At 41.1% G+C, this 139,198-nt stretch overlaps 7 protein-coding genes across 18 annotated transcripts; 5 read left to right on the plus strand and 2 right to left on the minus strand.

Annotated features, from left to right (window-relative positions):
* The first annotated feature begins 8,367 nt into the window (after positions 1-8,367).
* Positions 8,368-10,785, plus strand: LOC113134653 (C2 calcium-dependent domain-containing protein 4C-like). 2 transcript variants are annotated; one of them, XM_026314117.1, is made up of 3 exons: positions 8,368-8,904; positions 9,366-10,103; positions 10,234-10,785. In XM_026314117.1, exons 2-3 carry the CDS (start codon positions 9,393-9,395, stop codon positions 10,783-10,785), a joined length of 1,263 nt encoding a protein of 420 aa, XP_026169902.1. In that variant the 5' UTR covers positions 8,368-8,904; positions 9,366-9,392. The 2 variants fall into 2 exon arrangements, with proteins under 2 accessions (XP_026169902.1, XP_026169903.1); XM_026314118.1 differs by lacking the exon at positions 8,368-8,904 and having other exon boundaries at positions 8,978-10,103.
* A 2,434-nt stretch (positions 10,786-13,219) lies between these two features.
* fem1a (fem-1 homolog a) lies at positions 13,220-16,892 on the plus strand. The gene has a single exon (XM_026313579.1). It carries the CDS (start codon positions 13,415-13,417, stop codon positions 15,266-15,268), a length of 1,854 nt encoding a protein of 617 aa, XP_026169364.1. The 5' UTR covers positions 13,220-13,414; the 3' UTR covers positions 15,269-16,892.
* A 258-nt stretch (positions 16,893-17,150) lies between these two features.
* Positions 17,151-82,719, plus strand: ptprsb (protein tyrosine phosphatase receptor type Sb). 11 transcript variants are annotated; one of them, XM_033325667.1, is made up of 36 exons: positions 17,151-17,557; positions 32,982-33,195; positions 36,813-36,958; positions 38,068-38,209; positions 46,407-46,595; positions 54,380-54,490; positions 58,254-58,268; positions 59,661-59,930; positions 60,078-60,457; positions 61,828-62,029; positions 63,661-63,797; positions 64,033-64,177; positions 66,306-66,623; positions 66,724-66,917; positions 67,070-67,096; positions 67,370-67,487; positions 67,691-68,353; positions 69,115-69,209; positions 69,845-70,098; positions 70,328-70,415; positions 70,661-70,879; positions 71,474-71,631; positions 72,318-72,332; positions 72,539-72,651; positions 74,270-74,367; positions 74,632-74,755; positions 75,239-75,414; positions 75,602-75,721; positions 76,454-76,608; positions 76,749-77,034; positions 77,174-77,352; positions 77,750-77,876; positions 77,969-78,094; positions 78,926-79,080; positions 79,219-79,354; positions 80,003-82,719. In XM_033325667.1, the coding sequence occupies exons 2-36, from the start codon at positions 33,051-33,053 to the stop codon at positions 80,069-80,071; spliced, it is 5,895 nt and encodes a 1,964-aa protein (XP_033181558.1). In that variant the 5' UTR covers positions 17,151-17,557; positions 32,982-33,050; the 3' UTR covers positions 80,072-82,719. The 11 variants fall into 11 exon arrangements, with proteins under 11 accessions (XP_033181558.1, XP_026169353.1, XP_026169356.1 ...); XM_026313568.2 differs by lacking the exons at positions 66,306-66,623; positions 66,724-66,917; positions 67,070-67,096; positions 67,370-67,487; positions 67,691-68,353 and having other exon boundaries at positions 17,155-17,557; positions 36,813-36,961; XM_026313571.2 differs by lacking the exons at positions 66,306-66,623; positions 66,724-66,917; positions 67,070-67,096; positions 67,370-67,487; positions 67,691-68,353 and having other exon boundaries at positions 17,155-17,557.
* Positions 82,720-85,684: 2,965 nt separating this feature from the next.
* Positions 85,685-89,361, plus strand: LOC113134146 (GRAM domain-containing protein 2A-like). Its single transcript, XM_026313385.1, has 11 exons — positions 85,685-85,804; positions 86,343-86,480; positions 86,620-86,677; positions 86,889-86,961; positions 87,231-87,334; positions 87,739-87,828; positions 88,449-88,520; positions 88,604-88,657; positions 88,768-88,867; positions 89,092-89,148; positions 89,258-89,361. Exons 1-11 carry the CDS (start codon positions 85,731-85,733, stop codon positions 89,359-89,361), a joined length of 924 nt encoding a protein of 307 aa, XP_026169170.1. The 5' UTR covers positions 85,685-85,730.
* Positions 89,362-91,926: 2,565 nt separating this feature from the next.
* LOC113134702 (alpha/beta hydrolase domain-containing protein 17A-like) lies at positions 91,927-99,110 on the minus strand. The gene is made up of 6 exons (XM_026314187.1): positions 98,928-99,110; positions 98,103-98,188; positions 97,160-97,629; positions 96,759-96,953; positions 96,235-96,414; positions 91,927-95,095 (listed from the first exon to the last, which is right to left on the minus strand). Exons 3-6 carry the CDS (start codon positions 97,624-97,626, stop codon positions 94,870-94,872), a joined length of 1,068 nt encoding a protein of 355 aa, XP_026169972.1. The 5' UTR covers positions 97,627-97,629; positions 98,103-98,188; positions 98,928-99,110; the 3' UTR covers positions 91,927-94,869.
* A 966-nt stretch (positions 99,111-100,076) lies between these two features.
* On the plus strand, positions 100,077-125,666 carry LOC113134276 (semaphorin-6B-like). The gene is made up of 18 exons (XM_026313556.1): positions 100,077-100,215; positions 100,302-100,379; positions 112,741-112,864; positions 113,773-113,884; positions 114,635-114,695; positions 114,774-114,836; positions 117,438-117,536; positions 117,620-117,710; positions 117,961-118,080; positions 118,684-118,772; positions 118,874-119,091; positions 119,181-119,312; positions 119,582-119,731; positions 119,878-120,054; positions 120,558-120,698; positions 121,474-121,551; positions 123,041-123,102; positions 124,681-125,666. The coding sequence occupies exons 3-18, from the start codon at positions 112,744-112,746 to the stop codon at positions 125,664-125,666; spliced, it is 2,700 nt and encodes an 899-aa protein (XP_026169341.1). The 5' UTR covers positions 100,077-100,215; positions 100,302-100,379; positions 112,741-112,743.
* A 3,655-nt stretch (positions 125,667-129,321) lies between these two features.
* LOC113134496 (G-protein coupled receptor 55) lies at positions 129,322-131,232 on the minus strand. The gene is given in 4 exon segments (XM_074933698.1): positions 129,322-129,665; positions 129,668-130,051; positions 130,054-130,447; positions 130,954-131,232. Coding segments are annotated over 3 exon segments (843 nt in total). The 5' UTR covers positions 130,442-130,447; positions 130,954-131,232; the 3' UTR covers positions 129,322-129,594.
* Between the last annotated feature and the right edge of the window lie 7,966 nt (positions 131,233-139,198).

Genomic DNA, 139,198 nt, shown 5'->3' on the forward strand with positions numbered 1-139,198 from the left:
TATTGAGGTACTAGTGTATCAACTGCATAATTACCTTATTTTTGTCTTAAAATGGTACATTTTTTCAGTTTAAACATTTAATATGTTTTCTATGTTCTACTGTGAATAAACTACTGTTTTATGAGATTTGCAAATCATTGCATTGTGTTTTTATGTAGCTTTTACACAGCAACCCATCCTTTTTTAGAACTGGGGTTGTAGATTTTAAATACAAAACATTTGATAAGATTATGAAACAGACTGTTTCCAACTGTTAGTGGTTGCCAACTTGTTTGGCTTGTGATACCTTACAAAGTGGGTTTAAACGAATAGTCAGAAATAAAACAAATGTAACTATGGTACAGATGGATGTAGTAATGATATACTTATTATCTAAATAAGGAGAAATTCTAAAGCAGCTATTAGCCTTAAAGTCATAACACAAAAGCAGCACGGTGCAAATTATCTGGTATTCAGTAAAATTCCTTAACCCACTTGATCCTGAAAAGAATGGGCCAAACCAGAAAGGTTACTGTGCTTCAGCCATTTTGATTACAGTTACCCTGGCCTCCTCTGAAACACAACAAGTTAAAGTTTACAGCAAAAAGTCAGAAAAGTATAAGAGATATTCATCCAAGGTTACATAGGCAGAAATGTGGCAGAAATGTCATTTTTTGCCTCACCTATTTTTTATGGTGTATCTAGATTAAAAAAGTTCTATCATTGTTCTCTCCCTTTTTATTCTCAGGCCATTATCCACTGACTCTGTTATAAATTATAAGTTTGGGAATTGCCCATATCTGTTTAAATGGAAAGGTATCAGACAACAATAGGATTGGCTGGAAATTAAAACTGAGAACATGAATAGCACGCCACGCCATCTAATTACAATGTCATATTAACCAAACAGCAGCCATGGCCATGACTCTATTCTGTAACCACTGATAATAATTTTCTGGAGAGCAGCACTGTACTGTCACCTTTTACCTTGCACTGCTTCTGCACCGTACAGTAAATGCCACCATTCACATTTACATGCTGAAGCCGGGTAATGAGTCATCCACATATTGTCTTTCATGAAAGGCTGAGGAAAGTGATGTTCAGGACACACTGAGTCCAGAGAGACTATACAGGAGAGCCCAAAGGGTCCTCGTTTCATTTAATCCTTCCTATTAGCAGAATACTTCACTCCCGCCATTTCCTTTTTCTGCCCTTTGGCTCTGTGTTAAAACTGAACAACCAATTTAGAGACAGCATGATGTTTTTTTGGTGCAAAGAGAGAATTAAAAATAGACTACACACACAGAAAAAATATTTTCTTATGAAAAACAACAGCAAAGAAGTGCAGAGCCACAGACCACCACAGACTGTTGCAGTGTGTTAGCAGTGGTATTAAAATCATCCCAGCCTAACTAAATGGCAAAGGTGTTTCTTACTTTGACACAGTCTTTTCCTTCTTACTGAAAGTGGATGACTCCAGGAAGAGCAAATGTTCATTAGTTTCAAGAAGTATTGACATCTGTCGATTGTGGAGCCAACACTTTTCTTATCTCTGGGCCAATCAGCTTCTGTCATGATTCATTCATCGATTTATTTGTATCGGTCATGAACCCAGGCTGTTGTGTTTATCTTCTTGTCAAAAATATACAGTGTACCATTTGTTCGTCCCTTCTTTTCTCTCTGTCTGTTTGAGAGACACTGTTCATTGCCAGCATATTGTGTAAGGATTCATCATGCTGCCGTTGTTGACAGATTTGACTGTCACACACTTGTCAAAATGCCAAGCTGTCACAAGGGATGGAAAGAACACACTCACAAAATGCATACACACACACACACTCACACACACACACACACACACGCTGCAGGGGGGAAGGAGGAGGTCCAAAGTATCCAAGTAACTGAAGGATTTCATCTTGTCTGTGAAATATAAAAGTCCTTGATACAATTAAAACAAATAAAAAATCATTCTGACATTTAAAAAGTACATTATAGGATAAATGAGTGACAGAAGAGCCCAGTCAGTAAAACTATAGTACCTAATTTAAGAGATGCTATAATTTTTATGTTAAATAGTGCAGGTGGCTGTAGAAATTAGATCAATGCTGTGATAAACTGTTTACAACAAGGCTTCTGTTGTTGTTGGCATTACTGGTAATAAACTAATAGATGTTTATTTTACGCCCTAAAAAGAATATTTCACAGGCTCAAACTTCATCTCTGGATCCTCTCAGGGACATTTGAGTCATTGAACTGAAACAGACAACAATGTTTCTTCATGGAAGTTAATATATGATTGTATGTTGACAAGGAATGTATTTTAATGATGATACATAAGAGCCTGAACCCAAAACCAGATGTGTAGATGTGTGCTTTTTGACTCAATAAATGATGAGTTATATGTTTTAAAAAAGTACTCCGTATGACAAAGTAATGGCACATGACTATCATACATTATAACAAAAATGAACGACTGTTAACATTATTGTGGTTGTTTCAGGAAATACAGACATAAATTAAAAAAACAAAATCACCATAAGTTTAGCATTTCCAGGAGTCACTTGGCAAACAAAGAAAAACATACCCACGTTATTTGAAACTATACAGTAACACAGTAACATGTAATTTTATTTTACAAAATAAAAAAAATAAACATTAGTTTATTGTCTGAACACTGTTGTGAGCAGCTGACGACTAAATTATTGTATATAATATTCATTGTTACTTTACTTTATTACATTTAAATTTGTAACGTAGATTATACGCAATCTTCAGCTGTTTTAACATTGATATGGTTTTCTTATGTGCCACAGAAAATCACATCTATAACATCTGGAATATCGTTTAGTCTGTGATACAGATGTCCCTTAGGATCTAATACAGGCTGGAGGCATACAGCACTCAGAACAACAGACGTGCAATATTTTCTAGTGTTTTTGATTATTGCATAGTGGTAGAGTTTAGGTTTAGGGTTGCTGCGACTCAGTGAGTGTGATGAGATTTAGCGAAAGAATATCTGACACAACTTCATTGTGCATACCTTGTGTTCATTATGACTGTTTACTGGGCACAGTCAGGGCTGTGGATGAGTGGGTGAGTGTAGTGGTGAGGGGAACCAGTGTGTAAGTCCCCCACACACAGGATGTACACGCTGAAGTCCTGCTCCAACCAGTGAAGATACATTAATTTCACACTCTAATACCACTGCTGTACAGCGCCGTATATTGTTAATTTCTAGTTATGAGATTTTTTTCCCCAGATCCAAGAAATATATGTCACATGTGTCTTCACTCTGCATTTTTCATTTGGCATCTAGCCACAGAAGATTAAAGATCTTCTCCAGTTGGCTCAGACATGAAAGATTAAGCTGTTTAATAATTAATTTTAAGGATTAATTAAGAAGCAAGTCTCCCTATCTGGATAGTTAATTTTTTTGACTATTTTAACTTTTTATTGTGATGTTTGTCGGCTAGATGCAGCTTTGGCATTTAATTCTTTGAAGGCCTTTAGCCACAAAAAGCAAATCTAGTGAAAGTTTTTTAAGCTTTGTTTCTATTTCTTTTTGTGTTAAATTATTAAAGCATCAGATAATTTGTGCTTTTGGCAATTTTTGCTTCTAGATTTTATGAGCACTGAAGTTAGAGGAATAAACTGTTGCTGGGAGCTGTGCCTTCAGAGGATTTTAATGATTTTGAACAGAGGTGGTTTTGCCTTCACTGCTGCATCGAGAACTGAGAACATCTGCTTTATGTGGTTGACTGTGCTTAAGTGACACATAAAATTAAATCACCTACTCCTTTTTGTGATTTCTTTTCCCGTTCTTATATGCTGTTTCTCCCAACTGTTTTACAGATGGTACATGTCCACTCTTTACTTTATACATACTCCATCTTAGACTGTCTTCACCCCCTCTCCATCTGTCTCTTTTTTTTTCCTGTTTGTCGTGTTTACTTGTTCTATGTACACTCATGACTTTGGGTCTGCTGGTCTGTGTATGTGATAACGCTCAAACAAATTTATCACCATAACTCTAAAGATCGTTGCTGACAAACAGAATATGCTCTCCCTTTAGCTGTTTGTGCTTTGGGCTTGTTTACCTTGGTACTCAGCAGCCCTTAGCCAGATGGGTTGGTTGTCTCCAAGCCATAAAGGGGATATCTGTGTGGCGGCAGAATGAGCCTTGTGCCAGCTGACGCACTTATCCAACAGCGTGTATTCTCTGCTTGCTGAGACAGTAACTTACAAATAGGTTACAAGAAACATCCTCTACATGTCACATCCCCTTAACTGTCTGTTACCCCTTGCGCTCTAACACGGCTGCAGTAAAACAAATGTCATATTTATTTGTAGCCAATTGCTGTGTTTTGAGTCATGGTGTAAAACATTTAAAATCAATTGTAGATTAACCTTACTTGATTTCTCATGTGCAGAGTGCAGTCTGGGCATATTTAGTGTAAAGTAATATCCTTCAGGATAATCTTTGGTTCTACAAATGTGTCAAAAGTTGTATTACAACAAGCTGAACTGCTTGGATTCTTTCCAGAGTCAGTCTGATCCTCTTGTATCACCATGACTCAACTCACTACCATCCTCTCATCTCAGCCTTAGTGGAGGCGATGAAAGCTTTTGATTTTATTATGGGCTATTATCTTAGCTTCTCTTATTATACATAGTATATTCTATATTGTATACCATGATTACTGCTGTCTAAAAATGTAGTATTCATAGCTTACATATAATATAGAAAACCCAAGAGGGAAAACGTGGTAGGTTTTATTTTGTAAAGCTTCTACTCTGTAGATTCACTCAGCTCATTATTCTTCACGGCACTACCTCAGGAGCCATAAAGGACTTTACACACTCTTTTTTTTCACATACACAGTAGCACTTCTCTGGGACAAATAACATGGTGTGTTTAAATGGCTCATAAAAATCTGAATGTAAATGTTCTAGCATACCTGTCAGAAGTATAGCAAGGAAATGGCAATAATCCCTATGACATTTTATTTGACATTTACTTTAAATTTTCAGTGCTGGTTCTCAGGCACAACTTTACCACAAACACTGGCTATGCAAATGATCAGAACCAAAATCAATATGTTCTTTTGTTCCCCCTGAGCTTCTAGCACATACTGTACAAAAAAGACCTAAATGAACAGATGACCCTGCTATTTTTTGACAATCTCAGATCAGTTTTTGCAAATAAGGCAAAGAACATCCACTGGGGAATACATTGTAATGAAAGTAATGTTGCTGAGATGTGTAGGTGGACCTTTCTGTGCCCTGTGCCCTGTTTTTAGATTATTATTGTTCTAATATGACATAACTGAGAACATAACTGTTGTTTGACTGTACAGATCACATAGTGAGTTTCTGGAAAATTATTTTTTCTTGGTTTTCATATTTCCGCTAGTAACATTAGACGATGACATTCTAGATGAGTGTACTGAAATGTAAAAATATCTAATGACAGTGTAACTTTATGGTAACAGACACCGTTCTGTTCACTGAGACTATGAGTATTTTTAGATGTGGAACAGGTCGAAGGATCGTAGCAACAATGTTCAGCCACTCACAGTGTGCCTGAAAATCAGATGTAAGTGAAGGAAATGTCATGAGACACGAAGACACAATAACATTAAACATAATTTAGCTATTAATGACTTCACCTCATAATAGTTGTTAATGTTTATTATGTCAGTAATGAGGGGATGATTACTGACACCTTTCACCTCCAGGGCAACTGTTATTTGGCATAGTGTTGCCATAAAAGTGCTGCATGATAATTATAATTAGATTATTTCATTAGAGACACGGTTCTTTGAGGTACGTATTAAGGGGAAGAAAAATTTGAGCTTAAATCAAGGCTAATGGTTTGATATTTCTGGATCTACTTACTCATTTAGGAACCTTTCAAGTCAAAAGCATTAGGGGCAACATCAGCAGCTGCAGCAGGACAACTATGAACACAACGTTATAGAAACATCCATCTGTAGCATTAAACAAGAGTGTGTGTTTATAACCATGTTCGTAGCTCTTATGAGACTGTTCTGTCAGCAAAGTGATGCTTGAGCTAAAAATCCACTAAAATGTGGGCAATAGTTCTGCATGTCAGTGTTATGACATTCACTAATTTGCTAACTAAATACAAAGCAGAGTTGAGGCAATGAGAATGTCATTAGTTTTGCAGTTACCGGTACATATTTTCCCTGCACAGGGGACTAGATATGAAATTTGAGGATTCTCGGAACCAGGCAAGATACAACGTTGCTGAATGGATTAACAACTATCATTGTTTGCCATTCCTGTTTCAACACCTGTAGTGGAGTCACTCCACCTTAATTAGGTTGACTGTGAATTGTTATTTTCAGACGTCTTTAGACATATTTTTGTCACTATTTTGTGCAGTGAGTAATACACTAAAGGTTCTGCTTAGATTAGTGATAATAGAGGAGATGTTTTTGCTGCAGTAAAGACAGACTTATTTTTTGTGACAGCATCTGCATCCGATCTCTGGGTAACTGGTAGTTTGCTTTTTAGATAAGAATTAAGTGACTGGTTAGTGCTGTACCTAGATACTTTATTCCCCATTTAACCCACATCTGCCATAGAGCAGATCTGTAACCAGTGGATCAGACAGGGCAGGTTTCCTGTGTGTGATGAAAAACAGGGCAGCAAAATTATGCTCATTAAATAAGTTTAAAGAAAAATGCGTTGTTAGATGCCTCATTACTGAAAATAGGAGAAAACATTTCAGCCAAAAGGAACGTAAATAAAAGGGAAGAGGGATTTCAGCACTACGATGCTGTATGCAGTCTCTGCTAAGCAGGCAGATGTGCTGTACACATTCATTGTGCAGCCAGCCAAGCAGATCAGACTCTAACCACAAGGAGAAAAAAGTATGAAAATGCCACAGTTTAGAATCAAACAAAAAGTAGCCAACATGTCACAACTGTGTGTGAGCATAAACAAGTGTTTTAACAATCCTGTCATATAATACACAAATCTTTGTCTTTCTGAGTTTTGTGAACATACATAAATGAAAGCAACTAAAAAATATTAGTAATAATTAGAGAGTTGTGGGGGATGGTAAATTTGGAATATTTATATCATCAGGGGTGCTTTCTGTTTCCAGCAGGGTGCAACTGGTCCAGTGAAATTGCCTCACATTTGTTGGCTGTTTTTAAAACCCTGCAGAACATTGACTGGTCCAAACGACTCCTACGAGATGGCTGCTCATACCATGACAGATCCACCTCCATGTTTAACACCTGGCAAAAGACACTGTGGGTTGAATGCATTCTTTGACTTCTACTAACAGAAACTGGTCCAGATAGAGAACAAAGACATTTCATCAGTCCATATGACTTTTACCTTGTTCAAGTCCGATGTCCTTACACAAACATCTCTTCAAGCAGACCATGCACAGATAAGAATGAAAGTCTTCATGTAATTTTTTTAGTTCTGGGGATCCCCTCCAGGCATGACATAATTGGGCTGACTTTTGTTGTTTTGAAAACTTGAATAAACAACAACTGTAGATTCTTATTTTCACATGAGATGCAAGTCATAGTGATAAATATTAAGACATATGACTTAGAATCATCTGTGCTGTATTACATTAAGTCCTAGATTTAAAATGTATAACAGTTTACAATCATTTAATGAGTGGGTTATAGCTATACATTAGTTGTACACAGCTAAGATAAGATTCATCTTATTTGATCTATTAAATATTAGAAAATGTTCAAACATTCTTAAATATTAAAAACAACTGACTAGCCGTTGGTCGTTGATGAACTATAGTCACTTCATCTGATACAGTACCCAACACAATACAGATAAAGGGACTGTTTAAAAAGTGAGTTTGAGCAGTGGCTTAAACCTCATTTGGTCTTTCTCTCCTCAGAAGAACAGAAGGTTCCCGAGTTTGGGTCCAAAACTAGAGTCGGCATCTTCGCTGCAGGTCTTTGTTTATAGTGCAGAAGGAGGCAAGTGTCTGTGGATCTGAGGACTCAACAAGCAACATATCCTGGAAGTGTATCAGTCAGTGACATGTCCATGGGAAGCTTCACAGAAAAACACTGGGGTTTTAAGAAACTGTCTGTCAAAACAACAACAACAAAAGTAGAGGCTTCAGAACAGGCATAATATGAGCTTTTTTGTTAGTTCCAGTCAAATCCAGCAGTAATGATCTATAATGCACTGTAGCATAGAAAAGTTAAAAAAAACAAACAAACAAACAAATTGTATACAAACTTAAATCAAGCTCACTGCAGCTTAATTTAAGTTTGTTATTAAAATTATTCTGCAGTTTCTTTGACAGTTTTATTTGATTTTGTCCACGTTCTGTAAAATCATCTAAATATAAAGACAAAACTCTTTCTCTCCTTTTCCCTCTTTATTGCATTGTTGTTAATGAGTACAGATGGTTGGTGTGTAGACACATCATCAATTGCACCAAGAAGACCAATTAGGGTGTTTGTGTGCACCGTGGATTACTGTATTAGGAGAGATGCATTGACAGCAATAGGAATAAAAAAAAAAACAGATCTCACGTGAACGCCAAAGCACAGGAACGTTCTCTTTAAAAATCAATGAGGCGTGAAATATGAAACCCACACAATTTGCAACACTTGGTGGGTGATGAAACAACAGCCTTTAAATGAGCTTGTTTGCCCCCTCGGAACTGCTCAGGGAATAGTTTTTATGGTGAATATCATGGGAACCTTCTCATTGGCTCAGAAGTCAGAGACCCCCTCATATAAAGCGAGGGTGCGTGATCTGGCAGCCTTTTCCCGCTGGCAGGCGTTGTAGACTCCAACTAACTGGATAATACCCTTTTACGCACAGAGTGCTTGGAGAGACTAGATCAGCGCACGCCGGGGCTCGGTTTTCAGAGGAAGAGAGTCACACAGCCAACAGGTGGGCAGCCTGTGTTTGATGTTAGATGTGCATCGCCACGGATGTTAATGTGGCTTTGTTTCAGGAGGGAAAGTTGTTCGGATGCGTATTTGCGCTTTTATTTGATAGATTCTGTTTATTAGTTAAAACGAAAACGATTTAAAGCCGTTTAAAGTTGAAAAAGATAAAAAGCAGTTCAGTTTTAAAAATGGTTGAGATAATAGTTCATTTAGAGAAGAACTGTGTTTTCATCGTTATTTTTGTTTAATTAAAATGCTCCTCTTAGAAAGAAAGAAATGAAAGGCATGAATTCTTCTTGGCTGTAATTTAAATGTTTACTCTTCAGTCTAATGTTTATGTCTAATGGGGAATAATATCTAAATAAACTTTAATAAATGAAAAGAGGCAGTTTCTGATGACTTTGTGCTTGTTAACATTGGATGTGATGTCTCCTTTTGCATGCATCACTTTTCTGATCACAGAAAGAAAAACTGAGCTGGAGCGGGGACATGTGGCTACTGGAGAAGCTGCGCAGTGGGACACAATCTCAGCCCCCACAGACAACAGAGGCCATTCCGGTGTCTGTTTATGCCAATGTCCTCACTCCACAAAAGATCCCTGATTTTTTCATCCCCCCCAAACTTATCTGCTGTCCACCAGAAGAGTCCCTTACCCCAGAACCCCAGCACTCCTTGCGACCTTCGTCCTCTGATCATGCCATCTGCAGCCAGAGCCCCAGAGCTCGGACCAGCAAGAACCCTTGCAGCCCTCGCCTCTTTTCCCGCAATCTCCAGAAGTCAGCCAACCGTCACATCATCCAAATAGAGAGTGCTGATGAGCCAGGTGCTGGGTCTGTGAACAGAGTCAGTATTGAAGTCAATACCAATGCAGACCCACAGTCACAGACTGCAATGTCTCTCCCATATGTCCCCAAGGCTCAGACCTCCTATGGCTTCTCTACTTTGGTGGAATCTCCTCACACCCGGCGTAAGGAGAGCCTTTTTCACAGTGACCCAAGCAGTCCTCTCACCTCCCCGAGTTCACAGAGGCGGTCACAAGGGGGGGCTCTTCTGGCCCCAGCTGACCCCAACCCCTACCGTTATTTCAGCGGTGGTGAGAGTGACACCTGCTCCTCAGCCGAGTCGTCCCCCTTTAACTCCCCTCTGCTGTCCCGCTCTGCCTCTCTGCTGCGCTCCATTACCCAGGAGACACAAGCCAAAGTGAGGATCTCTGCTTCTGTGTATATGGATTCAGTGAATGTGTTACAAAAGTGTTTGTCTTGTTTTATTTACTACAAGGCTCCTTTTTATGTGTTTACCACTTGATTTTTCTCTCTGTCTCTCTCTCTAGGTATCGCGTGCCAAACGTTCCCTGGCACGCCACAGTTCTCTCTCCACTGATGAATGCAGCTCAGCAGACAACAGCCCCAACATGCAGCGCCGTCGCATGCGCTGCCCCCCATCCCCTGCCTTCCGTGGCAATAAAAGCAGCGGCTTAAGGGGTGCAGCATCAGACCTCCTGCAGCGTGAGCACACTGTCAATCTCCACAAGGGGGGAACACTGAGGCTGAGCACTCACTACGACCCAGAGGCAGCTCGTCTGAGGGTGCGTGTGCTCACAGCTGAGGCCCTTTATGACAGGCAGACGGACCTTAAAAACATCAACTGCTGTGTAGCACTGTACCTCAACCCTGGCAAACAGCAGAAACAGAGGAGCACCATCATCAAGAATAGTCGGAATCCGGTGTTCAATGAGGACTTTTTTTTTGACGCATTGCCTCAGGCACGGGTGAAGAGTCTGGCCATGAAGATAAAGGTAGTGAACAAAGGGACCAGTCTGAAGAGAGACGTGCTTCTAGGAGAAAGGGAGGTGCTGCTCAGTGAGCTTCTGGCAAGTCTCTAGGGAACCCCTGTCAAGACTTCAGTGAAAACAAGCAGCTCCACATCTCGAGGGCTCTTTCTTCTCTGGCCATTTTATCTCACTTTAAAGATCTGATTAACACTGGGCAGGTGAAAGCATGTTGATGCTGATGGGGATATATTTGCACACTGTGTTGCATACATCAAGATACAGAAAAACAAGGCCTCCATAGAATCAAAAATAAAACTTACCATCACTATTTTTTTGAGAGGTTTAAATAATTTCAAACCACCAGCCATTAACTTGTTCACCAGTAAATTAGCAATGTTAACCATGGAGCTGTGGTCCTTGTTTGTGTATTTCATTACAAAAGGTGTTATCTTCTCTGATGGACATTGTGATGTGGTGCACTATCATATCAGCTGTGTTGCGATGATGATATTTCTTAGGTTCGATCTGTATTTTTGTAATAATAATAATAATAATGTAATATTATGTGTGAGTTTTTGCATGTACCTGTTAAGTTAATAATGTCTGTGTACTTGAAAGAGTTTATATTTGGGAATAAAATTGAAAATGTTAGTGGATATAATGCTACTATAACTGCTGATATGTAATATGTTTTTGAACTTAAATAAAAAGACTAAACTCACACTAATTACTTTTGTACAAGTACGAGTGATTCTTCCTTCCAATAATTCCTTGGGATCAAGCCTAAATCCATGAAAATTATTATAAACCCTCGTCTGTCCGCTCAAGATTTCCATTTTTGCAAACAGGTCTGAGGCCAGGTCCTCTGAGACAGGCACGGGCTGGGTGTCATTTGTGAGGATTAATCCTGGTTCTCTGCACACAATATTGTCTCTTTGTGCATTCAAACTCCCTGCTTAATTTTAAAAACACATTTCCAATTCAGGCTGTCCTCCAGTGGGTTTCAAATAATTATTTAGGATTGCAAGAGGTACAATCATGGCTCATTTGCTGTACTGAAACAAATGTTGGCACGCACTCCCCTACTCTACATAAAATGGATTTGTACAGTGATTTGTTCGGTATCTGGGTTGATAAATGAAAATGGCATTTGTGCTGTGGCAGATGTAGGGAGATGCACAGGATACAAAACATACCCCACAGGCAACATAAATACAATAGTCAGGCATGAAGACATTGACTCTGTGTAATACAGAGCTATTTCCACGTGTGGATCTTCTGCCTCCCCTACTGGTGAAACACCAGAATGACGCTTCACTAAAGCCTAGATAGAAATGATATTCCCTCTAAAGACACTGGCTCATAGGCTCATAACTTTTATTCGTTAATTTTAATTAACCCCTTACTGCCCAAATTTATTATTAATTATATTAAAAAATATATTTGTGTTTTTGCTGTCAAGCAGAAGCTAAATTAAGTTGAGATTATTAATTTGAATGTAGCACATAGAATAGATATAAATTTAGTTATGATGCAAATTAGTGACAGTAGCCATAATTGGCATAATAGTAATTAAACAGATTTTCCAGTCTCAGGTATGTAGTTTATTTTATTGATGCTGCTATTGATCAGTTCCTCCAGTCAGCTATCCAAACAAAACAAAAATGATCCAAAAATCAGTAGAAGGCATTAAAATTAAGAAAACCATCACTGAAACAAGGCTTTCAAATGGAATAACAACATATGTCTCTGTTCAATCATTGCTGTTGCATCATCACAGTACTTCAAATATGGCTTAAATACGTCCACTCTGTTTTTTTTTTTTTTTTGCATTATATGGAGTGACACAAAGGGTGAAGTCACTATCCACATTCCAGTAAATGTAAGGTCGTGATATTTATGTACAGCATCATCCATGTAGATATTCAAGTCATTATTCTTGCAACACGTTTTTTTTGTTTTCTTCAGCCTGTAGAATTTAGACTGACTGAAATCTGACTTTAATGTATTACAAACAGACATTTCTTGTAATTTGGAAATAGCCTGGTGAATATACTGTAAAATGCGCACAGGTAGGCCTCAACATCTCTACCTACTACTGTCATCAATATCATCAATCGTTAGAAAAGCATTTGATTTGCTGATTTACAGGACAGCACCTCCCCGTCTGCAAACACACTCTCCCAGTCTGTTCAGCCAAGTTATAATGAATGTGTGCAAAATAACACAGATGTAACAAAAACACTGAGTTCAAAAGTCGTATTTAGGATAAAATAACTAAATAAATAATAGTAACCACACCTGTCTCTTATATATAGGGTAACTACATTATTGAGTGTCCGCTGAATTTACGGTTTAAATTGAATAAAAGTTCTTTATCTGCGTTGTTGCCCCCTGTTGGTTGGTCTGAACAGCCGTGACAGACGAATCCATCGGCTGTGAGGTCACATGCATCACGGGAAATAGAGTTTCATGTAGAGGAAAAGGCAAGTTCCTTTTGTCAAGGTATTCGCTCAAAACTACGTTACCCACAATGCCTCGCCAAAATCGTAAACATAGACCTGTCAAACAACACACACGCCATCTTGACAGCACCCTCAAAATGGCAGAAAGATGTGAGGTACAAACAGAGCCCAGACTGAGACTCCTGCTCTCTGCTCTTTGAAACCACACGCGACAGGTTTTGAGGAACCAGTGGTTATGGGGCTGGTGCTGAGCGCGGCAGCACAGGGCCTGTAAAATGGATATTACGACGGCGGTTTTCAACGCGGCCAGAGATGGTAAGCTGAAACTTATCCAGAAGTTGCTGAGCAACAAAACTCCTGAGGAGCTGGAGGCTTTAGCCGAGGAGAAAACCCAGGGAGGCACACCTCTGTTGATAGCCTCTCGGTACGGACACCTGGAGGTCGTCGATTACCTCCTTGAACATTGTAAGGCCAATGTTGAACTCGGGGGATCGGTTAACTTTGACGGCGAGACCATCGAGGGGGCTCCGCCGCTGTGGGCGGCTTCGGCAGCCGGTCACCTCCCTGTGGTGAAGACGCTGCTGAAACACGGTGCCTCGGTGAACAACGCAACACTCACCAACTCCACGCCGCTCCGAGCTGCCTGCTTTGACGGTCACCTGGAGATCGTCCGCTACCTAGTGGAGCACAGAGCCGACATGGAGGTCGCCAATCGCCACGGCCACACCTGCCTCATGATCTCCTGCTACAAGGGTCACAGGGAGATAGCCAAGTTCCTCCTGGACCGCGGTGCCGATGTCAACCGCAAGAGTGTGAAGGGAAACACGGCGCTGCACGACTGCGCCGAGTCCGGAAGCCTGGACATCATGAAGATGCTGCTGAAGTGCAATGCTCGCATGGAGAGAGATGGGTATGGGATGACCCCGCTCCTGGCCGCCAGTGTAACAGGTCACACCAACATTGTGGAGTACCTCGCCCACCAGCCCCGCACCTCCAGAGAAGAACGCATTGATGCGCTTGAACTCCTTGGGGCTACTTTTGTGGACAAAAAGCGGGATCTTTTAGGGGCCATGAGGTACTGGAGAAGGGCCATGGAGCTAAGGCAGCCAGGTGACAAAACCGGATCCTTGGCCAAGCCTCCACCTGGTCCCCCTATCCCTGCCTATGGTTGTGCACAGGAGGTGACTACTGCAGAGGAACTTGAAGCTCTGATCACAGACCCTGATGAAATGAGGATGCAGGCGTTGTTGGTTCGAGAACGCATCCTGGGGCCATCTCACCCAGACACTTCTTATTACATCCGCTATAGGGGAGCTGTGTATGCTGACTCGGGCAACTTTGAGCGTTGCATCAGCCTGTGGAAATATGCTTTAGACATGCAGCAGAGTAACCTGGACCCTCTCAGTCCTATGACAGCCTCCAGTTTCCTGTCCTTTGCAGAGCTCTTTTCTTTTGTTCTTCAAGACCGGGCCAAAGGCACTCTATCAACTCGCATAACTTTCCATGATTTGATGACCGTGCTAGGGAAAAGTGTCAGGGAGGTAGAGAGAGCTGTGGCACACAAGGACAACCCTCCAGAAGCTCCTCAGTTCACCAAGGCCCTCTCCATCATCCTACACCTCATCTTTCTGCTGGAGAAGCTGGAGTGCAGCCCAGAGCAGGAGCATCAAAAGAAGCACACAGTGTACCGTCTGCTAAAGTTGAACCCTCGAGGTCGGAGTGGGTTTACTCCCCTCCACATGGCCGTGGACAAGGAAACCACTTCTGTGGGGCGCTACCCCGTCGGCCGCTTCCCCTCTCAGGCTGTGGCAGCGCTCCTTCTGGAGTGTGGCGCAGACGTCGATTCACGTGACTGTGAGAACAACACACCACTGCACATCGCCGCTAACAACGGCTGTCCAGAGATCATGGCACTACTTTTAAAAGCCGGGGCCCACTTTGACGCTACAAACGCACAGAGGAAGACAGCCTACGAGCTGTTGGATGAGCAGAGCAGTGGGCACCCGGCCCTCTACCCGCTAAACTACGTCACCCTTCAGTGCCTGGCAGCTCGTGCCATTGAAAAGCACAGACTGCCCTACAGGGGACTCATCTCTGAGGAAATGGAGGCTTTCATTGAGCTGCACTGACTTTGACTACCTTCCCCTGACAAGGAACCCCTGCACTACTCATCCTATTGGCCCCCCCATCCTTCATTATGACCTGCCACAAACTTCTTCTCCTCCATGCCATCTCCTTCACTTTTGTCTCCTTTTCACTTTTGCTTTGCCCCTGGCTGTACCATCCTTGTGTCAGACCAAACCATAGCAATAAACATCCAGCCTGTGGACATAAATCTCTGGCTGAAATCTGGTCAGTTTTCACTTTATTCTAATGTTTAGTCACATAGACTTTTAAAGTGTTTGTTGGTTTCTGCTGCTTTTTAACGGTGGATGAAACATCAAGTTGATACGCGCTTTAATAAATTGTTTCTCCCACTGAGAAAAGAGCTCCAGTATGATGGTGCTAGTGTGTGTTTGGTGTCGGGATGGCATGAGAGATGGGTTTTATTGTTTTTGTTAGGAAGCATTTGATCAAACTAGCTGGTCAGCATGCATGAAATTGAAGATTGAATATGATAGCTCTGTTGTTATTTTGCAGATCCATTCAAAAAACACTTGTCTGAACAAACTCATAACCCAAAACCTGCTTGCTGGCAGCTTCTGCCTGGTTCTACACCTGCAATGTTTCTTTTGTATGGGAAGGTGTTAGATTTACTGTGCCAAATGTCAGCTATGGAGCTGTGTTCTGTTATGTATTGTGGACCGCTGGCAAAGTGAAACACAACTAACTTGTCATTCTAAATGCAAGCAGAAGTGATTTTTCCGACTGTGACGTGATCTCACAGCACGCAGAGCCATCCTTTGCAAGACTTTTATGAGATCCAGAATGAGTGGTCTCCCTTTTTATGAAGTTAAAAGGCCTGGTACCATTGTTTTGAGTAACACTCCCCAGTCGCCACAGATGTAACCTATGCAGTTTGTATTATTCCTATCAGGGGCAATGCTTTTTCAAGCAAAGTTCACTGCATAAACAAACTTTACATGGTGTTGTTCTTCAGTTTTACTTGCTTATCTCAACATGATGATTCAAGTAACTCGAGCTGCTTCACTGACAATGAATTGGTATCTTATGATTTCATTAACCAAGAATGTTTTCTTAAAATTTCTGCCTATGTCAAATTTCACCGCTAGAGCCTAAGCTGAGCCTACGGCCCTTTGTGTCTGGGTAATGCCTCCATGGACAAAGATACTCGATTAAGTGTCAAAGAAGCAGATCTGGAGCTCCTACATTGTGGTAATAACAACAGAGCTTACACCCTTTTGTTTCTATCCATGGAGGAAGTCAAGTTAACTGTCTAAGATCATGTTTTAATTCAGTTTTGGAGTGAATTTTTGTTTCAACCTCAGATGCAGTGTGCACAAATGGAACAGACAGCTCTAAGACCCTTCCTGCATCGTGGTCTTATTTTGGGTGGTCTCTCTGTTGTTTATCTTGTGTTATCATGAATGTTTTTATTTGTACTTCTGTGCTAAGCACCACCAAGTTAAAGGAACGTTCACAGGCTTTATAAATCCTAACTAGACAACCTACATTCAGGCTATGAACTGTCGCTGCCTTTCTCTTTCTCGGCTGATTCGTTTAACTGCTGATAACTCCAGAACAAAAGTGTGTTGGAGATACTTGAATAAAATTCAGTATCACAACAGGATTTGTCTGCTAACGTGGGTCAGCTCAGTTTGTTTGTCTTTCCTACTTGTGCAAATCCGTACTTGAGATTCATTTTAATTTTGAAAATAAGCTTTTAAGTATCTGGAAATTGATTGAAGTGAATCTTTCTGTGGTCTTATTTGTTTTTAGAAGTTCTTTAGCTTGAGTTGAGTTTACAATTGCTGCATTTGCATTAAGAGCGTCATTACACATATTTAGATGGATTGAAATGGTAAGACATAAAAACGCTACCACCCCATCAGGGCAGCGAGGTCCATAAAATGATCTTATTTAGTGTAGTGGAAGGCACATTATTTTTGAGTGCATAGTAAATGTTACATTAGCAGAATATAAAAAAAAAAAAAATCTGTGCCCACGCTTTTCAGGTCCTCCTGCCAAACATGGGCTTCCACTGCTCTGCTCATAGAAACTTGAGAACACCAAACGAAGTCTAACAGAAACTTGATCTTTCTGAGCCCTGCACTCTTAAAGTATAAATAGAGCGCAATTAACGTCACTGCTGCGGGGCAGCGATAGAGACAGGGCACTTACCCTGCTAATTTTAGGGATCTTTTACCCTAGCTTCAACGCTGAAAATGGGAATACTGTAATGCTATACATGGGGCAGGTCACAGGGTGACTGCCAAAGACAGTACCACAGGAAACAGGTACAGCATGATCTCCTTTATTTTAAATGCGGTTTGCTGGAACATAACCCGTACTATGAATTATCTGCTGTTGTTTTGGTGTTTCCATAAATGTGACAAGTGTCATGTTGGCAGAGTCAGTAAGTAAATACAGTGTTCATGACAACACATGCTAAAAACCAATCATGAAACAAAGCAGTGACTATTCAGAAAGACAGCTGGCTTGACCTCTGACTTTTCTGGATGAGGAGCCTAGACTTTATAGTTATTCGTGGTTGTAGTAATAAAATATCACCTATGAAAGCAGGCCTTACTCATAACCTCAAGAAAATGCAACATCACATAACAGTAACTTCCCACTAGATGTCACTAGCAACAAGGAAAATCAGACTGGTTAGCCTTTGTCCCTTCAGGACCATGTGATTGACTCAAAAACTGTAGGTCCCAATTACCATCAGAAGTGGTAGCAGTTGGTTAATTTTCCTGTCTTGCTCTCACACTTTGTCAAGCCGTCTTTGTGTCAGAAAGCTGGAGAGAATGAGCTGCTGAGGAGCACTTTTACCAAGCTATTAGAGAGAGCTCAATATGAATTTGAAATGTATCTGGATGAACAGAAATCTTGGTAGGCAGAGCTGCTGATGCAGAGTCTACTTGCAGGGACCTGCAGGAGGGTCAGCCAAGAGGTCAGAGTAAACCCTCCTTCAATCAGCCCCGGAGTGTTGTGCCAACCTCAAACACCACACTCACAACACCTCACACTCTGCCCTTGTGGCGGTTGTTTTTGTCACGTTGTGTGACCCAAATAAGACAAAATCTTAAAAAAAAAAAAAAACAGGCTGTTTTGTTCTTTGTAGCATCTTTTACACTTACAAGCATAGAGTTTTATTTTCTGTTTTTTTTATGTCAGTTTCAATTTAATGGATAATTTTATCATTATTTAAGTAAAAGTAGTAAATTGACACAATAACAGAGAACAGAATCTTTAAGTGAAAAAAAAATATACAGGGAGTTAATTATGTCTTTGAAAGGTCTATTTTTGATAGTATTTTGCATTTATATTGTAAAGCAATAATCAGATAAATACCTATGATTTATTTAGATGATAATTGCAGTCTAGTTATTTTTTATTGCCTGCAGCCTTGTCCATGTGATGACTTTTTGTGTGCCAAATATAACCCACAGAAATACTCAGTGTTTTATAAGTTCATTAGAGATTTCAAGGCATAATATGACAGAAGAGTAAACATATACATTAATTGCCTCCGTGATCTTTTGCCAGTGTATATTCCCAGCCAGACCAGCATTATACTGTTGTTTCACATTGTGTGGGAATAGAAGTCCAAAGATATCAGTCAAAAGTTCACTTCACAATTTAAATGATTGATTTATTAGTATATATAAACGGGGTGGCCACAATATTAGAAAAACCTATTACATAGGCTACCACATTTCAATTTAATAGTGCTAAATACAGCCAAAAATGATTATAAAATTGAGGTAACACCTCTTTAAAAATAGTTTCAACAAAAACAAACATACCACTTTCTTTTTTGGAGGGGTGTTTTATTAGACTGTATTTGTTTTAATGGCTGAACACAAAAAAAACTGGGTGTGGGACTCCCATAGAAAAAAACCCCAAAACAGTAAGGTAGCATTCTCTGCTGTGGACGAGAAGTACATAACTTATTCTGTTATTGTATTATTTGGCTCCTATGGTGTTATTATATTCCCAGCTTGTCCCACGGAGAGTTCTGCTTACCCTATCATATTTTAGTCTGTCCAGCTATAATTTTGTGAGGGAGTTCTGCTCTGTAGGAGATAATATGGGATTCTGACTGTGTATTCCTGCCAACAGCTATAATTAGACAGTATATTATGGGAATCTGCGGGGTTTCAAGGTGCTTATCTTCATTTTAGCTCTTGGGGAGCGCAGTGGAAATATTAGTCACCAATACACAAACCCACCCTGCCTCAGCAGCCACCTCTTTTGCAGCAGTCAGCGACCCACTCAAAGCTGGAGGAGATGGTGGGGGATGTGGGGTGGTAATGGGGGTAAATAGGGGTGATGGGGGATACGGTTGCTATTGGAGATCTTGCCTGCATCACGTCATGTGTGTGTGGGGGGGAGGGGTAGAGCTCCGGTGTGCGTTTGAGAGAGAGAGAGAGAGAGTGATAGAGCTGGGAGGGGGAGGAGAGGACAGGACAGGAGAGGAGAGGAGAAGAGAGGGAGGGAAGAAGGAGGGCACTGAGGAAGAAGGCAGGGAGTATCAATGACATCAACCAGCAGTATCTGAAGCTGCTCGACCAGCAATGCTCTCCCGACAAAAGGGCTGAGGAGCAGCCGTGACCCGCTGCGCTCCGGAGAGGTCGGTTGGACAGCCAGGACGGTGAGGAAACACCGGCAATGTGTACATGCGTCTCGCACAAAAGCAGACCTTTCTCTGAGTGGAGCTCTGCTGCCACTGGATTACATTCATCCTTGCTGTTTCCGAGGACGCTTCCAGCTGCAAATCCACCCACATGAACCTACCAGACAGAAAAGAAGACGGAGCACTTCCTGCCAAGGTAGCCCACAGCTTACATCCTTACACAATTAAGGTTTGCAGCCGTGCACCCCACCCACAAGGGTTATTCTCACTTGCCGAATGTGCATTTGGAAACTAAAGAGGTAAGAGTATATCCCAGCCGGGGTGGAATTTCACCGTTTCGCCTTTGTCGAGGGCCGAGAGTCTTCTGTGTGGCTTTTCCCTTTCATCACAACATCACTTGAGACTTTGTTTCAAACGTTTGGGTGAAAAGCAGATCAAGCTCGTTGGCAACAGCGCTGTGCGAGCGGGTCCCCTTCCAACCCCCCCACCCCCCATCCTCAGTGATGGCTGGGCAGCATGAGGGACCAGGGCAGACTGGCAAAGCCTTTGTTCCCCATCCACTCTCATTTAAAGTGCCTTTTTCCCCCCCTGATGGCTCTGTGGAGCACTCTCAAGGTAAAATGAGCCTCCTCTTAAGTCAGAGAAAAAAAGAAAATAAGATGGACAATAACATTGTTGAGCAAAAAGCCAAACCCCATGAAAGAGTAAATAGAGTACATGTAGATTGGTCAAGGATATTTGAAAAGACTCAGCGGGAGCTGTAAGTCCTCTTACCTCTCTACTGATATTTCAATGATGCTAGAGCGAAACACAAATCCCATTGTGTTAATGTCATTCTGAGCACTTTTGAGGAGGATCTCACAGACAGAGAAAATCCGTACGAGCTGTTATACAAATTTTAGGATTATTATTATTATTATTATTTTTTTGCTATGGAAGGCACCAGGTGGTCAAGTGGATGGACTTATTTAGCAGTAATGGTTTCTAGACAATAGAGTGGCTTCTGCATCTGCTGCTCCCAAGCGTTACTTAAAACAAGCCTATTATAGGCAGCATTTTGTAGTCCATAGAGCTCTCATATGTCTATAATTATACGCAGTAGGCAAGGATTTGCTGTTAACACAGTCACTCACGCATGCAGGCAGAGTGAAATTTAATGTTACATCACTTCATCCTGAAATGGTTTCCAAGGGCTGCTCTTCTTTGGGGTTTAATCATGTACACTCCAAAAGCCTGTTTAGGTTTTCTGTATTTCCGCTGTGTAGTCTGTGTAAACTGGAAAATCACGCTGTCGTGGTGAATCCAAGGGAGGTCTTCCTGCTCACACACAGATGGAAAATTTTTCCCTGGGGCACTGTGCATTTGCTGGTTATTGTTCCAGACCATTTCCACATCCCTAATTATTTTAATCAGTCATTTTTACACATGGATTCCTCTTTTCAGTAGACCCCCCCCCCCCACCGTCTTTTCAGCTCCACTCCCTGCCCAAGAGAAGAAATCACAAGGCACTCCACCTTCATGAAAGGGCATTCAGAGCCCTAGATATTTGCATTGTTATGACAGAGGAAAATCATTATATGGAAGCAGAATAATTCAGCTGGCAAATTTCCTCTGTCTGTCTCTGTCTGGGAAACAGATCAAATATTCTCCTCTAAGACTGAAGATGCTCGGCCTCACAGGTATTCATCTAGGCAGTGTTTGGAGCGGTAGCTCATGAAATCAGTGATGGCATGTACTCTCTTAAATAGCATTTCACAGGGTTCAACCATAGGCCTTAGTGGTTTCCTGCTCCCTCCAAGCAAATATTACTGTAAGATCCATCCAGACCTGAATATGTCGGATGATGTGCGGTCCCAGTGGAACAGCTTTGGTTTTCACGTCAAAGGCCTCATTGAAGTCTTACTCCCAGATTCTCGGAGCAGCATTACCCTATCTGCTCTGCTCCCTAATTTCTTCCACTGGTTACACTTTATGCCCATACAATGATTTTGTGGGAATCTCTGTGTCTGCTGCATTGACTTTGCTGCAACAGCTGCAAGGGAGAACATCAAGGCATGCAACTTCGATCCTGGGAGCATAGCCACCTGTATGAGAAGCAGACAGAAACTTTGTTGTTGTGTCTGCATTGATATTAATTGACCTTTTCAAAGCCCTGCAAACAGTGGGCTTTTGTCTGCTCCGCTTCGTTTCTTGTTTATTCAGAGACTGCTGAAAATATACATCATGCAGAATAAAGCCATTAAGGCTGGGCAATGTGGTTGTAATTATTCTAATAGTATTAAGAAAATTACTTCTATGACGTTGATATATGTTTAAACCCTTTAATAGGAAGAAACCTCAGGAAGAGCCACAGAGCAGGAATCTGTCTTCTAGGACTGCCAGGACACATAATAAAATTATATATATAAATATATTGTTAATTAACTTAACCGTAGTTTAACATTATCTTTAGTAAAGGTGAGCATTAAAATGGCATCACTATTAATGGAATTTTGGTGGAATCATATTATGGTATATTATGATCATACTGTTTCATTGATTTATTAAATTCTACTGGCCAAATAAAAAATGCTATTGATAAAGGTTTAAAATGTGGTGTTTAAGTCCCTGTTTTACATGTAAAGGTTTAGTTTGATGTGAAATGTATCAGTGGAACAAAATTCATTAACCTGAACAATCAATTTGATTATTATATATGGGAAGTTACATAGAATTAATTTAATTAATTACATTAAATTACAATGATTATTAATCTATATTGATTTCTATTGCTATAATTGATATGAGAGCATGTATATATTACTCACATGAGAACCCACACAGTTAGTTCACAACGATCACACTATTGTCTCGTAGAAAATCTCTGTGCACTGCATGGAATTTATATTGTTCCACCATTAATCAACGCATCTAATGATAAAACCTCAAAACTGATTAGAGCAAATAATGAATGAGTGCATCATCAAATATCCATCATATTAGACAGATTCCAGACTCCAAATCCTGTTTTGTTTTTCATGATTGCAATTAGTTTGAAATTGATGATGCAGACAACAGAATTTTGTATAAAATTAACATGATATGATCATATCTGATAATCAGTAAATGATCATCCCATTCAGTTTAGTCTATTGGTATCGTACATGAAAGACAAGAAATAGTTTTTCTTAGCTTATTCCATTTGTTATGTTTGGGGCTGTATTAATTACATATACAATGCACATGCATATATAATATGTAGATAGATAATTTATATTGATGAAGTAATGGAGATTACTTGTCCATAAAAGAGACTTGATTGTAGTCTGCTGGTGCTAACCCATGAGCTCAATTACAATTGTACAATGGTGTGTTTGTATGCATGTGTGTGTGTGTTCATTGTGTGTCTGTATTTCTGTGTGTGTGTGTATGAGTGAAGGCTAAGAGATAGGTTGTGACTTGACTGATGCCCTTCTCCAGATGAATCAGAGATTCTGATGTGTCAGCAGGGATGAATAATGCACACTCCTCCACTACCTCTCTTCCTTTCCTCTCTTCCTCCACCTCTTGTCTTTAGTCGTTCGCCTTTCTTTTCATCACAGCTGCCACATCTGAAGACATCTTTGCCTTCCTTTTCACCCCTACCCCTCTCCTTATCCTCACTTATGCAAAAGAGAGCATCATTTCCCTGTTGCTGCCTGGCTGTCCTCTGGTCAACCCTTTTCTCTGCTCTAACACTTAACTCATTCTTGTCCCCTCAGTGAGATCTCATCTTTGTCTTTTTCAGCTGAAGCTTTACAAAGTCTCCTCTGCTGAAGTTTCTATAAACTGTGTGATGAGTAATGTGTTTTGTTTTTTTTCTGCTGACATTTGTACTGAAAATGGCTAAATGTGTTGATGTACACTTGCTCATTATCCAGTCATGGGAGGGGGATTTGTTGCCATTGACTCAGTTTGACAGTTACATCCGTGACTGACAGGAGTCGTTAGGAGGGTAGGGCTGACTGACAAGATGGTTGACAAAGCAGAAGATAAACTGCCTAATCAGAACTTTAAGGAAGAGTGGGCACTAATAAATGTTCAAACACCAGGATATTCTCTGCACCTTGCTTCAGGCTCTTGACAAGTCCTCAAGAGTGTTTTCAGCATGCATAGAAGGTTAGATAAATTCATTTGGGCTGACTGGGTGCAAAATGAAAAAAAGAGGATATTTACTTGATTTTGTTTTACTTTGTTGAGATGAAACCATGTGAATGCAAATGCAGAGAGCAAAATTGTGTCCATTTTTACTGTGAAATGCCTACCTTTTTACTTTGTGTCATTGTGTATTAAAAAACACCTTAGGTTTAGTTTAACTTAGGTTTCTGTGTGTGGATATGTCTTAGTATGTATCCACACTAGCTGGCATTGCTTTAAGGATGGCAGTGTCAGTCATTTGTCCACCTATAGTCCAGACTGAACTCAGCAAGTATTGAATGGCTTGGTACAAATACTGAAGATCCACCTGCTTCATTGTGAGCATTTTAATATGCTGATGTTAGCAAATCACTGTGCACCACACAGCAGCCTCACGCAGCTGCTAGTGTGGCTGTAGCCTGGACTAAAAATATCTTTATTTGAAGTATCTACAATACAAAACCATTAACGTTTTTCCATTTCCTAACAAATGGACCTGGTTGCCATCTTGAAACAACTACACACATCCAAGAAAAGGAAAGGTTTTGGCATGCCTCCCTATGGCAGTTAGGGAAAGAATATCTTTATTGCATCTGTTAAACAGCTCTGCTCTACTAAAAGACCTTTACCATGCAGAATGGAAAAAGGACGACATCCAGGAAACTTACAGCTCTATCATCACAACTCATAGATAGAAAACCTAAAAGCTTGAAGATTAGACTCCCTCCAGGGTCAGCAGGATCATTCTGCAGTCTGAGATGTTTGTGTGCGTGCATGCGTGCGTGCGTGCATGCGTGCGTGCGTGTGAGAGTGCCTGTGAGTGTGTGCAGGTGGTAGAGTGTTGGGTACTGGTTGACATGGCTCATGAATAGAGCCCCAGATTTGTTTGTGGCATTTCATGATTACTCTGTCTCCACAGTGCTGAAGGATGCCAGGTTGGATGAAGTATTTGTTTGATGGAGGTGAGAGTAATGGCTAGTCATTGGTGGAAAGCAAGTCTGCTACTCCTGACAAGCATTTCATCTCTTCACTTACCGGGACACACTCTCCGTCTGATTTTAGCAATGAGACGGCGGACAAATGCAGTTTTTCCACCCCATTACTCCAGTTTTCAATTCTATTCACAACTTTATCGTCCCTCAAGGAGAAATTCATTTGGCGTCACAAATCTCATCTCCATCAGGAAGTCGTGCAATGGCTGGTTAGTGACAGAACTGCAAAGGCTGTTCGCCTGTGTGGCATGTAAATAGAATTTGTTCACCAGCATTAGGAGGCTCAGAAATCAGCTCTGCTTTTAAATGTTGAAATCTTTATGTTAATGGCAATGTAAGCTGTCAGTAATCCGCCTTCTGACTATATTTTTTATTTAATTGAATTAAATATCCTACAGCAAGGAGTCTAAAATGGGTGTTTTCCATAGATGATCTCACTGTTGTTGCAGAATAGTGTTGCAGTTGTGAGATAATGAGCTCTCAGTGGACGGCATATCATGTGATTAAACTAGACAGGTGATACCATGGCAGCACAAATACACAGGAGAGAGTTGGGCAAACACAACAGTGTGTCTCCAGAAAATTTATAAGCACCTCCTAAAGGGACTGGAGATATTTTACATAAGCGCAAGGTTGCTCCAAGATTGCAACACACAAGTGGGTAACAATGAATGGGCTTGTAAAGAGGTGTACAGCTGTGTCAGGTGTGTGTTGGTATTTGAAATGTCCGTTGTGTGTCCGCAAAGGATGGTATTCATTCTATAAATCAATAAAAGGATGAATTTGTTTGAAGACCGTCTATGGAGCTTACATTAATGACATCCCCACTGGATAATTGTACATGAATGATCAATCAATATGAAGTTATTAAAACAGAGCACCGTGTTTCTCCAGGCTACTGTTATCACTCTCAAGATAAGCTTCAACAAGCGCTCATATCTGCTTTACACAACCTGACTTTGTCTTCTGACTGACTGATGTGTAGGTTTTACTAAACAGCTGAACCGGGTGGGGGGGGGTTATGACTGACACGTCTCATTAATGAAGCCCAGTTTAAATATGATGATGGCTGGGATGATGACAATGACATCCAGGAAGATGAAGGTGTTCCCTGTTGTCAGGGAGCCATAGTCTTGCTCCAAGAGAAGCTCACTAATTGGCTACAGGATGTCTTGGCTGACAGTGTGTTTCCTGCACATATGTGTGTTTGTGTGTGCGTGCAAGCACCCTGCTCAGTGGACTTTTAATCATTCTTCTTTTTTATTTTTTTTTTTGAGAAATGACTGAGGGATGACGCCTACACCAGAATATTACTGGATAGGCAAATAGATACACAGATGTTTTAATGAGAAAAATACACCAGTACAAACTGGTGTTCTCATTCAAAGATTCATGGCAAATCATTTTAATAATCTTTCCCACCTCTCATGCTCTTAGTATCTCCACATACAGGGGCATAATCAACGCAAGCATTAACAAAACTAAACCAGTGATCATTTATTTAAAATCTGTTTTATTTATTCTAGCAGCTCTTTGGATTTATGTAAAGAAGCAACCACGTGGCTTAGATTTGAATTAAGGATTGGTTCTGTAATCAGATAATTTACACACTGCTTCTTCTCTCATATGTCAGAGCTGTTTAGCAATTAGGGATGTACATGCAAGTGCATAAATATGTGGGCATCAGTATGGATATACAGTTCTCCCTCCCGCCAGGATAAGAGTCTGTGCCAGCCTTAGATATGCTAATTGGACAGTGAGTTGACAAGGAGTCAACCATCAGCCTGCGCAATGAGCTGCTGCACAGAAGATCGGCTGCCTCTGAAGAGAAGGCACCAGAGAGAGAGGTCGCTGGAAGAAATTACAAAATATGTTTGGGTGTTTGCGAGCTCTGTGTTGTCGTTTCAGTTGAGTGAACTTTGCGTAGCTGCGTATAAGTGGACATGCACATACCTTGTTCTTCCATTGTTGTCAGGTGAAAACCTTCATCTCACGGGTGAAGCTGTATCTGCAAGATGCCGTTTTTTTTTTTTTTTTTTTTTTTTTTTTGGCAAGAAAATAAAACAGCCATGTTTTAACTGAATGACATTGCATTTTTTGGAATTACCCTGAGGGCTTTGAAAGAGGTTTATGAGCCTAAGGGGTTGAAAAATTGACTCAGCTCACAGAGGAGAACATAATCCTTCAACTTATTTGAAAGCATGAAAATTGTCAAAATTAAAGCTGCAAGGTTTTCACCCGACAGTGTGACGCATAGATCCTTTTTTAAACCAAATTTAGGACATGTTAAAGCACATTGACTGTGGGCACATTCACAGAGCTGCTATATGCCTCAACTTTCTTACCAATGTTAAATAAATCTAATCAACATTCAGCTGTTATTGTAGCTATGAAGCAGGCCCTGTTGGCCCAGGACTGTAATACCTTTCTTATCCTGTCGTAATATATTCTTTATATTGCATTTACATTTGGAGCCTTTGTGAGTGCAAGCAGTTGGTGGGTGAAACAGCACCTGAGAAAACAGGTGGCCTTGCATTAGAGATTGATTAAAGGACTGTTAGCGTCTTTAATAAAGATTAGAGTATAATGTTTTGTTATTTAATGTACAGTAAACTATCAAATAGCATGGTTGTATTTGACAGATATGTACTATGATTAACTCTTTATCTCATTTAGGGGAAATATTAGTTTTACTAACACAGACTCTTTATTGCAGCAGCACTAACTCTTAACCATCTGTGAGCAGATCAGCTTGCTTATAAAAACTTCCACTGTGTTTTTCCTATTCTGACCCCCAATAATCTACCCTATATGTACTTTCATACCACTTGGAATACATTTTCTGCTTAGCGTGAGCCAGCCCATCTGTTGCTGGGTTCACCCGAGCCTGATGCATCCATTACTGGATGGCTGTTTCTAGCTGTGTTGCTTCATCTGACCTTGGAGCCCCTTTAAGATGCGTGGGTGTACGTTTGCCACACCATTGTTGGGCTGCTGCAGCTTTGCTGTGTCCTAGACATGCAGAGATTGAGGTCAAAAGGAAACTTAGTTTGGTTATTTTTGCACATTAGGATTGGGGAAGGAGATGGTTTCAGTCACGCTTCTCTCCCCACCCCTCCCTTTGTTTCACATCACGAATCCATGTGTTGTCTTGGCTATGAAATGGAGTTGTGAAGGAAAAAAACTGAAACACATCCAGATTTTTTTATAGGGAACATCTGAAATGGTTGGAAGTAATGGACATGCTGGTACTGTATGCAGTTTTGTTGCTGTTGTGCAGCGTTAAAGGTTGATCAATTCTGCCTGCTACGATAAGACAAATGGGTCAAAGAGCAAAGATGATGCTGTTAATGTGACTTAAATGAAGGAAAAGTGTAGTGCAGAGAAAATTATACACTTAAATAAGCAGAGGTTTGTCATTCAAGTATCTTTAACGCTTAGTGTTTTTTACACCGCTGTAGGTGATCAGTTAATTAAATTGTGACCTCAAGCAAAACAGACGCTTCCCCAGAGAAAGCCAGAAAGAGGATGTGGGTGGAAACAATGTTTGAATTCAGTTTTCTCACAGTCCCATGGAAGCTATTTTCCTAATTCAGATATCATTATTTCACGTGAATAAAAAACCATGCTGGTTTTATAAAGAGAACACGATAAGTGAGTATAAAGGTTATAATTTAACACTGGAGAAGGCAGATTGAAAGCATAGTTACAGACTGAAGATAAGAGTAGGCTGAAAGCAGACATTATGTTGACATTATGTCAACTTCATTGAATTATTTTCATTATCAATTAGGCTGTTATTTTGAGGTTAATTAATCATTTAGTGTGTAATTAGAAATGGCATCCATAATTTAGGGTAGTAATTATTAATTTAATTTAAAAAATGCAATTCACAATGTGCCAGAGCTAAGAATGTTCTTTAACTTGACCTTTTTTGTTAAAACAGCCAACACCCTGATTTTAACACATTTTTTTTAGTGAAGAGTAAATTATTTAAAGGATGAAATAATATATTTCTCAGATCAGTGTATCAGTGGCTTAGAGTACTCGTTTCTGCAGAATGCTGCTTGAAAAACAACACATAACATGACATATATAGGTTTTCCTTCTCTGCCTATAGGTTTGCAGTCATTTTGCTGTTTCCATGAGTCATATTTGCTCTCAGCAGTGTGATTTGAAACTCCACTGGAAATCTTGTTTACAGCTTCATACAAGCAATGAAAATAGCTGCTTCTGGTTGGAAACATTATTACTATTTATCAATATTTCCCATGATAACACCGTGTAGTACAGGGCATCCACAGTCCTAATTTCAGCATCCTGCAGCATTAAGTGAGACTGATAGAGTCTTAGTTGAGGCATCCAAGTCTCCAGATTCATTTATATTCAGGGCAAAGATTCGCAGTATTTGAGTGACAGGTGTGTTTTCTTGTTAGAGAGGAGCCTCAGATATTTTATTTCCACTGCTAAAAATGTAACCAGGGCGGTGCAGCTCATGCCTGCAGTAAGCTGTGCTTCATCCTGTGCCTCTGATCCTCCACATTTGTGTGTGTGTGCGTGTTCAAGCATGTGTCTGTATATTTGTGTGTCTGTGTGTTGTGTTTAAGAGAGAGAGAAGGGGAAGTGTGAGAGTGAGTGAGTGCCAATCTCCCCCATGATGGTTTGCCATCTGCCATGTGTACGTGTGTTTGTATGTGTCTCTGTGCTTTTGTGTGTGTGTGGCGCCGTGGGTGTTCATGCATTTGTGAGTGTCGTCTGCCTACATGGTCCAGGGTCACAGGAAATATGAGGTAATATCAGCCTCAGCCCCTCCTTGTATCTGACTGATACACGATTTCTTCTCCAAACTTTCCACACAAAGCCATGCATAATTTTAGATAAGGTTATATTTGTACTGAAGAAAACATAAATATGCATTATAAGTTCACAGTCAGGGTGGAAATGTTGAAGAGGACAACTGATAGCAGATTTATTTTTATTATGCAACCTTAAAAAGTTTTGTGGTGCATTGCATAGCCATGGATTTTCTCTTCTCCTCATGTTTCTCTAAAAAATAAACAAAGTTTTCTGCTGAACCAGGTCCTCAAAGCATCATAACACACAGCCAGTGCTTGCTCACAGCACTGGGTCTGAAATAAAGCTGAAAGAAATAAAAAGAACACGAGCGCCCTATCAGGTATACTGTCTCACAGCTAGCATGGTGCCGCAGGAAACAGAGCTGGTCTTTCTATGAGTGCCCGTAGCTGGTTGTCATGGAGACAGGCCTTGTGAGACCATCTCAACCCACTTGTGGTGCAAGGCATCATGGGTAAAAGTGTGTGTGTGTGTGTTTTGGGGGGGGTGAGAAAAACAAAACATGTCATCTTCCAGGGGTCCCAGTGGAGCAGGGGCAGGTTGGATGCCACCTAAACAACGTTATTTCATCAGCCCAATGGAGCACAATAACCGGTGTACATTTCACCACCTGAGCTATGGTGTCATTATCTGCTTCCCTGCAATAAATAGCACATGTATCTCCATCAATCTATCTGTCTGGCTGACCATCTGTGTTGTCATGCTGGAAAGGTAATAAGACCAACTCCCGCTGTCTTCTCACAGAATGCTGAGCCAGATGATGAGGGAGAGCAGGTTGTGATTTCTGTGAGGGGGCTGGAGAGACCGTCGAGTCATGAGAATATTCTTGCTCACAATGCTCGCACCTTTTAATTCAAGCTAAGGCTCTCCTCAATCTACATGTGCAGGAAGGAAGCGGGCATTTCAATGTGATAAATACCATTATAGCACAAGTACAGACATGCCCATGCTGGCCTGGAGTACTGCTGCATCTGTGTATCTGCTTTGGCTCGCTCTCTCAACATTCACAGCTGTAGGGATGCTCTGAGCTCTTTTGTTTGAACTGTGTCAATGGACCAGCAACAGCTGGAGCAGCCGGTGCAGGGCAGCTGAGGAGAGGAAGAGGTTTGGATAGAAAGCAGGGGTTAGAGTGTGCAGAGAAAAAGACGGAGATGGATGATAGGGTGCCATGAAGGAGATGCTATCAAGAGAGAAGAGGTTAACAAGGGAGGCATGGAGGGAAGTGGAGAGGAGAGGGAAGGATGGGGATGAAAGGAGATGAGAGAAGAGGAGATTTCAGGAATACGGAGGCTAATACAGGAGGGAGACAAGGGTAAGATTAAGGATTAGGTAGAAGGTGGGGGAGTATAGACGAGGCAGATCAGGGAAGGCTTTGTCAGCAGGTGAAAGACAACGGGGAGGGCTGGATGAATGATAGATAGGGTTAGTCTGAGGTCACAGAGAGACACAGAAACCCCAGCAAATCTTCCACACAGGACAGAGGAAGGAGACACTGCAACATTCAAGGGGCACCTAACGTTTCAGTGACCGTGTGGCTCCACGCACAGCAGTAGCCCTAGTTAAATTAACGGTGGCAAATTGAGTTTCCATAAGAGGAGAATTTACTTAACATGCTGCCAATGGTGCTTGAATGAGCTCTGATCTGATTTTTCTTATCACATTGTTCAATTGAAAAGGGGATGTTGAAAGCTTTTCTAGTCGTCTATTACGCAGCGTTAAGATAAGAAGGGGGCAGAGCGGCGAGAAAAAAAGCCTGGATCAGATAGACAGCCATGTTTTCAGATGAGCTATTTTTAGTGTAGCAACTGGCAGACAGTAATGTGTTTGAGCAGGTCATTAGCTCAATAAGTGGTTGGAGGAGTCTTTGAATATGTAACTCACCAGAAATGCCTCTTTCATTTAGTAAAGGCGAATAAGGGCCGGCCTAATCTCTGCAACTCCATTTCTTTCTCATGCATCGGGGAAGTCAGGCTGAAGGTGTGCCTTTAGGTGTTTGTGCATATTTATGTGTCGATCACAGTGTGGCCTGTCACCGGTGAATTTACTGCGCGTCTCCCCGAGAGCATATATGTTATCCTGTACTGATACTTAAAGTGAGATGTGTATGTGTGTGATATATGACAGGTTAACAAAGGCTCCTTTCTCATTTGGCTTCCCCACCTGCATTCTGACACATGGACCAGAGGGGCGGGGGTCAGGACAGCTCAATCGGACTGAGGAGTTATTGACTAGGAGACAGGGAGCTTCTGCAACAGCGTGTCTAAATCTCTGTAAGCAGACATAGCTGAATTATGTTCGGACATCCAGATGTGCGTAACTATGTGTGCGCGTGCTTATATGAAGAAAGAGAGAAAAATACTGAACGGAGATTCCCCCCCAAGGCTAGGGATTAACAAGCGGGGGAACATCTATTAGAGCAGCAGTTTCTGATACATTTGCTGTTATTGAATTTTGCCGCATTCCTGCTGACCCCTCAATCCTCTTTGTTTAAGTGTTTTCCATTACTATGGCACACTCTGGATGTATTATTGCATTAACACTTTTATGTGCCACCAGAAACAGTAAAATACAGAAAACTAAGAAGGAATTAGACCAGAGCTAAAATGAAATTATTAGGACGACAGAGGGGGAAAAAAAAGAAACTCTTAAAAATGTATCATTGCAGCTCATTTCACGGCTCACTAGAAAAGAAGTCTTATTAATACGTAGAGGCAGTACATTGAAAACTATTTTGGTCTGTTGCTTGTCTTAGTTGTTGAGCAGTGGCTCTATTGTTCTGGTATTAGTTCAGTCAGAGCTGGCCTGCTTGAGCTGTTAATCCCAAGTCAAAAGTGCTCTGGCTAAATCAAAAGACCTAATCCTGCATTAGCATGAATTTTCTTCATGAGGATGTTTTTCTTTACATAAGTGTGAATTGTTGTCTTTCCCTCGCCCCTCATGGTGCAGTGACATTTCAGTTGACACGCTGAAAGTGGAACGATGAATCAGAAGTGAAAGGGAAACATGCGTTTCATTTGTCTCAGCTGACCTTAATGTTATGTTGTTTTTTTTTTCTGTCCATGCATTTGTCTGCAGAGTGCCTACCCTTGTTGAGAGAAGCCCTACCTGTATCTCCGTCATCTCCAACCAGTCCACGGTGGTGCCATGCCTCTACCCAGGACAGGTGGAGTTCTAGCCCAGTCCAGGAGGCCTATCCTGGGGCTCTGCCTTTGCCCCTCTCCCCTGTGTATTCGGCTGTCTTTGATTATCCTGCTAACCAGCTCTTTGAACAGTGTGTGTGGAGCACTAGGTATGATTACCTATTTATTTATCTATTGATCTGTCTCTTTCCTAGCCTTCTATCTGTCTAGCCAGTTAAACATTTCATTTTCTTTCAGTCTGTCCTTCTTTGTCGACAGCTGGTTTATTGTCAGCAGTAAACATGACATACAGAGGTGTGAATATATGTGAATGCATGTAAATTCTTGTGTGTGTGTCTGTGTGTCAGAAGAGTGAAACCAGGCCTGTCAGTACATCAGCTCTGGACAGTGGTGTTGTTAATGTGTTCTGATAAGCCAGGAGGTCCCATCAGCATGTTCCTCATCATCTCCTTGATTACAACATTTCCAGATTTTCCTGCCTCATTGGTCCACACACACATATGCACAGAGACACCTACACACACACACACACACACACGCATGCTCAGACACACTTACTGCTCACTGCTCTGAAAGTATAAATAAGGTGATTTCTTTTTTGAAAGCAGATACATGATAAAAGATGAAGATGGAAATGTGAATTGTCTAAAGTACTTTTCATTTTTCATTTTTCATTTCTGTAACCAATTTGAAGCCACAGTCCTTAGAGAAGACTGACGTCATACCTAAAACATTTTCTTACTTTACACAGAGAGGAAAAATTACACAGGTTTGAGTTGAAATGTTGTGGGATTGAAGAGCTCTGCCTGTGGACCACCTACGGTGTATCTTTGCAGGAACAGATAGTGCTGTGAAAAAGCTTCCTTTCCTATGTCTCTGTAGGTTATTCAGTAAAAAAGAAAAAAGAAAAACATCAAACTTACCCTGTTCTTCAATAGTGATATGTTGCAAAACTTGTAAATTAGATTTCTGATGTTCATAGAATTGTGGAAGAAATGTTTTGAATCTAAAAAGTTGGCCAAGCAAAATTTGAACAACCGGTAACTCTATGCTTTGGTTAAGACCCACTGAAATGTTACACTTGGAAGTAACATGAATCTTTGACTCGAGATAAGCACAATGTTGTAATTGTTGCCCTGTTAGTTTTTGAAAACCTTCACATTTTTCACATTTTCTCCTGCAAAGTGTATAAAGTTTTAATGATTTTTGCACACGGCAAATATAATCTAGATTTTGCAACATTTTGCAACTGAATTCACAAGAATTGTATAGTTTCTTCACATGACTTGTGGTCAGTTTGGTCTGAATGCAGTTCACAGTGAAGAGCCGTTCAAAAGAACACCAGATGTTATTTCTTCAGTAAATGTTCGATCTTTACATCAAACTCACATTAAATTGATTTGAATCACTTTATTCATGAGGCTAAAAAGATGAATTATTCGGGTAAACTGTGATGTGATAGCAGAGAAAAAGTCATCCTAAAAGGTGAGATTTGTTTTAGATGTCCGAGTGTCTGTGGATTCACCATCTCAGCTCCTCCTTTTGAGAGTGAATAAATTAATTTCAGACATGCTACTTTTTCATTCCTATTTTGAATTTTATGTAAGACACTGACCAACATTTAAACAATATCAAAACCATGCAATTGAAGCTAGCAGTAACTAAGCAATTTTTATTGTTAATGCCTCTTTATAAGTCCATTTTACTACTCCCCAGATTTGTTGCACACATTTGGCTGTGAGATGCAAACAGACTTGACAGGAAAGACACACAAACAGGAAGAGATGCATTATTAAAAGTGGCTTAAAGGCTTGTCAGACCACAGCTGGTTGCACATAATACCTTTGCCATAAGTAATGTCTTTTAAAGCAGTATGTAATGCAACATTTTGCCTACAGTTACATTCATTTCCCCAAAAGATCTTCTCCAAAATAACAAATTAAACTTGTATTTGTTTAGTTTGACATTAAGGAAACATGTGTCTTGTCACATTGCCTGCAAACTACACTTTTACCTGCTGATCTAGGTCATATCTGAGCATATTAGTAGTCAGTCAGATGACTACAGGCTACAAGTGTTAAAACAGATCTGTGGTAGGGCTTCCTGGTCCAGTGTGACAGATTGAAACCCACTATCAAAGAAACAAGAACTCCTCGTTAGTCCCTCATTTTCAAGGCAGCTTTCCTAGAACCTTCCGATCATAACAGGTTTCTGTTCAGTGCAAATCTATCTAGAGCCAGTGCCTTGAAGTGCTTTTCCCTGGCTTTCAGAAGAGGCTTAAGTGGTAACATTGCCAGTGGGGCCGGTTTTGCACAAGGATTGGTCTTGAAGCGCATTAACAGAACACAGAAACATTTCAAAATCATCATTAAAACCACTGAAACCAAAGCTGAGGCCTGAAGAAGCACATGAAATGTATTTGTTATCCCACTGCCAGTTTTTAGCCATGACAATTTTTGGACTTTTGCTAGTTCGCATTCTCATATTGTTGGCAGGAGAAAGGGACAATTTGTTCAATACTCTATGCGCCTTTCTAAGAGTCTACTAGGCAGGAAATAGTCTCTTGTTGAGCTCTAAAATGGTAGGCATAAAATTGTTCTGATTGACTATACTGTACCAGCTTTTTACTTCTTCCTGTTGAGGATTACGGCAAGCATAAAATGAAACCACTTTATTCCTGACATTCAGAGGGGGCCTTTTAGAGGCACAACAGAGTGCAGCAGGCACAGGAGCAGTCTTTTGACATGTTGTTATTCCAGTTAGTGTCTAGGCATTGTAGTGAAACTGGAAAGTGGTGCATGTGACTGTTCAGCACTGGACTGACCAAGACTGGGAAGATTTTAAGATCTGCTAGCAATTATTTTATTTTATAGGCAGTTTTGGTTCCATTTCTGTCTTTAGAGCAGAAGTGAATCAACACAGCAGGACCTCACCCACCCAGACATAGGGGAAGTGGGAGGAGGAATCCAGGTTGCTATGGTAAGGGTCATCCTGACTTCACCATGATGGATAGCCGTGATTCTGTAGCTGAGGAGGAGTTAAGCTGGGCTCCATGGCAACAGGCCACAGACAGATAGATAGCAAGGGGTAGGTGCACGAAGTTGTTTGATTGATCTGGCTCAGCCACTGTGAAAAATATAGGTTCAGTACTGTTGGCTCAATATCGAACTTGGAAATTGCTATTTTGTTACAGAGGGCAACTGCTACACCCCAGCAGTCGAAATTGCAACGCTCAAATTCTCCCCTCAGACAAAGATGGTACATTAATCGTTGGTTAAGGTAATCGGAATCTGAAAGTGCAAAATCTCTATAGGTGTTAGAGTGTGCAGGCACAAACGACACCTTCGGTATTAATACATTTAAACCAATTATATGCTGTGAATTGCAGCCAACACTTGTCCTACCTGTGAAACACTCATGTGTCATGACAGTCTGTGCTGCATGCAGTATGAGACTAGGCAACAGAGAGAGAGAGAGAGAGACAGACACAGAGAGATGTTCTTCTGAAGCCCAACCCCATCTTTTATTTATGACCCGCAGGAAGTCCTTCAGCATGTCCTCTAGATGATACCCAGGAAGTAAGCACAACACGCAGGCATCAGAACACAAGTCAGCCTGACCAGTCACTGACAGTGAAATGGGGCGTGGTCAGAAGGGGGGGTTGTTGCTGGATGTGGAGTGGGTTTGATGTCCTCTGGGTGTAAGGGTGTCAGTTTTCATGCTTGTGTTGATTTCCTCCCCCCCCCCCCCTCTTTCCGGCTCACAGCTCCCCCAAAGTTCACCAAGATTCCCACGGACCAGATCGGAGTATCAGGGGGTGTTGCATCATTTGTGTGCCAGGCCACTGGGAGTCCCAAGCCTGTCGTCTACTGGAACAAGAAGGGCAAGAAGGTCAACTCCCAGCGTATCGAGGTGGTTGTCACAGTGCACAATGGTCACCTCCTATTGTAGCAGCATGACAAATACCAATTTCTATAGTCATTTTTATACCAATTTTCCTGTCATAAATATATAATAGATATATTAACATATCAACATTTAATTTAGTAATTAGTCTGCTATTGATAGGTAAATATATCTCATAATATTTAATCCTTTTTAATATATATCGCTAACATTTTGCTTTGTTTTCTAGATAAGCTACAACCTTGTTTCTTAAAGGAATAGTTTAAGATTTTGTATAATAATATGAATGTCTGTATGCTAAACATAAAGCTTGGGGCAGGAGTCAGTTATCTTAACTTAGCATAAAGAGTAGTGGGTAAAAAAAAAAAGTCTTCACCCTGATCTCTAAAGATCACACTTTAGCATGCAATAACTAAACAATATATAACATGTTAAGAAATCATTTTGAAAATACTTTTTTTTTTTTTTTTTACATTTGGACAGAGCCAAGTCAGCTAGTTCAGTCTTTATGCAAAGCTACCCTTTTCCACTGCCTGACTCGAGCTCCATTGGTAAAGCTCAGCAAGTAAAGGAAGTAGATCAAAATGTCACACTATTTCTTTAAAACATCATTTGACAACATTACAATTTTTTGCACATTTTAGGCATAGGTCACAGGGTTTCACAGCAATTGGAAAGGATGAATATGTAGTGCAAACACCTATCCAAAAACTAAATGCTGTCAAGCAGGGTATTTCACTGAGTTGTTAATTCCTCAGTCAGCTCAGTAGAGACCTGACTGTATTGATGCAGTAATGTGAGCTAATGCTTAGAGGTACTGCATTTCAACCAGAGGACTCAGATCCAGCCCCACATGTCGGTAAGTATTTTAGCCTGTGTGCAAGACAGTCACCCCCCTCCACCTGCTCCAGGATCGTGTGTACAGGTACATATTCTGTATCTGTGCCTGGCTTCTGGTTCTCAAAAAGGTCAATAAAATATTTCACTATTACTTCTGTGAAAGCAAAGTACGTCAAGGTACTGACATGCAACATTATAGTTCGTTGTTCTAATGGTGAGCCATCTGTTTATGCTGTGAATAATGTTTCTTTTCCTCTGGTTCTGTGGCTGCCCAGACGATAGAGTTTGATGAGGGTGCAGGTGCTGTGCTGAGGATCCAACCACTCAGAGCACCACGAGATGAGAACATCTACGAGTGCGTAGCACGCAACAGTGAGGGAGAGGTGTCTGTCACTGCAAAACTAGCCATTATTAGAGGTGAGACAAAAAAATACACACACACACACACACCTACACACACAGCCTTTCTCCACCCTTTTCCGCTTGAGTGGTGCTTTCTTTTCACATGTACACACACCTGGCTTCAGACGTCGTCCCCGGTTCCCTGGGCTGTCAGATGTGGATGTGACAATAGAGCCATGCCACACCCTGACTCCACAGCAGGCTGCAGTGAACTGTTCTTTTTATAGTCCCTCCGAGTGCGACCGAGCGTGATCTGGTCACAGAGTGGACTAGCTAGTGTGCTAGCTATAGGGTATTTCAGCATCCCAGTTTGCTGTAATCACTGCATTTCCTTGCCCGACTGAGGGTATTAATCTAATGTACTGTTTCCTAGGAGGAAAACGTATCTAATGTGGTGCTTCGACATACTATAAACTAAAGCTGCAGCTTGTGGCTGTGAGCCTGGGATCTGAACACTGGCCATTTGCCCTGCACTGCAAGAAGGGACAAAGAAATAGAAGGATGGCTGTTCAGGCTGTTACCACATGAAGAAGAATCAGGGGATTAAGCCTTGGTTTGGCAGGCAACCCATTTCTACCAAGGGACATTGAGGAAGAGAAAGAGAGAGGGAGGAAAAGGTCAAAGAGAGGTGACAAGGAGTGTGATTGAGGGTGAGGAGGTGTGGGTAAGTTGAGTAACACAACACAAGGGAGTGAAACAATAGATATGAAATGGGATGTCAGAGGATTGGTGGAGGGGATGTAGTAGTGCACGAGATGGATGAGGATTGTGGAGTTGGCAGGGCTGTGTGGTAAGCAGAAGGCTGGTAGCCCAGGGAATAGACTCCTGTCCATCTGTTACCCAGCCCCTCATCTCTGCACACACAGCCCCAATCTAAAGCACATTACCACATAAACTACACCTCGAGGGTGAGCCTCTCAGTGTGTGTGTGTGTCTGTGCCTGTTTGTGTAAACTTTTCTTCTACTGAGATCTGTGTACCATGATGTCCCCTGTCCCCTCTATGACAATAGAATCAGCTGTCTTTGATTCTTCCTAATCAGCTGATGTATTCTGTGTAGTAAACAGACCACTGAACTGTGATGATGTGTTTGTAAACAATTAGATTTTGCCATATGGGGTTAAGGTGTCCCTTTAATATCGCTGGGTGTATTGGCTCATTTGGGGTAATTTTGTAAATCAATAGGCAGGGTGTTTAATGACAATATGGATTTTTTAAAATTTGGTTTGAGATCAATCAATATGATGACATACCTTTGCTGGTTAGCTTTGTTTCTGATAAATTATGTTTTTGCAGATAACATTATCTAAATAATTAAAAACCAATAAGTAGAGCTATAATGATTAGGGAGTTAATTGATTAGTCAACTGAGAGAAAATTAATTAGTAACTACTGTATTTTTAAAACGGAATAGTCAAAGTCCTTTTTAGGACAAAATACCAACATTTTCTGAGTTTTACCTCAGAATATCATCAGATTAATTGATAATTGATATGTTGCAAAACAATGTGCATTCCATTGTCCTCAAATTTCTTTTAGAGTGATCCAGAAAATTAAACAGATTTATATTGCTGAGTGCATAATTACATTTCTACAAAGCATTAACTTTTTTCGTCAGGGAACCTGATATTTCCTAACACAGCTGCGCGTCTTTCGTATTGATGTTTTCATTTCTATGCAAACATAGCCAGAACTTTCCTGCTGTGGGGCGGCAGTGCTAAGCGCTGCACTTCACACTCCTAATCATGATAAAATACAGCCTAAGCCTTCTGAGTGTTTGACACTATGCTCCCAAAGCCATACATCCGAGCAGGCTACTATCACCTGAGGAATTTACTTTGTTATAAATCATGTCACCCAAGAATACTGTTAAACCGTAACAGTCTGCAAAAATTTTGTTTTAGTCATTTTCTCTTCAAAACACTGTTCACTGGAGAAAAGTTCCACAAACCGTTGAAGTAGAAAGGATGATTTCTGTTACAAACCAAACCCTTCCACTAAAAATCTTTTCATCCCCTGATGTGTTTCAGCTCATCATTTTGTGTAATGGTTGTACAGTGTGAGGGGCTTGTGGGTGGCCACAGGATATGGGCTGCTGCTGCCTAATGGATGGAGATGTGGTAGGTTACGGCTAGGGAGAGCTTTCTTTTTTTGCGCCATCAACATTATCATCATACATCACCCTCACCATCCAATTACCTACTCTTCTCCCTCCCTTATCCTCACTACGCTCTCTGTCTTTGACTCGAGCAGTCTCTTTGGCCCACAGCGATGTCCATTTCTAATTTCTTTGCTCTTGTTTTATTCATTCTTTCATTTTCTCAGCCATCTATTCTGGCTGACCCTCACTGTCTATCCGGATTCTCTCTCTTCTCCTCCGTTTGCATTTTGCAGGCTCTCTGCTGCTCCACCCCCCCCCCCCCCCCCCCCCAAACCCACCCCATCTCCTTTCTGCCCAAACTGCTCTTTTCTATGGACACTGCAGTTGTGTTGTTCCGCCTTCAAGAGACGTGAATATCTGCAGTTCTGCATGTTTGAAAACCTCTGGTGGGCGAGAGATTTTCATCACTGCAGCACAGTATATGTGTGTGTGTTTGTACGTGCACAGCTGTCATGAAACTCTGTATGCGTGTGTATGTGTGCATGCATGTGGATCTCTTCATTTATAAGTGTGTGAGCTTGTGCAGATCTGTGTGTGTGTGTATGGCTGGTTCATACAAAGTAATCCTGATTATACTTACCTCCTAGTGTCCCATTTTAGGAGAAAGAGAGGCGTGGGACGGGGGAGGAAGAGGGTGAGAGAAAGGGGGAGGAGAGATGTTCTGCCACCATGGCAAACACCCTTCATATGAACAACAGAGTCAGATCAGTGATTCCCCCCCAGGCGTCCGCTGCATTGGCAGGCCGGCGGCTCAAGCAGCATTTTGGTCTGGAAACAACTGCGAGTATCAGCTCAGCCAGAGAGAGGATTACACTCCTTGAGTGGAGAACCAGCTCTTTCATCACACATACATTCTCACCTTCATAAGGCTGTATGTGTTTTTAAAATTTTTTTTTTTTTCAGTCTGTTCTTCATGCATGTTTGTACGTAATAGGGAGCAATATGTGGGATCACCATCCTTTGTGTGTTTAGTCCCCATGCAGCTGCTGAATCTGTGGAGAGGCATAGTATGGCTCAGGATGTGTGAGGATTGATCTACAATACTAAGACTGATTCTGCATTATTTTGTGACCGATTATCATAAAGGTCCATTAGCATTTAAAGTGTTCCCCTTCAGCCATCCTGCAGTCTATAGGAGTCAAAGCATTACAGCTACTGAAGACTGCTGAGCACTGGTAGATTAATCCTGAATCAGGTTTTTTGAGATCCGCTTTTATTCAGGCTTCTTTCATGCACATGGCCATTCCCCTACTGAAATGAACTGAAAAATAAATAGGCAACTATATAGGCAAATGATGATTTTCTGAGTGGAAAGGCATGTTGGAGTGTGTGTGTTAGAGTAGCTGTGTGTGAGAGGAAAATACAAAGAGGGCCAGGAAATGAAGACCTGGATTCATGTTTGTTTGTTTGCATGATATGCATTATGTGTTTGACTCTGTCTGTGTGAGAGTCTGTCTGTGTGTGTGTGTGTGTGTGAGAGCGAGAGAGAGAGAGAGAGTCTGTGTGTGTGTGTGCGTGTGTGTGTGTGTGTGTGTGTGAGAGTTGCATATTTGCCCAGATCTGGTTGGCTCCACCGACTGGTTTTGGGCACCAGGCCTGATTGCCCTTCTGTAAACATAACCAGGCCAAAATGCATGCTCTCAACTGCTTGATACACACAAATTCACACAAACATAAAGCTCCGGGGAACAATACTGGTAGGTTCTTGCCAATGTTCCCTGAAACGCTGTTGACACACACAGTGTTTATGTCCACAGGGCACATTTTTCCATAGGCTGTCTTATCAATTTAACCAAGAGATGAAAAATAAGCAGTACTTTGGTGCAGCAGTGTTTGTGTTTGATAAATGATTCATTTGGTGAAAAGTGTGATCAAGGCCATGCCCGCAGTATCTATTTCAAGCAGCCACTGACTCATCTAGGAGCCAGGCTGAATACCTGTAGCTTCCTATTCTCCTTTACAATGAACTAACGTTAGTGTCCTATCTATCTCTCTGTCTGTCTGTCTGTCTGTCTGTCTGTCTGTCTGTCTGTCTGTCTGTCTGTCTGTCTGTCTGTCTGTCTGTCTGTCTGTCTGTCTGTCTGTCTGTCTGTCTGTCCTTAAGTAAAATTAGCAGTAGGCCTATAACACTGATAATACTCCTCTACAAGTCCTGCATTCAAATTCTACTTAAGTAAAAGTGTCTACGTATTCTTAGCAAAATGTACTTAAAGTGTTAAAAGTAAAAGTACTCATCATTATGGAGAAAAATGGCCCCTGTTATTTTTCTGTTGATGATTTTTGATTATTATTGTTACTGCATTAACGTATAACCTTTACCGTGCTTGATGGCCACAGTGACTGAATACAGTAAAAAAAAAAAAAAACAAAAAAAAAAAAACTCCAATTTACATTTGTTTGGTGCTAGACAGTGTGAAAGCGGATGGTTGAGTTTCCAGTGCAGTGATGTTTACAGCTGGTTGCTGTTATCTAACATCAACATTGATGTTTATTGCATTTTTTTGCTGTTAAGACATTTAATAATTTTCCGTTGACAGTTATGTTCATTGTGTATGTAGCTTAAGTACTGTACAAATAGATAAGCTAGCAAAGCCACAGAAAAGTAGCCTACAGCCACCATCCACTGCCTCCATGGTGATATATCCAACACTATTTGTTGGTTTGTTACACACATTTTATTTACTTGCATTCATCTTGAACAAACTATTATAAGATTAATTACATCATGTTCTATATTTTAATATATTATCACTGTTTTTGTTTTAATTTTTACATAGCTTATCAATAAATTAGCACTGGATGTGGACTTTGTAAGATGATGAAAAAGGCGTAAGGTTTCCCATCATTTCAAGTAAATTGTGCTATATAATTAATTCACCAAAAGACAATTCCAATTTATTTCACCATGTTTTCTGTAAATGTAACTACTTTGATTGTATGGGTTGTGCTACATTTGAACTCATTCCTGCTATAAGTGCTGATGAGATGAGATGAGATGAGTAATAATAAGGACAGGTTCCTTGTTTCCACAAGCCTTAACAAATGAGATTATCCTTTAAGCAATCAAGAGAACAGATTTTTTTATTTAAATAATATTTTAAGTAAAGATGCCAAACATTTGCTGATTCCATCTTCACAAATGTGAATAATTACTGATTAACACATTATAAATAGAAATATCTTTGTTTTGAATAGTTTGGTCTAACCAAGCACTTACTGTTGGCTGTAGGGAAGGGTAATTATCACAAGTCATGTTTATTAGTATTATTATTTTATCTTTTGTCCGTCCATCCAACCTACTGTATGTTTCCTCATTTCTTCAAGCACTCTCTAATCATTCAGTCCAAGGTACACCTACACTCGCTATTTGCAGGATTGATATAGACCTGACTGAAATATAGAGCCAGACCCCCCCCCCCCCCCCCCCCCCCCCCAAACAAACACACACACACACACACACACACAAGCACGCACACACATGCATACACATGCCCTGATCCTGCTGCAGTGGTGTGCTCTAATTAACAGCCAGGGAGTCCATGTAGTGGTAGCCGGCGGGGTGATAAAAAGACCATCTGAACCCTCTCAGGAGAGGGGTGGAGTTGAGGGAGGGCAGTGGGGAGCAGATGTAGGCCTGGCATATTCTTCACCCCAAGGGAGTTCACCTTCTGACCTGCCTATCGATCTCCCCCCTCTCTTTTCTTTCTACTCCTCCTGTTTCATCAATGGCTGTACCACTAGCCTCCATTCAGGTAGATCATTAGCATTGATCAGTCTGAGATGCTCAAGTGGGGAAGGCCGCTGGAGTCAAGGTGATTCCTTCTCTCCACTCGGGCCTCCATAGATGACCCAAGGCCTGGTCCACTCCTGAAATCAAATTGCACCATTGAGACGTAATATTGTCACCAGACTCTCCTCTGAGCTTTGACTGTTTTGCTTTGTGGCGTTTCTCATCTGCTTCCCCCTCTTAGCCACGCCATCAGCAGCAGCTTGACATTCCTGTCTGACAGGATCTCCCTAAAGCTGATGACTGTGGAAAAGAGAAAGAGAGTGATAGATCCTATCTCCATTCAGCCTCTCATCCACATCGCAGAGTGTGTGGAAACAGATGGCACACGTCTGTCATGTGGTTAGGTAGCAGGGGGCCCGGAGGACAAGAGGAGCAGAGAAAAACACACAGACAGTTGATGTAGCCACGGTCTGCGTCTCGGACTGTGTTTGGCTCAGTCAGTGATGACGGTCTCAAGCTAGCAAACTTCTAGAGTGTTGCGTTGTGCTCAACAATCAGGGGTGCTGTGGGTTTGATTTATTAGCCTAGCAAATTGGTGTCTTGGTAATTGCTTTGCTGCTGTAGGAAAGTGAGATATATAATTCTAGTTGCAGGTATGGGGGAGGTGTGTGTGTGTATGTGTGAGAGAGATAGTGGTTAAAAGGGTAAGGAGAGGAGGAAGCAGGAGAGCTGATGGATGCTTGATTACGTGTCTGGCCATCTGGACTGTTGTCACCAAGATGCTTAATCCCATTCACCAGAGAAAGTGTATGTGAATGTGTTTGTGTGTGTGTGTGCGTGTGTGTGTGTGTGCGCGAAATAGAAAGCAACTGCTTTTGAGAATGCACGTACCTTCATTTTGCTGGATATGTGCAGATGCGTCGCCATACATTATTCTACACGTCGCACAAAATCTGTGAAGACAGTAATAAGAACATAGCTAAAGAAACAAATATGTACATGCACAGGCAACACACACACACTGTCCCCCAATGTAATCAGACATATCCAGACGCATGCAGACACATCCCAGATCGGCCTCTCTAATCGTTGGTACATTTTAACAATTACTGCTAACAAGTCCTTATTACCCCCAGTGCCCTGCCCCTCCTCTTGATCCCAGTTTCTAATTGCTGCTGCTGTTTCTGAGCAGCTCTCTGCATAGTTATTAGACAGGAATCATTACCAGCACATAACACACAGCCACACCATGGAAAAAAACTCAGAGTTCACTGTCACTGCCACCAAACACCTGTGCTTCTAGGTTAGGAAGGTACTGTGTGTGTGTGTGTGTGTGTGTGTGTGTGTGTGTGTGTGTGTGTGTGTGTGTGTGTGTGTGTGTGTGTGTGTGTGTGTGTGCATATGTGTGCGTGCATATGTGTGCGTGCGTGTGTGTGTGTGTGTGTGTGTGTGTGTGTGTGTGTGTGTGTGTGTGTGTGTGTGTGTGTGTGTGTGTGTTTATGTATGTGTGTTGCTGTGTTTATACATGTGTATGTGCATGTGTCAGCACTTAAGTTAACTCCTGCTGACTGGGCGGTATGTTTATACTCCAGCAAAATCAGCCTGTCACGCACACATTAAAACCTGGCTGTGTTTCTGCCCGCCTACTAGATCACCTAATGACTAGCTAGCTGTTAGAAGGAACTGCTTTGATGACAAAGGCTATAGTGGCTCCACTGTCCTTGCCAGTCTCTCCTCTGCAGATGTTAAAGGAGTGAGGGAACAGTGACTCTCAAATCCCTGAATGTGCCAGCAAATCTTACGTTTCAACACAGAAAACAGGAAGTAAGGATTTGGTGCTTGGCACGGTTTTCGCTGACTCTGTGCACGAAGATAACCCAGGCATTAAACTGCAGATTACTTGTCCCAAAAAATAAGGAGTAAACACATTTGTTATGTATTGTCCCAGTGGACTTGCTCCAAAATAAGTTAATATATGCACTGTCCATGTATCCTAATGACTTTGTTGATCCCCTGATTTTTCCTCTGGCCTTATCATGAGGTTGAGGTCGGAGGTTTTGAGTGAAATTCTCTTAACAGCTATTAAACGGTTTGGCATTAAACATGGTACTGACATTAATGCTCCCTCAGGATGCACTGTATAACTTTGGCAGTAATTATACATGTGCCTGTTACCGCTGTCACTGTGAACATTTCAACATGCTGACATTAACTTTTAGCTGTGAGTAAGTCCAGCATTTATTTTGAACAAGGGACACTTTTTGACTATTGCTATGAGTTTTAAATGCTGACTTATCTTTTTTTTTTATTTTTCCCCCCCAGAGGACCTGTTGCCGTTAGGCTTTCCCAGTATAGACATGGGTCCCCAGCTGAAGGTGGTGGAGCGGACGAGGACAGCCACCATGCTTTGCGCTGCGAGCGGCATTCCCGACCCAGAGATCTCCTGGTTCAAAGACTTTCTGCCTGTCGATCCCAGCTCCAGCCAGGGCCGCATCAAACAGCTGCGATCAGGTGAGATCAGTGAGGAGTTTCAGTCAGATTATTTCATTTGGCAAAAAGTAATTGGTGTACCTCACCATCACTATCAGGTTAATCCCTTTTTCTCTAATTTTCATGATTGTCATGTTTTAATCATAATTGAATGCTCCTCTTTGAGTTTGTCTGGATCTTGTAAAATCTTTTTCTAAACCTATTTCATAAATGAACATCTGTTCCATCCTCAAGCCAAGAACAAATGCAGTTTTCATTAACATTCTGGAGAAAAGATAAGGAAAAGTAGACACTATGTCAGAAAACATGGCATCAACCAAAAAAACATGTCAGTTCTTATATATAAGTTAAAGGTTTCCCACAGTTCTACAGTAAATCTTTGAAATAAATACTTTTACCAGCAATAAGTCAAAAAGACATTATTCACTTTCCTCAGATCTCAACATTAATAGATGCAGTGGTAGTGGTTTGTTAACGTGAGGAGTTTAACCGATGCTCATCTTATCCTTTGACCCGCCCAGCCTCAAACTGTGTGAAATGAGTTCAGTGTCTTAAAAAGTGAGCGTAGGTGAACAGGGAAGGAAGTGTTGCTGGCGTTGCTAGCGAGAGGGGAAAGAGTGAGCCTGAGCGTAGAGACAGATCGAGGGATGAATACAGAGGAATCACATCTTGTGCTTAAGACAGTTTGTTCATCTTTGTTTATACTCTTCTGTATAGATGACACACTGTCTCCTGAAGTAGGCAGACACGTATTTTCCCAGCCATTCTCACTCGGCTGTCCTCAGGGGGAATGAAAGTGATGGTGAGGCGAAACCATTTTGTTGTTGCTTCATCCATATTCTCCGTGCTCCTCCATCCCGCCTGCTCTGATATCTCCCGGCTGTCAGCCAGTATCCTTCACTGATCGCTAGTGCCCTCTGTCAACCTTGTGTCTGTGTCTCCATTTGCAGAGATTACTATTATGCTGTTTAAACAAATTTACAATTTGCACACTTTCAAATTTGAAGATCTTTATGAACTGACAGTTCGCTAAGCCTCGGCCTTTGGTTACAGTTGATACACCTGTCAAGCTTTTCAGTCATGGAGCACATGCAGTTTACAGCAGCAGGTTTATCACATGAAATCTTTTCCAGTAACTTCATCATATATGTTAGGCAAAGCTATGCATCCCAGGAAAGTAAAATAGTATCACAGTGTTTTATAAAAAGGAATATGTAAAATCTAAGTGTTTTGTGACCGTAACAAAATTTCTGTTTATTTTTTGAGATTTGCATATAAAAACATGAAAAGGGACATTATTGGCTGCAATTCCAATTTATTATTCCTGGCCTGATTTTATGCAGAGACCTGTTTTAGATCCTAAAGCCAATGACCTACAGATATGGAAAAATGGACATTTAACCATAGTCATATATAAAAAAGTGAATTTGCCTTTGTCTAAAATATTCTGCAGTGGGTGTGGGTGGGATGTGGTGTGTGACCAGCTTTGCTGCTGCAACAGAAATGATCATAAAAAGAACAAAAACCTGAAGACCTGTGTGTTCTAAAGAAAACTGTGTGCTTTAGTGTGAGCAGTGTAGTGATTGTTTTATGGGTCCAGAATAAATACTATGCAAATGTTCCCCATTCTCTAAATGTAATTGAGGAAAAAGTGTTGGCTACCTTGTAGCTACAGAGAAACAAAGAACCTCTTTCAAGCCTCTCAATGCTCCTTGAAACAATATTTTTTTCGTTTACTGTTCTCCTGCTTAGTAAGTAAATTTCTCTTGATATACAGCATAATGAACACGCATTGTGTTATTAAAATTGTAAAATATATAGTAATCTGTCATAAGTTTCATTTGTCTGCTCTGAGATTCATTCTGTCCTGCGTAGGGTGTCACGCAGGCATGACACTGATTCACCACCACAGTACGTTTGGCCACATATCACATCAATGAAACAGTAGCAAGACAAATGGCTCAGTGAGATTCACCGCAGAGTCTAATAGGATTTCAAATCAAAAGCATCACAAAGCTGAACAACAAAATGCGCTATATAATGAACCAAACGCTGCAGTGAAATGACTTGGAGGAAATCAATTACACCTGAGTGAGGCACAAAATAGCACAGAGATGTGTTATGGATGAAACACTCCTTTAAGATCGGTTTAATGGGGGCACCTTCCAAGCTTCTGATTTAGTGAACGTCTGCCAGCTCTTGTTGGAGCACAGCCAGGGATCTGTTTTTGGGCCACAAACATTGTTTTCTCTCTGTCTCTTCCTTTCTTTCTCTGTTGGGTCTTGGAAACATTTTTATGGCTCAAACGGGTCAAGATGAAAAATGAAATTGAGAATGATTGCACTCAAAGCCCACAAAAGATGACTCTAAGCTCTTTCACAGCCTATAAGTATCCATCATCTGTGTCTTCCCACCGCAGGTAACTGGCCAGATGATGACCATTGACAGTTGTGAACTCCATGAGTACACACCTTCAGAAAACCTGCACACACGCGTGCTGTCAATTTTTTGAGGATAGAAACATATTGTTGGCACAGTGTAGAGTTAAACATTTCCTGTCTGTACACTTCAACCAAGACATCCATCTATTTCTATTTAGTCAGTTTCCATACCATCTGCTGCACCATTTTAGATGTGTATGAGGAAAACCACGATAAGCTATCTGTCTATCTCTGACATTTGGGACTGAGATCTGGAGAGTATACCTAAGTACTTAACAGCCTTCATAGACCTACACTCTAACAGATAAGAGTGACTGCTCCATAATGGATGGACCTGTCTCGACTTAGAACCGTGTTCTTATCAGAGGTGGTGGTTTCAGTCACTTTCATCTGAAGCAAAACAGAGATATGATTAAAATTTAAAGGCACAGCTTAGTTTCTTTAAATCATCGCAGAATATTTTGTCCATCAACACCAACATAGAACAGGTTTATCAAAATTTAAAACAAACCTCTTTTGGACTGACTCAAATGATTGGCCTTGTATTATAATATCTACCAGAAGATATTTCTGGTTTGTCTGAAGGTTAGTCAGCAGATTATTTTTTATAAACACAATTAAGTGAAATTAGGACACTGGCCAAAAAAGAAAAAGGAAAAGAAGTGATTAGTTTATAGTGAAGATCCCCTTTATTATTATGCTTCATATATATTTCATAGAATTAAAGTGGAAAGACAGACAAATGCTTTTACAATTCACATTTTTAGAACAACAGAAAATGTGGAACCTGCCTATGGCAAAGATAAATCTACAAAGAATCAATACAAACTGGCAAATAATGATTATATTCATTATTGATAACCTGATTAATGGTTTGCTTTATAAAATGTCAAAATACTGTGACAAATATTCCCCTCATAACTTCCAAGAGCCCAATGTGGCGTCTTTGTGATTTCATTACTGTGCCCAGCCAGAAGGACCTGCATTGTCTTTGTAGATTTGGAAAAAGCATATGACAGGGTGCGGAGACAGGAGCTGTGGTTTTGTATGAGGAAGTCTGGAGTGGCAGAGAAGTATGTTCGAGTGGTGCAGGACATGTATGAGAGCTGTAAGACAGTGGTGAGGTGTGCTGTAGGGGTGACAGAGGAGTTCAAGGTGGAGGTGGGACTGAACCAAGGATCGGCTTTGAGCCCCTTCTTGTTTGCTGTGGTGATGGACAGACTGACAGATGAGGTTAGACAGGAATCTCCGTGGACCATGATGTTTGCAGATGACATTGTCATCTGTAGTGAGAGCAGGGAGCAGGGAAAATCTAGAGAGGTGGAGGTTTGCTCTGGAAAGGAGAGGAATGAAGGTCAGTCGCAGTAAAACAGAGTACATGTGTGTAAATGAGAGGGACTCAAGTAGAACGGTGAGGTTACAGGGAGTAGAGGTGAAGAAGGTGGAGGATTTTAAGGGCCTAGGGTCAACAGTCCAGAACAACAGAGAGTGTGGAAAAGAAGTGAAGAGACGTGTGCAAGCAGGTTGGAACGGGTGGAGGAAAGTGTCAGGTGTGATGTGTGACAAAAGAGTGTCAGCAAGAATGAAAGGAAAGGTGGACAAGACAGTGGTGAGACCAGCAACGTTGTCTGGTTTAGAGACAGTGGCACTGAGAAAAAGACAGGAGGCAGAGCTGGAGGTAGCAGAGCTGAAGATGTTGAGGTTCTCTCTGGGAGTGACGAGGATGGATAGGATCAGGAATGAGGACATCAGAGGGACAGCTCATGTTAGATGTTTTGGAGAAAAAGCCAGGGAAGCCAGATTGAGATGGTTTGGACATGTTCAGAGGAGGGACAGTGAATACATTGGTAAAAGGATGCTGAGGTTAGAGCTGCCAGGAAGGAGGCCTAGAGGAAGACCAAAGAGGAGGTTCTTGGATGTAGTGAAGGAGGACATGAGGATAGTTGGTGTGGGTGAGGAGGATACAGAGGATAGGGTTAAATGGAGGCAGATGATTCGCTGTGGCGACCCCTGAAGGGAGTAGCCTAAAGGAGAAGAAGAAGAAGAAACCCAACCAGTAGGCTATTATTAAGCTATTATTAGGTTAGTTATTAAGCTTGTTCTTTGATTTAAAATCCAGCAAAATATAAACATTTAAAAGCAAGGAGCACTGAGGTTTTAACATTTTTGCATAAAAGATTGATAAATGATAATTAGTGATAATTGATATGTATGATACATAACACAGCTCTGCAAGGAACTATCTAGAAAACAAGAGAGTGCATTTTTGCACTGAATGAGGGCTGTGTATTTTTCCTTCATTTCTCACTGTGTAATTGATTCACATTTTAGCAAAATTCAGAAATGGATGGTTGAATTGTAAACAGCATGCAAATGAAAGTCTCATCTTTAGCTTGTTTGATCTCAACAGTGTGTATGTATTTTAGTTAATGTGTTGTGATAAAAAGAAAAATAGCAACCCGTCTGTTTCAGCTGTGGTTCATGTTCAGTCCCAGTTAAAAGTTAATTTCTCACCGCATGAGGGAATGGAGTCCAGGTGATCTGTGTGACCTAGATGTTCTCACAGTGCTATCATGTTAGCGGTATCTGCTGTCATCTGATCGTCTGAGTCTCGGTCCAGCAGACATAATACTCCATCCACAATTTCAGTAGTCTGTCTTTGTGTTGCTTAGGTATGTGTGTAGTGACCTTTGCATATGCATATATACTGAACACCTGTCTTTCTTCATGTATGGTAATGGCATGTTTTGCACAGAAGAAAATTTCAGCTGCCGGTTTCAAATCTCTGCTGATGGTTAGCCATATGAGCTGTTTCCAGCTGTCAGATGAGTTCTTGTTTGCAGAGCTCCACCTGTCCAGCTCCATCCCTCCTCCACTCTGTCTTTCTCTCGCGTCTCCTCCTGCCTCTGCCTCTTTCTGGAGAAGAGGCTCAGCTTGTAAAGCAAATAATTTATTCCTGTTTATTTCCCAATTCTGCCCTGTACCGTGGGGAAATGAGAGATGGAAAAATATAGAGAAAGAGAAGGGCACGAGCTGTTTTTTCTTTCATGTAACTGCAGAACACAGAAGAAAATGGATGACAGCTTCAGCTTGCTGAGCCTCAACTCGCTAAACACACTCGAACACACAAGATACACACTTGTGCCCTTGCTGACTATAACAAGTCAAACTTTTCTTCCTCTGAGCCCCCAAAAAACACGATGTTAAAACTTCTGCATTTACTGATCAGCCATTGTGCAATTTGGAGAATCACACACACACACACACACACACACACACACACACAGACAGCCAAACTGTCTGTCTCTGCGGAGCCTTTTAGTGTTTAACTGGCTGCGTTTTTAAGATTTAATAAGCAAAAGCTTTCTCCACCATTAAGATAACACACCATGTGTATGAGAATGAAGTGTTGGAAAAGAAATTCTTCTCTTTTCTTCTTGTTTTCTTTTTGAAAAGGCTGCATGTAATAAGACCCAGTGTAGTTCACCCAAAGTACCTAACCATATTTTCTCCTTTAACTCTAATGCAGTCTTCTAGCAATTGCAGATTAGGTAGTTGTTACAGCAGTGTTAAGGTTTAGAGATAGGTTTCTCTAAGATTTCTGCTCCCTTCTTCATACAATATAAACAACACACACCTAGCTCAAATTAAAGTACTCTAATATAAGTACTGCAATAAATCCTACCCTCATAAGGTTCAGTTTAGCTGTATGATCATTTTGGAGGATGTAGCTTGTGCTGCTGTTGGATTAAACAATGGGATGGAAAAAGCAATAGAAACACCTGTGAGTATAACATAATATATTGCACCACAAACTACATTCTCCAAATGAACCGTATAGTTGAATAGACACCTCTCTGAAACAGTTTACACAGAGGCTGAGCACACACAATATCCATGAAGGGAGGTTTTATTATTGTATGTATTAGGTTGCATTCTTTTTATCCAGATGTATCCACTGAGCAGTTTATATTCATGAAGTTTTGTTCCCAGTAGTGATAAACTGTAACAAAATATGATTTTATCCAAAATAGTACTTTAACTTACTACCTACTTCAGAAAGCAGCATTACAATGCTACTAGCATGTTACTGCACTATGTGTACTAAGCTATAGATAAAATATGTATAATAATTTTTACGTGTTTATCTTGATATATTGTATGTCATTTTGAATGTAGCACTTTTATTATGTTACACATTAACTTGTGTTATGATTGTGAACATTTTTCCATGAGTGTGAAAAGTCTCTGTATGTGCAAAGCAAATGTTACTGTGAGGGTTAGGGTTAGGATAAACAGTGGTTATGGTTAAGGTTAGGGGAAAACTCCAGGAAATGAATGAAAGTCAATGTAAAGCCTCCAGTTTGTGTGTTCGCGCACAAGGTTGTGCCTGTTTATCTACATGCGTGTGTGTGTGTGTGTGTGTGTGTGTCGTGTGCATTTTGAGTTGTGTCTTTTGCTCTCTGTGCAGTGCAGCACAGCGTAATTCATGATTTTGTGCTTCCTCCTCAGGCTCCATGTTAAAGTCAGTTTCAGATGAGATGAATGTGACAGAACACGAGCCAGCCAAAGAGCCAGAAAAAAATATCATTGCTAGTAATTCAAAAACCCATTAGCCAGAAAAAAAAAAAAAAAGGGTTACAGAGTAAGAATAGCATCCTGTGCCACAAACAGAACAAAATGAATATCTGATGAGCACTGTATGTAATTATAGTATGTTTAGGGAGACACTCTTTATCACAGTGGGATCAGGGTAGGACTATAAAGATCGAGGAGGTAAAAGAGACAGGTTGAAGAGTTAAAGAGCTTCGTCGGGGTCGTTGCCGTGAGGTAAAGCTGTGTAGCTGCTGCCAGTTAACTGCAAAGGCAGAAACAGGCTTTCTTCATGGGAGCAAAGAGCCTGCTGTAGGAGAAGAATCACTAGCTTGTAGAGTTGTATACAACAAAGGGACTTTTAAGTGTCATCTGAGTTTATGAAAAGTCATTTTCCAACTTGTTTTTGACTTCGAAACTTTTCGCAAGGAATCTCTGAATTTTAAATGTGTGTTGCTGTTTCTGTTCACTTTTTAGAAGAAGGAGAGGAGAGGGGGAGGTGAAGAAAACCTGGTTGGGTTTGAAAAAAATACAACTGGTATATGAGCGCATGATCCATTCAAAAGACACTTCACAGAAATAACAACTAAGCTGACTTTATTGGAATTTGAAGCCGTAGAGAAGTGGATAGCCTAAGGTCAGAGTGTAAGAGAAACAAAAAAGGACCAGCAGATAAACACTTCCTGGTGGAACGGAGAGGATGCAAAGGCAGCCACAGACAGCAGCAGAAACCTGACTACACATCTTCCTCTGTGTGTTGTTCTCTTGCAGGAGCGTTGCAAATTGAGAACAGTGAGGAAACAGACCAAGGGAAGTACGAGTGCGTGGCCACCAACTCTCAAGGCGTGCGCTACTCCTCCCCCGCAAACCTATATGTGCGAGGTAGGACCTGGACACAGAACAAATGTGCACATGCACACAGACACAGACACACACACACACAGACACACACACACACACACACACACACACACACAAACACACACGTACAGACACCAGAAATCACTGCTATTAAGGTGCTCTTGGTATTAATGTAAAATTATTTCTTTCCCATAACCGTGCCTTTAAACAAGATTTACTAACCCATCCATTGTCTGCAATATATGTTGATCCTGTTGTTTGATAATTCTCACAACCACCTTTAACAAGTCCACCTTAAACCTTGGTGCAGGCTCCCATAGTAGAATCAAATTCAATAAAAATTTGGGAGCACACTCTGGTTTAATTGCATGGAAACATTACTGATCTGTCTACTAAAATGGTTTCTGTACTAGAGGCAGATTAGGAGGAAAATGTTGCACAAAAGATGAACAAATTTGACTGAATAGGAGAAAATAATTGGAACTATGAGGTCAATACTCAGGATATAATTCATACTTAAATATGTTTTCATTAATCTGTGCACCCACATGATCTCTGTTTAACTGATTCTAGTCTCTGCGCTGTGGGTGCCGGTTTGTCACTAGCTTATGGATCAAAGACCATGACCAATATTCAAAATTACAAATTCTAGTTTCTGTGTTAAGTGGGATATCGGAGAAGTGTGTATGTGAAGTGTGAAGGTTTGTGTGTGTGTGTGTGTGTGTGTGTGTGCGCGCGCGTGCGTGCGGGTGCGTGGTGCAGTGGAGCGAGTGGCTTTGCGCTGGCCGTTTTTATTCTCTCTGTGTTTCCCCGTTCTCTCTCTCCCCCCTCACGTCATTGTGTTCTGCATCAACCCCCTTCCATCCCTCAGAGCTTCGAGAAGGTTGGTGTGCTCTTTCTTTTCTTTTGTTACTCCTTTGTTTCAGAAAGCTTCACTTATTGAAACAGAGAGAAACAAAACTGAAAAAAAAAAACATTTAAAGGACACCAGAGTAGATATGAAGTGAAATGATTTTGTATCCAAAGTGAAGAGAGTTGATTTCTCTAAAGCTGCTACGATGATGAAGTGGCCTGCCTACGCAGCAGAGTGCACTGACTGCATTGTGAGGCCTTGTGTGCAGAACCCTTGGTATTGCCTTCATTCCCCGATCAATGTTCTCTGCATGGTATGATCTTGTTGTCATGGAGACCCAAGAATTGGAAGATTAAAAAGAGGCGATGTTTGCATGGAAGGAGTGAGAGAGAAAGAGAAAGGAGCACCGCTTGCATGTCTGTTGACTGACGGACTGACACAAGAGCATGGCACAGTGTGTGTTCACGCCTATTGATATGCTCGGATTGTGATATTATTGAACTTGCTGTCTTGTCATATCTTGCTACTGTCTCTTTTTTTCCTTTTGTGTCATCGTGTGTAATGCTGTGGCCCAGCTCCCATGTCATCACATCTGCTTCGATTTTGCACTTTGAGTGGACTTTGAGTGGAAATCTTGCAGTTGCAGTCTCACTTGTACATGCCCTTCATTTCTGATGTGATACGTATTGTGCAGGTTTGTAGGGGAACTGTCACCTACTGGGCTGAATTCATGACGTGAACTCAAAGATGGCAGCGTAATAATCCCATCACCTGTACTTTATTTACTGCTGTACTGCTCAAGAACTGTACTTATGTAAAATATTGGAGTGGTATTTGTACTTTACTTGGGGATTTTCCAGTTCAAGAGTTTTACTGCTAATTCTTGTAACTTTAAAATCTCACTTTAAGTACATTTTTGTAAATCTGACAGTAATATGTATTTTTAGTCACTTTAACACTGCAACTTTTGTTTGTACTTTTTTACATTATAGCATTATTAATTAATAGTAGAGTAAAGATCTAAATATTTTTCAACCACTGCACATCACAAAGATTCGTGTTAAGATTACATATGAATATATTAGCAAAATACTAACTTTAATCTAATGTAGCCTCTGCTTTGTCATACTTTTCCTTGGTGTAACTATCGCCACCAAACACTCCGCTGCACCACTGTTGACTGGCATTTCAAATTAATCATGTCCATTCACATTTTTAGATATTGAGGGAATATTAGATGATTCTCATATTACAGTGGTTAATGAAAGCCGTTTCCTTTAGACAGATGGGGTGGTGCTACGTAAATGTCAGCTCGGCGATGGTCCTGAATGGGTATATAGCAGTGCTGAGATACAGTGGTAATCCTTATGGCGGTGCCAAGGTCTCTCCAGCCTGTAGCCTCCAGACTCCCTGCAGAGAACAGGACTAATGATAGCTCCGCTAATAAAGATTGAAGCTCCTGGCTCTTGCAAACTGTATAGAAAACGGGGAGGAATCATGTGGCCTGGCTCGATTAACTTTAAGCTAGAGGCTCTGTGAGCATGTGAAGGATTATCCCTTGTTATGAGCTCACTTTATTGTAAAGTACTCCTCAGTGGTGGATTCTTTCATTTTTTTATCTCATGTCCTGGACTGATGTTTTTTTTTTGTTTTTTTTTTTTTTTTTTAGAAATTCTCATACTGCTGAGTTCACACTTAATGATCATTATTAGTCCTCACCTGTGTGTTCATGCTGTTGCCCATATTACCAGACTAATCCATATACCTAATTAAATGTCTTTTTGGTTTGGTTTTGGCTTTATTCGTCTAAAATAACTAATGAATGAATGAAACTGATACTTTTGATACTTTCTGCATTGCACTTGCTGTGTTTGTCGTATGCATGCAGCTGTCATGGATGCGATCTGCCTCCAGCATGCTCAGACGAGGAGATGCCTGCCTAATCATGTCTGTTTCTAACAGATCTACTTGTCTTTGTCTCTTTGTCTCTTTCTTGTCTTCAACTTCTGTATCCAATTCTGGGTATCTTTTGCCTTTTTTTTTCTATAAAGTCTTCCAAATGCTTTGCACTTTATCTGTTATTCATGAAATGATAGTGACACCACAGCGACAATTTTTTTTTAAATTTGTTGAAGTCATGCACAAATGTTAACTTCTATCCAATTGTCTCTAGATGCTTTGAGTAGGGGGATGTGGCCCATGAAGAATCCAAGTAATGATGTTACACATTAAGGAATGGAGGTTATGCAGCAAATATACCATAATTATTTATTTACTTGTTTATTTTAATTTTAATTTTTTTCATATTATACATATTCATTTCTATATATTGGAATTTCTGCTGCGTTTGCAGTTTCCATTCTAACTAAAACTTAGACTGATTGTTTTGCTACTGTGGGGTTTTACAGTAACATTTTATTTGGATTTATTTTCACCTTTTTATAAACTTTAGGACATTTGATACTTTACATAGCCATGTTGTTTTTAACACATATAAGCTTTCTAGTAGTTGAGTGTTTCAACGATGTTTCTGCTCTCTGTCTGCCTTCCCTTTCATTCTTTCCTTTCATCCAGAGATGTTTGTCCATTTTTCTCTGTCTTTTTCTGTTTCCTGTGTTGTGATCCTGGGGTTTCCTCTTCTTCTCTGTTCCTTCAACATCTAATCTCTACTACTTTATTATTTATTATTTTTTTTCTCACTTTTGAAGCACCTAGTTTCTGAATGGGCCTGACTCTGGTATATAGCAGTGTTTTTAAATAGATCCATGTTTTTTCTTCTTCCTCGCTCCTCTTTTCTTCCCCCTTTTCCCTCCTTTCCCGAAACCCTTTTCTAATCTTCTCTTTATCTCCACCTCCCTGTCTTTTCCCCTCCTCTCCCTCCCCCTTTTTTTCTCTTCTTCTTCTGCATTCTGTCTGCACCCTGATGTGTAGGAGCGACAGACACATGTACATAAGTTTATTAACTTATAAACATGCACATACTACCTCACATATCTCTCTTTTTGCTCGCACTTGTTCTTTCCCGTTCTGCCTCTCTCATGCTGTCTTGGTGTTCTTTACTTAATGTGTCCAATGATCACTCTGTAATTGCCACAACACCTTATTAGAACCCTCAATCCACTCCTGTCCACATCTCCAATTCATTTGACTACACACTGTATCAGTTATGAATCCTATGTATTGTACAGTATCTTGTTGTACAATGTGGCTGTCCTTTGCTACATTGCTTGTCATTGTCTGGAAGAGAAGCAGAGCTGCCTCTCTCTCTCTCTCTCTGTCTTTCTTTCTTTCTTTCTTTTTCTTTCTTTAACACTTGCTCTGTCCCTCTGTCTGTCTCTCTAATGCCTTCTCTCTTGTCTCGCTTCTCTCTGTCTCCCTCTCAGGCTTCAGTTCTTCGTTCTCTTCTTTGTGTTTTCTTCACCATTTTATCCCTCTTGAGTCGCCCAGGCATGCAAGTGACCTATGAGATCAGTCTCTCGATGCATCTCTCCTTAATATATAGTCAACCAGGCTCCGACAGATGCAGTATTGGATATAACTTGCAACTTTACTTGTTCATCTCATGGGGACATGAAAAGCAGGCAGGGCCTATTGATCGGCCCCCATGATGCATACAGTCTGTCTAAAAAAAAAAAAAAAAAAAAAAAAAAAAAAAGAGCCCATCTACTGGAGAAGCACCTCAAGGCACAGACATCTCAATGAAGTAAAGTTTCTGGTAAAGTTTAGCATGTTTAGTCATCGCTTACAGGGGGGGAATATAATGAGGATACATTTAAAATCCATAACTTGATTTGCAAAGTCTCATAATTGTGCTTAAATGGATGAACTAATCAGAAAACTGTTTTTGAAGAAGAGAAACTGACTATAGGTGTCATGTCCTGGTTGAATTGATACTCAAGAGTTTGTCACTATATTATTTTGAGTAGGCGGCTCACTCAAAGTGGTTGAGCTCAACACAAGATTTGTGTCTTTTTGTTGGAATCATCAGTACCATAAAATAATTGGGACTAAACTTGAAATATCCCTTTGTAATTTTCTGTAAAAACCCTGAAGTTCATTCTCCCCCTTCCTGTTACCTCTCCTCTCTTCCTCTCTTTTTCTTTCTTTTTATCTCTCTGGCCTTCACTCTCTCTCACTCTCTGTCTTGCTTTCTGCCTTACTCTTTCTCTCTCTCTTTCTCTTGATCTCAATCTCTCCCCCTTACTCCCTCCTCTCCTCCTCTCTCTCCTCCGCCTTTCTTCTCCTCATTCCCTTGCCCACTTTTCTCCTCCCCTACCTTACCCCTCAACCCCCCATCCCCGTCCCTCCTTTTCTGCCCCGGCTCTCCTCCTTTCCCAGTGCGCCGTGTGCCCCCTCGTTTCTCCATCCTCCCCTCCAACCACGAGATCATGCCAGGAGGCAGCGTCAACATCACCTGTGTTGCCGTGGGTTCGCCCATGCCTTACGTCAAGTGGATGCTGGGCAGCGAGGACTTGACCCCCGAGGATGAAATGCCGATTGGCCGGAACGTGCTGGAGCTCAACGGTGTCCGGGAGTCTGCAAACTACACCTGCGTGGCCATGAGCAGCCTGGGTATCATCGAGGCCACTGCGCAGGTCTTAGTCAAGAGTAAGGGATGCTCTAATAACAAGAATAATTGTTTTGGCTCTTAGAGAGAGAAAGGTTGTGGAACAGTACATTTGTTCTGCTTTATTGAAGAAGAGTACACACAATTTCTTAAATAGCATCACTTTCTTTATATTCTCTCTGTGCAAGCTTTGCCAAAGCCTCCCGGCACACCCATCGTCACAGAGACCACGGCCACCAGTGTGACCATCACCTGGGACTCCGGCAACCCAGACCCCGTTTCCTACTACATCATACAGTACAGAGCCAAAGGGCCTGACAGCAAGTACGAAACGGTGGACAGCATCACCACCACCCGCTACAGCATCGGGGGATTGTACCCCAACACTGAGTATGAAATCAGAGTGTCGGCCTTCAACAGCATCGGCCAGGGCCCCCCATCTGCGCGCGTGGAAGCTCGTACAGGAGAGCAGGCACCGGCCAGCCCTCCCCGAAATGTCCAGGCCCACATAATTTCTCAGAATACAGTAATGGTCCGCTGGGAGGAGCCAGAGGAACCCAATGGACAGGTGGGATAAGAATTAAAAGATCTCTTTTCTCATTTGTCACTAGTAGAAGTCATAAAGATATTTGAGAAGAAGGTACATATTACCAAAATGAAAAATATTACATTTTTTTACCTATAATATAACTTACTGTTAAAGAAAAGTTTAAGTTTCTTTGGGGATGTACTGTATAAAATAATCGATTCAAGAACATTCAAGTCTTTTTGAAACTGATAAATATTCTAAAAACTAAATAGTATAATAAGCTGTGTTGGTCGCTATTACAGAGAGAGTGTATTCTCCACATTCAACATTTTTTCAACGCTAGCCTACTTATTATTTATAAGCAGTATATTAACCTTTAACACATAAATGAATTATAACACGCTATAATGTAGTTGTAAATAGGCAGAAGTGTTATTAATATATTTTTCAACTATTACTACTCTTTTGGGCACCCGTAGGTGGAGGCTAATGTATAAAGTATAGCATTAAAGTAAAACATATTTATAATATTATGACTTTGGTAGCAAATATTATAATTTATTTAAAATCTGTAGTGCATAATACAGAACATGGTGTATTTTAAATGTGCTGCTTATAAATGCTAATTAGAGTGACCTGACAGTGTTTCAACTGTGCACAAAGAGCCACCCGAGGTTCAGACCATAAAGCCTTAATGAAATTCACCACAGGGAGCTTCATTCCAGCGTGCAGGTTCATGTGCTTTTCAGGAATTGTGTCCTGACAGAGATTTCCTTCCTGTCATTCTCTTGCTACTTTCCCCATTCTCTAAAGAAAGAAGAGGTAATTGGAATGTTGAGTTAAGCGCACTCCCTCTTGAGACAGATTTTCTTTTCGTTTTTTTCTTTAGCCTACCTAACTGTACTGTAGGTTCATAAAAGTGCAAGACTGAACTGAAAGCATATGAGGATTACAGATATTAAAGAGTAATAACAGGAGAGGAGCAGGGTAAGGGCAATGGCATGGCAGTGGGATTATATATGCAATGAAATGCTCATAAACACATCCCATAGGAGGAGGTGGAGTGATTATGTTTTATGCACTATAATCTGAGGATGCTCAGTTTGTGCTGAAGCCAGATTGTTTATTGGGGTTAAATACAGAAATTTGAGGGCGTCACCCTGTGACAATGACCTTTAACAAACACGGAATCGACAAATGCAAAACACCTTCTGGACTAAAATAAAACCTTAATTTAAAGATGACGACCTTGTCATGTTGAAAAACGGTATTGCAGATTACTCTGCATGTGTGACATTGAGATTAGATGGAGGTCCAGTCAATGATGACCTTAAAATCTAGTCCCAATCCTTCAAACAGAACTCTTACTCTTTATATTGCTGCTTTGTCTCACTCTCTCCTTTCTGTAGGTGAAAGGCTATCGTGTGTACTACACCATGGATCCGTCCCGGCCTATCAATGAGTGGCAGATCCATAACGTCCAGGACAGCGTGATCACCACCATTCAAAACCTCATAACCTCGGAAACCTACACCATCCAAGTCCTAGCCTTCACCTCTGTGGGGGACGGGCCCTTCTCAGACCCCGTACACGTTAAAGTTATGCCTGGAGGTTAGTGTGTGTGTGACTATGAATGTGTCTGTGCATATACATAATCATTGGTAGATCTTTGCACAAATGAGTAAATTTATCATGCATGCCGGTGCATAGATAACAGCTAAAGAGTGGTTCTCATTGATTCATGTGTCGGAGAGTAGTGGTTGTTTTTTTCAATGTGCAAGTGCAGCAGAGCACAAATGAGTCATTATTTGTGTGTGCAGGTATACGAAGTGTTAAAGAGCTTATTCGAGTGACTTATGTAAAGTTTGAGAAGCAATCCACTTTGCAAATGAGCTTGACCTGTCAGAAAATGTGACTTCTTCAGAATGAATGCATTCAACCTGCTGGAACAAAACTGTGGAGATTTCTGAAAAGGAAACAGGGATTAACAGCGGAAAATGTTGCTTGTGCCTCAGTGCTGCTCATGTTTCTGTGACAGCTGCTGCGAAGTTGCAGGTTTTATGTGATGGGAGGTACAAAGAGATGATTACTGAAAAATCTGCGATGGGATTAGTGGTTTAAAATTCTGTGTAGGGTGACCTGCTTCTGCATCATTAGATGTACATATGAAGTCTGACATTTTCCACATTTTGAAGCACATAAAGGATATCCTCTATGACATTGACATTTAACTAAAATTAGGTCAAAACGTTTTTTTGATATGACATGACTTTAAGACTCTAAAGCATGAGATTAGATTAAAATGAATTGTCTTAAAACCTTAAACTCCTACAACCTATTTTAATAGGGAACCCTTTTTTTTACTAATAAACTTTAAAACTTTAAAGTTTTACTTTAAAACACAAAAAACTCTGCTGCATCAAGATTGAGTGTGATTTGATGAGATTTGATGGACATCAGCATTTCTTCAGGAGCATAATTCCCATTGTTAGATCACATCCATCCATCTTCTGCTACTTATCCTGGAACACCCAGGGTCACGGTGGGCTGGAGTCAATCCCGTCCGAAACTGGGCAAGAGATAGGGTACACACTGGACTGTCTATCACAAGGCTGACACTTAGAGAGAGACAAACACACTCCCGTTCACACCTATGGACAATTTAGAGTCACCATTTAACCTAACCCCAAACTGCATGTCTTTGGACTGTGGAAGGAAAACTGGAGTACCCAGAGAAAAACCACAGAGACACACATTGCTGTGCTGCTTCTATTAATAACAGTTATTATTCACTTAATCTAGATTCAACTTTAATATCTAAATCTATCTTCTGTGCAGTTACAAAATGTGTCACAATAAAGACAACAAAGCAAAACAGAAGGAAATGATCAAATTCACTCAACTGATACTGAGATGGCAGAATAAGAATAGTACTATTTAACAATTAAATGGAATCATTTGAAAATGAAAAATAGATACACAGTGTGCAGTAAATGGTGAAAGTGTTTGGTAGAATGAGAAAAAGGCCTCAGGTAAAAGTGAGTATTGTGATGTGTTATTGCTAAAATCTAACCCAGGGCATACAAATACATTCAGTATTTAAGATATTTTAGCTGTTCTAATGTTTTCAGTTCTATTAATAAGCTGTTTAAGAAAATAGAAACTGAAGAAAACCTTTGTGCATATGTTTTAAGGACAAAACAACAGCATTGACTGACTTTGTGTTGTCTCGTCCCTGTCAGTCCCAGGGCAGCCAGGGAAGTTTAAAGTCGGTAAGGTGACAGACACCAGCATTGAGCTGACCTGGGAACCTGCTTACACCAAGGAGGGAATCGTCAACTATGAGCTGCTCTACAAACCTGTCAGGTTTGGCAGTTTGGTAAGACCTCCCATACTCTTGTTTTTAAATATCTGTCTGCTCAGTGGACTTCTCAACACGGCAGAGAGATAAAAGCACAGCAAAAAGAAGAAGTTTTAAAAGATTAACCCTGGCGTCCAGCACCACTGTGTCTAGTGGTGACAGTCTGATCTGTTTCTCTCTCCAACTCGCATTTAATGTTTTCTTTTTCACTGACACCCCTCATCCTCTCTCCTCTATCCTCTCTCTCTCTCAGGAGAAGCTGACCTTTGGGCCGAGGAATTCTTACACCGTGGAGGGTCTGAAAGCGAACACTGAGTACTCCTTCTCCCTGGCCGCCATCTCAAACAAAGGCATTGGAGCTTTCACTAATGAACTGGTGCAGAGGACGTCACAAGCCAGTACGTCTCTGTTTGACTGGGTTCACATATTGTCCCTGCAGGCACGCACCGAGATCCCACACACTTTAATTGTATTATGTCTCAATTTTGTACACAGATCTCATGTGAATATTTTTTCCTCTATACACACACACACACAGAGCTCAAATGATATTGTCCTTAGCTCCTGACCTGGTAAAACCTGGGAACCGTCTGAATCTCTCCATCTATCTTGTTTATCAACCCATCTGTCCAACCCACCCTCCCGTCCATCCATCTACGTTTGACTGTGCCTTTCTTCCTCCGCCCAGCCTCTTGCTTTCTTACACAGCCAAAACATCATGACAGATGGAGATGGAGTACCGATTAATGTTTCACTCTTCCTTTTCTTCACCCTCCTTTCACTTTTTCCACTCTATCAGTGTCTAATGTCTTTGAAAGGGCGAAACTGTCTGCCACTTATTGGCAAGCAGCCAGTGGTGAGGAGCATTAAAGGATGGTTGGCATGCTATGTTGACAGGTGAGTGCCAGACGGTCTGTATCTTAACCAGGCTGAACTTGGATTCTCTTCCTTGTCTCCTTTTCTCTCTCTTTTTATCCCACCTAATCACTGATAGCTGATAACACTCAAATGAAATTCCACTATGGCATATGGAGTCATTTCATTTCTTCTTTCTAGAAGAACTAAAATGGAGGGATAACAGAGAAAATGATGCAAGGAAAAGAATGAATAAAGTTGTCTTGGTCGCAAAAAAAAAAAAAAAAAAAAAAGTCTCAAGTCCTACGGTTCGTGGCACTGTGTCACTTCATTGGTAAGTTTTTTGTCAAGTATTTACAATCACTCAACCAGACATAAATGCTTGTTCTGTGTATTCGCAATCAGATCGTTTTTAGAACTGAGTACAAAATGTACTAAATGTGTTAAGCTGGTCCCCTTTCTCTCTTTATGTCCAAAGATAATGGGAGACCAAGGTGGTATACCGGAGAGGGTGGCAAAGAGAAGAGGGAGGAGTGGGGGTTCAGGAAAGAAAGGGTGCCAGATAAGCAGACTATTTCATGCAGCAGAATTCATTTCCCAGGGAGGTTATGTGCGCTTTGTTATCGCCAAGCTTTGGTGCACATCTAGATTGTCCCCCGAGGCCAACAGAACAGTGGCTGTACAGCTGAGTGGATAGATACTTGAACCTGTCGGCTATGACTATTACACTCCCACGCGTACACACATGCTATAGACTCTGAGCTCACACATAAGCCCAGACACCTTGACATGCTATTAGAAAAAAGTACATATTGTGTTTTTAGGAGCATTAAACACAGTGAGTGACACCTACGGTTCAGAAATGCAGGTGTGTGGTTTTGGGTCTGTGTCAGCTTTTTTTACTCGTGTTTGTTACGGAAAATATTCCAGGCTACTTCTGATTCGATTCTTGTCTACAATTCATCATTCTGGTCTGACTTTCAATATCCGTCTGAGTGCCTTTATCTCCAAGGCTCCCTGAATTTTTTTTTTTTATATATATTTGACTCTTAAATCCTTTCAGCATTGTGTGAAGTCTGTTTTAGTTAGTTTTTTTTTTTTTTCTGTGAAGCCCAAGACCTTCTCCTAGTCAGCAGTGGAAAGTCTCAGACCGCTCTGTTATCCTGAGGACTCGAGGATTGTGCCACCTTGGGGCCTGGTGTTGTTAAATGTATATGTATTTTTTTTGTGTGCATGTGCACTGAGCTGTGCGTCTGTGCTTTAAAAAGAGTTTTTCTGTTTTTCATTCATAAATCTGGATCCTTTTATAGCACTAGCTACAACCAAAGGATAAAATATAATTATTGGGTATTGGATGTACGTTCTCCTTGGATATAATTAAGTTGTCCACTCAGGATCGATACTCATGTCTCTGGTTTATTTCATTAGTTTCTGAGCTTTACATTATGCTTTTACGTTATGTGGTTGCGCCTCTTTTTTGGCCCAAGTCATGTTTGTCCTGATCTCTCTCAGTTCAGTTTACTTTTTTATCAGTTTCTTATTGTTTCCTTTTTTATCCTTATCACCTATCCTTTTACTTGTACACTCCCCTATCTTGCTCATTCAACCCCATTTTTTTGGGGTCTCTTCCTAAACTCTGCCAACTGCCCTCCTTGCCCCTTGTCTGAACAGAGCCCTCAGCTGCACCCGAGGGTGTGTCCTGCGAGAGTGCCAGCTCCACCTCGCTGAGAGTAAGTTGGAGGCCACCTCCAATGGAGGGCCAGAATGGCGATTTGGCAGGTTATGAGCTGAAATACCAGAGAGTTTCTGGGGCAGGAGGCGGAGGTCAGGGCCAGGAGGTTAAGAGGCTTCCTATCCCAGCCAAGCAGGGGCAGACACTGGTAGAGGGGCTGGAGAAATGGAGCTGGTACAACATCACCATTGCAGCATCCACCACAGAGGGAATTGGACCCAGCAGCCAGGCTGTGCTTTGCAGAACCGATGAAGACGGTAAGAGTAAGAGCTGCAGATCACAGCTAAACAGTACTGATTTACAGACTATACAATGTGTCCCCTCATTAATTCTGAATACCTGTGTTTGTCTGCTCAGTTCCCAGTGCAGCCCCTCGTCAGGTGGACGTCCAGCCGCTCAACTCATCAGCACTTCGGATCACCTGGCGATCTGTGTCGCCGCGGTTACGGCACGGCCAGATTCGTGGTTACCAGGTGCATTTCAGTCGTGCAGAGAGTGGTGATTCACGCAACTTTCCACGGATCAAAGACCTCTTATTGGACGAGTCTCAGGTTACATCATAACTGAACGTTTAAAGGAATAAATTGTTAATTAATTCAAATTCTATCATTAAACATCTTCCCTTTCTTCATTGGTCCTTTGACTCACTCCATCCCTCATCTGTCTCGTCTGCCTGCGGGGCGTGCCTTGTGTGTGTGATAAGATGGAGGAGGATGACTCAACTCAATATGTGAGTGCAGATTACCTATCCTCTTCTCACTATAAATGAAGTCACTATTAATACATACAGCACAACGTGCACACAGTATATTACCCAGAGATAGTCATTAAGTTTGACCACCAGGGATCTGATTAGCCTCTGTTACGTAACTTTGACAATTTCTTACTGATGCATAACTCTAAAGAAAGAATAAAAAGATATGTTTATTGTCTCATTTGAAAACGAATGAGTTTGCAGTATTTTATGGTAGTGTTATGTATTTGCCACTCTCCCCCCACACAGGAGCTGATTTTGGGAGGGCTTAGAGCAGAGACCTTGTACTCTGTCTCAGTGGCAGCGTACACCACCAAAGGGGATGGAGCACACAGCAAAGCCAAGCTGGTGCATACCCCAGGGATTGGTAAGCATATGCCAAGTATACAGTTCACTGCACTAGATTTAGTAACATACTGAAGAATTGATCTTACAGTAATCAGCACTAGGAGCCAGCAGTAAATAAACTGCCAAATCAATTCTAATGCTTCTACAAGGTTTACATGATATATGTTTATGTGTGTATATATGTATGTATATATATATCACCACCTACACTGTCGTTTGCAGTGCCTGGCCCTCCCTCTCTTTGGCTGCGTCCAGGATCAGGTCCATCAGTGGTAGTGCGGTGGGCTCCTCCGTTGGAGTGCTCTGAGTCAGGTTCCGATAGCCGGGGGGCCTCCGTGGAAATCCAGGGCTACCGCCTACAGTTTGGCCTGAAGAATACCTCTTTAGACACCACAGTGGATTTCACGAATCGGGAGAAAAACTTCACTGTCAGAGACCTCTCCCCAGGCGCCTCATACGTCTTTGTCCTCTCTGCAAAGAGCAGAGCAGGCTATGGAGATGTAGTGCAGCGGGAAATAACAATTCCCATGTTTCCCCCCTTGGGATACCCCAAAATATCTGACTTTGTTAATGCCACGTGCTGTTCCCTCCAATTCTCATGGCTACCCCCTGCCCCAGAGGAGTCCAGTGGTGTCATTACAAAATACGACATAGCTTACAAAGAGGCTGCCGGCCCCAAACCCTCTGCTGACCTTGATCCTTCTGCCTTACCAGCCCTCCCTGCTCCCCCATGGCTGATCAGCCTGCCAGCGAGTGAGTCCAGCTACACCATCCTGGGCCTCAATCACAGCACAGTCTACGAGTTGCAGCTCAGAGCACACAACAAGGCAGGGCCAGGCCCCTTCAGCCCACCTCTGGTGTGCCAGACCCTGGCCTTTGAAACAGGTAGGGCTGGCTTCAGGCCTCAGGAACACCCTTCACCTTCTAAGCACTGGTTCAGCTTCACATCTCCATTCCCCTTACTGTGGATTTCACTCCAAAACACTAAACTAATCGAAGTGTGGGCCAGTTCTTACAGGTCAGCCTCTCACCTGTGCACCACAGAGAAGCTGAGAACGGCAAAGTCCAGGGGAACACAACTACTCCCCCAATCTCCTCCACTCACTCACTTATACCTTCATCACCTACCCTCCACCACCAGTGGAAGCAGCCTGAATGTTATTGGATGTTTGCTTCAACAGCACTGCTTATCACAAACCCTCAGGTAAAAGTCAATACAAGCCTTGGATATACAGTATCTAACACAGAAGGTAAGTGTTCAGTCTGAAATCAAGAGAAAGCTGCGTCTGGTGCTGTGTCTGCAGGTAAGCCCTTTTTATCTGATAGACCTCCACTACCACCGTTTCCTAAGCCTTTGCTGACATGCTGAATTCTGAGTCTGACAAACCTTACACGCTGAGAATGTGGCATGTCACATTCCTGCAACCAGTCTGTCTGTTATTTGTAGTTATTACTCTTGCCATCCACTCTCCACATCACCTGCCCATCCTCCTAACCATCATGTGTTCTTCCCCAAGTAACAGATCCGACTAACGTCTCTTCCATTTACACAGGTTTTTGGTGGGAAAGCAGAGCTGTCTGGGATTTCAATAAAACATTTCATAATGAGTGATTCCTTTTTTTTAAATTTTTGTTTTGCTTCCTAGATGTGCCAAGGAATTTCTCAGTCAATTTGGCCACAAAGACCAGTGTTCTTCTGACCTGGGAGTTTCCAGAGAGCAGCAACCCCTATCGCTTTACTGTATGTCCATTACCTGCTGCATGTATATGTGTGGTGATATATTTTATTGTCAGTCAAAAACTGCAATAATGTATAATGTACACATGACATACTTAATTGTAATAATTACAATAGGTTTATGCATTTTTAGTATGTATGGTGCTAACCTCAATTATAGCAACATATGAGGATGGTCAACCTTTTAGTGCTTAGTGTTACACCGATGCACTATTGGCATTATGTAAAATGAAAAAACAAACATTTAGTATATAAGCTTTTCCTACAGCACCTCTACAGCTCACTAATTAACTTATGTATGTTTAATGCAGGCCCAAGCATTTCCAGGGGGTCATCTGTTCGACTGTTTCTTGGCCTGGAGTCTCTACTGTTTTCCTGGCAACTAGTCCTGGCCAAGAACCTGTTTTGCACATAACCCCCATAGAACAATAAACTTTGGTTTTTACACTTTGGTTTTTACGTGGATTAAATAAAGGAGATATACAGTATTAATTAGTGAGCTGTTAGAGGTGGACAGGCCACAGAGACTTCTAAAAGGTGTTAAAGAAAAATAGGATATGATCAGAATACAGTATATAAACACACATTTTGCCTTTGATCTACTTTTCTAACTTTGCCAACCCTGTTCCATCCTTAAGGTGGAGTATAACCGGCAGAAGATGGAGGTGGATGCCCGCTTAAGAAAAGCAGTCATCCCAAACCTTCAGCCCAACACCAGCTATGATTTCAAGATCACTGCTCCCGAGGGCAACATGGGAGGCCTTCGCCACCGCATCAGTGCCAAGACCTCGCCGCCGATCACCATCCGCCGCCCTGAGATAGACCACACTCGTGACACTGAGACCACTGTCACCATAATCCTGCCGTCACTGGAGACTCGAACCCCTATCAAGTAAGGGTGGGAGAAGGATATAATGTTTGAGAAATTGCTTTATTAGACAGTGGGACCTGTTGTATTCAGGTGTGGGGCATGAAGATAACGTCACCTGACTGACAAGATGCTTAAGACACAGTCTCTAGTGCAGCAAGCTGGCAAGGAAACATGAAAATAGTTTGAGACATTTTAGTATTGCAGTATTATATCATTGCATCTGGTGGTATGTTGTTTGTTCTTCCCACAGGAATGTTTATGTTGTGGTGGTTCCACTGAGGAGAACCCGCGGCGTCATCAGACACCTCAAGAGCCCAGATGAAATGGACCTAGAGGAGGTGAGAACTACAACAGTGACAGCACACACTGACATCTGTGCCTGGAAGGAATAGAGGACCTATAATCACACACACACACACACACACACACACACACACACACACACATGCTAAGAACTGGTGACACTTACCCTTTTTAATTCAACATCAATGTTTAGATATTACTCATAGATGTTAGAATGTCTGATTTTTGTCGTCTGTGTGTCTTCCCTCTCTGTTTCTTGCTTTTCGTCTCTATGGCTCAGCTGTTGAAAGACATCAGTCAAAGACAGAGGGATTCTCGGCAGCAGAAGCAGGTGGACTTGCGCCGCGCTTACATCACAGCCCGTTTCACACCTGCCACCCTGCCGGCCTTCTTCACCCTGGGGGACCAGCTGGACTATGGAGGCTTTGAGAACCGAGCTCTGGAGCCAGGGCAGGAGTATGTCTTCTTCATCCTGGCTGAGCTCAACTCAACAACTGGGGTATGAAAGCCACCGTGTCGCATCTCTTTTCTTTCAGTGTTTATAACCACTCCCTGATTCCTCGCCGCCTCTGCTTCTCTCCTGCATGCTGTCACTATACATTGTAATCAATATGGCCTCGCTGCTAAAACAATAAAATTCGCGTCAGTCAAACTGTTGTAAGCAAAACGCAATAACCTTCACATACTTCCACCGCCACTGCTAATAAAGAGCGCGTGTTCCTACTATGGCAGTAGAGGAGATATTGCCTTGTGCACTGCTGGTGTATATGTGCAGCTAAATTGGAAAAGACAAATATACAGCTTGAATTAGAGCACATTTTACTTTTTATTGGATGTTTATGTTCTTATTAGGAGCACTTTGAGCTCAAGGGATGCACATCAAAATGTTTCAAAACTGGAGAAAGGGCATTTTTTCCATTTATATTAATTATAAAAATGCTTTTAACATCAGTAAGGTCAGGTAGATTCATTACAGGCTGCCCGAAATGCAAAGACAAATCATGTACTTTTTCAATCTAATGCAATCCTGTAGTAATGCATTCTCAAACTACTTATTTTTTTATGAATGCTATTGATGTGTGCTTATTTTCAGAAAATGTACGTGGCCAGCCCTTACACAGATCCAGTGATAGCCCCAGATTCAGACCCTCAGCCCCTCGATGCAGGGGATGGTCTTATCTGGGTGGTGGGACCTGTCCTCGCTGTGGTCTTCATCATCTGCATCGTCATCGCCATCCTCCTTTACAAAAAGTGAGTGGGATGAGCTCTATGAAAAACTAAAGGTCAAGTTTACAGTCATCAGACAAACCCAGACAGCTGGTCAGACCAGGCGAAAAAGTGTCATTGTCTTTCAGCGTGTTCGAATTTCCTGTTTGTGGCTCTTAGCATCAAGACCATTCATTCTTACTGAAAATGTACATGCAAATCTTTGAAAATGTCACACGAGTATAATTTTATTTAAGTGAATACACATTTGGTGTTCTAGTGAGTAGGACTGACTAAAAAATAATCTACAGTGCTTATTATATTGAAGGAACATGTCCCCTGGTGCAACAGTGTGACTCCCTGGTGTGTTTTTAACAATATAACAATGGAGTCCCATGTCACAGATAAGAAAAAATAGACTATCACCAGTTTTATTCTTTAAATGTATACTAGGTTTCTCTGCTTCCGATTCTCTGTGCTTGCCTGAGTTTCTTCCCATAAATGTTTTAAGTTTTCGCCAGATATTCATCATATTTGTTCCAATTTAGAAGTTTATTCTCCCGTCAGACATCTCTCTGTCTGACCCTGCTGTAAGCCTGTAATATCTGCTGCAAGCCATCAAGCTTTTGAATACTAATGCAAAATATTGATTTTTCCCCTCTAACTATCTGTCTGTTTCCTTCCTTTTCTTCCTCCAATTATTCCTTCCCTTGCTCTTGTTTCACTGGAAGCAGCAAACCTGACAGGTAAGATTAAAGCAATGTCAAGCTCTTTGTACATTCAAACCTACAGCAATTACATGTACATGATATTAGAGAACAGAGAATCATATCTTTTAATGCATTATTTACCCAAATGAACTAACCATGCTAATGACGTGTTAGTGCTGAGTTTCTCTCTCAGCTTGTTTGCATGTGCTAATTGCTCTTTTAACTCACTGGTGTCTGAGCAGCAAACGCAAGGACTCTGAACCCGGAACCAAGAGCCTTTTGAGCAATGCAGAAATGATGGCACATCACCCGACAGACCCTGTGGAGATGAGACGCATCAACTTTCAGACTCCTGGTATGGAGCATGTACCCACACAGGCACCCAAACACACACTTTTTATTTGCATAATAAAATATACTTCTGATTGCTCATCATTGGATAATGAAATATTCATGCATCTAATTTTAACCTCGGTAAAATTATGCAGACAAGATTGTGGAAGCACTCCCCTGCATCACAACCAACATGTACCTGGCAGCTTCCAGTTGTTTCTGAGATCAAAATGGCCGCTGCCCAGGTAGTACTGTGAGTGTTTAGGCACAGCTGAATCATATCGGTGTGACAAAATCTGATCCTCTCCACTCGCCCACATTCCACATCCCACAGTGCAAATAGCAGAACAGGCAGATATTGCAGAAATCAGTCCATCACTGTGGAAGGTTTCTGAGTCAAGTTCAGCAGTTAAGTTTTATACATCAGGAGGTGTGTTGCAGGTCAACTGCGATCATTTCTAATAGGAATTAGCTTTGTTCTCGCCAGTGAAACCCCCACTGTGAAGTAGCTACATGAATGTTGCAGCTCCACACCACCCACAGAGTGAGATCTAACCGCACATCTGCTTTGGTAGTGGCACCAGGCCGAAGATACTTTGCTTTCACTAAATTAACAGCATCCTGAAAACGGCTGTAGGAACTCAATCACTGTTCTCCCTGTATTTCCACGGTTGCAGTTTATAGAAGCTTGTTGAAAAGGTGGTAAAATATGTCACCATGGAGAAAGGTTTAGTCTTGCCTAACAGGATATGTAAAATCAAATGATATATATTTTATTTAATCCAAAGATGAAGGTCTGAAATACTTTTTTTACATGTCCCACAGAAATCAAAATAAGCCCCTTAGAATAAAGCATTTCTGCTCTTCTCCTCTATCATAAGAATTTTTTTATTCTCTCGTGGCAACAACCTTGAAGCTCCTTTCTCACCCACTCTCCCCTGAGATTTGTGCCTTTGAGGTGCACAGCAAAGATGAAATTTGTTTCCACCAAAACCGGCTGATGCTATCTGAGGTCATTTGCGTCGTGACAGGAGCATTTTGTCGTGATTACCTATGGGTGCCAGGCTGTAGAAGAAAACAGCCCTTGATATGAGCCTGGTTTTGATAGCTGTAGCTGCAGAATGACTTAAATGCATTTCATCGTCCACTGACATGCATTACAATTCAGGAAACACTGAGAGTGCATTCTGACTTTGGCATTAACTGGATTGTGTTTATTGTAGACATACGTGTTATTTGCCTTTTGACTGGGGAATGGATCACATAGCTTGTTTTTCTTCATTTCGGCTGTGAAAAGAAATGACTGTAGGAGGCATGGGTTGCTTCCTTTGTGTGTGTGCAGATGTGTGTGTATGTGTGTGCGCAGACACGTAACCCTCCTAATTGCTCTTCTGTCTGTTTTTTTTCTTGAGTTGTTGCTTCTCTGATCACATAGAAAGCAATTTATCAAAGAAAAGTAATTTACAAACAAACAAGACTCGCCTCACTTTGTCCTCGTACATGAATCAAAAATTGATTTTCTGGCCTCCATGTGTTCCTTAATGATATATGATTACTGTAGGCTCCAGTGATGTGGGCCTACAGTAATATAGGCTATTCGACTGTAGTTTGCATCATCTCTGACCCTTGTTGTCACACAGGAATGATGAGCCATCCTCCCATCCCCATCAGCGAGCTGGCTGAGCACATAGAGCTGCTGAAAGCTAACGACAACCTGAGACTATCCCAGGAATATGAGGTGAGAAAAAAATCTAATCTAATTTTCCATTAGAATAAACAAATAAGATCTTTATAATTTGGAGATGTTGAGCCTATGCTTTATTAAACACATTTTATTTGACATTTGTATCTTGGATTACTGTATATAATCATGATTTATTCAGTAGAGCAACATATTGCTTGTCTACATTACAGAGAACTCTCTTTCCATTACACTCCGATGCACTACTAAATGTGCCACAATATGCTGTTAATGTGTACTGTATTTGCTGTTTCTTCTCAGTCCATCGACCCTGGTCAGCAGTTCACCTGGGAGCATTCAAACCTGGAGGTCAACAAGCCCAAAAACCGCTACGCTAATGTCATAGCGTACGACCACACCAGAGTCATCCTGTCTCCCATAGAAGGTGAGGATTAGCTGGAAAAGCATAGCAAGCTGAAGAAGATGTTTCAAGGTTCTAATGGGAGAGTCTGAGAGTGTTTGTGTTCCAGTAGGGATGAACACAAAGAAGTGGGGGAGGGGAGAGAGAGTGAGTGGGGGCGAGAGCTACATGATGGATGAAATCTGAAATTGCAAACAGTGCTCAAGACCGGCTGTGTGCAGTGGCATGAGACTGACAAACAGCGCGAGTGCATTCAAGTGCAGCCAGCACTCCTCCAGAACAAGAAGGGGGAGAGTGGATTTGATCTGGAGCTCATGAATTTACACCGACAAGAGCCTTGTTTGTTTGTTGTCGTCCACTAGCCATTCAGCTGCCGCCTGTTGGAGGCCGCGGCTGCAGAAGCAAACAGTTCGTTAGGGTATTTGATGTCATGAATGGAGGTTAATTTAATATGTCGCTTATGCAGATTGCTGTTCAGCAAGATCCTCACAAGGGTCTCTTTTGCAGGTATCCTGGGGAGCGACTACATTAACGCCAACTACATTGATGGCTACAGGAAGCAGAATGCCTACATTGCTACCCAGGGACCGCTGGCTGAGACGTTCGGGGACTTCTGGAGGATGGTGTGGGAGCAGCGGGCTGCCTCTGTCGTCATGATGACACGCCTGGAGGAGAAGTCTCGGGTAAGAATCCAGGTGTTTACCTACTGACCCATATCCATAAAATTTGTTACAGTACGCTGTATGTCTAATTTTATCTGCAGTTCATAGCTCAAGGAGCTGTTTGGTTAAAACATTTAATCAAGCTGAGGAGTACTGTACTATTGCTTTAGTCTAAGAAGAGTATGATGATTTTCCTTTGTCTTCATAGGTAAAGTGTGACCAGTACTGGCCGAGTCGTGGCACAGAGACATATGGGATGCTCCAGGTCACCCTGCTGGACACGATGGAGTTGGCCACTTTCTGTGTTCGCACCTTTTCCCTGCATAAGGTAAATGAATTTGCTATTTTGCTCCTGTATCCACTCGTGGCTTGCCCCTCTTTGCCCTTTCCTCTATTAAATTTTCTGTCACATCCACTGAAAACACTTTGATCTCTGGAGTTTACGGTCAGGAACCAGGAGCGACTGAGGTAATCATGAATTTCTGCCACCTCTGAATGAGCTGTGCATGCGGACACTCAGAGGAGAATAGATTAGTCTGGGCTTCATGGAGCATTCAAACCAGGCCAGCCTCCCCCCGTGTCAGGCATTGAGATTCGATCACCGTTGGAGGCAGAGCACTTTCTTATTACACAGGGCTAATCTAGGACCGTCAGACTGGCGTGTCTCTGTGGCCTAGTTACAAACACTGAAACTAGGCCAACTGTAGCTACCAAGTGTTCTCTAAATTTTTGTTGATGTGTTATGAAACATCAAATTAGGAAATACGCCATACAGCACAGAATAATGCACATGAAATATTCAGCTATTCTAGTATTATTTCTTGTAGAGGGTGTAAAATGTAGAAATACTTGGGATATATACAGTGTATGTCGTTTGCTTTTCATGAATTCATTTAAAAGTTTTTTGAAAGGACTCTATAAATGAATGACTTCATTTTCAAATGTCCTTTAACTACTAAATCATTTTTATTGGTAAGATTCAATAAAAAATACAGTCACGATGACCTTAGCTAAAGCAAATGGCAAATGGTTCATTTTTCCTGCCTGTATCTTATGTTAGAGCGGCAGCAGTGAGCGCAGGGAAGTGCGTCAGTTCCAGTTTACAGCCTGGCCAGATCACGGTGTGCCAGAGTATCCCACACCCTTCCTCAACTTCCTCCGCAGGGTCAAAGCCTGCAATCCTCCTGATGCCGGACCCATCATCGCTCACTGCAGGTATGCACACTATTCTTTACATCAAAGAATTGGTTTGACATCTGGGAACATATGCCTCTTCATTTTCTTACTGTGAGTTAGGTAAAATACCTCATGTCTTTGTGATAGAGCTCAGTTGATTTTTATTCTCTGTCCTTCAGTGCTGGCGTTGGTCGCACTGGCTGTTTTATCGTTATCGATGCCATGCTGGAGCGAATTCGCCATGAGCGCACCGTTGATATCTACGGTCACGTAACCCTGATGCGCTCACAGAGGAACTACATGGTGCAGACTGAGGACCAGTACAGCTTCATCCACGAGGCACTGCTGGAGGCCGTGGCCTGCGGGAACACCGAGGTGGCTGCCAGGAGTCTGTATTCCTACATGCAGAAGCTGTCCAAGGTGGAGAGTGGAGAGCATGTCACTGGCATGGAGTTGGAGTTTAAGGTAAGGGAGATTCTATGGGAAGGTGTTTAAAATGAATTGATTCAAAATGTAGAGATTTCAAAGAAAATTCTGAAAAACAAAAAAAAAACACCAAGCAGGGAAATAAATAATAATATATATGTTTTCTCTCCACATCCAGCGCCTGGCTAACACCAAAGCCCACACATCCCGGTTTGTCACAGCCAACCTGCCTTGCAACAAGTTTAAGAACCGACTGGTCAACATCATGCCCTATGAAACCACCCGCGTCTGCCTCCAGCCAATCAGAGGCCTGGAGGGCTCTGACTACATCAACGCCAGTTACATAGATGGATACAGGTATGTTTCTCTCCCGTAAACACTAATATGACCTGATCCCCTTGTGCTCTTATGATGGCTTGATGAGTGAATGGACTGGATAGCTTTTCACCACAGTGCTCTCACCTGTCACGTCCTGTCAGGTCTGTCATTACTGTATACATGTTCCAGCTATTTGTCTCGCTGCACGGCACTTGCTTCAGTCCCAATGAAGGGGACGGAGGCTGAAGAGCTTCAATGATTCAGGCATTCAGCGTGGTTGTACACGCGTGTTTTGACTGTTCCTCTCCTTGCCTGAAGCCTGTCCCCCTTTTCACTCGGATGCTTGACAGAATAAGAAGCAAAGAAAATAAAGTGAGGTAGCAGACTTCACGTTGTGTGTGTGTGTGTGTGTGTGTGTTTGTGTGTGTGTTTGTAGGCAGCAGAGAGGCTACATTGCCACACAGGGTCCACTGGCTGAGACTACAGAGGACTTCTGGAGGATGCTGTGGGAACACAACTCCACTATTGTTGTGATGTTAACTAAACTGAGAGAAATGGGACGGGTATGAAACGCACGGATGTGTTATAAATAGCAGCAAACTTTAGCCATGTACACAACATTATCAGAACTTCTTTTTCTTTTCTGCTCTCTCAGGAGAAGTGCCACCAATACTGGCCCGCTGAGCGCTCAGCCAGGTACCAATACTTCGTGGTGGATCCCATGGCGGAATACAACATGCCTCAGTATATCCTCCGGGAGTTCAAAGTTACTGATGCCAGGGTATGTTCATGTGTTCTTGTGCTGTATATTGTATCCAGATGGCACTGAAACATAACACTGCTTGACTTTTCTGCTCTATATCCAATCCATCAGTGCTGTGAGAAGGCAGTGGTGTGAAGCACATCCTATCGACCTGTAGTGTGCATCTTGTATGTGAATGTGTGTAACACAACAGTCTTCCACTATTGACAAGCTGCCCTGCATTATGGATTATTCATTCAACCATACTGTCTCCAGATTATCTTGACAGCTTGTGTGTGTGAGAGAGGGAGAGAGACTTTGTGTGTGTGTGTGTGTGTGTGTGTGTGTGTGTGTGTGTGTGTGTGTGTGTGTGTGTGTGTGTGTGTATGTGCGCGCGCGAGCGCACCTTTACTCATACACATATGTGGCAGTCATAGATGACTCCGGTTAAGCCTGCCCTGCACTGACGCCACATTGACAGGATGCTCTATTGATCTCCATTAAAGGGGAGTCAGAAAGGCTGAGCTGAAGAGAAAAGATGTAATTGTCTATTGAGTGGCTGACAATAGCAGACGTACTGACGTTACAGCTTGAAGTTAACCACAGCCACTGATCCAGGGTCAGATAACAGTAATCATTACAAGGAAAAACGGATATTGCCTGGCTGAGTCTCACTCCTCAGTCAATAAAGCAGTAAAGCTCACTAAATAGTATTTTTGCAATAAGCACCTCACAGGAACTGTAACTAAACATTTCAAAAGAAACACCTTGATTATGTGTGGAAAAGATGCCACATACACTCTCAGATCAGCCTTAAGTTTGTCTGTAGATTTATATGATATCGTTCTCCACACTTCCTCACTCCTCCAGGATGGCCAGTCACGGACAGTGCGTCAGTTCCAGTTCACCGACTGGCCAGAGCAAGGTGTGCCCAAATCCGGTGAGGGCTTCATCGATTTCATTGGCCAAGTGCACAAAACCAAGGAACAGTTTGGCCAGGATGGACCAATCAGCGTTCACTGCAGGTAAGCAAGCAGCTGGGAAGATTGAATCTGAACCCCTTGCAATTTCCATTATCGGTAGGATTGTCAGGCTGTAGCATGTTGCTTTCACAGCTCTGACACACTGTAAACTACAGTGAATGTTTTCCTGTCTGGCTTCAGTGCTGGCGTGGGGCGAACGGGTGTCTTCATCACTCTGAGTATTGTCCTGGAAAGGATGCGTTACGAAGGGGCGGTGGACATTTTCCAGACTGTCAAAATGCTGCGGACACAGAGACCAGCCATGGTGCAGACTGAGGTAAACACTGATGCTGCTCAATGGGACTGATCTGATTCATTAAGCAGGGCAGAGACATAAGCAAGGAAATCACTGCTAATGTTAGTACTGGTTAAAACAATGCTGCTATCAGCCCACTTTTCTCTGCATTGTTATCTATTAAACCTTTACCTGAGTTACTCTGTAGATGTAGAAGGAACAAGAAGGAAATGGGAAACATTCAAGAGTTCATGAATACGGCGTATTTCTAAAATATCAGCTTTTCACATGTCAATGAAAGCAGGTGTGTGACAACACATTATTTCAGAGATTCCTATATGTTTGTTGTATTTTAATTATTTATCAGTCTTTACTAGAGTTCTGTAAACCCACAAGGCAACACTTTTATCGTTCAGGTTATCTAAAAATTTAACATCATCAAATATGGAAATGTCTAGGGCAGACCCCTACACATGCAAATGAAAAGAAAACACTTGTAATACAGGTTAATAATATGTTTGTAGATATGCCAACATAAATTAAAATCAGGGTGTTAGTAAGGTTCCTGTTGCAATAACACTGTCATGACATTAGCTACTAAAGGAGACTGAATCGATGTTGTCGGCTGAAACCAGTAAGTTCATGTCTGGTGATAGCAAGTATACATGTTTGTGTGTTTCTCTCACCCAGGATGAATACCAGTTCTGCTACCAGGCTGCTCTCGAGTACCTGGGTAGCTTTGACCACTATGCAACGTAAATGAAGAGACATCCATCCATCCATCGTTCTGCTTTGAGGTCCACAAACAAACCCTACAAGTGAAACATGTGAAAGCCGACCTGAAATAACATGAACATTGAACCTTTTCTGGGAGTGAGAGTCGAAAATGAATTCTACACCAACAAGGACAAAAAGCAACAACTAAAATAGCAACAACAAATCTGTGTCTAACAACACCCACACTCATCAGGAGCTTCCCCGAAGGAGCTGGTGGGTGTGGAGACTCTCCATGTGTAATCCATATACTTACCTCAGTGTTCCAGTGTGAAGGACGTATAATACATGTGTGTTGTGGTCAGCTATCTCCAATATGAACCAGTGAAATACAAACAGCTTCTGAACAGGAATTATGATACTATATGTGTATAAAATACAAAAAGTTATAAAAAAAAAAAAAAAAAACACACACACACACAAAGAGCCTGGATATTTGCTGCACCCTAAATGGGCTTTTTATCCTCAACTTTGTATCTATTGGTTTGGTGTATTAAGGGGTTACAAAGTGCAAAGGTGAACATTTCTATGTGACCGTGAGTCTATTTCAAAGGTGTCTACTGTTACCAGAGGTAGTTTTGATAATAGTCTAAAGCTGGTGACCAGGCTATGCCTCAGCAGAAGCCTACAGTGTGGACTCACACCCTGAGGACAGTTGGACAAGTATGTGGATGCTCATTTACTCGACACTCAGTGCCAAGAGAAACCACACGGCGTGAACATGAGCTGTGGCCTATTAGGAGAGATGGCTCCCTCTTTTATCCAGCATAAAGTCAAACTAGTGACAGCTCTTAAACGCTGGCCAAGGATCAGTTCACATTTTCCAATCGTGTCCTTGCTGAGTAACAACTGGTCTCAGAGCAGTGATTAGGGCCCATCATATCCTCAACTGGGCTGAGATTTGTAGTCCAAACGCATTCTTTGTTCAACAAAGCTTGCTTGCTATTTGCTGTAGTCATTGTTCACCCTCCAGCTCAGCTCCTCTTGATGTCAGCTCCATTGTGTCAGTTTAGCAGTGGCACACTGAAAGAGATGCTAATGAAAGAACTGCGTTTCAGTCCCTTTCTTTCTGGAATTTAAAGCAGTTTTTCGCCCATTTCAGCAGGTTTTTGTGTGATTTCACTGTATGTCTTTGCCTTATGCTGACTTATTTCTTGTGTTTTAACATGCTGCTTAATTCTCATGTGTCGTGTGATATATTTTTATTGTCATACAGTATCTTAGCTTGAAGATGAACTCTGTTTACTGACCATCTTCCTCCTCTCAAGAATAACTACTTGAATTGCACCACATTGCAGATCAATCACTGATATTTATGACAGAAATCCAAAAAACAGTGCAAGTGGTGAATTACTCACTTTCAACAGTCCTCTCCCTCTTTCCCACTCCATATAAGCTCCATTACAACTCTTTCTGTCCATAAGCTACAGTGTACAGAAAATCCAAACTTAACCAATTGATGTTTAGCCCTTCCTCTAACAGCACAGTGCAGTACAACTGCAGTACAACTGCACAAGCCCTTGATATCGATATATATATCTGTTCTTGATCTGACATATAATCATAATTGGTCCCACATGATGATTGAAGAGCACAGCGATGTTCCAGTGTATCAGACATCTTGGGCAATTTCACTGATTTTGTACATACAGTCAATCATTGAAGTCCTATACAGTACAGTTACATACGTCTGAGCACAAGATATAATGTGGGATTGGATGTGATGTAGTTCTTATTGTCGCAAAAAAAGCCTTATTGTTATTGTTCACTTTGTCATATTTATTTCATATGATTTTTTTAAGATATTTATGATTCTATTTTGTTACTTTTTACGTTTTGTTTTTATTTATTTATTTGGGATATCTAGCAACTATAACCAATAAGATGTTTACTTATTTCTTTGGCAAGCCAATGTTAAAGTATGATCCTGTCACTGTTTTTTTTTTTTTATTATTTTTTTTTTTTTATTTTTAATAGTCAGTTTTGGTGCTTTTTTAATTTGCTTTATTATTATGAAGTATGCCCTCTGTGTAGGGTGCTATTTGATACTGATTACTGATGTCCGACTAGTTAACTAGATATGTGCATTAGATGCAGACTTAGTTTAAGTTTACAGTGATGCCCTTTGGCGTGATCTCACCCCCCATGAAAGGGTTAATTGCACCAGAGAAATTAGATTTATAGAGCAGATTTGTTGGTGAAGGCCTAAGGCAGGCGGTTGGTATTTACTTGGTATGTTGGAAAGCACATGGTAGCAAGTGTATTTTTGACAGAATGGGTATAAATCACCCAACTTACACACACACACACACACACACACGCACACACACACACACACACACACACCTTCAAAAGTTATTGTTTAAATCTGAAAATATTCTATTAACTTTATGTGTGGTCCAGAAATCTTGATGATGTGTGACATATATAAAATATGTTATTCCTTCGATTTCTAATGATTATTGTGTCAAGAGAAATATAAAAGGCACACATGAAACATAATATGAAATGTGTTGAGGGCCAGCTACAATGATGCCATCCTCCTCACTTATGTACCTGTTCTTTCCTTTCAAATAATGGATGTAGATATTGTATCTTGACTTTGTATTAAAAGCAGGATGATTGGATATACAGCACAATGAGCTGCTTTGTTTCTGTGGGGTTTTGTCCTGTTGTGTTCTTCATTCCTCATCCACTAGGTGGAACCAAAGTAACTCTAAGGTAAAATGCACTCTCCTACACAATGGCCAACTTTTACTATACACTTCACACACGATGACAGCTGGAGTTTTGAAAGTTAAGTCAACTTTGGCTTTTTTTCTGGAGCCAGAAACTCCACCTCAAGTGTTATGTTTTTACACTGGTGTGGAGGAACACAATTATAAAAATTGCGGATTGTTAATATAACATTAAATTCAGGTATAATTACACTGGACAATGATATTTGTCTGATGTAGGGCATAAAGTACAGATTTGGTCTTCAGGCATTTTTGTCTTACATCAGATATATTTGACCTTTCAGAAAAATTCCAGTCAAAATTACAACTGCATTGACATAAACGCTACAGCTGTCTTTTATTCAGTCAAAGCCAAATATCTTTGAACTAGAAACATCAAAATCAATTCTATTCTTACAATTATGAAACTAGAGGAAATGTTGGTCTTTGCATAACTGATGTGTGGTGTGTGTTTTCAATTCACCGGGTCACACACCCAAACATTAGCAGATGTAATCAGAAATAGCATAACTTGGATACATCTGATCTCAGCATAGTTGTACATGTGCCTGACTCGTACCAGATGCAAGATACTGAAGAGGCCTTTGCGTGTGATACTGTCACACGAACCACACTCATTGTTTCAGACTGATCTGTTTGTTGATATGAACAGCTGCTGCACATGAAGAAGAGTACTTATTATTCCTTATTGCTGCATAATTGACTAGTTGCTCGAAATCTCTGAGAAAGCCAACCTGTTTTTTATATATATTGTCAATACATTGGGTAAGAACAGGAAGAAAAATAAGACGGGGAGGAGTGTCCCTTTTTCAGTCATGAGATAATTCATGAATAGTGTTTTGAATGCTTTCATGGTTCTAATCTATCGTATTTCCTTGTTGAGATGTGTTGAGACAGGCCCAGTAATTTTACACCTTCAACTGTAGTTACAGACCTTCATTATGAACGTTGTTCACCTTTATAATAGAGCTTTAGTTTTGCTTTCTCTCTCATGGTCTCACATGGTGACGATTCATACGACACGCAAAGGGGAGTCAATAAGGTCAAAGTCATAAAGGTCCAAACAGCTACTGACTACAGTGATTACCTGAAAATGAAATCATTATCACTGTAGCTGGAGAAAAGCCAAGTATATACCAACTTATTGCAAAAATGTTTTGTGGTCATATACTGATTCATTAGAATAGTTTCACGTTACCATTTTACATTAAACATTACCAGCAACCCAAACAGATGTTTGTTAAATGTTTGTACTTTGAAAAAGACATAACTATATAGTTGTTACATCTGTCAATGCCTTTATTTCATTTCATGAAGGCAAGGTTCAGCACAGCACGCTGGACTGCATACAGAGAAAAAGGTGATAGAGGGAAGGTGAGTATAAAAGGAACATCTGGAATCACACAGTGCGATTATATAATCATGTGTGGTTTGACAGCACAATCATCTGCACACGGAACAGTGTCCTGGTCTAAATATTTTAGTTAAATAACCTTCTGCCTAAATAACCTCTGACACTGTTCTATGTATACATACCGCAATTGCAAAAAAATAAGTATCATATACTATATTGAGTACAAGTGTTCGCTAATTTTACTTATTTCTGTCTCAGTGTGTTGGTGGGTCTGAAATCAACTAGTATCTGATGTTTCCCAAAAATCCTTTTAAGCTTCTCTGAAACACCTGCTACATAGGGAATGACACCAAATGTCTTCCAGGGAGGACACACTCTGCAGCCAGCTGGTGAATCAGAGGGTTCACATGAGTCCACCATTAGATCCTAACGACCCTCACCTGAGCTCACTCCTTTTGTTCACCTAACAAGCCTATTCAGGCCAGGTGTGACGTGAAACCAACTCAGGAGTGTGGCTCTAACAACTCTCACCCCATTTACACAGCTCACCTAATGAGCCTACGGGGCCTAGAGGTGGAGTGAAACCAACCTGAAAGATAAATTGGAGGTTTCATACCAGCTTTCCCTCAGACTGATAAAGCTACTTGTGAACTGTTTTGACCTAAAAACTAGAAGTCCAGTTGCCAGGACTCAACCTCTAGGTAATTAAAAGTAGTGACACCACAGTGTAAATAGTGGAAATCCAGTCTTGAATGTATTTATTTATTATTAGTTATGGGGATTTGCACTTTCTGTCTGCTCTTTTTTTTTTGCGTGAGCAATGATGAAAAGCCTGGGTAAACCAATTTTGTCTGTACAGATCTGTTACACTATCTATCTGTTGCTGCTGTCATCAGTTGTTCTCTGATGTCTATCTGTGCAGGCTAAGCAGGTTGTATGTCAGGAGACAGTGTGTGACGTTAATGTTTTAAACACGTAGTACTGTATGTGTGTGTATGTGTACAGGTCTTTCTATGATTCTGTGGCCACATTTTAGATGAATACAGTGTTTTAGGGACACTTCGGCTGGTCCTTAGAACTTCAAAGGACTGTTTGAGTGTTAAGACTTGATTTTTGGGTTCAGTCTAGAATTAGGTTTAGGGTTAGAGGTCTCCATTACATGAGTGTGATTCAAAGTAAAGTCCCCTGAAGTGACAGAAACAGGACTGTGTGTGTGTTTATACACGTGTTTGTGAGTAGGTGTCAAAAGGTCATGGTAGCAGTGCCACGCATAGCAACTGTTTCCATGGAGCACAGAAGCAGTGTGGAAAATCTGGTCTTTGATTCATTGGTTGGCTGAAGAGAAAGCTCCCACTTCTCACAGCTGATTGGTTGGTTTAACAATAAGAAACCAATCCTAAAAGTAGGCGGTCATTACCATCATGTCTCACCTGCTTCTTACTGCTTTGAAGTTACCTTAAGGAAAAGGAAACCAAAAAACCCACAGACACAGTGTTTCAGTGGCTGAAGGGATTAAGATATAGTCTTGCACTGCAATTGTGGAAAAGTGTGAATGTGTATGAGTTGGAAGTGTTTATTTTCCATCATGAGTTTCAAAGCCAGGAAAATTTCTCTGGACAGCACTTTGTAAGTATTGTACTTATTTTATTTGCTCATAATTACAGTTTTGTTTTTTGTTTTTTAAATAGCTGACTTATTCATACCCATGGATCATTTAGTTGAAAGAAGCATAACAGAATTAATCTTTTACAACTGGACATGATGCCCACCTGGTGTGCAATGTTTCCTTGTTGTGCCACCAGTTTTTGGAGCTATTGGTTTATAAAAGTGAAATCCCCAGAGATCTCTGGTGTTGCCCAGAGGCTAAGCACCAATCCCCAGTCCATTATGGGCACACTTTCCAAAAAGGTAGCCCAAGAAGACTGTAACTGGTTTACATTTTATCCTTCAAATTACCAGAGATATTAAATTGGATTCACAAATAAACAAGAAGGATATATTCACTCCTATTAGCTCTGTGGTCATCAGTCATCAGCAGTGGTGTTAAACCGCTGATGCTGGATAACAGATCTTTGGATGGATGATTTAGTATTATTATTATTTGTGTGTCATATTAAAGTTGGACTGTCAGTGTCAACATTTATTTCCTGCTCTGTCATGACAGCTCTGTGGATGGAGTTGGCGTAAGAAGAGGCACTGGTTGGTTTGGCAGTAAAAAATCTAAACACAGCTCCAGTCTGGACAACGGACGACTAGAGATCCAGGAGCTTAATCAAAGGCTCAACTCCAACATGTCCTTCAGGTAGACTACAACACTAAACTGGGTTTAAAAAAAAAAATTACAGAGTAGGAGGCAGCTTGAAATCTTAAACTTGTACCTATATTTCTTATAACATCCCATATGTGTTATTATGGTGCATTTGAGCTCTTTGTTTCCTCAGGGAACAGATTATAAGCGAGGACAGCCTTGAGAGATCAGATGAGGTCTTTAGCAATCATGTAAGTCGGCTGATTTTTATCCTTTGCTGCACAGAGAGAATTAAAGCAAAATATGAGTATTTTCATAATCACAAAGTATAAAATCGCTGTGAAAACAATGTGATCCATAATTATTTATTACTTATTTTAGCTCATTGTTTAGCTGCCCCTGCCTGCTGCTGTAATGTTTGCGTTCATGTTCACACTTACTTTAACTATTTTCTCCCTGCAGAACCTACAGAAGCATAGTAAAACCTTTCACAAACTGTTCCAAGATATTCCCGAGGGCGAGAACCTGACGCAAAGTGAGTCCAGCTGAGGTCCACAGTCTGTTACTTATTCCTTGATATTGATTATGGAAATGTGTCTTTTTCCACTTTGTCCCTGATGCCTTTGCTGTCAACTGCGTAATACTGTTTTTGCCAAGCTGGTCCCCACTAAATGAGGTCCCTTTTGTCTATGTGACACTGCAGGAGTTTGGCTTTTTTTTTTTTTTTTTTTTTTTTTTTAATTCATTATTAGATAAACTAACCTAATCTGAAATAGTTTATATATGTGTGTCTCTGTCTCACAGCCTTCATCTGTGCTTTGCAAAAAGAGGTGCTGTATCATGGAAAACTCTTTGTTTCTGAACACCATGTATGCTTCTACTCGTCCGTTCTGCTCAAAGACACCAAGGTAAGCTGCAACCTAGTTCACACCGGCAAAATTAACGCTGACCTGTCATAACAGCAGGAGCATATTTCAGGTCATTTAAGCGAATCCGGTTTTAATTTTCTAGTAACAGCTTTGGCAGAATAACATTTTGAGCTCACGTGTCCCAGGACATTAAAATTAGATATAATCAAAATTAATCTTTAGGAATCAGGCTTTTAAATCATAATATGGACTAAGTGTGTAAATGGAAACTATTTTACTGTCAAATAACACCTTGATACAGTAAAAAATAAATTAAATTTTATTTATATATATATATATATATAACTTGAGAACATTGTGCTAATTGTAATAAAACTGTAATGTCCTCTTTACTTGTGACTGTGAAAGCAACAAGACTCAAGGATTTTCTCAACACATTGCAGGTGGTGATTCCTGCAGCCAGTGTCAGGAAGGTGAAGAAACATAACACAGCCTTGTCCATGTTGTCTATTCAAACTGCTGATAGAGAGAAGGTCAGACTACAACCTTTTTAACAATAGTACACTATAGAAATATATACATTGACTTAACTGCATTATCGAGGTACAGATGTGTAGTATAATTGCACAGTTAAAATGCTGGGTAGGAAGGCAGTAAAACTGAATTTGTTCATACTTAACTTGAATGCCCACATAATCAGGGCCATGGTGTGCTCAGTGACATTGTGAAGCCTCCCTGGATTCGTGGCTCAGAAATCCAGGGTGCATCTGTAGGGAATTACAGTACAAAAACCTGCTTTAAAAGCACTTCCTTCTATGTTGTTAAACTTCTTACCCACAGAACTTAAAATAGATCATTAGTGGGGTCATTTAAAATCAGGTTGTAAGTGTTTTTAAGCAGGATCAGTCATATTTCTATTGAACTGCTATTTGTGATGTGTGTTGCTCTGTATGTTTCGCTGTTCGGTATTTTGTGTAGCTCAAACTAAACTAGATTAAACCATAAATGCTCTTGTATGTGACACTGACCAATGAAGTTGTTGATAAAGTGAATCTAGCAGCTTGTCAAGCTAAAATTTTTAATTGATTTTTTTTTAAATTGATTTCTTTAAGCAACGGGTTTAACCCTCTCTTACTTGTTTTTCCTCTCTCAGTATACATTTGTGTCTTTGAGGAACCGTGAGATGTGTTACAAACTCCTCCAGAGTGTCTGCTCACATGCACAGGTACCATGACCTGCCTGCAGATTAAGACTCATATCTCAAACAGAAGCCTTTTTTTCATCCATGTTTTCTGTGCTTGTCTAAAGCAGGGGGACAGTCCTCATCTCTCCTCTGCAGAGAATGAAGCAGATGTTGAAGCGGTAGGTTTGCTGCACAAAAACAGGAATTGCAGTGACTTTTTAGAGGCTGAGTGAACATGTGGTATGATGACAATGACTTCACGCTGTAGCGGTCCTGTCCTTGTCTACAGGTCTTAAATTATTCCAGTTTGGAGGACAGCGTAGATCATTGCCTGAGCACACAAAACAGCATTAATCTTGACGACAGTTTTCTTCCGATATCCAGTGACGGTGAGACAAAACTAAAAGAGACAGAAAAAGTGTGTTATTGAGTAATGTTGGTTAATGTTTGTTTGTTTTTTTTTTTAAGACTTGTTTACCAGTTTTTCCTCCTGTTTTCAGTAATGACTAGTTCTTAATTTACACTTTTTTATTTGAGAGAATACGATTCAACTGCATTGCTAAGCTTAATAGCTTTCAATGTAACAAGACTCTATACATTTGTACCTTTTCAGGGCCCATGACATTCAGTGCCAGTCGCCAAAGCAGCTTCATAGATGAAGACAGCAGAGGTATGTGTTAGCCCTCACACACAAGTACTGTAAAATCAGTTTGACTTACCCATAAGGCATAGGGTACAGTGTCACGAACTAATCATTTGATGCTTTTTGTCCCGACTAGCTGTATCATGGTTTTGGAGGCTCTTCGACATGGTTGCACGATTCTTCATATTTAGAGAATTCAGCAGTCTCAGTATTCTGTTTAACATCTACATGGTGCTGTGAGTATTGTTTCTCACAACTACAGATACAGATATATATATATATATCATATATGAACATTTGACCAACATTGCTCCTAATGGAAAGCAGTTCAAAGACTAATGCCAAAAAATCATTTAAACACTGATGTTAAAAAAAAAAAGAAAACTTTTTTTTCTTTGAACTGGCAACTTTTCTTTCTAGCCAGGTTGCCAGGCAACCTGACATCAAGCTCTGTAGCCTGAAGCATTTCATTAAGACAAAAATGTCGTACATCTCAAAAGGCTGCCTCTAAAAAAAGTTTTTTGTTTTATTCTGAATTCACTGAAGAGCCAATATACACATATGAAGTTTGGTATACTGACTTTTGTGACTTTTTCTCTATGGCTATACATGGATACAGTTTGCTGATATCCTGTTGTTAGGGCTGTACGGTATGCTCCACTATAGACTTGGTGCTCACATTTTGTGCTTTATAATTGCGCTTTCTAAGACATTCAGGATGATATTGTGTGTATTTCTAGGATTGTGTTGTTGCTGCTGGCGTCTGGATACATCGGGCTGAGGATCATAGCACTGGAGGAGCAGCTGAACTCTCTGGGAGCCTTGACTGAGATGTCTTTACAGCACAGAGAGTGGGTAGAAGGAAACATACATAAAATGAAAGCATGCCAAAAGGAAGACACAGTCTGTCGGGGAATTGGGTGGGTGGGGGGAGAAAGAGCTCTCAAACCGGTTTTGGTGGCCTTCAAAATCATTTGTTGCAGATCAGATTAGACGTGAACAGAGTAGTTCTACCGGTTCACAACTGCAACATAGACAAATGATAACTGGTTCCAGTAGAATATTTTAAATGTTACACGTCAGCACAGATTTTTCACAAACTCAACTCAAATTTTTTAAAGTTTAACTATATGAATATTATCTGGATATGTATTGATTATATAACATAATGGGTCCATTCTGCATTCTGATTCTTTTACTCTAGATACACTTTTAGAATTTCACATTAACATAACCCTTTGTCTTGTGCTTCTGTTTTTACACTATGGTATTGCTACAGTTAAGTAAAGAATCTGAGAATGTCGTCCACACCTCTCATCTCCTCACTCTGAGTCTTTATCTTTTGCAGGTATCAAACATAACACATGGCTGGGGACTGGGAAAGGACAAGCACATCTTTCTAGGTACTCATGCAATGAACCACTCTAAGAAGGTCCTATTGTACACTGATCCCTGTCTAGACAATTCCCAAAAGCATCTTAACAATGAGACTCTGTCCAGTTTGTGTATAGTATATCTTGTCCAGAGAAATTCTCAATACTGTGCTCAACCACAGGATGATTAAACCCCAGTGTCAGCGCCACAGCATACATGGGATGCAGGTCAGCATTAGGTTGCTTTTGGGATGTTTGAAACAGGCCACATGTGGTGAACTACATGGATGATGAACTGTGTTCACAGAAAAGCACCAGGACAATGTTTTCTGTTAGGAGGGCACAGACTCCCTGACAGACCAAAAACTGGAGTGAGTCTCCTGCACCGAGCCATATGGAGGCAGCCTGCTGAAGCTGTGTTTATTTCCTGGCCGGTGAACAGCTGAGCTCAGCTAGCAAAGGCTGCTTGAGTCTTGGCCATCATTTTCTTGGATCAACACAACTGGCAACATTGTGAACACACCAGAGTCAAGCTTTAAAAGATGGCACAAGCTCCTTGTTGTTAATTGTACTATATATTAGGAGTTTGAGTGTTCACACTAGGTAATTTAACTACTGTGTCATGGCACTTAAGAGAAAATGTTAATAAATGCAACCAGCCAGCAGAGGGCAGTCCATCCCATTAAACATAACTGGTACAAGAGAGAAATCCAGGCCCAAAAATGTCTTAATACAAACACTTTTGTTACTGACCTTTTGTCCTATCAGTCCTGTTTATAAATATGGGAGGTTTTAGCCACTTGGTTTCTATAACTTGAAAGGATTAAGATATATGTATATGTGAAAATGTGGTGTCAAAAAACGTGAACACTTTGCCAAAGTGTTTCTATGTCTGCATTTATACTGATTACAAAGTGTTTAAATCTGACATTTATCCAACTACATTTAATGTGCAGTATCTGCATTCCCTTTAAATGATCATACACCCTATTATCTAAAATCCAATTCCATCATATTTTGTCATGTCATCCAAATTGCTTGACATTATGTACACAAATATAACACAGTTTCTGAGATACCAGGTCTTATTTCATACACTATACAAAAATACAACTTATCAGTTTCATACTTTTGTACATAAGTGAACTTTTTATTTTGTTGTCCATAAAAAGGTCAAGATTCAGTCCCATGAATTTCATTACATCATTTTCTCAGTTCAAAAAAAAAAAAAAAAAGCAAAATAAAATTACAAATCATAATACAAAGAATAGGTAAGTACAGTAACCATATAAACAGCCCACTAATAATGTCTAGCCCCCCGCCCACCATTGCCCCGTTCAAACTCTAGCACAAAACTCATAACAATACGTCAGTTAGTATCGGCAATAAAAAAATTCAAATATATGTCCCGTTTGTTTTTTTTTTGTTTTTGTTTTTTAAAGCGCTTCAATGTTCCAATGCCATGAGTTCAGCTTTACCCTCACACAGAATACATAATAGAGATAACATCCCACCCCGTCACTTGCTCAGCAAAACACAATAGACATGCATACAGTTTTCACTGTTCAACCAACCCCATCAATAGACATTCAGGGCCAGAGGATACAATATATTAGTGGTACATCAATAAAACGGCAGGTTTCTACCCCATTTCTTGAACCAAACCCCAGGAATGAAAAGTGTGTCCAGTAGTTTACCTGATAACATGACCTGTCCAGGATAAACTAAGACCTACTTTTACTTTCAAAAGAGAGGCAATAATAGTCTAATTCTTCTGACAGCTCAGATCCCTGGGTCAAGATGGTAACAGATTTCCATTATTTAAAGATCATAGATATAAAGCACAGGATGAGAAAGATTCCCTGTTCAAAGTGATGAAAGGAAACAGGTGGTGATTGGTAACCCTTTCCACCACTTACTAAGACCCACTTGTACTCCCAAAATGGAGTAAATCAGGTCAGTGCTAGTTCAGTACATGTTCCCTTTAACAAAACACAGCTAATATCACTGAAACTGGTGGGCTAGCAGATCTGAAATGCAGTACATTTTCAGGTCTACACACAGGGATTCATAGTACTTTCAACCAGGATGTTAGTATCCTTGATGCTGGCCTGTCAATAATTATGAAGAACACACACAAATTTACATTTTATACCCTTATTACACTTTGGATGCTTTGTACAATAGTGCTGAACTTAAGACCTGCTTTTGTCATGCTTCATCTGATATACATAAATGTGTAAATATACTGTCTGCAACAGTACATCTCTTATGTGTGTCTGCATGTGTATGTTGTGTTAGTGTCTATGTGTGTGGCGATGTGCAAAGGTGTGTGTGGTGGAACCTGCACCACACCAACAGTGAGAGGCTCAAATATGGCTTGTGTCAGACATGAAGCGTGCTGCCACCCATAAGAGAGCTCCTGTACATTTAGGGCCACAGAGGTTGAACAGAGCTATATTAAGCATGATAGCCCGCCCTTACATCTGATCTGAATCACATTGTTAGTCATTACATTGATGTGCATGTTTCTGAAACAAAAAAAAAAAAATCCATGACCCTACAATACAATAATCACGTTCAATTACAACAAGATGAAAACGTAAAACATGTACTAAATGTGACGAGGAACAGGAGGCTGTCTAAGTCTGGTCATGAGTGCTACTAGCGCAAGACTTGGAAAATAAACTTCGTAGTAAGACTAGAGGTTAATCAGTATGATAATGATGAAACACAATGAGTTCATTGAAGTGACTATCTACTTTGTCGTGTTATACCTGTAAAGCCTCCAAATCCAACCAGAACATCAAGCTTAAAAGTGGTCTGTTCACCAGAAGAGACTACAAATTATTCACAGGAATCCTCGACAAATGAGCTTCAGGCCTGAAGGAGTAGTTCGACATTAGGAAATTTTTTTTGCAGACAATTAGCTGAAGATCATGTTACAGCTAGCTGGCAGTTAGCTTAGCATAAAGACAGAAAATGGAGGAAACAATTAGCCTGGCTCTGTCCAGAGGTAACAAAGCACCAGCCTCTCATGCCAAGCAACAAGTAAAAAAAAGCAAATAAACACATTTCCCAAATGTCAAACTATTCCTTTTAAATCTGACCTCGTCTTTGTGTTACTTAGTGCAGTCTGCAACCTTTAGATATCACACATCAGTAAACACTGGAGGGCTACAACTCATCTAATATGACAAGTGCAAAACTGCACTTCTATAGCTGTTTGATTAATGCCAAACAAATATGGACATAACCAGAGAAATCCTCAGTCTGGTTCTCACAGACCTGTTTCCTTTTCAAGAACACCATTGGTCTTGTTCAAAATATGTGGGACTGGGCAAACCAGGGAAATAAAAATAATTCCCTGCAAGTTGCTGCAATTGTGTGGACAGCAAAAGGCTAAAGCTACAGCATAGCCAGGAAATTAGGTGGAAGCTGGCCATTCTGTAAACTTGTCAGAGTCAGAAATGATGAAGAGGAAAGGATGAGGCACCCAGCAGCCATACAAGCTATGAGAGTATTCCAGACTAGTCCTTGTGTATCCGGTGTAACTGACACCGAAGGAAAAGAGATGGCCCCCTAAACCACACAAACAGAGTAGGTTAGTGTTAGCTGGACAACTACTTGGGGAATGCCCTGGAAGTCAGATGGATGTCCGTTAACAGGTAAACGTAAAAGGAGTGGAGGAGGAGGATGCTTGATCAGTGTTTTTCCATCAGAGAGAGATCTGGTCAAGCTGTGGAGGTATTCATACATACACGCGTGCACAGACACACACAAAATACGCCAATATTGATAAGTCTCCAGAAGCCTCCTCCACTTACAGCTGTCCAAGTCATCAGGATATCCTTCATTTCCTGCAGCACTGCCTCGATCACACACACACTCCCAAACACACACACATTATTCAGGCATCACAGGCCCATGGAGATATGAATATATGCTCATCGCTCATATCTAGGATTTGTACATGTCACACTTAAAAACTACATCTGTGTGCCTTTTTTGGATAAAGCACACTGCTGTTCCTTCTTAATTCATTTGACTAAACACATTTTAAAGCTGCAATTTATCATTTTTCCACACACTAAAAACCATGTTTGAGAAGTTCTTGTTTTCAGCATTTTACCACGGTCCACCATACAGATGGATACATGTGATGATTGATTAAAAATATTCTCACCTGGAAAACAGGAAACAGAAGGTAGGTTGTGATGAATATTAACCTAAAAGGTGTGCTGCTTCAAAGACACACAGATGTGAAAATAATATTGCAACACTACAAACATGCTGACATCCTCTTTCAGACTCACATACGCACTCACACATGCACACAGTCTCATTCAAACTAATGCAGAGAGGCTGTAGTTTCTCAGGCATGCTGTGCAGCCAGATCCTGGTTGATGAAGCGCCGTAGCCTCTCCAGGTACTGACTGTAAAGCTCAATGTCGTTGTGACCGGCTCCCTCCACCCAGAGAGGCTCCACAGCCTTGGGACAGCGCTCAAACAGGGCAAGGCCATGGGAAAAATCGATCACCTCGTCCTCTGTACCATGGATGATGAGCACTGGAGAAGGGATCTTTGACACCTTCTCTATGCTAGTGGGAAAATGACAATGTAGGATTTAATCAATTTTAAGCAAAAGATCAAATTTTTAATTATCAATATTGAAAAACAGTGATATTGACGATGCTCAATTAAAAGGTGACATTACAGGTCCAATCTGTTTTTTCAATACTGAACTGAAGATTCGCTGATGTTGTTTTAAACAGTCATAAAAAGTATTAGAGTTTCTTCTATGACAAAAACAGCAGATCCCTTCAGCTTTGCTTAACTACTAGTTTTCACTGCTATCCATCTAAATGCTACGAAGTGCATTTTTCAGCAGTTTCATAGATAAATTGGTTGCCAGTAAAATAACCAGATGGAAGGATACATTTTTGGCTAATCCTGGAAATGTAATAAACTTAAATCAAGGTACTTTACTTTATAACACTTGCTGGAAAAAATATGGAGCCCAGGGAGAGTAACAATCTACATAAACAACCCATTGAGATCCAAATAAAAAATAAACAAGATCTTGAATGTCAGTTATTGCTATAATGCAGTCCTGTTCAATGACATACAACACTTGTCACAGCGGTCTAATATAACCTGAAATCTTAAACAGGTAAATATAAATGGAATCATTTCTGACAGTAGACAAAATTTCTGTTATCTCAAGGGTCTCATCATTCATTTAAGATACACTTTTGGCCAAGGTGATTTACAGTAAGTGCATTTCAGCTCAATAGGAACAAGAACTAGGTGTGCCACACTGCTTCTATATGATGCTATAAAGCTCCTACCCTGCCCAAACTCCATATAAGATGGTCATAAAGGTAGAAGCCACCTCTCCTCACACCTTTGCAATGCTGGACTGGACACTTTTACGTTGAACAATAAATTGCAACATTTCTGATGTCTTTATGGAGAGACAACACTAATGCTAAAACATTACAGATTTGCAGGATTTGGGATTTTGCAAGGGTGTGAACAAGGAAAAAGATATGAGCAATCATCAGTTTTTAAATGACACTGCCCCCCATCACAGGTGGCTTTTAACTTCACCCATCGGTATTAGTGTTTGCCACAAACATAAACATGCTTGATTTCCATGTCTTTAAGGTTACATCTCATAAACCTTAAACTGACAATACTAAGATAAAACTCATAAGTTCTCTGTTGAGAAACTTACTTAGGAAAGGCATCAAAGCAGTATGTTTTCTTGGTGTCAGGAAAGGCCACTCTCATTCCGGAGGTGAGAGGAGAGTGGAGGACCACAGCAGCACACTCAAACCGTGATGCCAAGTCTACCGTGGGCACCGTCCCAATGCTCTGACCGTATAGAATGATATTCTCAGGACTGATGCCATACCTGAGACACAGATTTCAGGACAAAATGTCTGAACAAAGGACTGATGTGCAGCATAAAACTGTACATTTCAACATGCAAGTTATCAAGTTTCAGTGAGCCTGACAGTCAAGCACAGAGGAGCAACTAGCTCTGAGTTTCATGTTAGCAATACATAAAGTCTGAACAAGAACATGATAAGCATATGATGGCTATATATAAGTGTAAATGCTAATTTGCCCAGCATTCCAAAGCCTAAAAATGACCAGCTGAGCTTCATGCAGAGCTCAGCATGTGACAGCTGTTTGGATACAAAGGCATTGTTTAGCTTTGATTTGATGGCTGTTGGTGAGAGAGCGTCTGCTTACCGAGAGCGCAGGGCATGCCAGGCAGCATCAATGTCAGCGTAGAGGTTCTTCTCAGAGGGCTTGCCAGTGCTAACACCATAGCCTGAGTAATCATATGAGAAGATGTTGCAGTTGATGCGTGTGCCTAAGCCGATATAGAAGCTGCTCATCTGGCCAAGGTCTACAGCATTACCGTGGGAAAACAGCACAGTAAACCTGACAAACAAAGCAGGAAGAAGATTAAGCAGCAGAATGTGGTTAAGGAGGGACACTGGGAAGCACCGAGTTGATGGAAAAAAAATGTGTGGTAGAGTTGTATGACTCAGAATGTGTTTTTATTTGATTCCAAAACATATTCCAAACATATGGAGTATCGTGGTGTGTTTGTCGATGTACTATCAGTCTCAAGTTGCGTGTCCCACCTGGCATTGGGGGCACAGCGAATGTACATGCAGCCAACCCTGTTCCCTCGGCTGGACCTGGTCAGGAATACGTCCGTCACATCCAGCTCTCTTTGCGAATACTGGAACTCTGCTCTATCTGTGAGATGCAGCTTCCACCTGCCTTCGCCCCCACCTCCACTGCTACTGCCGCCACCTCCGCCAGTCCCTCCTCCTCCTCCGCCGCCTCCACCACCACCACAACCTCCTCCTCTGTCACCTACACTACTGGTACCCAGTCGGGAACGCAGTCCTGGGGCTCCAAGAGATGGCAGAGCAGCCCCAGAGCCAGAGCCAGATGCAGTTCCAGTACCAGAACCTGGATCTGGGTCAGGGAGAAGGGCATAGGTGGGCTCTGGGGGAAGGAAAGCCAATTTGGCTGCAATGCGACTGGGACAAGGGGGGCAGCAGAATAGGCAGCATAGCTCTCGTATGGACAGGCCGTTCATCTTCTGTAAAAATAACACGGGACATGGAGTAATTAGGTGGCAGATAAACAAAATAAGAACAGCATGCAAGCAGCAAAGCCTTCAACCTCTAACTCACAGCAAGGTTTGCCACACTATCTTTCCATTTTCATGAGTAAATGATAACATTTCAATAAAAAAATAATTAGACATATTAAGCTGAAGTGAAATGAACAGAAGCACTACTTCATATAGCAACTGATACATATTTGAATGAGGCAAATAATTCATCATAGTATAACCAGGAATAACAAGGAATTGGGATGCATCGGGATCTGCAGGTTCAGCTTAGCCTTTATTGCACAATTAAATCAATTTTTAAAGTAAAAAAAACAAAAAACAAAAACAAAACAAAATAAAAAAAAAAAAAAAACAGTAAACATACACAGCTCTTACCCCCTGAACTAACCAGTTCCCCTAAGAAAACTCTAACCACAGAAACACTATTACAAACATACCTGAATTCAGAAATCCCCAGGTTGTGAAATTATATGGCACACAATGGTGCCACGGTCTTCTGATTCAGTCACTGAGCCGGCTGGATCTCAATAAAAAAAGAATGAGATAACACATTAAAATGTGACAAATACTGTATATGACAACATATAGTTACAAAGGCATGAGCAGTCAGTTGGCCTGGTCTTTGAACGCATCTGAAGGAACACATAAGAATGAACAAACCCATACTATCATTCATGGCTTGAAACATACTGCATTTGGAACCAAGTAAAATGACGAGACACTGAACGAAAGGTAAACATGTAAACATTGTCATCGGTGCTAAGACGAGCGATAACCTCAAAGGTTATACACAAGACTATTATAACAATTAGGCGTCAGTTGTTATTGTCATCAATGTAACCAGTGCACCTGTAACCAATTACCATTTATCAGGACAAACGTGTCTATGCAGTGTTACAGCGAGGCTGCTAAACCCTCACAGTGGGACGAAAGTGATTGAGATGGACACTGGTGACTAATTACACCCCCTCAACACAAACACGGCGACAGGGAGCGACTGATATGCTAATGTGGCTACATGGACAACTACGATATTACCCTCCACCGTTAGTCTGTGATCTAACGGGAACGGCATATTGACACAGCACAACTGCAACTGCAAACGTAGACAAGCGACCTATTACTGCGGCTGAATGGACACCAGCCACTGTCCAGACTTAATACAGCTAACACTGAAAATATCATCACTATCGTTAGCAAGGCAACCACCTAGCGGCGGCGGCTAGCTCGCTAGCACCGCAGCCTCAAAGCTAGCTACTTACCGATTGGCAGCAGGTCGGCAGGCGGGCTGGTGTACCCCTATATGTACACAGAAGCAGCACAGCACTTCGATAATCCTTCTTGTGTCTTGACATGGATGGTTTTACTCGAGTGTATTGACAGCTCTCGGTGGCTAGCTAGCTGAAATTCATGGCAACCAGATTTTTTTTTTCTACTACTGTCCATCTGACGCCGGAAATGACGTCAGAACGCATTCCCGTTTTAAAACTATTACAATATCATAATGATATCACCTATTATCGCATTTATATCGCACAAATAGTTATACTGATATAAAATAATGTAGAAATGTATACAGAGCTATGTCTAAATTCATGTGACTATTTTAAGGCTTCACAACATTTCACATATTGGTTCTTTAGATATTGTTTATTCCTCTGATAATACGAAATATGGTATAGCCTTCAGTTTCAAAGTGCCATACGTTTTGTAAAATAGACTTTCCAAGGAATGCTTTTTTATCAACAATACTTAACTAGGCATTTAGGAGAAAAACAGATCAACAAGATAAAGGACCGATTCAGTCCAACATGCTTCAATTTGAAAAAATAAAAACTAGGCCTATCTAGAATCAGGGGTGGAACAAGTAGCCTATTCTTTCCAACATCCTTTATTAGTATAATTTCAAAACCAGACTGTTAAAATACTCGATTTCAAATAAAGGTACTGCAGTTATTATATACTATAAATACGTGTAGACTATTGAGTTCTGGACCCTTTAACTCACAACTTTATGGCTTAACAAACTGTCTGTGTGTGCGTGCGCGCGCGCGCGTGTGAGATAGGGAGAGAGAGATAGGGAGAGAGAGATAGAGAGAGAGAGAGGTCCTCCATTCATCATTGATCCACTGCAGGACTGTGTTTCAGGGGTGTGAATTATGGGCCCCTGGTGTCACTGTGCCTGCTCTGCGTTGGGCATTTCACCTCGCCACAGTAAATTTAAAAAAGGGATTAGAAAGTGGATTTTGCTGACTACTGCTTTCAAAGCCGTAGCTTGACCAAGTGCAGACAACCGGCCGGTCCCTCTGAAAGAAGACTTAAAACGCATTTGCAGGATTTGGGATTTTGCAAGGGTCTGAACAAGGCTACCGGGATCCACCGTACAGTGGATCACAGAGCCCAATAGGCTGCTGTGTGCACGTTCAGACTACGCACTTTTTCTCTCCAGGGGAAAAAAAAACCCGTTTTCTAGTTGACTGGGCGTTTTGGACGCGCTCTGTAAACGGTGATGCTACGGCGACGCACAGGAACCGTAGAGGGAAGAGACAGGTGAGGTGCGGCTGGCGATCTGCTGCTATTTCAGAGAGGCTTTGGATACCGAGATCCGTGGTATCCATCCACCCTTTTCTCCACAGAGAGGCAGAAGAGCGACCGGAGAGGGCGAGTTGGCGACTGGTACCTGCCTCAGCCTCCCTACCTGACCATCTGGTGCGGTGAGTGTGCCAAATAGTGGGACAGAGAGATGGATATCTGTGAGGGAGAAGGGGTGTGGATGGGATGAACAGGTATATACAGCATGTGCGCAATTTTATTACTGCCACCAAACGCGATGCAGCATTATTATTCCTCCGGGTTAGCGGATGGATGTCTGTTAAATATCGTCTGGAGCACGGTGGACATGAACTGTTCTTTGTGTCTGCTGCAAGTTTAGTGTTTTATTTACATATCATGTGTGCACCGTTTTTTTTTTTTTTTTTGCATCGTATATCATTGTTCTTTCACGTGTTGCATAGGATCTTACGGTGTTTCTTTCACGTAGGTTTTGAAGTGATGTCTCAGCAAAAAGAGCTCGCAATACTTAAACATTATAACACTGCATCGCAAGGGCGAGCACAAAGCCTGGCTGAAATTCTCATTTGGATCACGACCCAGATCATAGGTCGAGATCTAAATGATGTGTTTTTCTTTCAGGTGTTATATTTAATTGTTCCTTTGTGTAAATGAATCACGTTTTCTTAAATATTTAGATTTCAGATTTACAAGAGTAAAGGTCAGATCTGGTGATTTGGAAGCCATAAAATCTATTGATTATGTCATCACTCAGTAGTGTAGCACATGATACACACACAGAGCAGGTTCTCCATATGTACTGTACAGAAAAGTTTACATAAATGAAAAGAAATGGATAGTTATTATGGATTTAGACAGCATGAAGCTGGTGTCACTGGAATCCAGAGAACAAAAACAAAGACAAATGCAGAAAGCGAACACTCTAAAACATATCTTTTTCCCTAAATGTGTCCTGTAGCCTACACTTATGGTAAGTTGCCATCTAAATTGCCCATAACCACGCTGCAAACTCACAACCTCCATGGCCCAAATGCTCACTCACTGCCAACACAGCTCTTACTGAAGTGATTTAATAGTTATATGTAATTTATTGTTTACAACTTCATCCTTCACACTGAAAGCTATCAAGTTCCACAGAAGGACTATAACAGCTAGCAGCTGCTGCTGTTTATGTTTGTGTTTCTGTGTGAGGTGAAAGGCACAAATATATGATTATAGACAAATAAATAAATACATAAAAGAAGGAGGGGATGAGACAGAAACGCAGGCAGACAGATTGGGGGATACAAAGGATAAAGTGTGGTAGATAGCAATCTGGCATATAGGCTACAGGGGGATAGGCAGAGGATGTAAACAACAGAAAAAGAAATGATGGAGCAGAAAGCAGAGTGAACGAGCGTTGAGGGAGAGGGGCTGCAGACAGCAGTCTGAGCGGGTGTGAATGGTCTCCCTGTTATCCCCGCTGCCCACACAGACGGCCACACAGCAGCCGTGTGAGCAGGTGCTAACTCCACCACACAGCAACCGCAGGGAACAACAGGTGCAGCCACTGTCTCCCTTTGGAAGGCAGTCTAACACCCGCCCATCCCAAACATACAGCTACAGCAAAGCCTTCTAACACCCACAATCCATACTGAAGGGGCCCAAATGGATACTTCAATTTACATTTAGGCAACTAGCATGGAAAGGCTAGGCTGGAGTAATTCAATTAAAAAAATTAATTATGCTGCAAAACAAAGTTGGAACCACTTGAAGCAATAAGGCAGAAGAGACTGCAGGTAAAAGCAATCTAAGAGAACCTCAGGGTGAGACAACTGTCCACAGGGACCTTTAATGAGCTCTATTGATCACATAGGACCCTATTCAATCACGCGTGCTAAGCCGCAAACTGGACATCTCAAGCATGGAGAAAAATTAGTTTGGATTGCAGCATAATACTGTCTATTCCCTCAGAGAAAGTAAATCAACGGCAGATTAGTGTGGAGGGGTTGCTAAGGAGCAGGTTTCTAGAAATGTGTAGAATGACAGTTTAAGATCTTGTGTGTGTGTGTGAGACAAAACAGGCAGAAGATGTTGGAAGGAGAGAGATGTTACCTAACAGCTTTTCTGTTCCGATTGCCAAGAGAGTACATCAAGCAATCGACGACAAATGGCGTCTCTTTACCTCTGGTACACAGACAGCAACACTGACTGACCAAAACACACTGTTGTGATAAGCTGCCACTGAACTTGTAGTTTTCTATTTCTACTTTGAGATTTTAGTTTGAATAAAAGTATATTTTGTAATTTTTAACCTGAAGTCACTGTACATTTTCTTGTTTTCTTTGTCTGCTCTGTTTTGCTTATGTGCTCTTACAGTGGCTAGATGAACCTTAATACCTTCCAATACTTACGGTGTCAATTCCCATTTGTCCTGACAGCAAATCTTGTCTGCATTGAAAGGCAGACAGGATTATTCACTAATCTGAGCCTAAAGAAAAACAAATTAATAGTGGCAAGAAGCTCAAACAAATGCTTATGTTTCTCATAAATAACTTCTGTGGTTCCAGTTTCACACTCTGCTCAGTGTTTATCTTGGAGTAATCGTTGGTAGGATTCTTTAGAAAAAATGAAACACTGAGAAGGGTGCTGAAGCTCGCAGATCTGAGTGCAATAAGATCAGGAGGACATAGCTGAGTTGGCATCTGCTGAATGACCTATTCCAGCGGGGTCTTCAGAGTGTGGACCTCGGGGAGTCATTGTGCAGGACTGAGGGGACCAGAGGGTCAGGATTCATGCAGGCAGATACTTTGTTCACTTGTCAGAAACTAACTCTTATCCTGAGACAGGTATTCATAATAAACTCCCTCATGCAAAACACTCTCTGTGTTGATGTGTGAGGCTTTCAGGAGCCTAACCGGGATCCTTGGACAAGTCCTTCCAGATGTTTAAAAAGAAAGGAGCAAGCTGTCACAGAAGCTGTGGAGCTTAACTTACAGTACAGGAAACTCTGCTGTAAATTGTCTGTGGTGCCATCATCTGTACACCACAAGATAAATTGTATTTAGGTGGCAAACACAGCTGCATCAAGAGGTGCTGGTTGCTGTATCAGCCACATATACTGTGTATGAATCCCTTGCAGTTGTTTTCAGTGTAAAAAATCCGTCATTCTCTTTACAGTGCCCATGCATCTTCAGTTTTATGACTCTGTCTTCAAAGATTTCTCCCCAGAGCTGCAGGCTCTTTTTAATGCAGCCCTGTGCACATTGTGGCATCACTGCACATGCTATAACATGCTAATGTGTAGTCATTTTGCAGCGCATTGCCGTGTTTACGGTTTTCGTCTTAAAAACTCTTAAACATCTAGAGGTCAGGTAGATAATTGCATATACATGATTCATGACTGCGTAAATGTTTAGGGTGCACACACACATATTTTATGCATGTGTACTGTTTGTATGTCTGTACTGGAGTGTGTATAAGGGTCATAATAATTATAGGTTAGGTTGTCTCTGAGATGAACCCTTCTCTTTGTATGCAGCTGGTCCTCCACTTTAAATGCCTGGCAATTGGGTTGTGAGTGATACCACAGCTGTTTCACCTTAAAAAGATAGAGGTAGTCTAATCTCTTCCCTCCTGTGATCTCATTTACATAACCAAATTGCAAAGTGAGAAAATGACCGTCCACTTTATGTTTTTTACTAAAGCACTCACACACATCTTCGCACACAAAAAATAAGCAAATAACCAAGTAACCTTTTCTCAAATGCCAACCACTGAGGCAATTTAATGTTTTATTTCTTTGCACAAAATGAATGGAGATATATAGGAACTTGGTCTATCTTCATATATATCACTGCTTTTGTTGTTTAGCAAATTCATTGAGCAGCTAAGCCAAAGGCAGGCTTTAGTTATGGCAGCTTAGCCAGAGGGATTTGGAAGACTTTTTTACTGGAAGATAAAGGCACATCTGAGTCTTTTGTCTCCCAGTTACTTGAGATAGGTGTGTAGCCTGATGAAGCTTTGTTGTAGCTAATCTTTCTCTCGCCTTCATCCTGTCCTCTCCTGCACTCATTCCTTCTTCACAACAAACACAACTTTTCTCTTTTAATTATGGCTTTTCATCTAGGGCCCAGTCACAACTGAGAGGAAAGGAGAAAAGCATAGCAGAAACACAATTATACCTCCGAAGTGGAGAGACAACTCTCAGGGGAGGTGTCATCTTTGCGTAGTGGTGTTTTTGCTGTGGGTGTGTTTGTCCGTGTGTGTGTGTGTGTGTGCGCACACACGCATGCATGTATCATATGCATGTGTGCACAAGACAATCCACAAGCAGGTTTTTTGGCATTGTGATATCTGTTGTGTGTAGACCACCTATTGTGAGCTGTTATCCTCTTAGCAGGTTTCTGCCAAAAGAGCTATATTTACCCTTACTGGTGATCATAGCACACAAAGAACAACACGATGAAAATATGAGCTACCTTTCAGCCTGTACACAGGGTAGCTATGCGATATATATTAATGGCTGCCACGATGAGACTTAGCACCTTTTTAGTGTAGTCTTAGTGAAAGTGGAAAACTGAAAGGCAAAGAAATATTGGATTGTGGTCTATGATAACAAACCAAAAATGTGACAAAAATTGCTATTTTTGGCAGGTATCAGCATTTATCTTCATGAAAAGAACACCGAATTTCAAGAAATGAATTGATTCTTCTTTGTGCTACATATTAGAAAATGACAAAGGTTAAAGTTAAGACATGGTTAAGAAGCAGATAAAATGCTCTGTGGAGATGTAGACTACCTTGTATAGTACAAAGGGCACCATTACCATGTGACAGAAAGAATAACAATAGCATTAGAACAAATTCAGATGAAAAACCTTTGTCACTGTTGTGTAATTAGACTGCATCTTCACTGCTGTTGTATCAGGTCTGTGTGTGTGTGTGTGTGTGTGTGTGTGTGTGTACTGTGTGTCTGAGCGAATGCACTGCATACTCATGTGCTCGCCTCTTGCTCAGAGCTGTGCAGTGAATGTATATGTGCTTACTGCAGTCAAACTCTGGTTAGTAACGTTTGCCCTTGCTACCGCTTTGCACAGCACCAGAAATGTTTGTGTGACTGAGTGTGTTGTTTTCACACACATTTCTGTCTCATTGCAGAAACAGGAATACGTTCTATTTTTTTAGTCTGCATTTGGCTATTTGCAAATGAGTGATTGCTTTGTACATGCATTTCTGAGCAGTGTGTTTATTCCACACTATGTACACATCTGTTATCTATAAGCTGATATCTCACTGCATCCATAGACTACTGTGTGTCTATCATGAGCAGCAATTCTGTTTTAAGCAGAAGGCCTTATTGGGGAAGAAGTCTGGGGGGAGATGGAGCTCTTTCTGGCTAGACTCCAGCTCTGTCCATCCTATTTTAATTACCTATGGCACTCACCCAGGGGAATATCTTTCTCTTCTTCCCTGTCTGTATCTTCTTTTCTCTCTTTTCCTTCATATCCCTCTCTCTCTCTCTCTCACACACATCTCCTCTTTTCATCTCCCCCTTTCATTACTCATTCACTCTGACTGTCTCTTTTTTCTTTTTCACACATAACCTAACAGCGCATAGCTGCGTCAAAGGCCTATGCAGAGGTAACCTTTGCATTAGCATATAAATGACCCTGTAGATTGAATAGTATTTTAGGATATTTAACAGCAAAAGACTGTTCCCTTAACTCTGATTAGACCTGCTCTAAGGAGACAGGCAGCCACTTGAGCGAATATCGCCAACCACCTTGATAAGATAAAAACTTGACACACTGATTCTGCTGCTGAAGCAGGCATGATTGTGTGTGGGTGTGTATCTTTGTGCACATTTGCTCTTCTGCGCGTTTGTATATGCGTGCATGTCATCGGATGCACGCATATACAGGTATTAGACTAAATATCTGTGTTCCTTTTTCTTCTCCAACTTGTTTGCATTGACACCATGTGGATCTGGTGTCACCTGTTATGGCAGATTTATAATAGCCTACAACAAATAATTAATCCCACAGCAACCATTTCAACTTGCATCAAATTTGGAAACCCCAGCCAGCAGTACTGGCATACATGAACTTCATAAATCACTATTACTGCTACAGTGACATGTGGATTTAACTAGCATTTACCGACCGAGCTAGTAATTTTTTAAAGTAATATCAGTGTGTGAAATTAAATAGTTTGACATTTTAGGAAATATGCTCATTTGCTTTCTACTGGAGAGTTAGATCAGAGGATAAAGCTACACCCAGCAGCCAGTTAGCTTAGCTTTGCACAAAAGCTGAAAACGCAGGGAAACAGCTAGAATGGCTATGTCAAAAGGTTAAAAAAATCTGCCGACCAGCACTTCTAAAGCTCAGTAAATAACATGTTAGATCTTGTTTGTTTAATCCCTGCAGAAGCTAAAGTGTGAAAATGTCAATTTGCCGTTTTACACAAATGTGCAGTAGACTATTCTTTCTGGAGTCCACTTGCCAACACATAGTCACTGCGCTCCAAGAAACAGACAGTGTATTTGCATAGTTCCAAAATATGAAATTTGAATCAAAAGTTTAATATATATAGTATCAAGCCTACACTAATAACATAGTGGGCCATTATTACATGTAAAATGGATTTTTACCCATTGATCTATTCTCTGATGTATTTGTTGTTTATTTTCGATTGAGTGGCCTGCTATAATATAAAATCTCTGATTCCTTCATTAAATACTGGTTCCCCAACACATTATTGAAGTGAATGAGAGAATTTCCAACTGATACAAATACAGTCAGCACATTTGTCAATAACATATGTTAGTTTCTAATTGCTGGTTTTTCAACTGCATGTTGTTGTGGTGAATTAAAAAAAAACATTGTACAGTTTCTTTAACAAATATATGTATTAATGTCTGAAACAGGTTTATCAACAAATGACATGGCGCATCAAAAACATGCCACATTAAAGGTTACATTAAAGCTATATTCTATTTTCACTTTGTGTGGCATAAATGTGAGCTAGCTGTCAATTCAATCCTTTACACTGAGAAATATTACCAGCTTTGTCTTCAAACCTGACAGTAGACACCTGAGAGTAAAATCTGTTAAGTTACCAAATTGCACAGCTTTTTTTTTTTGCAGTCATGCAAGGTTTGTCTAAACTTTTACTGTAATATGATGTAAATTCATCACTGTGCCATAGTAAGAAAAACATTCTGAAATCTGTTCATGTCCTTTCTTTTCTCAGCTGAAATCCATTTTAAGTTTATTAATGAAGCTATAAGGCTTGTGGGATGAAGTACTGAAGTGTGAAGGTGACCCACTTCTCCCAGTTTAGCCTGTGTCTGTGTCTCTACCCTCAGGCTTTATTCCAGGCTTTAACTTGTATACTGTCCTCAAGGAGCAAGTGATAGCAGGGTGTGGAGGACTCTATTCCAGCCATGTTTTTATGATGATATACATCTTTTTTACAGTTTAAACCAACCGGTCATAATAATCCGGGTCTGAGCTGCATTAAGAAAAAGCGTTTAAGAAAAGAGAGTTATTTTTATTTTTCCAAATCAAATTTCTGGTGAAACAAATGCCCAGTAAAGTTATTATTTTTAATGGATTTGAACGGTTTTACATAAACACAAAACAATATTCTAAAGTTAGCTCACCCAGGCTGATGGAGTCAGCTGAAACATTACTTTAAGAGGAAATCCTGTGACCAAAAAAAAAGAAGCTTCAATATAAGCATTGTTTCTAAGTGAAAGTGTAATACATGTATTGGACTACAGATTTCAATGAACTATATTGTCTTGCCAGTGTGTGGAAAATGTGGAGACAAAATGCTCCCCCATCCCCCTCCTTGCTGAGAAAGAGGGGGCCCCATGCTCGTTACTATATCTGTGTCCATGTGCATGTTCATCCACAATGGAATGAACGTTTATGGATTTGGGTTAAGGCTTAAGTGTATGCATAATGTAAGTGTGTGCTTGTTTGCATTCATGTGTGCGCACATGTCTGTGTTAGAGGGCGAACCCGCCCTCCTCACTTTTGCATCCACTGCAACAGAACATCTCTGACTAGCTTTGCTATTGGTTGCTACGGTAACAAAGGCACAGAGTAGAGTGGCTGCAGCAGCTAAACAGAGAGCGAGAGACAGCAAGAAAGAGAGCGAGAGTGAGAAGGAACGATTTCGCCTGTGGACCTAATCACAAAGACACATTCAACACATCAGAAAACACAGTTCAAATCCACTGACAAGCAAAATGTCACCATGGAAAAATGGGTTTAGATTTTCTACGCTTATGTTTTCTGTCATACACATTTATACTCGTGCATGCGAGAGGATTTACTAACTTCTTTGCTGTAGTTGGGTGCAGCACAGGTCATGACTTAGGCATCTCAGTGCTTTTAACATCAGTGGGGTGGTTTTGGTTAGCTGTGTGTCCATGCCTTCAGACAGACTGCTGAGGCCTTTTTTTATTTATGTCTTTGTGTTTCCTCATGGTCAGTAAATGCTCCTCAGTGGAGAGGGATGGTGCTCTTTATTCTGTCGCTGTTTAGCAGGATGAAAGTGTATTGATTTTGCTCAGCAGCTATAAGACTTGAGGTGCCTTGTGCAAATAGAAGTGTGTCCAATATGCGTTAAAGCAGGCCGTTTTTTTTTTTTGTTGTTGTTTTTTGAAAGGACTCATGGGTAAATATTAAATAGATAGTCATGAAACACATATCATTTACAAATCTTCTTGACTTTCTCAGGGTTATATAGAAATTCCCAGCATGCTACTCAGCCTCTTGTCATGCCTGTTAGCTCAGCTCAGCTGTGGTGGGTGAGCAGGAGCACACAAGAAGAAAAATATCTAATGTAATGGCCAATGAGTAGCAAACATATGGACAAATTGATAAGAGGTGAGAGCAGGTGATTCTGCTTCTTCACATGACCTACTGATTGGGTAATGAAGTGAGTGTTAACAGGTGATTTGGTAATGGGATGCTTGATCTGGCTAGATTACACTGTGTGGCTGTTGCCTTCATTACATGCATCCCATGATAACTGCGTCACACCATTTAATCCTATCACACCAGCATGATCTGACACAAATAACAGAACACCCTTTCATCTTTCCACTCACATGGCTCTCTTCCCTTGATTTCCTGATACTCATTCTGTCACTAGGGCTCTGTTTTTTATAGCTTGATGAGCTGGAAGTCTGTATCTCTTTTCCTCGTTTTGTCTTTTTTGTCAAAACCATGTCTGCCTTTTAGCTTTCATCTCTCTCGCTTCTCTGTCTTCTGTCAGCAGGGAAAACTCAGCCCGTTTGATAGCCAAACGTCAAAGTGCTGCCCCAAGCCTCTTTTTATAGCCCAGAGCATTAAAAATACTGCCTTTGCCATAGCAGTGACCAGCAGCAGACCTCTAATATGTTGGCCTTGGCCTTGATCTGATGGTTTATCTTATGGATCAATAACTTTAATCAATGTGCACTCTAATGAGAAGGCCTCATCAATAATTAGCTACAGTGTTTACAGGGTTTAGTATGTTGCATGTACAGTTCACAGGTGTATTTGTGTGTGTGTGTGTGTGTGTGTGTGTGTGTGTGTGTGTGTGTGAGGCTGGGAAGAAGAATGCCCAGGTCTGAATGTTTGCTCGCTATTATGTGTATTTACAAGCTTTTAGCAGAGTTACTACATGATATATGCTGTATATTCGTGTTTTTAGAATAAGCTGGACTGTGCAAAAATGCCACCAGTCTTCACGAGCTTCAAAACAAGCCATATGTCAATGCATAAGGAAAGATATTTTTATTGTGTCAGGAATTATAAAAATATGTTTATGGGGCTTTTTCAGTCTTAATACTTATCTATCTCAAAATACTATCTCAAACAGTTTATATTAATGGATTTTTACACCTCTGTTATTGTATTTTGTCCATTTTATGTCTGATTGCTTATGAAAGTATAAACTATTCATAGATTCAGTGAGATACACTGTGAGCTGCAAATTGGGGCCTGTATTTATAGCCCTTATTTGTTTACATTTTAGCTACTTGGCAACCTTGAATGTATATCAAATGAGCTATTATCAGTTGTTAACATACCCATAGATGTAAAAAATATGATTAAGTTCTGAAGTGACACGGAGGGTCTTTGTTCTATTATTGTCTCCTGGATTTATGGACATTTATTCATAATGGACATCAGAGATACTGATATCCTCAGAAAGTGTATGTCACACTGAAGGTTACAAGGTGTATCGTGTCTGGCTCTTCAGAGTTGACTGAGCTATGACATTGAAGGGGAGTGAGATTTTTCTGATGCATCGCTTGTTTGATGTATCACTCTTTGGAAAGCCATTAATGTGAGTCTATAAAGGTATGATGCCTAATCTCGCTGGGACACCCGCTTCATTTAATGCTATCCATCCATCCTTTCAGTCCAGACAAGACAGCAGAATTTCATTTTAGGTTTAAGCATCAAATTTAGATCTCTCATATGAAACGGCCAAAATGAAATGAGTCTGACCCTAAACCTGACTCAATCAGTACTAGCTCAGGAAATCCCAGTGGAGAGACAGATGAAACAAGCCTTCCACACCTCCTCAGGGCTCCTCCAATGCATTTGATGAGGGGGGGACTTAGAGATGTCAAACTTGCAATCACTGGTCTTGAATTTAATTTGAAGTAGCCCCTGGTGTACAGTCTACAGCCTGCGTCGCCTCACTGATGTCTTCAATGAGCTTGTCACTCAAGCTCGTGCACATTCTGAAATGTTGGCAACACAGGTGACTGTGCTCACGAGCGTGTGTCATCTTGGTGTATCTGTGTGCTTCAATAGCAGTAGTCATCACCTTAGCAACTAGCACATCCACCTCTCTACCTGCTGTTCTATCTCTGAACACAGTCATGGGGGTTTTATCCTGGAAAACAAGCTGAGAAATAGAATGAAAAAGAAATGAAAGGAGGAAGTGGGTGATGGGGGTAGAGAGATGGAGGATGAAAGGAAATAGGCGGGGGTTGGGGGAAACATGAAACATGGTATCCAGGTTAATTTGATGGGAACATCATTCACATTACTCACATCTTTTCTTCAGTTTCTAGCCCTTGTTTTCCTTTAGGGTCCATCAAACTTTACATTTTCCACAATTTTCACAGTGGTCTCAGCGAGACCAACCCCAGACAGAACTCCAGTAATACGCCCTCTCCTCATTTGTCTCGTCTTTTCTTCTCTTTATATCCCCTCTTGCCTTTCAAAGTATTCTCACATCAAAGACAGTTTGTTCTGCCACGAAAGCTGTATAGCTGAACCACAGGCGGTCTGGATACATGCATAGAAAAGCTTCATTTAAACATGTGTTTGAAGGTACGGCTGCCACAATTTATGTCTGGCAGTAACTTATGAGCAGCAGTGTTATTTCACTATCTAGTTTTATAGGTGCAATAGATACTGATGAATAGCCCAAGGACTTGTTTTTGACTGTTTTACCCCTTTGCATGGGTTTTTTAAGCTATTCCAGCACCATATCTCCATAGATGACAGTATCTGTCTGTCTGTAGGTTGGACAATCATTTGGTCTAAACTGAAATATCTCAAAAATTATTGGATAGATTATCATGATATTTTGTACAGACATTTGTGTTCATCATATGGTGAATCTTGAACTGACTTTGGTGATTACTTGACTGTCACACTATAAAATATTCCTATTTATAAGTGATGTTCCCACCTGCATCAGCTGCAGTTTTTGTGTCGTGCTAATTATCAAATATCAGCATTCTACCCAGCTAAAACAGAAAATGATGAATATGGTAAACATGATCACTTCTAAGCATCAGCATGTTAGCGTCATCATTATAGCATTAAAATGCTGACATTAGATTTAACCCAAGCTGTGTGTTGCTGTGTGTGCACATATCTCACAGTGTGACCCTTCTGTGGCTTCTTAACATTTTAAAGACCAAAACTGCCTTCCCTTGCTCATGATTTAGGGCATTCTTGACTTCCGACCTTTAGAAAGACATTGTCCAGCTTTCCCAAGTCACTCCCTTCATCTCTTTCTTTTCTGGCCATTCTCCCTGATCCATGAAGACCAGCTCCCTCTTTTTTGTTGCTACTTACCAGTAATATAGCCTCCATATGTGCACATAGAAACATTGTTAGTGAAAGAAAAATGACCACCCAAAGTGTCTTTGTAATCCTGTGAATGTTTTATCTCTCAGCGAGTTATATGGCTCCGAGACCGCCCTTTAATTCAAAGAGTTTGACAATGAAGTGACATTTCTGACAATAGATCCCTATTACACCACTAAAACAGACAATAGAAACACATTTGCTTCCTGATGAAGCCAGACTGGTGGCTGCAGTCACTCAGCTGCACTGCTGACCCTGTCCTCACACACGACACCCACATGCAGAAACCTGTTGGTTATTTCTTACATACACACACACGCACCATCTCCCATGCACACACATGGACATACATGCCTACAGTGCACAACAAAATGTCTCTCTCATCTCTCTCTGTTAACAGTGCATGTGTGCTGCTGCCATGGCGACAGTGGCTCCTCCCCTCCCATTTCTCCTCCTGCTGCTTCAGCTGGCTGAAGGCTCGTTCCCAGAGGAGCCCAGTCCGCTCAGCTACGTCCCCGCAGAGGGTATGTGTCCTTCCCACTGTGTGCAAGTGTGACTACACGCATGTGTGTATGTGCAGCAATGATTAATGGATTTCATGGTGGATGTGGTAATCAGGGGTCAAGGGTCAGAGCCTTGGTGTGGAGCTGCTTTTGAGCTACCTGAGCATGCAGATAAATAAAAAGACTTCACTCCTCTTCTCAATGGGAGTATATTGAATTAGTGAATATGAGAGAGAACAAAGGCATAAAGGAAAAAAAGAGGGAAAAATTATTATTGTCTTGCCTATATGTAGAGAGGTGCAGGAAGATGAAAACCAGGGAGACTAGCTTGGACAGGGTGATACAGATGACAAGCGAGAAGGCTAAGGGGTGCAGAAGAGGGAGGAGACAGCTGGAGATGGATCTCTATGTCCTCTCCCCCTCCCCTCCAGTCAAGGACAATGAGACATTTTTCCAATCCATCTCTTGACGATGAGGGCTCCCCGTAGGGATTATTGTCTTCTTAAAAAGTTTTTCATAGCCTGCCGCTTTCTCTCTGCACCTGTTTGTCCTCTCTCATTTATCCAAAATGTACACAATAAAATAATAACTTCAGTGAATAGAGTTTTCTCATTACCGAGCGGCATGCATCAACAGAAGTAAAAACACTAAGAGGATAAAAGTGTTTGAGTTGGCTGTAACTGCTACACCATTCGTCCCTGCCATTATCTTTGTTTTCCTAAACAAGGCATCAAGAATGAGTGAAGACACTATTAAAGTGAAGGTTAGAGAAGCTGTTTTATAGCCTGCCTGAGTTCTTTAGGAAAATATAAATGAGAAAAGTGCTTTCTCTGTCCTCAACTGTCAAAGCATTCTTGAGCAAGGCACTTCATTTCCAGTTGTTTTAGTAAGATTTTCACGCTCTGTGTCTGTCTGTGTGCACATGCCAGTGGTGAGGAGGTATCCAGTGTTCTTGGGCAGAGCTCATCGTTCAGCTCAGAGACAGGAGCTGCACATCCAGACGGTCCTCCAAGTCAATCGCACTCTTTACATAGGAGCCAGGTAACCCACGGCAACCGCCTCCTCTGTGTTGTGTTACTGACGTGTTCACAGTAATATCTTTTTGCTTTAATTTGATGCCACAGATTCCATCTGCTGTCACTCTGCAGTAGGCATTTTCAGTTTGTTGTAGTACAGATAGATTGAATCTTGTTTATTAAATGTCAACTGAAAGCTGTTTGTTCTCATCACTCTTATCCATGATACATGGAAAATAAAAATTAGTTTATCTCAGTGGTAGACAAATAGATGTTAATGGCCCCAATCAGGACCTCAAGTATTTTTGCTATACTCTAATCCAAATACTCTAATCTCCATCACCTTCCCAGAGGAGGGCAAAAGTGTTCAGATCAAAACTTTTACCACCTCAAATGAAAGAGAGGCAAGTAAACCCAGACTCCTGTGCCTTGTGCTGAAATGAAGACTAATAAACATACCTAAAGAATAATAAATAATATATTCCACCTCAATTACATAGCACATTTACATAGTTCTAACACCTTTTGATCTGCCTGTTTGTCCAGTACTTTTATTCAGCCATACAAGAAGCACTCCACTATTTTGCACAACCCATAAATGAGTCAGCTAGCCTTCACATGCTAATGGCAAAAATTACATCTGCTGTTATATAAACTGCTGGTTTATATAACATGCTGTTTACAATATATATATATATATATATATATATATCAGCTATCATATCCTATTATTAAATTTGTATTTTGTGGGTCTGATTTGTTATGTGTTTTGTAGAGATGACTTTTACAGAGTGGAGCTAGATAACATGGCAGGTGATGAGATGTTCTACAGCAAGGTAAGACACACACAAGCACAAACATACATGAATAAGTGCTGGCAAACAATTTCTGACCGTGACTCAATGCTTTGACAGAAGCGGACGTGGGAATCCAATAAGAACGACATTCGAGTGTGTCGGATGAAGGGCAAACATGAGGTATCGTGCTTGTACACATCACTCTGACTTTGGGATCCACTCATACATGCATCAGCACTATTTACACTATCACACGCATGGACAGGCACAGCAGCTGTTGGAGAAACCTTATTTCCTTTGGGTGCACCTGCATATGGTATTTACACAAATTTGATCTTGTTGATACAGAATCAGCACATCAATTAATCAGTGATACACAACCCAGGCTAGACCCTGCATTAAACCACTTTCCCTTATATTTCGAATTCATGGCCTGTGAGCAAGGTGAGAAACAATTATGTGTGTATTTAAGGTAATAATCGACAGTGCTGTGCAATATGAAGGCAATGTGATCAGTTATACAAAAGAAAAAGATTTGATGTCAGCATAGCCTGATTGATAATAAAAGCTATACTGTATAAAATAGCAGTGCCATTGGCAAAATCCAATTATGGCAGAACTCATGGAAAAAGAAAAAGAAGCGACAGGAAACGTTAGAGAGCAAACTGAGCCGAGTGACACAGCCTCAGGGAGGAAACAGTAATTGAAATCAGTTGAAGAAGGGAGGTTGGTGGGATGTGTGTGGGCGGAGGAATAACATAAGGAGGAGGGTCGTCACCAGGTAAGAAAAAAAACAGAGGTGGAGAGACAACCAGAAGGAAATGATGTGTCGCTTCAAGGAACACATGAAAGAGGAAAAGATGTTGGAGCGAAAAGGAATTAGAGCTATGATAAAAAAAAAAAAGGTAAGAAGACTGGCCCAAGGTAGAAATGATGATAAGAGAGAGTAAGAGGAAGATGACAAGACAGAAAGGTAGATAATATTAGCTAAAGCCCTCTAACTCAGATAAAAGTGATTAAATTCAGGACAACGGACATTACTGATGGCATTGAATCATTTGACTTATAGTACTGACTGGTTCTGTGACAGGCAAAGAATAGACATCCCCAGCACAGCAGTTTAAGTGTGCCTTCAAGCACTGGCATAATGTAATTGTGATTGGCCCCAATTGTGCAATTTTTTTTTTTTGCCCCCCCCCCACCCTAAATATAAGTACACACTCATGCACACACAGACACACACACAGACCCACAAAGCCATCCCAGACCAACACAAAGCAGACAATAACTATGCCACCATGGAGAGGCTCACCATGAAATTCCTATCCTGAAAACCAGCTTTTGATTAGCACCACAGACAGTGCCAGTTTTATCAGCACTGATCTAACAGCCTGGCCCAGATTCAAATCACCACACAGGCCTTTGACAGCATCTGGGCCCCAGTGCACTACACCGGTTGCACCACAGCGCTGCCTTTCTGCCACCTGTGACCCAGCTTCAACAACACATCTAAATGGAGCGCAGTTTTTTATGTTTTTAAAACTTTTCAACATCTTTGGACATGGGCTTCTTTACCTTCTTGTAAAGAGATTGCCACCTCTCTTGCTTCTGTGCTGTAAACATGAAGCTGGCACCATCAGCTGGGTAGCTTAGCTTTGCTGGCATCCCTTCACAACTGGACGAACACAAAAAGCTATAACTTGAGCTTTAGAGGTGCTGACAGATGGATTTTGATTCCTTACCACAGAACCAGGTGAGCTGTTTCTCCTTCTTACCAGCCTTTGTATTAAGCTAAGCAGGCACTGGTTTCAGCTACGTATTTGCGATACAGATGTGAGAGAAGTATGAATCTAATTTGCGAGAAAGTGAATAAATGCTTTTCCCAAAAATATCAAACTTTTCTATTTACTCCTACCTGGGGATTTTCTCATTTGGCAAGTTAAAAAATCTGCCCTGAAGATGCTCTGTAACTTTTATGGCACCGAAATTGTATCGTTTACCAGTATTACCAGCATAACCAACACATTTGACAGATGGAAATGTTTTGCCCATTCAATCTCTTTTAAAGTAAAATTTGGGCAGAATTAATGGCATGCTGATTAATCGCTGCAGTTCAAACACACACTGGGATACTGTTAGTAGATTAACATGTATAATTCAGTGCCAAGTAAGTGCACTGGTTTTTGGTATTTGGCAAATAATAATAAGTGATGTGCAAATAAAATTGTATGCAAAGTACTGTCCTGATCCTAAAATACTGTTCAGCAAAAGATGTGTCACACTTAACTGTGAATTAGTAACACTACCTAGCATCAGTCATTATCACTAAGGAGCACAGAATTTCGCTCCTGATGAGCAAATCTGGAGCTGTAGGGGGGAAAAAGTGTTAGCCTACTTATTTACCTACTCAGGTATATTTTATTGGTTTTAGCTACATGTCATTTGACAGTGAACAACGAGCACAAAAGCAATAACAACAACTCCATCAAGCTTCAAATTCAATAGAGTTTCTGCTCAATCAGCAGCCAACACAGTGAAGACTGCCACAAAGTCTCTGTCCTTCTGTTCCTGAAGAGTAATTGAGGTTGTTATTTCCACTATCAATTGATTTAAGCTGCATCCTTCATACTTTACACTGGCAGTGTTTTTGATCTGACTGGTAGTATTGAGCTTAGCTTTGATCAAAATCCATATTTTTCATGTTGATCCGTACCTTATGATTTCCTGTTCTTCTTCAATAGTCTCCCTTTCGTGTCTTTTTTTTTTTTTCTTTTTCTGCAGGGAGAGTGTCGTAATTTCATCAAGGTTCTGCTGAGCCAGCATGGTGGCCTGTTTATATGTGGAACAAACGCCTTCAACCCACTGTGTGCCAACTACACCGTTAGTATTCATCTACATTGTCTCTCAGCTATGTGTGTGTGTAGGTGTGTATGTATGTATATATGAAACTTTTCCTGTTACAGAGGGACACTCTAGAGATGGTCGGAGAGCCTGTCAGTGGGATGGCACGGTGCCCATATGATCCGCGACATGCCAATGTGGCATTATTTGCAGGTAGAGTTTGCACACTAAAGCTGGAGGATATAGGCTTTCTAGCAGACATCACACTCAGCTTCCAGCTCCAGACACAGAAATGTCTGCGTCCTTGTGTTTACTTTTACAAATGATTTATAGTCAGACCTCTCATGGCATTGCTTGTTTGGTTTTAATCTTCCTGACCTTGTCCTATCTCTCCATCTAAATCTTCCCCTTTTCCTCCTTAATCTGCACCTTTCGTCTCTCTGTGCATGTCTTTTGCTCTCAGATGGAAGTCTCTTTACCGGTACTGTGACAGATTTCCTGGCCATCGATGCAGTGATCTATCGAAGCCTCGGCGACAGCCCCGCCCTCCGCACGGTCAAACATGATTCCAAATGGTTCAGAGGTACTTTTAGAAACAGATGCATTAACAATGATCGTCCAGAGCCAGATGCCTTGAACAGACTTCAACAGACTATTGAAATAGACTTATTTCAAGAGACAATAAAAAAGCACCAGAACCAATTCCAGAAACCATCATCATTACCTACAATAGTACCTACTCAAAGACAATTGAACCACTATCTTTTCATGAGTGGCTCATGGATAAATAAAATGTTTTTTTTTGGTGGGGGGGGGGCGACAAAAAAGCTATATTTAACAAGAAAGATACCTTATTAGTTTAATTTTTGTTCAGTTTATTGATGGTTTAAAATCATTCAGGGTGATCTATTGAGGTTAATCACACTACAGATTCAGGGTTTTAGCTGGGACAGGTCAAAGCTGAAACAGCTCTGGATGAATAAATGATAAATAATGTGTATCCTTTTGTCTATGGTGATAAATTAAACAGGACATGAATATTTAATGAGGGAGGCCGACGGACAGCAGCGGCCTGTGTTACTGTTATTACAGCTCCACAAAGCACTACATTTGGCCCCAGGCACTTTGTCACTACTGTTCTCTAGTGTGTGTTTGTCTAACAGTGTTTTCTGATATTACCTTTCAGAACCCTACTTTGTGAGCGCCATGGAGTGGGGGCCTCATATTTATTTCTTCTTCAGAGAGATGGCCATGGAGTTTAATCATCTAGAGAAGGTGCTCTCTCTTTGTCCCTTCCTTTCCCTCAATGTTTATTTGCTTTTTTTATGCAATTATCTCTCAATATCTCTTCCATACCATTGCTTTTTATATTCTAGGTAATGGTGTCTCGTGTGGCTCGTGTATGTAAGGCAGATCTGGGCGGCTCTCAGCGCGTCCTTGAGAAACAATGGACAACGTTTCTAAAGGCACGACTCAACTGCTCCATCCCGGGAGATTCACATTTTTACTTCAACCTCTTACATGCCACAAGCAACATCATCCACATGCAAGGGCGAGATGTCATCCTTGGTCTCTTTTCCACGCCACCTAACAGGTGCAGAGACTCACACAACCTACACAGAGAGAAGCTCAAACACTATTTATTTTCCTCACTGCTGTCTTCTTTCTTCTTGTCTCTGGCAGCATCCCTGGCTCTGCGGTGTGTGTGTTTGACATGCAGCAGCTCGCTCATGTCTTTGAGGGCCGGTTTAAAGAGCAGAAATCCCCAGAGTCTATTTGGACTCCTGTACCGGATGAAGCGGTGCCTAAACCGAGGTATTGTTATGAAAAGCGCATATGAGCAGAACTGCCTCACATACATTGTGCTCTCCTTACTCCCCTGCTATAAGCTGCAACTGTCAATCACAGTGCAACTTCACAACTATTCAGCAAATATTGTAATGCAGCCAAAAAAAAACCCTCTTCTGGCTCTTTGCTTCTTGCTCTCTCTGGACTGTGACACTATCTGTCTTTCCTCTCTCTCTTTCTTCTATCTATCCTCTCTCTGTCGTCCATTCTTACATTTAGTTTTTTTCTGTCTGCAGACCAGGGGGGTGTGCAGTGCAGGGATCCAGATTTAGCTCCTCTACCACTCTGCCAGACGAAGTACTGAACTTTGTGAAGACCCACCCACTGATGGATGAGACAGTCCCGCTGTTGGGACATAGGCCCTGGGTGGTCAAGACTATGGGACGGTACACAGACTGACATGAATTATTTAAAAGCGCCCATGCAGATCATTTTCATGTCATGCAAACAGGACGCATAAACATAAATCCTCACCTAGAGGTAAGGATCTCAAAAGTACTTTTTGACCTATGTTGCTGATCCGTCTGTGTAGGTACCAGCTGACGGCCATGGTGGTGGACACAGAGGCTGGCCCTCATAAGAACCGCACAGTGTTGTTCCTGGGCTCAACCAGAGGAACCATCCTCAAGTTCTTAATGGTTCCCAATGGAGATTCAGTGTCCCACAGCAGTGTGTTTCTGGAGGAGGTGGAAGGATTCAACCCAGAGAAGTGAGTAGGAGTCAAGAGACATTAGTAAATGACATATTTTAGCATATTGCTTCAGGTATAGTTGATATCTGGGGAACAGCAGTGTTTTTACCCAAAAGCAATCTTCAATTACATTTTTTAAATATTTGATTTGTAGTTGCAGGTTACATTTAAATCCTTAATGATATCCTTAAAACTTAAAAATAAGCATCTTTTTTGTTGTTGAACAGACCAACATGGTCAGTATAAGAACTATCATCCCGTATTTTCATATCCAGAAAATGTTTTCAACTCAAATTCAGTTATTTACTGTGCAATACAGCAAAAGAGCAAAAGACAAAAAATATGGACTAAAAGTTTAAAGCAGATGCAAATGGAGATTTTTTTTTTTTTGCTTCATTCATTTAAGTGAAACAGGAGCAGACTCTGATCCCTCAATAAAACTCTAATTTACCAATGTTGTGACTGCTGTGTGAGTGTGCACATGTATTTGAGGCTGCATTTGTGTGTCTCACTGTCTCCAGGTGTGGCGAGGACTCTCCTCAGGCTCGTCAGCTCTTGTCTCTGTCACTGGACCGGACCAGCCACACTCTGCTGCTGGCCTTCCCCTCCTGTTTGGTTCGAGTGCCCACATCTCACTGTCACCTGCACTCACGCTGCATGAAGTGAGTGACACACAGTCACCTGTTTTTTTTTTTGTTGTTGTTTGTTTTGGTTTTTTTTGCAGCCTATTTCCCAATCCCTCTGGCTGATAATAAGCTTCCTTTAAATGTAGCAGAGGCAATTAGTCAAGGTAACACTTTTTGTTTAGCATTTGTTTTTTGTTTGTTTTTTGTTTTCTCACTCCCTGTTGCTACAGTCATCTCAATAAAATTTGCAATTCAGTTTTTGTTTTAGACAGCAGGGGATGGATAGCATGTGTGCTTGTCAAACCACAGCTACCTTCTTTACTATTTATTTTGGGCTAATTTGTTTCTCTGGGAAATGTTAACTTGACACTTGAGATGTCAAGATCATGATTTATTATGAATACCAAGAAGACATTTGTTTATTACTGCACATGTGGGGAAGTTGTTTTGAAGCACAACTCTGCACTGTGAACCTCATTTCTACAGCAGCCTGATATTATATTTGGACACAGGAAACTGTGAACAAGTAGCAACTCCATACAATGTGTGCGACTGCTGCTGTAAGATTAACACCAGGTGTTACTTTTCAAAACATATCACATCACTAGTTTCCTTGCTAAATTGTACCTCTTCTCCTTGTGTTGGAGAGGCAATGTTCTTTAAGTTTCCCTTTGAGAGATTCCTGCTATATTTAAAAGCTAAAATGGTCAAAATAGCCTCTGTGAGAAAAAGGGCAATGCCCAGTATGTTTTAAGTTGTGTGTGTGTGTGTGTGTGTGTGTGTGTGTGTGTGTGTGTGTGTGTGTGTGTAGGAGCTGTCTCGCCTCCAGGGATCCATACTGTGGCTGGACCAGAGGCAGCACCTGCTCCTTCTTGAGACCAGGCACACGGTGAGAAGAACACACACACACACACACACACACACACACCATCCTGTGACGGAGAGTGCTGTAAAATGGTGGCTGTGTGATCTTGTAATTCAAGTGCCTGTGTCTGCACACATCTTTTAGACTAGAGACTTTTCTGTATGTGTTCAAAGAGGTGAAAAGGGCATATACACATATGTAAGAAAACATGAACAACGTTATCAGAGCTATTTCCTACTCAGTAATAGAAATCACACTCTGGCCAAATGTGATACAGTAAAGAAGACAACATAATTAAATAGCTTAGTGTTCAAAATGAGCAACAGTAGCTATTGTTATTTTAATAAATTTAAGCGTGGATTTAAGTGTGATTAAATTTAAGTGCAGTTAAATCTTTGATAGTGACTATTCACCTTTCTGGAGTATACCTGATCAGACCTGGACAAAATGTATTTCATTTCAGTAACACACATCATTATTATTAAATATTAAAAAATTATTCATTACAATCTTTCATGCCTTTATTGAACAGACCCATTGAACATGTGTCCTGATGGAAAAATAAATGAACCCTTGGATTTAATAACTGGTCAAATGTCCTGTGACAACAGTAACTTCCAACAAGTCCTTCTGCACATCTGCAGGTCAGATCTGCACAGGGTTCAGTGGGAATTTTAGGCAATTTTTCTTACACAACTGCTTTAGCGCTGACATATTCTTAGGATGTCTGGTGTGAATAGCTCTCTGAGGCCATTTTACAGCATTTCTATTAGGTTAAGGTCTGTGCTCCGACTGGGTCACTGCAGAAAGTGGATTTTCTGATGTCAGTCTGTGCTAGATTTACTTTGTTTAGGGTCATTGTCCTGCTGTGTCCTCCCAGTGATGGCAAGCTGTCCAGGTCCAGAGACAGCAGAACAGTCTCAAATAATGATGATCCCTCCACTGTATTACACCGTTAGGTTGATGTTTCCTGCAGTTGTTACTCTGGGCCTGTAGCCTCCAGCTTGGCACCCACTTCATGGGAAAGTAGCCACAACACTAAATCATCTGCATTTATAGACAGTTTATCAAATTGTAGACTGATAACTGTCTGAACTCTGTGAGATTACGTTACTTTCTAACCCTTACTTTAGTTTGGAACCTTTTTGCAGGTGTATTGAGACCAGCATTTCCTGACCGTGAGTCTTCTCAGGTCTCTTTTTGCAAGCATGGTCAACAGCAGCAGAGGCTTCTAGTGGATAGCAAACTAAAAATGTTACAATTTTAAAGTAACTAAAGAACAATGCGGTGATTTATGCTGATAACTAAAATAAATGGTGTTTGTTCATTTAGCAAATGTAAACGTATATTTTATGACAAATGTTTTATGACCTATTTATTTTATATTTTTACTTTGTATTTATTTAATGGATTAAGGGCAGTGTGATGACATAGGCTTTTTTACTTTTTTGGATTTTAAAAAAGAAATATTTACACCTCTGATTATTAACTTGTGATCTTTTTATGGCTGCAGGCTACCGTTTCAACAAGATGTGGAATACGGAAACGCCACCTCCCATCTAGGAGATTGTGACGGTAGGTTGCAGCACTGTGACATAGATGTTTCCATCTCTGTACAGTGAAGTCAGGCAGGCGCCACCTAGTGGTTCCATCCCTTATTACACCTGTCACTGAACATTTTGTTCTAAAAAAAATATATACTTGTGTAATTTAGCACATTTTAATTATCCAAGGTGTAATATGATTTCCTCACCAGCTCAACAAGATCCATTTATCCTTGATAGTAGAATGTAGAATGTTTTGGTGTGTTTGTCAGAGATGAATCAGGCGGGAGAGCTGGGTTTTTGGTTTCAGCTTTGCTTCCTACTGGTCAAAACACTCCCAGTGTGAGACTGTTTAATTAGGGAGGATATGAAATAGGTGGAGATACTAACAGTCAGTACAAGACTGCAGGATGGGAAAAGGAACATGCTCCTTCATGGGAGGGTTTGTTGCCTCAAAGTTGAATGACTGAGGGCATCCAGTAAGCAAGCTGGAAATAACTTTGCAGAAAACACTGTCACTTCTGTTGAGAGGTTAAGATGTCACTGCCGCAGCACCACAGGAGCCCACTGTGACATTCTGAAATTCAGTCAATGGAAACCAAAAAAAAGTTATTTCCTTTCCTTTCAGCAAATCCTTTCTGAACTGTTCTGCCAGTTTTAACCCAGTGTCAAAGTCATAAAATTAATTTGCTTGATCTTTCAAAAAAACGTCTAGCACATTCCTCTCATCATATTAATTTGTTTTGAACAGATAGGCTTTTAGGCTTCATCCCACTTACTGTAGAAACTGATAGCAGTAGAAATGAGGCTGCGGACCTAACATGCTCTAAACTGAGAGATGAAAGTGCAGGAGACGCCAAGCCAGAAACAGGCATGTGGTGCTGTGTCTGCAGATGGAAGTGATTAGAGCTGGGTGGAAACACTGAGGTAATGGTATGCAGCGAAGAGAGACTCTCTGACCAGGCTGCAGGAAAGTGTGAGGAGAGAAGGGGACAGAAATAGAGAGGAGAGGAGAGGAGAGGAGAGGAGAGGAGAGGAGAGGAGAGGAAAGGAAAGGAAAGGAAAGGAAAGGAAAGGAGAGGAGAGGAGAGGAGAGGAGAGGAGAGGAAAGGAAAGGAAAGGAAAGGAAAGGAAAGGAGAGGAGAGGAGAGGAGAGGAAAGGAAAGGAAAGGAAAGGAAAGGAAAGGAAAGGAGAGGAGAGGAGAGGAGAGGAGTGGAGAGGAGTCAGCCGTTCTGGTCTGAGCTGTGGTGATGACAAGTGCAGGCCTCTCTGAATCTGGATCCAGTGGAGCCTCAAGGCCAGACTGGAGATAAACTCATCAACATAGAAAATAATCATGTAATGAATTTCCTGAATTTTCCTTTGGGACAGAATGAAGTTTATCTTATCTTATCAATGCTGAACATGCTGATCACTAACTATAGTTGTTTGTGATTATTGAGTTATTATGATGGGTTATTTCTTGTGAGGGCAAAAGCACTATGCAGAAGTGGCAGAACAGCACTAAATGTAATCAAAATCATCATTTTAAAAAGCTCCCTGTGGACAGATGCTGAGAAAGGATGTCCACTAAATGTCATCTTCATAATTGTGTCTCTTAATCATCAGGAATTCTGCAGCAAAGTTTACTGATTGAACCAGAGAGCCTGGTCTCCCTCAACCTTCTAGTAGCATCTGCAGTCTCAGCATTTACCATCGGAGCGGCGCTCTCCGGCCTCGCAGTGTGCTGGATCATGGCCCACAAGCCCACCAACCGTCGCCATGGCAACACCTCCCAGTCCTCTATTCAGCGGCGAGACAGAGGTCTGCTGAGTAACGGCGGTGGGATGGGAGGCTCTGTGCTGAGTGTGACACGGCAGGGAGGTGGGGAGCGCCCCTGCTCCCAGGGCGGGGAGACTCTGTTCGTCATGCCCAATGGCTGGGTGAAGTCAGGAGAGCTCGACCCCGGTTTCCTGCCCACCCCAGAGCATACACCCCAGCAGAAGCGCAGAGGTCTGCGCCTGTCTGACTCCAATTCTGGAGGGTGGGACACCAGCCAGACATACCTGGGGGGAGGCTCTGTGGGTCTGGGATCCCCCTGCCGGATGCCCCCTTCTGTCTACCTGACCACCAGACTGTTTCAGCAGGGTGGAGGTGGGAGGCACAGTGGTGAGGGCCGAGGGAATGACACGCCACGCCAGCACTATGTCTGTCTGAGCAAGCAAGAAAAAGGAGGGAAGGGGACACCCAAAGCCCCTCTCAGGAAGTCTGCAGGAGAATATGTTTACCCCATGACCCCCCAGGACTCGCCTGAGCGTCGGAGGGTGGTGTCAGCACCCAGCGCCCCCATGGAGTATGGTGAGCCGCTGCCTTTGCGCTGGCCAGCCCCAGAAGGATACATCCTCAGCAGTCATGGCATGGTCCCTGTCCCCCTGCCCCCACCCTCTATGCCCACACCCAGCAGCCAGGCATATGTGTCCCAGCAACATACCCCTGCGCTGAGCAGGGCTTTGCTGAGAGGAGCCCTGGAACGAGGAGAGCTGGGGGAGCTGGTGGATCTCAGCCAGCTGATGAGTAAGAAGAACTGCAGTGACAGGACTCAGACTGGTCAGTGACTGCTGAGAAAATGAAGGAGACAAGAGTCTTTCTATGTCAGAAGCTCTCTAGATCTCTCTTTCCTCCTTATTCTGTCTATTCCTCTCCCCCTTACCTTCACTTTTCCCTGCATCTTTATTTCATTGTCATTCAGCTCCTTCGATCTCCTCAGCCAACCCCGACTCCACCCCATGATGAGTCTCTCCTTATGACTGGCTGCTGGGTCTGCCACTCATATCCTGGCTCACACTAATTGGTCAGATGGACTGAGGTTGTTGCTGTGTCTGCATTGCAGAGTTGCCTCTCTCTCCTGGTACTCAGTAGCAGCAGGAAGAAGGAGGAGAGAGGATGGAGAGGAAAGAAAGAAAAAAAAAAGAACAAATGAACAATCGAACGAAAGAAAGAAAGAGTGAGGGGCAGAGAGGATGTGGACAGAGATGAAGATGGCTAATCTCTGTGCAGATTAACTGAGGCTGCAGAGCCAGTCAAATACTGCTGCAGGAGTGGAATGCTCTTTTCCCTCTTGGATAATATTAACAAGACTGCCACCCATCTGTTCTCAAGTAAATTACCTGTTGGTCTGATTGCCAACTAGGTACTTGAAGTGAAATTGCAAATTTTGAACATCGTAAATGGATATGTTCTTGAATATCTGAAGCTCTAGGTGACTCATCAGACAGAAACTGAAGTCACAGTGACTATAAACACAAATCTAAAGGGGGATAAGGCAACACTAATTCCTTTTCTTTGTTCCTTTTACTCTCTTTCTCCTTGCTGCACACATGCAGTGGAAGCATACATGTATTTGTACAGGTGGGTATTTAGTATGTATATAAGAGGGTGGATGTGTGTGCCAAATGCCTCTAACCTGTCTCATGGGGATATGGGACCATAACTCATGACTTTGGAGAGCAGAGTGCAGGACTGAGAGTCAGCACTATTTCTGCCAACCGCATGCTCTCTGTAAGGACGGCATTTCGGCCGTCAATCACTCTATTTGTTTGCCTCCTTCCACTCCATGTACTCTTTAATGAACAGTGATTCCACAAGGACACTAGGAGGGGTTGCACCACAACGCTGGACTGAGAAAATTAGACGGAGACAGAAAGATAGAAAGTAAGTGAGAAAGAGAGGTGTTTCAGCGAATTTAACATAAATGCACTGCAATATGTGAACATCTTGTCACTATCACCTTTTTCCACATACATAAACACATGCTGCATTATACAACACAATCAAAGTTTACCCACAGGCACACAATGGTCAAGGTCCCTCCAGATGTGATACAGAACACAATGGCAGTCACAGTGGTGATGATTGAAACCTCTGGCTTAACTCAGAGCCAACAGCAGTAATGGAAATGTTCTCAGTAGGCAAATGGGACTATATATTCAGACCCTCAAAGTGTCTCTCTATGAAATGATTTAGCTCAACACAACATGGCTTGAGTATGCTAGATAAAGGTCATAAAAAGGAATAAAAAGAGACAAGATAAAGAAGACGAAAAGCAACTTGAAATAAGGTGCAACTGTGGAACATAATGAGAATGTGGTTTGTTCCATTTGATCAGATGATTTGATTTTCACCCTCAACCCTAGTCAGTAGTTTGGTTTGTGCTGACTTTTTGTAGTGAGCAGCAATATATGGTTTATCTATACATAGTAAACTTTCATTTAGGTTAAATGTTAATGTAAGGCAAACAGTAAGTCCAAAAATAAACAGGCATTAAGCTTGCAAACAAAAATAAATATTTATCATGTCATTATAAGGACTAATGTATGAAAATCAGTTTTCATATAAGTTTTATATCAACCTTCACCAAGATGGAAATCACAGAGACATGAAGCATTAAAAGTGTCTTTTTACATGTGTGCCAAACCCAGCTGATGAATGATTTACTAATGCCTGATTACTGAAGCAAAAAAAAAAGAAAAGAAGACTGAAAGAAACTTGTCTTAAAGTGCCATGAAGAAGACCGTTCAGTCAGCAGTGCACCTGTCTCATGGACTGTGGCACCGAAGAACTTGCTTACTGCAGTTTACTTGTGATATGTATGCCTTTGACCGTACACGCTGAATGTTTTTTTTCCATTTAGATGTCGGCTTGTACTGTTCAAATGATTGTGTTCAGCTCCTTATCTCTATCCAGATGCTACTGACACTGAATGTGACCAACAGCGTTTGAGGGTCTGTTTATAAACTACTTCAACACATCGTGCCATACCTACACACTGTAAATATGTAAGAATGAAAGCAGACATTTGTTATGCCGTTTATGATTACACTGTAATGTATTTGCTGATACCATGATATGAGCTGTGTTTATTTGAGACTAGAGGATAAGGTAATAATAATAATAACCTGCAAAGTAGTTCATAAGCAACCTTCAAATGGACAGAAATGCTGTGAGGGAACACTGTGTATCTCATTTTTGTCTTGGTTTGTAGTGTAGTGATTCTCTGTCTGTCATTGCCAAACAACTGCCATATTGCAGGCTCTTGAAAATACTTGTCAGCACCGTGAGTGAATGAATGTACTCATACTTTTTGGTTTATGGTAATTATACTGTGCAGTAATAAGAAAAAAGCACAAATACTTTTTTTTTTTTTTTTTTGCATTTTGGAAATGAACTTTCCTGTAACATTTGTGAATAATGTAAATAATCATGCTGAAGTTATATTGTATCAGTTTTGGGGGGAGATCATTCAAGCTATTCAGAGACAGGACAGTGTTTGAAGTGTTAGGTTTTGTTTTTCATGCTGTGAATAAGGTGTATGTACAGTATTTACGTGAATTTGGCTGACTGCTGAGTTCAGCTGTTTCCTGTTATTAGAGTAGAGTCGCAGGCCTGATCTCAGCTAGAACTGAGCCTTCTCATTTGACTGATGCCTGCTGAGTTTTTTTGCAGTTGCTAAGATACTGCTGTTATAATAACCATCATTCTTTGGAGTACTGCTATTAAATGGCATTATATAATTGACTGCTAATGTTGTCACGTAAAGTTCTGAATGCACTCATTGAAATAAATGCATATAATTATACATGTGCCCACGCATACACTCGCACATGCACCCGTTTACCAGTGCAGCTGTATTGGTTTACAGCACTCTCAACAAATATGTATGCCATTACTGCAGTTTATTTTCTTTACATGAGACATATTTTTCAGCAGGTTGGCAGATTGAAGCTTCACAACAGGCAGCTTCAGATCAGAGAGGCAGTGGAAGTAAACTGTCAGGCATTTACTTTCCTCGCCACAAGAGGGAGCTGGACTCTGGCCCTTATGAAAGTGAAAGGCTCAAACTCCCAAGGGTGGCTGCTGCATTAACTGTCAGCTGGACAAAGACTTGTTTTTTAATGCGTTGAACATCGCACAGAGAGTAATAAGGTCGACTGAAGGTGGAGTGAGTTGGACAACAGGTATCCCAAAACAAACACACACATGCACATCCCTAAAATAGCTAAAGACTGCATTTAACATTTAAGTCCTGTAATTACTGACATAATTCACAATACTTTCAAAATAAACACCATTATTACCAAATTAACTTGTGTACAACCAGCCAACTGGGAAACAATGACTCACATGGAACCAATTGAAAAAGTTCATTAAAATCCTACATGGACTAAATTTTGTAAGAATAAATCTCAAAAGCCCAGTCAGTGTCAGATAATAATTATTCCAAACTAGTTTTTAATATGAAGCAAGTTTAAAGAGGTATTTCAGTGTGAAGTTGGGGGACCCAAAAGAAGCATAAATGGCGTAATAAAATACATAATAAAAAGAAGAAAATGCCCAATCAATTCATAAAAAGTTAAAAAGTAAAACAGATGATAAGATCTTATCAGCTCCACAAATACTCAATCCTACAACTCCGTTTAGCTGCCTATATCTTTTGTTTCTTATTTTGCAGTCGAATCATGATAGACGATTTTTACACTCACTAACCTATAAATAAAACTGTTTCAATAAAAAATAATAGCCTATGGAATCAAAACAGCAGTTTGTAGCAGCGATCCTTCAGACACAAGTAAGTATTTGTGTGCAGGTAGGTCTATAAGCTGCCAGTTTGGAGGTGGCTTGTAAAAGTAGTTTACAAGTAAGCCAACATGGATGGGTGTGTAGCAAACAATGAAGACAATCATGTTTGCTGTTACTATACCGACAATGCGTTTCTTTTCTTCTGAACCTTCATCCACTTTTGACAGAATACAAATGACCTGACTGGTGCAAAACACAATGATCAACAGTGGAACGAGAAAACCAAAAACTATCAAGATCACAATGAGTTGCTGTTGAAGTGGAAGATTTTTACATCTTTCATAGCACTTCCAGAGTTTGTCAGGGCAGTTGTTCTCTTGGAATAGAGCACATAATGTCCCCAGAAGCACCCAAATGGTCAAAGAGCAACAGCCACCTCTTTCTTCCTCCTCCATGATCTGGCCTGCAGAGGGAACCTTATAACCAGGTAGCGCTGGACACTGATGGCAATCGTGGTCAGGATGCTGGCATACATGTTGATGAAATGCATGTAAATGAGGAAAGTGCACAATTTAGTCTTAGGCAGACATAAGAAGGAATCATTGATCCGAAAGGGAAGGAAAAGGACGAGGGTAAAATCAGATATAGCCAGGTTGAACATGTAGATGCCGGTGTCTGTCCGGGAATCCCGTTTGGAAATGATGGCACGTAGAGCAGCAGCATTGACCAGGAAACCCAGTATGAACACAGGGCTGTAAGCCAAACCCTGAAGAGTGTCCACTTTACAAGTAGCATTGGTGGTGTTGGTACACATGCTTTCCTGTAAGAAACGGTTATGTGTCAAAGTGAAAAATAATTATTATGTGTAGTACAGAGAGAGCTCTAAATACTAAGATACAAGCCCAAACAACTGAGCATAAAAACACAAGTAGAAAGTGTTATCTTTTTCAATACAGCTTGGACAGTACAGACTGTCAAAAAAATAGGATGAATAAACACTCTCCACATTTTGTTATTCTGCGATTATTGCTTTAAGACTCACTTGAACAAGAACATCTCTTTTCATTTTTATGTTAAAAATGTTCACAGTTTTTCTGCAATTGTATTAATCCATGGCAGAGTGTGTTATAGCATTAGAACACGCGATAATGACCCTCATAAAAAACGAATATAAGTTACTTCCCCAGAACATGATTACTTCCTTATATCATTGGAAATAACAAGAAACCAAGGTTTCCTAAACGCAAACTACAGTTAAAACTAGTGAACAAAAGGCAACAGTTTTGTGTTGCTGGTGAAAATTGCCCAACATAAAACAAAACTTACCAATTTCGCCGTACTCCTGTATTAACCTTATTAAGTGGCCTGAATTTAAGAGCAGCTGCACTCATGTCTGTCTAGTTTTGTGGCTAGATGTATGCATTCTTGCCTCATTTACCTCATTTCCTGTGGCTTACATTTTTGGTATTTGTGACTTACAGGGTCACGTTAATAGGCAGCTGAGTTGAAAAACACTTGTAGAAATGAAAGATGAAATTACATCTGGTAACATGAAACTGAAATTCTGATGTTGTTGAGAAGGAAAAAAAACACAATCAAGCTTCGATGGAGGTGAAAGCAAGAGGTCAAGAGCTGCACTGGCAAAGCGAGACTAGAAAAGGAAATTACAAAATCAGCGTTGTCCTTGTGCAATGTAAGAGGTAACCTCGCCATTTTTTAACAGCTACGCTGTCAAGAGAAATGGGTCAGTGATTTGTTCTGCTGGCTGAAAAGAGGAGACCACTAATTCTCACAAAAACCAATATGTCTCCAAAAATGAGATGTGACAAGCAACCTTAAAGGTCACTCGCTTTTGCTTGGAAAATGTGTGTCACTGTGTCAGCTTGGGAAAATATTTATCTCACACATTGTTTTCCATTGCCATACATCAGTTGACCAAATAAAAATAGCCTATATTTTCTCTAAAATAATTTCTCTTAAACTTATCAACAACCGACAGTCACAATAAAACAGGCACAGGCTCCAGGCTTAAACCTGTTGAGGACAGAAAGTCTCTGGATTGAATAAAACACAGATAATTGAAACAGACTGAGAAATCACAAAGACATCTGCAGGCCTTCATCTACCTTCATGCAGCTCTGGCCAACCTGCTCCACATTTGGGAGCTATTTTGTCAACATGTCCTCATAAAGCCTTTCTATCCAATCAGACAGACGACAGGGAAGCTCGGGACAAACACACAACCCAGACGCTGCACGATGGCCCGATTAATAGGCATTTAATTAGAAATGGAGCCGCGCTGTGAATCGCCAAATCACTGCTTGTGTTCTTGTGTGACTGACATTTCTGCGTATGTGCATTTTTGTTATGATGTTTGTTTTTTGTGTTACCATGTCTTACAGTAACTATGTGCCTTTTTGTCTTCTGCAATCTGAATCACTTGTTTATGACAGAGGGTGTGTATTCACCAGAGTGACTAAGCTTATGAGTGTTTCATGACACAAATCATAGATGCTGATTGAACAAGATGCCAATGTGAAGATTTGGCCATTGTAATACTGAGTTTGGGTTGTATACAGTTATTGAGTTTCTGTAATAGAACACATCTGAAGCTGAAGTTATTATTGGAACAAAGCAGAAAAAATGATAATAATAATACATTTACTGGGGTTGCTTGTCTGCAATTTGTAATCACAAAACCTGAGCAGATTTTGACAATATTACACAGATGAATCACTGCCTGCATCATAATCTTTTACACAGCATTGGTCCAACGCTGTTCTCACAAACAAGTATGCAGGTGCAGAGGCAGTTTTAGGGACACAGGATTTAAACCTGGGTGGACAAAGTTGCAAAAAAACTATGACTGATTCTGGCTCCTGGCAACACTGCACAGAGTGGCTGTCTCTGTATCACTGGCCTTAAATGTTTGGCACAGAAGGATCGCTTTGTTGGAGAGAAATAAATTGATTTAAGGAGTGAAAGGAGGATTGTTTTGGTAAGGGAGGACAACGATTAATAGGAGGTTTTATCTTTTCTTTAGGAATAAGCGTCTATATTGACAACGCCTTGAGTGTTGTACAACCAATCATTAATGAGGACCCGAACTAAAAAAGTCCAATGTTTTCAAGTGATGTTGAGTGAAAGGGGTCACAGGACAAGCAAAACATCAGCCTCTGTTTCCCCCTGAAGTTGAGTACTTCGGCATCAAAATGTAGGGCTGAAAGTTCATTCAGGAAGGGAAGGAAAAGACTGATGGAAAGAAACCAAGAGTGAATGACTGAGGGCCTTCAACAAAAAGGGGGGGGGGGGCTGGAAAGCTGAAAACCTGATCTGGAAAAAGTTTTGGATCAGATAAATGGAACAGTTGAAAATACATGACACAAAAACAGATGACAGCGCACATAGTTTGGAGTATGAAGTTGCCCTTTTATTTGTGTTTTATATTTTAAATGTATTTTTAGGTAATGTAGTTTGGTTTATGGAACGTTTTGGCCTGTGGCATCTAAATTAAAATGTGGACTGTTTGAAAACAGAGGAGTCATAGAGACAAGACTAAAGACTGGGTTTGGCTGTACTGTTTAACATGGGTTATTGGTGTGAAAGTTGTCTGTGTCTTTATTTAGTGAAAATCTATTTAAAAAAAACACATCTTACGAAACAGTGTCCTTGACAATTCAAATTTCTACAACAAGAACCTCGAAAAGCAGCGGAAATGTTAGATAAGATCCTGTTTATTGGTATTTAGAGCTTGTATCTTGCAGTTATTGTTCTGATATTATTACAAGCTGCTTTATGCGTCAAAGATGTTATGGTCTGAAAATAAAAGCAGAAATTTAATATTGTGCAGGATATGAAGGGGTTCAGTATTTCGGATGCAGTCTGTTGTTATCATTAATTTGTTTTAAATCCCCTCAGGCCTATTCTGTTTTCACAGAGATATTTCCCAGATCTGCCCGGATCTTGTATATCATTGTGGATATATTTGTCTGCCAGTCTCAGTCAATCTCATTGCTCTAGACTCATTGCCTGTGTGTTGGTCTGCCCCCCTGCCTGAGTCTCTAACCACTCAACTATCTCTCCTTCCTGCCTGCCTGCATTATTTTTTGTCTGTCTGGTACTGTTTGAAAGTGCCCTTTACACGTCAGTAGTGAGGCGGGGTGGCGGGTGGATGAGGGAGGGAGGGTTTCCATCGCTCTAACTAGGTCAGTGAAAACACACCCCTCTCTCCCCTCGCTGTGCCCCTGCTCTCCCCCTCCTGTCTCCTTTCTCTCCTTTTTCCTCTGCTCCCCACTGTGACGCAATGCAGACTTTCTGCACAGGCCTCCTGCTTCTCCTTTATTACCTCCTGAATCTGAAAAACACAAGCACAATCCTCCACTTCACAGAGGACAGTGATAGAGTCCAGTGTCAGGCAAGGACGTACCAAAGGCAACATGAATGTTTATGAATGCAAATCACGTAAGATGAGTGTATGTACTCATCTGTTAATCTGTCAGAGTTTTGCCAGATATTGGCAAAGTCCAACTTTTTTGTTGTGATGCTGGATTACATAATGATCCAACATTGCATAATGTTTGTGGGGGTTGTCAGTCTGTGCTCAGACACTTGCACATTTGGAGGGGCAGTCAAGTTCAGTCACCAGAAAGTGTGTTACTGATACTGTGTATTTGCTTTAGGAACCCACTGTTGATCTGTGTGTGTGTGTGTGTGTGTGTGTGTGTGTGTGTGTGTGTGTGTGTGTGTGTGTGTGTGTGTGTGTGTGTGTGTGTCAGGGATAATAGAGAACAATCACTACATTCATCTGCTGTTTATTTTAACCCTATAAAATGCTTAACTTGTGACTAATCATGTGCCTGTGCAGTCTTTTGACAATATGAACTGAAAATCATGAAATATGCATTCTAAAGCGCGAACTCCGAGTATTACATAAGCCTGGCATGTTATACCAGAATCTCAACAGTAGATGTCTCTGGTTCTGCTGGTTGTGCAGCGATGAGTCACCTAGGCGGTTATATATGAACTGAATTACAAAATCTCACACATGCACAATTATCAAACACAATATTTATCTGAGTAAACAACAATCTAAGGTGAGATATATGGATGCACTCTGTATTGTTGAACAGAATCTGGGTGATGAATGTGATGTTCAGAAACCAGAGCTGCGCAATAACAACCATTTATTTGTGATTAATATCTGATATATCCTACCTGAATATAAACTGATCATCATTCAGCTAATCCAGTTTTCTTCAGATCATTTAGAGGTGGTTACAGGATTAGACAAAAAAATGAGCTCTGATCTTCCATGGAAATGAAAGAGAGCAGAGGATATGATATGGAAGGATAAAAGAAAATAAAAGACCAGTGAGATAAGGAGCCCATGGGTGTCCAGCAGTGCCCTGAGGATGGCACACATTAGATGTACATCACCCGGCCAAAGATGGGTGAAGCATGGCACAAAAAAGAATACCCGAAATGTGCAGGATTCTGGAGAAACTTTTTCTCTCCCTCATTGTGTTCACTGGCCCTTCTTCTCTGTGCTATGGAGTCCATGCGTGATTGGCTCTGCATGTCGTGTGTGTATCCCAGAGTTTATGTGTGTATATTTGCATTTGCTTGGGTGTAGCCGGTTAAGTTCATATGGCAAAGCATGCTGATTCACACTGGAGATACACAGAACCCAGTTGCTGTGGCAACGTCCTTTTACTCTTACCACATCTTTGCATGGCACATATTTATATTTGCATCAGACTTTTATGTTGATGTTGGCACACACACACAAACAGTGAGTTTTTCCACACTGAGGTATATGAGTATTTATGTGAAACAGTGTTATGAAGAAGAACAGGTTTGCACTTTAATCAATCACTACTGTCTTTTGTATTAATAATGTATTACTTATACTAGGTTGAGTTCGGTAAGCCTATTGTGTGCCTGTCAGCACTGCAGAGTCCTCCCTCTATTCAAGCATTTGTGGGTGTGGGTGCTGAACCTGCTTTGTGAGAAACAAAGGGGAGATGTGGAAAGGTGGGGAAAGAGAAAGGGAGACAAGTGAGTGACAGAGCAAAATATTTGCTGCTGATTGCATTTCTCAAGACAAGTCTTGACACAGACCTGTAGAAATTTAAACATGGGTATAACTCTGTGTACGTGTGCAGGCTTCTTCCATAGTGAAATAGCTATAAGGAACATTTCTGTGTAAATGGAAGACTGACACATCATTGAAGACAGTGAAGGCTAAGGTGTAGTAGAGATCAGTGTCATAGGTGTGTTTGCCAAAAGGAGACACAAAAATGCTTAGTTTTAAATCCTAAGTGTTTTTATTTAACATTAACCATTCATGACTAAATTATCTGCCAATGAATTAACTAACAATATCTTTAGGTAATAAAAAACTCAACTAATCTCATTTATCAAGTCTGCGTGGGTGCTGTTTGATTACGTTTGATTGGTTGAGGTATGTGACGTCACCTTTTTCAACTAAGTCCCGCCCATGAAAACCAGTGTTAAGAGCTCAGAGAAAAACAGACATCACTCATGTTGAATAATCAAATCTGAAAACAGGCAGAAAGCAGTGCATTCATTTTACAACACTACAACACTCATAAGAAGACTGATTGAGAAAATATGTTTTCAAGGCCTTTCAATCAAGCGCTGCTGCTCTGAAAACACCTGTTGATGTTGTCAAATGTTCACATCTTATGTGTGAATTAGGGCACTAGAACTGCCTGTATCTTAAATTCATCAAAGTAATTTATTGAACCATACATTACCAATATATGTGTGTTTGCTTAGGCATGGGAGTTGAGGGACTCTTTGCTCAGTGAGATAAATATGTACCTAATGACCTGCAATTGAACTCATATATTATTTATCCTGTTCAAGAGTTGAACAGTGTATGAAAAATGAAACTGATAAGGAGAAGCTGAAAGCGAGGAAGAAACAGATGTGCGGGACTACAGACTGGTAACAGAAGCGGAAAAGATTAAAGGAATAAGAAATTAAATACAGAAAAGCTGGAGACAGGATATGGATGTGGAGTTAAATGGAGGAGGATGAGTTGATTGTGAAAGGAGGGAAGACTGTTGGTACTCCATCTGACACACTGACCCAGCGATGCAGCAAAGCTCACAGTTCCAGATTATAGTACCATGGCTGTAGGGAGGAGGAGAGAGGGATTAAATCTGCCTGCAGCGAGGAGAAAACAGGGAGATTAACTGAACGAGGGAAGAAGGAGTGAGGGATTACAGCTCTGTGGATGGCAGGAACCTGAAATAATCTCACCAAACTACCTGGCACAGTCCAGGGTGTGTGTACATGCATGTGTGTGTTTGTGCCTTTTTGCAGATGTGATGTATAAATTTGTACAATTAGGAAATGAAAACACATAAAAGAAATGGACATCATCTGTGGTAAATGTACTTTAAAATACATAGAGATGCATGTGAATGTTTGACAGCATTATAAGGAAGGCTGGAATGTAAGAGGGTTGATGCGCCAAAAGCTGAGAACTGGCTGTGGGGGCCTCACCACTGAGACCATGTGCAGCCAATCAGTTACAGTTGGTCGCTCATCCCTACAAAGACTCTTTGATGTGAGCGAAGCCTTTAAATTCAACCCTGGGGAGTCACAAGGCTACAGTGGCTTTGATCTGACTCAGGAGAAACCTTATGCCATTTCTAACAACAAGACTTTCTGCACAACAACAAAATGCCAGCTTGCCTGACATTCAAAGAATCTGTGACAAGCGAGGATTTACGAGTGGATGGAAATATGAATAGCAGCATAAGACAGATGTACTATATGTTATTTGTTCCCTACACTGAGATAATGTATGTGTGGCTGTAAAACCAGTCAAGCAACACTCTTAACAGCCTGAAGCTCCCATTCCATATTTTCTTACACACAGTAATCAAAGCAAGTTCAGTGTGTTGGATTTTATTCTACAAGCCTGCCCCATTAAAAAAAAAAAAAAAAAACATTTTTTACAGACTATTCTATCTTTCATGGGGTGATGCAGTGGGTTGCCTCACAGCAATAAGGTTCTGGGTTCAAACACCATTCAATTCTGGGACCTTTCTATAAGGCATTTACATGTTCTCCCCCTGATTGTGTGTTAGTGTTTTCCAGGTACTCCATCTTCCTCTCATAGTCCAAAGACATACAGGATGACGTTAGATTACTTGGTGACTGTAAATTGGTCATGGGTGTGTATTTGACTATTAGTGTTTGTCTGTCTCTATGTATCAGCACTGTGATATAGACTGTGTCAGCTAGGATTGGCTTCAGCCTCCAACAAGACCCTGAACTGGACTAAGAGTGGATGGATGTTATATCTTTGAGAACCTAAAATTATCCTGGCAGGTATGAACAGGAAAGATATCATTATGTTCTCTGCAGTGAAGTCATTTGTGTCCATCACTGGCTCTGCAGGGCAATCACTTTTAATAGGCTGTGTTATTTTGGCAACCTTTTAACTGTACTCGAGAAGACTCAAAGCAAAGTGGGCATGGGATATATCACCTCCTCTTATGTGCTGCAGCTCTGCTTGTTGTCACACAGTCTGTGATCTAAATCTCTGTCCATTTATGTTTCATTTCTGGACAGCCTCCCCCATCTGCTCCCTCATCCTGTTATGCTGCAGCTGGCAGCCTCCCAGAATCCTCCAACTTCTCCAGCTATAAGCTCGTCTTCTTTGCCTCTTCTTTCACCTCTTACTTTATCATCCCCCCCCCCCCCCCCCCCCCCCGCTGCTGCTGTCTAGCTGAGCTGCACAGCAGTTACATAAGAGCTAAGGTCAAAGTGTCAGTGTTGTTGTCAAGGGAGACATAGAAAAGAGGGGCTTTACAGGAGATGTGCACAGGGCCAGATAGAGTGAAAAACATCAGATACAAGCGGCAGAGAGGAAAAATGTACAGGAAAGGCTTAGATAATAAGGATTTGAATTTAATATAATGTATTAATAAAAACACCAAATGAGTGACACAAAAGAGACTAGGGAACAAAAAATTATAAGTGATTAGGTCTGAAAAATAAGGAAAAAGCACAAGGAACAGGGTTTGAGGAGGAAAAAACAAAAGAATGAGACTGCCTGTTCGTTTGTTTGTGTGTGGGTGAGAGTCTGCGTGTGTGTGAGAAAGAGAGAGAGGGAAACAGACAAAATCAGCGACTGTAGGTGATCTGCGCTCAGCTGCTCCACTAACCTAGTTTGAGTAATCTCTGCCTTCATGCTGTTTCATAACACCACTGCCAGAACATTGCATCATAAGGCCACACGCTACAGTACCCACCCACCTCCTCATCAGCACCCACAATCACACGCTATCTCAAACATACATTTATATCATAATTCAGCCCTTTATTTGTAGACTAAACCAGAGAAGACGAACTGTACGTTATAAACAGTACAAGAAAAAGACGGATGACATGAGCAAGAAATTCCTTATTTGGCACATCTGCTGAAAAAAAAAAAACAACTTCACGGTGTGGAAAATATGATAACACTCACAAACAAATAGGAAAGAAATAAAACGAAATGATGCAAAAGTTACGGCAGTATTGCAGG

Source organism: Mastacembelus armatus, chromosome 17, assembly GCF_900324485.2.
Source record: "Mastacembelus armatus chromosome 17, fMasArm1.2, whole genome shotgun sequence".
NCBI lineage: Eukaryota > Metazoa > Chordata > Actinopteri > Synbranchiformes > Mastacembelidae > Mastacembelus > Mastacembelus armatus.

Bases quoted from the DNA above. Each gene is read 5' to 3' on its own strand.
- LOC113134276 (XM_026313556.1), top strand. From the start codon at position 112,744: ATGTGTGCTGCTGCCATGGCGACAGTGGCTCCTCCCCTCCCATTTCTC. The intron at 112,865-113,772 runs GTATGTGTCCTT...TGCACATGCCAG, and splicing joins CAGCTACGTCCCCGCAGAGG to TGGTGAGGAGGTATCCAGTG. The intron at 119,092-119,180 runs GTGCAGAGACTC...TGTCTCTGGCAG, and splicing joins TTTTCCACGCCACCTAACAG to CATCCCTGGCTCTGCGGTGT.
- LOC113134146 (XM_026313385.1), top strand. From the start codon at position 85,731: ATGTGTATGAGTTGGAAGTGTTTATTTTCCATCATGAGTTTCAAAGCC. The intron at 86,962-87,230 runs GTGAGTCCAGCT...TCTGTCTCACAG, and splicing joins GGGCGAGAACCTGACGCAAA to CCTTCATCTGTGCTTTGCAA. The intron at 87,335-87,738 runs GTAAGCTGCAAC...AACACATTGCAG, and splicing joins TTCTGCTCAAAGACACCAAG to GTGGTGATTCCTGCAGCCAG.
- LOC113134702 (XM_026314187.1), bottom strand. From the start codon at position 97,626: ATGAACGGCCTGTCCATACGAGAGCTATGCTGCCTATTCTGCTGCCCC. The intron at 96,415-96,758 runs GTAAGCAGACGC...TCTGTGTCTCAG, and splicing joins TGGCATGCCCTGCGCTCTCG to GTATGGCATCAGTCCTGAGA. The intron at 95,096-96,234 runs GTAAGTTTCTCA...TTTTCCCACTAG, and splicing joins TGCTTTGATGCCTTTCCTAA to CATAGAGAAGGTGTCAAAGA.
- ptprsb (XM_033325667.1), top strand. From the start codon at position 33,051: ATGCCTCTACCCAGGACAGGTGGAGTTCTAGCCCAGTCCAGGAGGCCT. The intron at 63,798-64,032 runs GTAAGACCTCCC...TCTCTCTCTCAG, and splicing joins CTGTCAGGTTTGGCAGTTTG to GAGAAGCTGACCTTTGGGCC. The intron at 64,178-66,305 runs GTACGTCTCTGT...TTGTCTGAACAG, and splicing joins GCAGAGGACGTCACAAGCCA to AGCCCTCAGCTGCACCCGAG.
- fem1a (XM_026313579.1), top strand. From the start codon at position 13,415: ATGGATATTACGACGGCGGTTTTCAACGCGGCCAGAGATGGTAAGCTG.
- LOC113134653 (XM_026314117.1), top strand. From the start codon at position 9,393: ATGTGGCTACTGGAGAAGCTGCGCAGTGGGACACAATCTCAGCCCCCA. The intron at 10,104-10,233 runs GTGAGGATCTCT...CTCTCTCTCTAG, and splicing joins CCCAGGAGACACAAGCCAAA to GTATCGCGTGCCAAACGTTC.